This window comes from Ochotona curzoniae, unplaced genomic scaffold, assembly GCF_017591425.1.
Source record: "Ochotona curzoniae isolate NIBS_2020 unplaced genomic scaffold, NIBS_Ocur_1.0 contig_4148, whole genome shotgun sequence".
Lineage (NCBI taxonomy): Eukaryota > Metazoa > Chordata > Mammalia > Lagomorpha > Ochotonidae > Ochotona > Ochotona curzoniae.
In genome coordinates this window covers 4,819,097-4,963,275 of record NW_024466146.1, presented here as the reverse complement: position 1 = coordinate 4,963,275, position 144,179 = coordinate 4,819,097, and the positions used below count along the sequence as shown (strand labels likewise).

The window sequence follows — 144,179 nt, the reverse complement described above, 5'->3', positions numbered from 1 at the left end:
TGGAAGAATTGGACTGGAATGTGGCCAAAAGTTAACTACCCCCCTGATATTCCCTGTAGCTCTGTTAGAATCCCAATTGGACTCTTCCTGAAAACTGAGCAGGAGGCCAAGGGGGAGATTGGGATTATTAACTCCTATCAGTCTCCTCAGAGTGACTTTATTTTTCTTTAGATTTCCTTCTTTGATAAGATGTAGGCAGCATCCAGTCTCAGAGGCATACGCCTCTCCTTTCCTCTTCATGTTATTTAATTATATTGTTTTCACTACCCTTTGCTGTCTGGCTTTTGGATACCCATGTAATTATAAGATTAGCTCCTATATAGAATCCTTGCTTTTGGGTTTTCTTCTGACATGCTAAATATACGTCTAGTAGCAAAGAGCTGGCACTGGTGCATTGTGTAGCGCAGAATCAAGAAGAGCCAGATGAAAAAAGACTTCAACCCAGTCAGTGTTAGAAAACAGGGCATCCGATAGTCCTGACAGTGTTAGAAACTAGCTTGGAAGAAAACCACATCATAGCACTAGTTTGCAGGATTGATTCCATTTATCTTTATTTAGGAGCAATGTATTTATAGTTCTAACCGACGAGGAAAATACAATCTCATTATACTAATGTTCCTTGTAATGAGTAGGAAGATAACTTACTAACATTATTTGAGATGCCACCTTTGATGCTCAGTTTGAACTTTCTTCTGGGTTGTGGTGTGTGCTCATCCTTATTTCTCTGTGAAAAAAAAACCAGATTGAGAAGTGATTTGGAACTGCCTGACTTTTGGAGGAACATATTCAACTTGCTCAATTATTGGCCACTAGAAATGGTCAGAGATGTAGTTATTTGATTGAGTATTTAGTCTGCAAATGATAGTCACTGGGTGAAATAAAAAGAGAGAAAAACCAATTTAATTCATATGAAAGTCATTGTTCAATCATTCATCTTCAGCAAACCTATGGAAACCAATAGAGTATCTCTTTAGATAACCATCCACTGCTGCTATAAGAGAATAACTATATAAGAGATTCCATAAATGGCCTTGTGTCCTTCAATTTTAGTGTATTTTCCTGCAACTTGACCCGTGTAAGAACTGGAAAATACAGTTTTTGACTATAGAACTTTATTTTTTATATTTTTTATCAGAAAGGCAGATATACAGAGAAGAGGAGAGACAGGAATATCTTCTGTCTGATGATTCACTCTCCAAGTAGCCTCAACAGCCAGAGATCTGAAGCCAGGAGCCAGGAGCTTCTTTTGGGTCTTCCATGTGAGCGCAGGGTACCCAGGCTTTGGGCTGTCCGCCACTGTGTTCCCAGGTCACAAGCAGAGAGCTGGATGGGAAACAGAGCCACTGGGACATGAACCAGTGCTCATATGAGATCCTGTGCGTGCAAAGTGAGGACTTAAGTCACTTGGCTACTGCGCTGTTCCAGACTACAGAACCTTAAAAAGAAAACAGAACTGTTAAGGAATCTCATTGTTATTTATTTAATAGATGAGGTATATAGAATTGGAATATCATCATCCTTGCAAGGCCCAATTTTATTTTATTTTCTCCTTCAGCCTCTATGCCCAAATCTCCTGTATGTCCATCATTATCTTCTCAAGTGTGTTTTGCAGATCCTTCCAATCTACTTCCCATGTGTTCATTTGGTTTACTGGTGGCTATTTTTTGGAGGGCATGCAGCAGGGGTTATGAGCATGCTTTTTAAAATAATGTAGATGGTAATGTGCCATAACTTTCTATGTCATTCTCGCTTCTTATTTAACATAATTTTTTTTTCTATATAAATCTAATTCATTGCTTCTGGGCCATGTAGATTATTCTAATACATGCATATGCCATTTCCCACTCTTGCATTTTCCTTACTAATTCCCCTTGTGGATACAGGGGGGTTGCCAAGATTTTCTAGTGGATATTAGATTCCTTATAACTTCATGGTACTACAAGTAATGCTACCATAGTCCTCTACAACCACGTTTCCTTGTGGATCTGAATAAGAGATTCTTTGGAGTATATTTATTCCCAGAAGGAAAACTTCTGAATTATGAGGGCTAAGTACTTCCCAGATTGCTACACAGAATGTTTCCACCAATTTACAATTCACCAACAGTGAGAATAAAGTTTCCCTACAACTTTGCCAAAACTTCATAATTTTTGCTGATTTGGAGGATCTAAAATATCCCATTTTTTTTTAAAAGAATCACATTTCTCTGTTAAGAAATGAGGCTGTATGATCTTTCGTATATATTCAACAGCTTCCACCTTTGATTCGTAAGTAGATATACACACTCCATTGCATCTCCACATCTGGATGTGATAGTCCCTGTTACATAGTTACTATACATCCACTTAAATGAAAAGCAATAAGGCAAAATCAACAACAGAGAAAAATAGAAAACTTACAACAACATGAAGTTAAATAACATGCTACTGAATGACTAATGTGCTACCAAAGACATGAAAATGAAACTTAAAGACCTTCCTGAAGCAAATGGTCCTATTGTGTGACCTATGAGTCACTCAGTGAGAAGATTAATAAGAAATACAAAAAGGAAGTTTTTGAATGAATGAAAATAAGGCAAAAACATTAAACCTCCTAAGATGTAGCAAAATAGTACTGAAAGGGTTATTGATCTCATATTTTGCATGAAGTTTACCTTATATCAGAAAGAACATTTGATATTTGTTCTTTTGGGATTGATTTATTTCACTGAGCATAATGGTCTCTAGCTGGAACCACTTGATTGCAAATGGTAGAATTTCAATGTTTTGAATGGATAAGTAGCATTCCATGGAGTAGATATATTGTGGTTTCTTTGTCCATCTTTCTATGGATGGACATCTGGGTTGTTTCTATGTCATTGCTCTTATATATTGCTTGCTGTAAACATAAGATTACAGATCCCTTTATCATATGCAGATTTCATTTCTTTTAGATATATTCCCAAGAGTGGGACAGCTGGGTCATATGTCAGGTTTTATTTTCAGTTCTCTTAGCGTTCTCCATACTAACTTCCATAGTGGTTTTACTATCCTACACTCCCACCAATAGTGAAGGAGGGTACCTTTCTTCCCACATCCATGCCAGCAGGAGTTGTGGGTAGAGTTCTAAATCTAGGCCAACCTCTCTGGAGTTAAGTGGACTGTCAATGTGGTTTTCATTAATATTTCCCTTACAGCTAGGAAGGCTGAGCATTTTTTCATATGTCTATTAGCCATTTGAATTTGTTCTTTTGAAAAAAAATCTGTCAAAATTATTTCATATGCACAAATTAATATATGCAATCTATTCATGTCTATATTTATCTGTTACCTATCTTTCTATCTATCTACCAATAATTATGATAGAGGCAATGAATGATTATAAATATTTAACTTCTCTGTGGTAATAGTTATATCCACATGCTGGCATAGCCCCCCTGGAATATAGGAAATTTTTTTCTGCCATTTGACTTGGGTCTTGGCCATACATCTTGCCCTCATCAATGTGATGTGAACACCATTGCATTGGTGCGGTGAGGTTCATTCGTTTGAGCTCCTATCTTATACCACAAGAGCAGAAGTTGGGTGACCGCTTGCCTGAAAAGGATGAGAAATACACCAAACAAATGATACCTGGCCAGAGAATCCAATTCAAAGTTGACTTTTACTTTGTGATAAATAAATATTTGTTGTTTACCATCCAAACTCCAATGACTATTATGTAGCATGATTATAGCAATAGCTAATGCATTATGCTTTCTTTAAACCTTCCTTTCTTCCTTCCTTGCTTTTTGAGTATGTCTCATTTTATTTAAACCACTTGTATTTTTCTTCAGTTTTGTGCAACTTATGTCTATCTTTTTAATTCAATGTGTTCTTGAAATACATGTGGTTTTGTATGTGTATAATTTTTAATGTTAAACAATGTTGTATTATACATCTCCTTCTGTTTCCAACTCTTTAAAAACCAAACCTTGAGAATCTAGTTCTTTACTTATTTTGTCTCTCTCTCTCTCCTATTCTTCCTTCCATCCTCCCTCCCTCCCTATACTGCTTTCCTTCTATCCTTCTTTTCGTCCTCCATTTTTAACTAAAAAAAAATTGTGTGTATGTACCTAAAAGAATTGGGCATCTTTGTGTTAAACATTGGAGAAACAAATTCTATGCTGGCTTTTGTTCTCATTTTCATAGCAGGAAAAATGATTCTGATCTAGGGGATGCATCATAGAAAACATAGTATCTCCCATCCAAGTACTAACCAGGCCCGACCCTGCTTAGCTTCCTAGATCAGACGAGATTGGGCGCGTTCAGGGTGGTATGGCCATAGACACAAAATACAATATCTATAGCTTATGCTTCAGGAACAGATGGCCCTGGATTAATTCATGGATATGTCATCTATGACACTACATCTTCATGATCCTTGTGCCCACCACAGTCCCTGGTACATGATGACATTTCAATAAATATTGAATAAAAACTATTTAGCATCTCAAAACCTCAATTGCCTTCTTTTCTTAAAATAGTCTTACTAGGTTATTGAAGAGTTGATTAATCAGAAGTAATACTTAGCAGAGAGTATACCTTTAATAAATATCGGTTCCTTTCACTACATTCTCCTCCTTGGGGTCTCAATCAGTGTGTTTCTTGTTTGTTATTAGCTGAGCAGCCAAGGAACCTCATGAAAACTTGCTGTTATTACCTGAATTCTTAGAGCAGTGAAGATGATCTTCTCCAGTTGTTATCCATACAATAAAATTTCCTGAAGAGTAAATTATGAATGAAACTGAATTACAAAATGCAACTCCAAGTCTGAATCAGGTCAGAAAATGCATTAAACTAATGAAATATCTAACTTGGAAATACATTTTGGAATCCACAAAACTAAGAAAATGGTATAGTCTGATACAGAATCCAAACTTCATTTCACTTGTAATTTATACCTTAAGGTTCTCGCTTGGAGGGAATACCAAATAGAAAACTGCCAGTTGGAAATCTGATCTAGTCCACTTTTTTCTGAAGTGATACATTTTGTTTATTTTTAATGTCCTAGATGGCTTGGACAGTGACAGTGTCACCCAGAAAATAGAGACATACAAAGACTTGACTACAAGAGACTTGGGGGCCCTGACAGGTTCCACTGTTCTTCTTCTTTTCTTCTTCTTCTTTTTTTTTAGTTTTTTTTTTTGTTAGTTTAATCTCTTCAAAACACTTTCTTCTCATTAAATTCTTCAATGACTCATAGATCATACAGTAGCACCAGTTTCTTCCAGAAGGTTCTTGACTTTTTTTTTAATTTCCTCAGTGACACATTAGTCATTCAGGAGCATGTTATTTAGCTTTATGGTATTGTTAATTTTCCCCTCTTCCTGTTGTTGATTATGATTTGCAGCTTTTCATTTAAGGGGATATATAGTAACTGTGTAAAGGAGACTATCATGTCTAGTAATATGTTATTTAACTTTGTGGCATTGTAAATTTCTATTTTTCTTCCTGTTGTTGATTTTGTATTGTGGCTTTTCATTTAAGGGGATATATAGGGACTGTGTAATGGAGACTATCATATCCAGATGTGAGGACAGAATACAATATGCATCTCTAGTTCCAGATCAAAGATGGACTCCCAATAAAACTGTTCACTATATCTTGACAATAGGATGCTGGACTCTCTGCCATTGTCCATGCCCACAATGAAGGACATATGACTGTGTATGAAGAACTATACTTTAGTAATAACATAGGGGAACTCAGAGAGGGGGAGGAAATTAGGGAAGGGATAAGGGAAATCCCACAACCTATGGAACTGTATCAGGAAATGATAATAATAAGAAGAAGTAAAAAAAAGAGATATATTTATTTTTATGGGAAAGGCAGATCTACAGAGAAAAGGAAAGATAGAGAAAAAGATTTTCTGTCTGCTGATTCACTCCCCAAGTGACCCCAATGGCCAGAGTTAAGCCAATCCACAGCCAGGAAATTCCTCCGGGTTTCCAAAATGGATGCAGAGTCCTAAGGCTTTGGGCCATCCTCTGCTGCTTTTCCAGGCCACAAGCAGGGAGCTGGATGGGAAAGTGGTGCAGCTGGGACACAAACCAGCGCCCACATGAGATTCTGGCACATGCAGGTGAGAATTTTAGTCACTAGGCTATTGTGCATAGCCCAGGTTCCACAGTTATGTATCTAATCCAGATGCTTCTAAAACAAAACAAAATGAAACAAAATAAAACAAAACAAAACAAAGGAGGAATGAAGTGAAAACCAGAACTATTTTAAAAAGTGATCTACATCCTTGGTCATCTTAGATCTTGTTCTTACACTTATTGCTTCCATCTCTTAGTTTCCCAGAAAGATAACTTGTCAGAGCCCTGGGTTGCACACAGAAGGAATGGATTCAGGGAAACTTACACAAAATGATATTTAAAGAGTGTAGGAGGACTATGATGGAGGGGGCTCATTGAATTAAAGGAAAAGCCTAGGAACAGGAATGATCAAAGAAAATAAAGGGACCTGCTTGTTTCTAAATTTCCAGTTTCAGGATGGCCCTACCATCGCACCAGGCTCTGCTGCCAGGGTAGGTGAGTGAATTACACAGCACACTGACCTGGTGACATTTCTGCCACTTTCACAAGGAAGGGAGGGACTTCCATTTACTGTCCTACAGAGAGGTACATGTCCTTTAAAGGGAATTGGAATTTTGTTACCAAAATAATTCAGGGTGTGTTCTGTGTCATGAAAATTTTGTTCACTATCATTCCAAAATGCATTTTCAGTTAAGATATTTTAAACCAATACCTTAATGAGCTCATGACTGAATTTCGAAATCAAATATCAAAAAATCATGACACAAATTTTCTATTCTCTAATTTGAGTGATTGGGCAAATGTCTTAGTCTTTATAGACTGGATTTAGGAATAATTTCCCTGAAGAATAATTCTGCGTGGAGATAAAATACAGAAATCCTAATGGTGAAAAAGTTGACCTTCTGGGCTTCCCTACTAGCCTACTTTATAATCAACACTGAGTAATTCGATTTGCCCAGCCTAGCAAATCATTAGATAATAAATAAGTAAATAGGCCTGCAAAAATTCTGCCTGGCCTGCAAAACATGGGTGTGCTTGGCTGTCATCCACATTTGCCAATACTCCTCTTGATCTCCGTTGATCCTCTTACAGATACCCGAAGAACACATGGGATCTAAGACACAAAACAAGCCTCATCAAGTGCTTCTCCCACTCAGTTTCCTGGAAAGAGGCCTCCTCCCAGAGCCTCACCCTTCACTAGCACACACTCAGACAGAAATATCAGGATGTAGCAAGAAAGTGGCGATTATTCTTTCATGAATCTTTTCCACCCACAGCAGATGGCAGGAGGCAATTTTTGCGAATAAATTAACCTCTGTACTCTTCAGGGTCAATAACACTTTCTCATTTTACTGGGAAATTTGAATTATCGACTATCCCGTGTCTTCACTCTCTACAAGGCCAATGTGGAAGAATGAAATTTTCTAAGCAGATTTTTTTTTTAAAAAAGTAATTCATTTATATCTTTCTACTATTCAGTACTTAGTATTAATGTTTGCTATTGTGTAAACTTAGTGACTGAGATTACTAATCCCATTTAATAGCAGAGCACAGAGAGCAGGTGGCCCTCAAGGTGACAAAGCAAGCAAGGTGACAAAGTTCATGAAACCTTTTAGTACAAACTTCCCCAACATAAGACGCTCCAAGTGTCCTCAAATTCAACATATACAAATCATGGCTGCTAATTGCTAAAACTGCAGGGGGAGATTTCCCAAACAAAGTATGTGCCCATTTTCTAAGGTTTTTAAGTTGTCATTTAAAATAACACATTTGGGAAACACTCTGAAAACACAATGAGCTTCTCTGAGGGATTTTGAATATTTTTAATTCAAGAAATATTTTAGAAGGTCATGCTGGAATTGTTTGTCAGAACAAACAGAAGCAACAACAGAAAACCTCTGCAAGTTGCTGGGGTGAAAAAAAACAGCACAATGGTGCAGAGTAAGTGCGAAGCTTGGAACGCTAGTGAAAAGTGAGCTCTGCCTCTGGCTAGCTGTGTGCAAATTCAATGTTTCTTCTTAAAGATTCAGCTTTCTCACGTATAAAATGAAGAAAATATATGTTGCAAGTTTTGTGATGAAAATTAAATAGTGCTAGCATATGCAAATGATGTGTGAACTTTCCTGCATAGAATATGAATGTCACAAATAATAGCTGTTAGAAAGGAGAACACAGGCTGCACACTTATGCTTAGTGGGTAACCTGCCACTTGCGCAGCTCACGTATAACAGAGTGTCTGGGTTCAAGGCCCGACTCACCTCTGGGAGGCAGCAAGCTATGACAAGTGCTTGGGTGCCTGACAGTCATGTCAGAGACCCAGAATGAATTCCTAGCTCCTGGTTTCCCCCTAACCACGCAGATGGAAAAGTTCTGTCTGCCAGCTCTGAGTGTCCCCCCATCTCTCCCTTTTTCTGCCTTTGAGAGACCTAAAAATAAAAATAAATTTCCTAAATATACAAGAGAATGCAAACCTAGTATTGATACTAAATTATCTATTTGAACTTTCACAAGTAGAGCTCAACATTCTTTTTTCTTTTCTTTTAGTAAAGAACAAATGGGTTCTGAATAAATCTGGTTTGTCAGACACCCAAAAATGCCTCCCATCCCTCCAGAACAGATAACTTTTGCCCTTTTTGGGTCAGGCTCTTTTCATTTCCCTCCCCCCAAAGCCATCCTTTAAACATTTCATAATTTTCTCTGTAGTTGGTATATTATGTCTTCTTTCCTTCCAGCCAAGAAACTGAGTCTATTTGATGTTTCTCATTTGCTATAGGAAGTGCTAAGTCAAATAACAAAAAGTTCTGAAGAGGTGACGCTCCACCTATCAGGATAGCCAATGACTAATAGCCATCATGCTAACTTTAGGTATAGATTATGATTATTATTGAGCATATAGTACCTTGGCTGTTTGCCCAGCCTGTCCTTGCTAACTCAGGGTCACACAGAAAAAAGTAATTCTCTGCCACAACTCAATAAAACATGGAATCTGCATGATTAAAATGACCTTAGCATTTGGAAGCCTGCAATAATGGCACTCCAAATTAAATTAAAAATGGGTTAGGTTGCTTTCTGTGAATAATTGCTATTACCAGGTACCATTCTTCTTGCTCTCTTCCAAAGCCTTTATTGATTTCCCTGTTGCTCAGATGCTGAGCATATCTGTGCTATTGTTTGGGGGAATTTATGGTGCTTACAAAGACTCACTAAATTAGTGAATTAATGGGAGGGAGGCTGAAGGAGCAAAGAAAATGAGGACACACACACACACAAACACACAGATCCACAGCTACCTAAGAGAGGTTGCTGCTATGATAGACACTTTCATGATAAAAGCTGAGCTGACATTTTTGTCCCACCATCACTTTCTAGATGAATATGCTTAGTCAGGACCTGAGGCCCCTAGTCCTTCAACAACCCCAAGTCATCTGCCCCGTGGTGACTGTGGTGCCCACACAGACCATTTGGATAATTAAATTCCCAGAAAACCTGTTCTGAATCACCCGATAATTGACTAAATTTGTATTTGGAAGCCGTTGTTGATGAGAGTTAAGCAGCATGCAATAATGCTTTCAGTTTCACCATGGTTTTATTTCCTTATTGGACCACTGGGGAATTGGCACATCCCACGGGGGACACTTTTCAATTTAATTAACCTGCAGACATTTTGCCTAAAGAGAAATAAATAATAGACAAATACTCCCTTTCCTCCTATTTGTCTCTTATGGAGAATTACTACTAATAATGTCAAAATTGAAATTCAAAACAAAACTACACAGAGAGGTGGTTAGATGAGGAGGAGGGGAGAAAAGAAAGCTGTAATTTACAGGGTCAGCTGGGGACGGTTATACACTGGATGTGTCCTTTGTTTTTAGCTGCTAATTTGGTGGCCAAGAATAAAAGGAATGTGCTGCTTCCATGGGTAGGACTTCAGGAGTCCCAAGAAGGGTCCCTATGTTGCACAGCCTCCTTCCTTCCAGCACAGTGAACCTTTAACTAGAAACAAAAGTCATTCTTCCTGCTATTACATAGAAGGCTTGGAATGTGAAGTCCCTCTTGGTGAGCAAGGAGAGGATGATGTAAACTCATGAACAAGGAGAGGCTGAGGACTGATGTCACATCCTCTCCTGAGAGTTGATTGTGATGATGAAAAGAGGAGTCGTTTGGCTTGGAAGATGGATGAAGTCTAAGATTTGTCAAGCGCTGTGTGGCTATTGAAGCCTCAACCTCAGTCACTGATATATGGATACTTAGTAAGCATTTAATGCAGTCCAAATTTCTTTCCGCACAGAATCACAGCACTGCTGCAGGATAGAATTCCTAATTTCCTTATGTTGAAGAATAAATTAAGGATGATAAATGTAAATTAATGTATCCAAGATCACCTCCCTTTAATTGAAATCTCACATGTGTTTTATTCCCACCATAGCATCTCATAGCAGAGCCTTATTTAAATGGGTTTGGTTATTTTCAAATTCAAAGCAAGCCAAAATTTGACCATTAATCTTGGAGTGCTTTGATGAGAGGAGTCAGAAATATTAAATTGCTTTCATAGTTGAGACTGAGAGAATATGTAGGGACCAACGCAAATTTTGGTGGTCAGTAGAAAAGACATAGTGATTTGAATTTTACGTACAAAGACATCTTTAACCTCTCCTTTTGGATTTTTTTTAGGTATATCAACTTAATCTGTGCAAAACGTACCATGTGTACAGTTTTCATGCCCTAAGATCTTTCCTCTTAATTTTCTTCCTTAATTAACGGACACTGCCATTCATCTTTAGTTGCCTAAGATAGTGTTGAGGTTCAGAACGTGGTGGCATGCTGAGTACTTTAAGATGAAGGCAACTGGAAGGGAATCAGCCCTTGCCCTCTTGTCTCCTACTGCTCTTTCTCCTACAAGTCATAGAAGCCAGACTTGTTCTTCCCTAAAGGTGGCTTCTAGAAACTAGAATTCCCCCATTCCCGCCCAGAGCAAGTCATAAAACATAGAAAGGTCACTCTTACCTTTAACCTTGGACACTCTCGTTCCAGAAAGGCCCTGTCCCAGACGTAGGAGAAAGGAATGAAAACTTCAGAATTCACATAGATGAGTCTTGCTGAACTTCCCTCTCTTATTCTATTGCCTTTAAAGCATGTGCTTTTTGTAAAATCCATTCTTCATCAAACTGGAACATAATAGTTTCTCCTGAGTTTTTCATCTTCATCTGCAGTGCTTCCGTGTCTTATAAAACTTTGATTAACTAAGTTTATCAGGTTCATTTTTTGTTCATCTGTCTCTTGTTACAGGAGTGTTGGCTGTGATTCTCATGATGAATGAGAAAAGCTATCACATGTTTCTGCCACTACAGCACGAAACTAGAAGCATTTCTGCATTTCTTCCTCAACTGTGCCAGTTCCTCTCTACTCTGCCCTGCATGTTGGATCAGTTTCATTGGTTGTATCATCAGGTTTTTTTTTCCCCAAAGCTGTTTCCTTTTTTCCTTATCTTCACAGCCAATACTGAGTCCTTGGCTGATATTCCAGTCATTTCTCCTCTGTGTTAGTTTTGATATCTTAAATTTGGTTGGCTGAACCACATCCTTCTTTTTCATGTTTCCCTAGTAATATTCAATTGGATGATAAGTTGGTTTCTCCAAAACCCAAAGTCAGTTACATGATAATTGTTGAATGAATGAATGACAAAACAAGCAAGAATCAGATGCATCAAAAACAAATCTACTCTTAAGTACAAATTGCAGAGTAATAAAAAATAAGCTAGAAAAATTACCAACTCTGTACTTCTTTAAACTGAGATACAATACATGCACAATGAGATACAAATCACATCTATAAAGTTCAATAAGTTTTATCAAAATATACAGTGTATCTTTAGGATGATCATAAGAGAATTATCATGGTTCCCATTAATGTGGTGAATTATATTGACAGATTTTTTAGTATGAGATCAACCTCAAATTCTTGGCTAAATTTCATGTTGATGTAAAATATTATTCCTGTGTTTCACAAAATTCAATTTTCCAGTATTTTATTAAGGATTTTCGCATCTATGTTCATTGCAGATTTTGGTTTATAATTATAATGATCTTCACTTACAATTAATGTTCCTATATAAAGATCCAGGTGATGGTCACAGAGGCAACACAAAACAAACAAACAAACAAAAAACAATTGCTCCTACAGCTTTAACTGTATTTAGGATTAGAAATATGCCCTTATATGTTTCTTCTGTTTGATTTGGATTAATGCAAGGGAATGTGTCTTAAACCATCTGGAAAGGTTATTGCAGTGAAAATGGGTGAATTTCGTACCCAGAGCTCCCAATTCAGGGGACTTGAGCAGTGGCCAGCCATTAGTGTTTTTTTTTGTTTGTTTTTTTTTTTAGCATTTTTAGTGATTCTGACATTGCTTGTGAATAAAACCTTGAGAAACTCTTTCCCCCCTTTGAAGGAATTAAATCATGTGCATTTAGTTTATCAGAATGTGTTTACATGTTAATGCACATTTACCATTCTAGATTCTCCCTTTCTTAATATAGATCTGAATTTCTGACTGAATTGCTAACTGACGTTAGCATTTCTTTTAATGCCCATACGCTGGATATCTCTGATCTTTTGCTATCTCAAAATGTCTTGGCTTCACCATCAGTTTTAAAGGATATTTTACTACATGTAGATTTCCAATGGAGAGTTGTTTTTTCTTGTTTTTGGCACCTGAAGAATGTTCTTACTTTGTCTCTTCACTTCAGTTCCTTTTGGTGAGAAGTAAACCAGTAGCTTGCTTCATTGTCCTCCTGAATATAAGATGTCTTCTTTTGTTTCTCCAAGTTGCTTTCAAGGTATTCTCTGTATCTTATTCCTCCATCTGTTAATTTTGTGTTCTGTGTTGGATCTTGTGGATGACATATTGCAGGGACCTGAATTATATCACTTGCTTTTGGAACAAATGAATTTGGTTTTAGGAAGCAGTTAAATAACTTAGAGATTTTAGGTTCTTTCCAACTTTAAAAAATGTTTTGGGTAGGTTGATATCAATTTTGATCTTAATCTTGTGGTGTGATTATTTGTCTAGGGTTATGGTCTTTATTTCCAATGTGTACCCCTTCTGGGCTTTCAACTGAATGCTCAAGTGTTCTGTGAAATCTCTCACCCATACCTGAATTCCAATGGATTCTAGCACCACACAACCTACTATTCCCCCACTTAGCTCTTGGTCCTAAAAAGTTACATCCCTATCTTCAGCTTAGAATCTACATAGACTTCTGAAACACTGGCATTTTGGAGGTCTTTCTTATCTGGAACCCGCTCAGTAAATTTCAGGTACTTTCTGCAGCCAGCAATTCTGTTTCTACTCTTTCAACTCAGCAAAATTACCATTATTCTCAGACTTCGATTCCCTACGTCATAGAAGAAATATGCCCTGCCCACAGCAGAAAGTTATGAAAATCTTGTATTTTCTTTTTTCTCCAAAAAATCCACAATCCTTCAATGACTGCTCAATTCTAGAAAGTAGATACCTCTCTATTTCTGATTATCTTTATTCTTTTTTTATGATGGGAGAAAATGCCCAGTACTAATTATTCCATTATGACTAAAAGCAGAAGTTTGAAAGCTATTTGTACCCTGACAATATTGTAATTAGCTATAATGTATTTAGTGAAAATACTGTGTTAGGAATTGAAACTTGCCTCACTGCCACCATCTGCCCAAAACCAATTATCTGAAAATTCTGAGCTCAGGTTATTCCTGGATATTCCAGTGTAGCTAAGACCATGTGCCTAAGACTCCAAGGTATTTTCACCTTTTTGCATGGATTGCCATCAATTAAAATCCTGAGAATTTTCACAGAGCATACAGAATGTCTACTTCTTTTGTTAACGCGGACAGATGTTCCATTCAATGAACTTGGAGATAGAAGGTGTAAGTGAGAGTTCTCCTTTTCAGATAGGGTATGCATTTGCTTGTTTGCTACAGTCCTAAGCCATTGCATTTTATTTAGTTGGGATACGCTTTTGATCCTGGTAGTTAACTTGTATGGATGATTACTGCACCTGGGCTAACAGAGTTACATAGGTAGCATACCTGCGAGATACAAAACAATCCACTGCACCCCAGCCATGTGCTCCATAAAAGCTTTATTCCAGCAAGGCACCCACTTTTCTTAGATTCCATCTGGGTGCAAATATTTCACCAATAGAAACAATAGAAGGCTGAGACATAGGATGGAGTCCTGTTTGACCTATGTACCTTGCGTCACATCTGTGCAGGTGGAAGTTCATTAATAAGCGCTCAGAGGTCAGCCGTGCTGTCTGCTCCCATTCTGATTCCAAGGTTAAGATGTGTTTATGTCTTTCAGCCAATAAACCTCTCTTGCTTAAAAGCTTCTCAGATATTGCTTTCCTGGAAATTCAATTTGGCACTGCTTTGCGATTTATACTTCATAGTTTTGCTTGAAAACAAAGAAATGAAAAAAAAAAAACATGATTATTTTGCTTGTGCGATAGTGAAATGTTCTATTTCACTATTATCAAAATGTGGCCTTTTCTTGAATTTAGAGTATGCAAGCTAGTGTCTGTATTTGGAAGAATAATACCCAACATATTTGAGACACCTACTATTTGTGTGGAACTCTAGCATGTGTTTTATATGGAAGCTTTCATTTTATCTTTGACAATAATCCTGTGAAGAGGCAGTGACATTATCCTGCTTTTTAGATGAAAAAGTGCATGTAGAAGTTAAATGCCTTGCCTGAGATCAAGGAAGTAGTGATGTTGAGATTTTGCATATCTGAATCGAAAGTACCTGAGTGCAGTGCTATCCAGGCTGTGCCCTCTGCCTTTCTGAGTAGGTTAGTGGTGAGCTATGGTGTCAGTGTCTGCTGCATATAGGCCTCCCACCACTCCTCTCACCACTGCCAGGACGCACAGTCTATAGAGGGGGATCTTTCATACCTGAAAGGTGAGGTGGGAGGTATATGGGATGAGGGAACTGCCTATCCATGTCTTCTCCATGAAGAGAAACCCCTTAAAGTACATGACATTTCAAACTGAAGTTAGCAAAAGATATAGAACAAACCACAAAATGCCACCATGAGTTGTACAAGTCACATGGGAGTGAGGATCCCTGGCTCTGCTCCATACTTAGACATGACAGCTCTTGCCTGTGTACTGACCTTGCATCTGTTAGACTCAGAGATTCAGAAAGTAGGGAGGGCGAGTACTTGAAGAACCCAAGTTAGTATTCTTTGGGACAAAATGCCTTGGGAAGATTCAGCTGAGAATATCTGGTGCTGTTGAAGGAGGGTTTTCTCCTCTTACATAGGATAATGAAACATTGATGCTGGAAGACGGAGACTTGGGGAGATCATTTTTTTTGCATAGCTTTTTTGTTGTACATGTAGGGCCACTGAAGGCCAAAGTTGTAATCCAGTCCCCCAGCTACTAAATACTTGGGACATCAGAGTGGAGACGGGAGCTCAAGTCCTATAACTTTTCACTGTGGGCATCTCTGAACCAAGATGCTTTGAGCAGGCAAGACACATGGTTGCTGGAAAGGCGACCCGTTCTATCTTCTGGATGTGGAGGCAGAGGACAGCTATGCAGACAGGAAGAAGTTGTCAGCAGTGGGAGAGCAGTGATGATTCAGGCAAGAGCCAAAATACCAAGTTATCAAAATAGAGCTAACTTTGTTTCTTTCCATTACCATTCAGACTTTCATAAAAATTCCCAAGCTGCCTTTAGAGATGTAAAGTTAAGAAAACCAGAGTGTATCATTTCATCTTAGTTGCTGCTTCTCTGAGTAATAGCAATAGCAAGCAGAGAAATGGAAATTGTGACGATCCTGAGGAGGATCTACTATGCACTCTAGCTCACATCTTCTCTATGTCAGTCTGATGACACAGTGTCGGCAAGCAGGAAGCTCTCTATGTGCATTGGTCCATTAAGAAAATTGAAAAGGGGACAGTGCAATGGAGCAACAGGTAAAAGAAAAATAAAAAACTGGAGAAAATGTATTTGCAGAGATGGGTTGATCTTCAGATGGGTTAGGCTTCAGATCTGCCCATTCAGAAGGAGGACGTAGAACTTCTGAGTAGTGTGTTGTTCTCTTTGTGATTCTTTAACCCTTGGACGAAGTACTGTCTTCATCATTTAAAGTTGTTTTACAAGAGTGAGGAGCTACTCTTCCTTGGCACTGCCTTGAGAAGTGGCAGTCTTCTAGTTGGCACCATGACCACCCCTCACATCCCTTAAAACCCAGAATCATCAAGAGCAGACCAAGAAGGTGATTCAGCATTGCTCATACTCACGAGTCAAAATTAAACATAACTGGCAGAAACACAGAGGTGCTGATAACAATGTGGAGATGATTCAAGGACCGGAACTTGATGCTTAGCATTGGTCATGGGAGCAACGAGAAAACAAAGCACACATGGCCCAATGGCTCCTCAAAGTTCCTAATCCACAATGTCAAGGAACTGGAGATACTCCTGATGTATAACAAATCTTACTTATTGCATGGAGATTGCTAATAGTGCTTCCCCCAGGGACCTCCTGCCATCATGATAAGAGCAGCCCAGCTGCCCATCAGAGTCACATCCTAATGCCAGGCTGTGCAAGTGAAGATAAATAAATAGCTCATGTGTGCATTTTATCTGTGTTTAAATAGAACATTGAAAACTGCAAGAAAAAGAATAAGGAGGTAAATTTTGAGTAGTGGACAGAGCAGGGTTATCCTACCCCCAGGCAGAATGAAGTTTACTGGCTGGGTGACTATGGTCTACTACTCCACTTCCTAAGGCTTTAGTTTTCTCAGTTGTAGAGTAACAATAATGTCTGCCTGGTGGTATTCATTTCAGAATTAAATGGTTATCCCTACAGGACATGAAATTGCTTTGTGTGTAGCAAATGTTCAAGAACATATTCTCTTCAATTCCCTGTGTTGACTCAAAATATTCTAGAACAACAAGGACAGATCTATAATTGATTGGGTAGCAATAGACCTAACTAGAAACACCTGAACTAGACTGCAGCTTGTGCTCTGAGCAGAGTTCTCCATGGAACATATATTTCTTCCACTCAGTTAATAGTTTCTCGATATTCCCATAAGCATGCAATAGGCTTATTATGACCCTATAGCTTTGTTAAACATTGTAGGTAGGTCTTTCATCTGAGGATATAGACTGGGGCTCACATGTCAGTCACACTCTTGAGCTTTGAAAATTGGAAATAAATACAAAGTAATTATGAAAAGAGATAAGTTAAGAAAAGAGATAAGTCATGGCTTTTACCCACAGAAAAGATCAATACGTGGAAAAATTTAGTGAATTTTCAAAAATGAATATAATGAATTAAAACCACATTTTTATAGAAGACCTTTCAGTGTGTCTTCCCAGTTCTCTAAGAACTGTCCACCCACGCTGATGGGTAGGCTCTTTTAGCTATATTTGGTTCTGACAACTCCTTTATTGCCACAGCTTATTGCACCTGAAGTGAACATTTGGTCTAATCTGGACCAATGAGTTTCTCTCTTTTGGAAGCTTGGACCTAGGATGGTAATACATTATTTGGAGATCCCAATGCCAGGAGGTGATATGGTTTTAGGGATGTGCAGTAGATGTTTCACCATATGTAAGAAGAAGCTATGAAGTAAAAGGAAAATGAGATAGTTCCTTAGAGAGAAGCAGAGGCAAGTTGCCCTGTAGTCACGAAAGGTCATCATCAGCCACTGCCCTTGTTCCTGTCGGTATTCTTTCCTTTTAAGACGTAATTTGCTTTTAGTAGAAAGTTACATTTACAGAAAGAGAAGAGGCAGAGAGAATGATTTTCCGTCTGCTGGTTCATTCCCTAAGCGGCTGCAATTGCCAGAGCTGAGCTGATTTGAAGCCAGGAGCCAGGAGCTCTTCTGGGTCTCCCACATGGGTACAGGGTCCCAAGGCTTTGGGCCATCCTTGACTGCTTTCCAAAGCCACAAGTGGGAGCTGTAAGGTAAGTGGAGCAGTCCAAATGCAACTATATGAGATTCTGGCACATACAAAGCAAGGGCTTTAACCCCTAGACTACCAAGCCAGACCCTCCTGCTGATTTTCTTCTTTCCTTCTTTCCTACAGCTTGGTATTGTTGGATTCTCTGAGATGCATATGCATCTTTCCAACAAATTCTCATGTTCACACATCCGCATCTGTCTGTTGCTTGTTCCAAGAATTTCTGTGCTGAGTTAGTGTCTGGGATGAGTAAGTGGCCAAGGTTATTGCCCTGCCATTTTATTTTGGAAATGTCTTATTGGTAAGGGTAAATCTCTCATGTGGCAGTGGAAGGCAACAGGACAAGGGCTAGAATGCAGTGACAGCCACTTCTTTGTTCAAGCTCTTTTTCCTTCCACACACATGTGTTTTCTCCCCAACTTTGCTGAACATTTCTTCATGGAATAGGTTCTTCTTCCTCATAGGCCCATCTCTGCAGCATCTGCACTGTGAAGTTTTGAATTTTCTCATAGTATTTCTATAAAAAAAAGGTTAAAAGATAAAAAAAAATTTTCTACTTCAATCATTTTCCATTTGGGCAAAACTTTTCTTGCCTCAATTTAGAAAATAATCATATTTCTTTCTCTTTTCTGTTGTAGTCAATCCCTCTCCTTAGCTTTGTGTCAATGAGGAGATAGGTTTATTTAGCCAGTAATTTCCACTGCAGAAAATCTTGGGTCCAGATTGCCCTGTAAAAGCAATATGTTCTGTTTTATTTTTATATTACATTATATTTATTTTAATTGCATTCTCCATCTGGTCAAAGATGGTATTAGGCACTGTAAATGGAGAAAAGAAACAAAGAGATATCTAACCATGATAATAACTGAGATTATTATTTTAAAAAATCATCTTGAGGCACTATAACCTCCAGGCTTGAAGCAATTCTACAATCATCACTATAAAGAGCCCTAGCAGACTTGAGGAGAGGAAAAAAGATGAAGAGAAATGGACAAAATCATCAGTACTGGTGTTCCTTGCATCCAGCACCCATGGGAGTCAGTTTGCCGACCACTAGGGCTTCAGAATGAAAACGCACATGTCACTCCTAACCTGTGTTAAGTACATTTATTATTTCCAAATGTCAGAAGGATATTAATATGCAGTTTCAATGAAGCATATTATTAATCAACTTTAGAAAAGATCCCCATGAAAGAGGTAATTTTCTCATTTTGGGAGATGTTTCAGCAAAGTTTTGCTCATTATTGGAGGTCTTTCAAATGAAGCTGATGTTTCAGCACGTTAGTGTAGTAGATTCCAAATCCCAGAGCCAGATGAATACAGAGGGGTCAAAGCACTTGGCCTCCAGAATAGGACACATTCTCAGAGGTGATCAGGGATGCTGAATTGTCTCTCTCTGCTTTTAAGTCTGAATAAATTAAAGGACTCGAGGGGAGTTTTACATATGAGAGTTTGCCAAAACAAGTGGGTGGTGACATTCCGCGACTGTAATCCATTCCTCCTCCCACTCTTTGCAGTCTATCACTTAGGATAGTTTGTGTTTCAAAAAACAAAAAAATCCATTTGAAGCTGCCTTAAGCAAAGATGGAATTTGTTGCCTCGCATGTGAGGGGATGCCAGGGGTTGTGGAGCTTGAGGTTCCCCATATTCTCAGGGAGTTCATGGAGCTGAGAGTCTTTGTCCACACTGGTTGTTGGGCCATTTCTTCAGGCTGTTCTTTGGCTCAGTTTCCAGCAAGGATTTCACAGCCCTGAACCATCTCAAAGGGGAAAGAACTGTTTTCCCCGGGACCTCTAAGAAAAGTCTTCTTGCATTTTACTGATCCAAACTGGATCACATACTCATCTCAAAAGAAACTGCTGTGCTAGGAATGAGTGGACATGCCTGACCTGATCAGAACTCACACTTGGAGCAGAGACGTTTCAAATCCCCTGGGAGCAGGTCTATCTCCAGAAAGAATTCTGGGATGCTGCCATCATTGTGGGAAGGATGAGGCATACAGTCACCGAAAACCCAGGAATCCATTGGAAGGTGCACAACCAAGACAGGTACTGCCATTCGCCCCAGATTTAAAAAGTATAAAACACACACACACACACACACACACACACACACAGAGAGAGAGAGAGAGAGAGAGAGAGAGAGAGAGAGACAGAGAGAACCTTGTATTTAAATCGTTCCTTGTGTCCCTAGAAAGAAAGAACCTGCTACAGCAGGAAGATAGGTTTAAGAACCAGAATAAAGATATTTTTAGACACTATTGGTGCCTTAATCAGGTCCTTTTTGCCAGGCTGCAGGTGCTAGGAATTTGAGCTACTAATAGTTAAAATTTCACCCCCTTCTCAAGGAACTGCTATTGGTTGAAGGAACTGCCTTGCTCAGTCTCATTCCTGCCCCAGCTAATCACTGATTGAGAAAGCTGAAAAACCCAACCCCTTTCTGTAAGCTGGGATGGAGTTGCAGGGTGATTTGTTTCCCAGGCTCTCGGTGCCTCTGTGCCTCACCTAGGCCAGCTCTAGACTTCACCTAAAACTACTTCCTGTTCAGCCCTTTCCTCCTTTTCACCTTTCATACCCTTACTAATTTCTTTCTAAAAATAAATCCCTCAAGAAATCGCATCACCTGAGTCTGAACTACAGGCTCTTGTACTAAAGAACCAGACTTCAAACAGAGGCCACAGACTTCAAACAAGAAGAAACAAATACAAATTAACCAACAGATGGAATGGAAAGGTGGGTTTGATGAGCTAATGGGTTACAAGAATTTAAAGATGCCTTAAAGAAGTTGATTGTATGGTTTCTAAGTAACAGACATCCCATTAAATGTAACTTTGCAGAAAAGGCAGGATGAATTACAAAGAACTGGGTACCATGAAGGACAAAAGCGAAGCCGGCACAGAAGGCATCCGCAGGGTCCTTCTCCCTCTCTACACCTGCTCCACTGGCTTCATCCCTACCTCTGGGGAGAAGGGGAAGTTGTCAAGTAGATCTGGGAATACAGTCAAGCCAGAGCTCTGAAAAGTTTTCTTTCTGAAACTTCAGAGACTGAACAAGATTGTATTGTCTATTGTGTTGTTGTTCCAAGAGAAGGAATTTGATTGGTTCATTGGTGTCAGATAATCCCTGAGTGATCTGTATTGGCCACAAAACAAAGGTTTGGGTGGATGTAGCATTGTACAAACATCCTGAAAGCCTGTCCATATCGCTGTGTGACAGAGAAGAGGCTATTGGCTGATTACATTTTGAATTCCCACTATTCTGCTATGGGAAACATGCTCAGGGTAAATGAGTTCATGAATTCTACCAGACTGAAGGTGGTCTTTAAATTTACCACGGGCAAAGCATTGTTAATGATGGAAGCAGTATACTCTTCAAACATGAAAGAATGAGTGATGTATTAGGTGACTTTACAGGGATACTGAAGTAGTGGAGTGTGCATTTGTTTAGCCTCACTAATCACTAGACTCTCCAGACAGAGATTTTCAAACAGAAAATACCCAGGTTAAATGGTCTGTCTGGGAATAAAATCTTATGAGAAATGGAAATGAAAATGCTTTGACAAGAGGAAATATTTCTAGAAGGAAATGGCAACTTTGTCCAGATATCTGATAAATTATCATGAGCTGAAAGAGACCAGGGCAATCTCTGCTATTTAAGACAGTAAAGGAATAACACCAATAATTTAGTACAGAAAACCCAAGCCTAACTTGTACTAAATTAGAGAGATCCTGTTAGCAACTGACGATGCCCTTTATGACGGAACTGGTTTGCTCCCAAGTGATGTCCTGTGGTTTCTAAAAGTTTCCGAGAGGAGTAACAACTCTTAGCTACCATTATTTAATATGCCCCAAATGTTAGGTTCCATGATACATACACCATCTAAAACCCTCACAGTAATTTTTCAAGGCAGAAAAATTCTCACTCCTATTTTACAATTGACAAAGTCAGGATCTAGATGGGTTTCATGACTTGCTTAAAATCTCATTACTTGAAAGTGACAGAGCCTGAATTCAACTCACATCTGACTAATTCCAAAATAAAGATCCAGCCAAGTATATCTCGCCTTAGGAGGAGATAGGATTAGATGACTAATTAGGTGTACTAATTTACTGAGCTTCAATTTCATCCCAGTAGTCCATGATCTTTGAAGTCTTTGCTGAATGTAACATACCAAGGTTCATTTTGGCACGGGGAGACAGATGGGGATACAGACTAAGTAGTTTTGTACAAACACCAAGTATTTGTGTTTGAAGTGAGAATAAAACAAAGTAGACATATCAGTAAGTACCGACTAGGTTAAACAGAAATGAGTAATTCGCAGGCTCAGTGGCTTGACTGTATGACCCCAGCAGGATCAGCAAAGGAATCTTCTCAACCACGTCCAAGGAGCCTGGCAGATGGGGGTTATCTTTTGACATATATCTGTGTGACCATGTCAGCAGAAGACAGCACACAAAACTAGCTGTGTGCTGGCTCTTAAAACTTCCTTTTGAGAATGACTCTCTTTCCTTCCTTTGGTCAACCTATAGGCAAAAGAAGCAATAAAGAAGGTGAGGAAAGGAATCCTATCATGAGACCAGAATGGGAAGGCCATACACATGTGAGATTATACTAATGATTTCTACAGTAGGAGTTTTGCAAACAGTAAATGTTCAGAACTGATATTTAAGTTGTAATCAGGATCGTTAAGAAATCTGAAGTAAATTGTGGAAAGATGATGTGACGTTAATTCTCTGAAAAATTGAAGGATAATACATTAGAACTTAATATGCTTCACTGCCAGAAGGTGTTCCTAATGAGTGGTATAGGGACTCTTTCATGTTATAGGAAATATGAGACACCTTCATAATGGGTGAGTTACGGATGCTTTTCCCCTTTCCTCCTTTTCTTTTGTCTGTTGAAGTCAGTGATGGCTGCAACGATGGTCGTGACTGTGGTGTGTTTTCTGTGTGTGTGTGTGTGTGTGTTCCTCCTTCTTCTAACAGCACTCTTATTGCCATTTGGGAAATTACTTCCATCCTCCCTTCACCCCTACTGTATCTCATGCAACATATCTTATCAGTCTTGGAAACAATTGTCTTTACCAGCAGCTCCCCACCACTCAGGCACAACAAGCACGCAGCCCAGGATTAATCATACACTCTTGATTTTGACCGTGAGACCAGTGAGCAGAAATGGTAAGAGTTGATTCAACACCACTTCTGTTCCTGCTGCCTGGATAGCCCAGCGCTTGTGCTTCAAGTCTCCCTATTGTCTTTGGAAAGCCCTAATATCCTTCCAGTCAGCTTAGTTAACTCCTTAGTTTCTTTTGCTGGCAACCAGACTGCCCTAAATTTAACTACGATTTTGCTTGTTTGTTTCATTTTTTTTTTTTTACACAAAGAATTCCACTGTAAAATGCTTTATTTGGACAAGCTAGATCTTAGATGCCGACCCTAACCCTATATTTGAAACTTGAAAATTAACAGGAGGAAATGCCCCCTTTACAGCTGAGGCTGCTGACAATGCACATGCCACACCCTCCACAGGAGCCACAAGGAAACCTAGGTCAGTTATATGCTCATGAACACAATGTCTCAGCAACTCTCCCACCAGTCTTCCTACAGTGATTTATCAAATTTGACTCTTACTATCCAAACAGAAAAGTGCAGTCTGACTGCACCTTCTAGCTTGGTGATCTGGATGTCCCTCAGGAGCCCCATGTGGCCTTTCTGTGATGGAAGGACAGGACACTGTCAAACACACACCTAATGTCTTTGAATGAGGTGCTTTGGATGTTTGTGCCTTTCCTGTACAGTGCTGACACAGATTTTTGTGAATCATTTGTAGCATATTGGCACCACCTCCTCAATCTTCCTGGCTGATATTTATGAGTTTAAATATGGCTAATGATACAACATGCCTGCCAGATGGTCAAGAGGAACTACCTGGATTCACATATTTGAGCATCAGGCAAATGCCCGCTTCCTTGGACTGACTCAAATGTAGAGCCATTTTTGGAAAATAATTTAATTCCGAGGATTCTCAGACACCATAAGAAATAAATAAAAGCAATCCATGTAAGTCAATGACACACAAATGGGCAAATGGTGGACCAGCCATCCTCCAGTCCATGATGCTGCTTTTACTTGGGTGTTCTGTTTGGGACTCCTGTTACTGTGTACGTTGCAGAGAAAAATGACCTATCCTTTTCCTCCTTGTTTTGCTTGTAAGCTCTTGCTGCCTTCATAAACATTTATAGGGTACCCTGATCATTTTCGCTGCCTCCTCAGTCTCCACCACATTCTTCTTGCACAGGAGTCTGAACATTTTATATCCTATACTGTCAAGGGACAGCTTTTCTTTTAGTCTTGCTTCCTACTGAGTCTCCACCCAGAATGCCAAACTGTCTTGGTGATTCTCCCAGTCTCTTCCCTGCCTCAGTTGGTCACTGATGTACTCTCTTGAGCTATCACCACCTCTTAAAGCCCCCAGTTCTGCACTTGGTGAAGTATCTCTTACTCCACAAAATGGGTACCTCTCCCCCTTACCCAGAAAGCAATCTGGTTTTGACTAGAAAGAACTGGCTCCTTAGTAGAGGATCATCAGATAAACATCACTAAAGCACTCAAAGCCACTTTTTCCCCTCTGAATTCTTTGTTGGCTTGCTCGCTTTGTTTTCCAGCTTAAAAACCATTGCTTGGCTATGGCAAACACAGGCTTGTTTTGAGTGCTGTCAGAGAAGCATAACTCATTACTTCTGTGTACTTTGTGCATGGATTACTGTGAGAAATAGGAGAGAGGATGGAATAAAGAGAGCTACATAGCAAAAAGATTGGCAGAGAGAATAGAACCAAGTTTCAAAGGAAGATGGCTAGGGAACACAGACAGCAAGCTGTTTTCTAGATTCAAGGGAAACCACAAATGGATGCTAGATGAATTCAAGGGCTTGTAAAAGCTGGGCTATTTTTCCTTAAATATCACTTTCCCTTGCATTGATTTCTGAAGGAATCCACCTGCCTGGCTTACCTGATTGTCCTGTCCTGTTATCCACATGGAGATCTCTGGCAAGGTCCAAGAAGCTATGAAGAAAACAAGAACAAAAGCAAAATATAGATAAGAACCATGGAAAGAGGGCCCGGCGCGGTGGCACAAGTGGTTAAAGGTCCTCGCCTTTGCACGCCCAGGATCCCATATGGGCGCCGGTTCTAATCCCGGCAGCCCCGCTTCCCTTCCAGCTCCCTGCCTGTGGCCTGGGAAAGCAGTCGAGGACGGCCCAAGACTTTGGGACCCTGCACCCGCGTGGGAGACCTGGAAGAGGCTCCTGGCTCCTGGCTTCGGATTGGCATAGTATCGGCCGTTGTGCTCACTTGGGGAGTGAATCATCGGATGGAAGATCTTCCTCTCTGTCTCTCCTCTCTGTATATCCGCCTTTCCAATGAAAAAATAATAAAAATAAATCTTTAAAAAAAAAAGAACCATGGAAAGAGAAAGTCGGGCTCCCAAGCTGTGAACATGACCAGATAATTGTGCAACAACATTGAGTCATCATTGTAGTGTCCCCATCACTTTGTCTGTTGTGTTCACCTGTTCCTACAAGTGGGTCATGGAATCCAACCTCTTTCAGGAGAAAGGCACTCTCATCCCTCTGTGCCTTGGTCCGCCCTGAGATGTTACTTGTCAGGGTCACAGTATCAGTGACCCCACCCCTGTGATGCCTTTGGGTGTACATTCCTGAATTCTGGCCCAGGCAGTGTCTGCCTTTCTCCTCCCTCTGCTCATCATCCCTCGCTGCCTGTGAGGAGTGACTGATTTGCTGTGATCTTCACCTCTGAGCAAGAAGAGCCTTCATTTATGAAGGGAAGATGCTTTATTTCTTCTTGAATTAGAGTAATGAAATATTCCTTGTAAACACAAAAATTAAAATGCAGATGATACAAGTTCTTCATTTTCCTTTTATTGGGTTTCAGAGGTGAACCTGGGAATAGTCGTAAATATGTGTCAAGGTAGCTCTGGCCTGCCACTCCATTCACAGCAATGACAAGTATGGTTGATTTGTCTTCAAGAGCCCCTACCCTGTCTTCCCACGCTGCACCCTGCTTCCATCTCCCTAGCCTGGTTACAATGACTTTGAAATTGGTAAGAAGCATTCTGAGGTGACACTGGAGTCGCTGTGTGGTCTGGAATACATTATTGTGCCATGTCTCAATTACAAGGTTCTCTGGTTGGTAGGAGAAATCAGCACAGACTTAGAGTGCACTGCCATCTCCTGGAAAAGCCGCTCCACACGGCGCCTGCTGTCAGCCCTCCTCCAGTGCCACCCAGCAGAAACAAGGACTTGGCTTGTGGCCTTCTAGCTTAGAATCCAACATCTGAGTGCACAGAGCAATCTTTGCCCGCTCCTTCGAACCAAAGCACACCAATTCGTGAAGGAAAAGAAATGTGTTACACCATCCTTTTAATTAAAAACAAATAACCAGGGCATGGTAGGGGATGGGGGAGGGGGCCAATCAGGAGGAGAGAATGATGGTGCCTGGTGTTGCTATACTTACGCCTGCCTTGTGCTCCCGAGGCTGGTAACAGACGCTGCTCGCTGTAAATGAGTGCCTGGCACCAGTAGGATCCTGCCCTTGGGATCTGTGGATGAAGTGACAACCTTATTTACACCACTTAAGGCTCTGAGGAGAAGTCAGCTGCACAGTGGGCTATGGGAGAGGAGACAGCCTGGGCTCTTCCTGTTCTTCCCCACTGTTTACTAAGATTCTACCTTGCAGGGGGTTGGGTTAAATATTAAGACAGGTTCAGGGAACACCAGGAATGCAGAAAAGCCCCTGTTGAGTTTCTGTTTAAACTCATAGTAATGCAATCGTGTCTTGAAGGTCAATTTTGGTAACTAGCAGTTCAGTTGTCAGGTATCGGCTAGAAGAACAAAAATAATTTGGGAAAGTAGCAGGCTTAATGTCATGAAAGAAGAACGGGAAAGAAGACTTCTCCATCAACAGCTTTCCTTTGGAATAGCAAATAATGATCATCTGTGTAAAAAGGCAAGTGAGGAAATATTCCTGCTAATGGAGTTAGTTCATTTCTGCAAATTAGTTGAATTTCAAAAAATCAGTAATGTTCTCTATGAATCAGCATCTCTTATTTCTGGGAAGAAGTGTTATAAGCCCTTTGAAAAATACTTTAAAATCTTAAAATGTATTTATTGTTTTCCTAGAAAAATGCACACTTCTAATAAAGTTTGTAGAATCACATGCCAACTTGCCAAAATTGAAATCATTTTCTTTTAAAACATGTACTTATTCATCTGAAAGGCGGAGTGCTTGAGAGAAGGGTACTTCCCATCTGCTGGTTCAACTCCCCAGATTGCAATATCAGCCATGGCTGGTTCAGGCCCAAACTGGGAGCCCAGAACTCTGTCCAGGTCTCTCACATTGGTTGCATGAACCCAAATACTTCAGCCATTGTCCACTACATTCCCAGATACATTAGCAGGGGCTGAATTAGAAATAGAACAGGTGGGACTCAAACCAGTATTTTGATATGAGATGCCAGTACTGTTATTAGCAGCTTAATTCACTGTGCCACATGCCAGATCCCCAATGTTATTTTAACAGCATTTAATTTAAAATGCCTTCTATTATTAAACTGAGTTTAAGGTCGGGTAACCTCGTTGTGTTGCTGGGAAAGAGAGAGGCCACAGGAATATCTTTGAATGAGCAGAACCTGAGCCAGGCACCTATAAGGAATGGCCAGGGAGCAATTTTCTCTTGTCTCCCATTCCCTGGCCTCAGATTGAAAATAGGTTTAAGCATTCACCCTTGGAAAATCCTGTACTTCCAGTCACGCATCTGAAGCTCTGGTAATACCCGACTCAGCCTGGCTCTGGAAAAACAAAGCTGAATCCAGGTCCCCTGTAATACTTATTTGGACATGTCTGTTGTCTTCTCTCCTGCAGGGAAAAGACAAAACAAAACAAAATTTAAAAACCAATTTGGGCATGTTTATCTGTTTCACTGGCAGTCCTCCCTTTCTTTCCTTTATTCAGAGCAGAGATACCCACTGCCAGGTATCTTCATCTCCTGGTGTCCTAGTCTCCATTATACAGGTCAACTAACCGAACATATGTGTATACTTGTTCACTTATATATCTTCTTGTTTTGTATTTTGCGTGAATGTTGCCTTATATCAAAGAGAACATTTTACATCATTGCCTGTGCCTACAATGCCATGATGAACTTAAAGAGTGGAATGCTAGTCTTGTCACTATTACTGTGATATGGGGGAAAATGGTGAGAGGGGAACTTAGTGAGGGAGACAGGTGAAGGAAAGGGGGGAATTTCTATAGCTACAAAAATGTATCATGGAAATTCTCATATCCACACTAGCAAGAGGGTTAGTAGAATTCTGAATGTGGGCCAATATGAGCAGTTTCTCAGTTTTGTTTCCTGTTTCCAGCTATGTGGCTGGGGAAGTGTGCTGGGCATGGGTTAGGTCACTATAACCCAGACCTGTGCAGTGGTGTCTTCCAACTTCTTGAAAAAAAAAAAAAAAAGGCCTTTTTGTTCAGAATTTCAGAGAAGATAGAATCTGGGTCTTGAGCTGCTGGTGAGTAAGGATCTCATTTTACACTCACATATGAAAAGCCTGCTTCAGAAGAATCAAGAGGAAAAAGCTGATAAAAATTTAAATAAGAAACCCGGCATGGTAGCTTACCGTCTAAAGCCCTTGCCTTGCATGTGCTGGGATCCAATATGTGCGCAGGTTCTAATCCTGGTGGCCCTGCTTTCTATCCAGCTCATTGCTTGTGACCTGTGAGAGCAAAGATGACCTAAAGCCTTGGGACCCTGCACCCAAGGGAATCCTGGAAGAAGAACCTAGCTCCTGGCTTCAGATTGGCTCAGCTCCAGCCATTCACTCCCACTTGGGGAGTGAATCAACTGACAGAGGATCTTCCTCTATGCCTCTCCTTCACTCTGTATATCTGCCTTTCCAATAAAAGTAAACAAATCTTTTAAATTTTTTTTTTTTATAAGAATGGTAACTAAATCCCAAGAGTACCTTTGGAATCCCTGGTTCATTTTGTTTGAACTGCCTCTAAATCTTTTGGTGAGATGAACTGAGAAATCTTACGTTATTTTTTGTCTGTTGGCTCAAGTCAGTACGTTGTATCGCACTGACATACAACAAAAAATTAACAAAACTTCCCCAATACACGTATGCATCTGTGGACCCTTGGAAGATGTGCCTTGGAAGAAGGCTCATTCCTGTTTTGGACTTAATAGCCCCATTACTTCCAGAGCAGTACCTCAAACGTCCCCCCTGTAATGGGTGGCAACAGCTGATATCAACTGCTTAACTTTCCAAGAGATGAACTTGGAAACAGCCAACAAATTCTTGACTGGCTTTTAATTGTAGTGCCTTCTCGATGCACTTCAGGAGGCATGTTGTTCAGGCTCATTCCCTCGCCAGTTGCTCCCTGGGCAAACCTCTTCATGCCAACCGTCACCCATCAGTACCCTATCCACACCACCTCACGTAAGACATATTTTTTTCAGAAGCAGAACTGGGTGGAAAATTTCTGGCTGTGATCAGGATACCAAAGTAGGCATCTCAAATAGGGCACAGGTCGTTTAGCCAATGAAACCATTACTAGGTTGTCCAAGTTTAAAGACAACTAGTAAAGCATTTCATGCACACCCAGCAGAGACAGAGTTAATGTCTGCTCAGACAGCGTCTGGCAAACAATCTTCCTTTTAGTGCTTACTAATACGTGGGTTTCTGCTTTACCTTTCACTATTTTGAATTAGACCTGAGGATCTTAGAGGGAAGAGGCATTTTCTTTTTTAAAAAAATTCCTTTTAACTCAAAACAATAAACCAGTGTACCTTATTTACTGTTGGAAGCTCCATCCTGCTTTGGAGCTGTAGGCTTACTGTTTCCCAGAATGTTCTCTGGAGAACTTCATTCCCAGTATCATCATCACCAGAGAACTTGTTAGCCATTCTAGTTCTCAGGCTCCACTCATTGAGTCAGAAACTCTGAAATGGAACCCAACAGTTCACTTTGCAACAGACCTCCCAGATGATGCTCTCATGTTGGAGGACCATTGATTCAGCTTTGTTCTACCCATTATGTACTGATCTGAGGACTGATCAGCCTCATCTGGGAACTTGTTAAATATACAAAATTCAGTGATCTACCACTGATACATATTGATGAGGTCAAGAATCTGCATTTCAATAAACTTTCCAGGAGTGAGGGTTTGACGTAGAAGTTAAGATGCCTCTTAGCATATCAGCATCCTGTATTGGAGTGCCTGCATTTCACTCCTGGCTGTACAACCCAACCCAGCTTTCTACAAACGTGCACCGTTGGAGGCAATAGGTCATGGCTCAAGTGCTTGAATTCTGTCACCCTGTGGGAGACCTGAATTGAGTTCTGGGCTCTATGAGTTCATCCTGGTTCATCCCTTGTATTTAGGAAGTGAACAAGCAGATGGGAGATCTCTATTTCTCAGCCCTTATGATAAACAAAGTAACACAAGTGATTTATGTAACATAAAACTGTACTATGTAAGTTTTCAAGAGCATGGAATTATCTAAGGATTTTGTTTAACAAAGCTCTAATGTCCAACAATTTGAATTTCTAACAAATTCCCAGTTGGAATGATGCTACTATTGCAAAAACCACACTTTGAATAGTAAGTAGTACTTCAAGACTACAAGAAATTTTGGGTAAGGGGGTTGCATCTCCTGACTCAACACCCATCCTTCTCCTAAACTTAGGCAGAGTAGTTTTTGTCTGACTTACACACCAGGCATCAAGGTAAATTTTTACTTGAAATAAGAATTCTGCTGCAAAACAAATCTTTTAAGCAACAGCCTTAGAGAAAATAGTCAACCTTTAAAGTGATAGACTTGCAAGCCTAATTATAAAATAAATGTCATAGGGTAAATTAGCGTATGTGCAAAAGGAAACTGGTGGAGATTATAGTTCTTTTTAACTTTATACATGATTTCACAAAGCTACCATACTGAATGAAGTTTGAGATGTGAGACTGAAGTGAAGGTTGTTTGTGACTAGACACCTGACTTAAAGATTGAAACTTAACCCTAACACTTTAACACTTCGGAGTAACAAGTCTTCATCTCCTGATTCCTATCTGCAACCACATGGCTGTTCGTCTTTCCATCCTGCTTTCCTTCTGGCTTCCATGGATCTATAAGTCTATTCTCAGCATACTTATGTCTTCTTTGTTAGGGATGGAAAAAAGTTGATTGAAGAAAATTTTTCTAATCAGCTATCTGCATCATTTTCAACTTTCCTTTTAAAAATGCCTTCATTTAAGTAGATTTCATGTTGAATGTTTCTGAATGATTTTTATGATTTGTCTCTTCAAAATATTTTTATAGAGTTACAGATAGAGGGGGAGAAACACATAAATGCACACACACACAAAATAACGTGCAAGCACACACACATATCCTGAAGGAGAAAAGGGGAGAGAGTGAGAGTGAAAGAGAGAGAGGTCTTCTTCAATGCACTTGTACATTAAAAAATACTAAATAATATTTGTACTAGAGGTCATCTTCAGAAGACATTTCTGAAGTTTTGGTAATAATTCCAAAGGAAAGGATGCAAACCAAACAAGGGTACTGTCCCAGCAGAAGTTCTTTGGGGGTGACTTCAACTGTACTCCACAGGGTCGCTGAAACATGTCACATCTCCTATTGGAAGACAGCTAAGCCCACCAGTTACACAAAAGGCAGGGATTGGATATTCCTGGCAAGGAATGGAGTTTCCATACTTTTCCAGTTCGCCGTAGGCAAAGTACATTCAGTAGCCCAAGGGAGTTGCAAGTAAAGTCACAAAGGTGTGAGCTTTGGGAAGCAAAAAAAAAAAAAAAAAAAAACAAAAAAAAAACAAAACCAAAAAACCAAAAAACCCACCCAAAACCAAAACAAACAAACAAAAAGCAAAAACAAAACCCGTATCAGTGATAATGCTATAAAAGAAGCAGCTGAATGGGATCTTTTTTATATCTCTCTTAAGATATATTTATTTTTATTGAACAGGCAGATATATAGAGAGAAGGAGATACAGAGAAAAAAGGTGTTCTATCTGCTGATTTATTCTCCAAGTGGCCACAATGGCTGGAGCTGAGCCAATTCAAAGCCAGGAGTCAGGAGCTTCTTCCAGGTCTCCCACACAGGTGTAGGGTGCTAAGACTTTGGGCTGTCTATTATTTTCCCAGGCCACAAGCATATAGCTGAAGTAGAAGCAAGGCAGCTGGAAAATGATCCATTGCCTACATGGAATCCCAGCCCATGCAAGGTGAAGATTGAGCCATTGAGCCATAATGTCAGACCCAGTATTTACACTTAGCAAAACACTGACAATACCTACTAGAGATTGTTTTGGGCTTCCAAGAATGGGAAAATCCCTTTTCCAACAAATTAGCATATCATTCAACAGTTTTTAAGGACACTGTTAGTTTGAGCAGGTGTTGTACTGGAGTAAGTGAAGCTATCTCTTCTTACATTAGAGTGACTGGGATGGAATCTTGCTCCTGCTTTCAGTCGACCTTCCAGCTGATGCACACTGGGAGAGATAATAGATGATGTCTAAACTATTTGGTGGCTTACTACCCAAGGGGGAACCCAGACACAGTTCCTGGTTCCTAGCTTCAGCCTGGTTCAGCGCTGAATGTTGTGGGCATCTGAAAAGTGAACCAACAGATGAAAGATACCTCTTCCCCTCCCTTTCCAGTTCTTGTACATTTTAGGTAAGTGAAAATAAACAAACATTAGAAAGAACATTATCACTATGTTGATTAAATTCCCTTTGTCTCATCTTCATCAATAAAAAACAAGTGCCTAATTCAGGACTTTTATGTGTGTCATCAAAATAGACCCAGTTATCCCTCTCTTAGGAATATACCCAAAAGAAATGAAAACTACATATGAGAAGTGGATCTGAATTCCTATATTTACAGCAGCACAATCTACAATAGCAAAGACAGGGAAACAATCCAGATGCCCACCCAAAGAGGAGTGGCTAAAGAAAATGTGGTACATCTACTCCATGGAATATTATTCAGTCATTTAAAAAATGAAATTACATGGTTTGCAACTAGATGACCCCAACTAGACACCATTATGCTCAGTGAAATAGATCAACTCCTTAAGATAAATACCATATATTCTTTCTAATATAAGTAACCCATCATGCAAATTGGAATGTAGAGTGGTTGAGTAATAGAGACTATCATATCCAGATGTGAAGACACAATGCAACATGCATCTCTACTTCCAAACATAAGATTGACTCCCACTGAAAGTGTTGGACATACCTAGATAATGGAAAGATAGTCTGTCTGACTTTATCTGTACCAGCAATATTGGTGCACACATAAATAGCACACTGATGGAATTTTAACTCTTTATGATTTTCTTAATATCATTACAATAGTACAATTCTTCAAAAACACTGATAAGTCCATCATTCTGCCATTTAAATGTATCCTGATATTGTAGGCATGAGCAACAGTAGAGAGTCCAGCATCCTATTGTCAGCATACATTCAAGAGTTTCAGTGGGAATCCATCTTTGATTTGGAAGTAGAGATGCATAATGCATAGCATCTTCACATCTGAATATGATGGTCTCTATTACACAGTTACTATACAGCACCTTTACGGACAGCCATAAAACCAAATCAACAACAGGGAGAAAATAGAAAATTTACAACAACATGAAGTTAAATAGCATGCTACTGAATGACCAATGTGTTGCTGAAGACATGAAAAAAGAAAATCAAAAACCTTCTTGGAGAAAATAATTCTACTGTATGATCTGCAAATCAGTGAAGAGTTTAGTAAGAGAAAAGAAACTATTTTGAAGAACTGGAAACAACATAAATGTCAAAATCCATGAGATATAGCAAAAACAGTGTTGAAAGGGTTATTGATCTCATATTTTGCATGAAGTTTGTCTTATATCAGAAAGGACATTTGATATTTGTCCTTTTGGGATTGACTTATTTCAATGAGCATAATGGTCTCTAGCTGGAATCATTTGGTTGCAAATGGTAGAATTTCAATGCTTTGAATGGCTAAGTAGCATTCCATGGAGTAGATATATTGTGGTTTCTTTGTCCATCTTTCTATGGATGGACATCTGGGTTGTTTCTATGTCATTGCTCTTATATATTGCTTGCTGTAAACATAAGATTACAGATCCCTTTATCATATGCAGATTTCATTTCTTTTAGATATATTCCCAGGAGTGGAACAGCTGGGTCATATGGCAGGTTTATTTTCAGTTCTCTTAGCATTCTCCATACTAACTTCCATAGTGGTTTTACTATCCTACACTCCCACCAATAGTGAAGGAAGGTACCTTTCTTCCCACATCCATGCCAGCAGGTGTTGTGAGTAGAGTTCTAAATCTAGGCCAACCTCTCTGGAGTTAAGTGGACTGTCAATGTGGTTTTCATTAATATTTCCCTTACGGCTAGGAAGGCTGAGCATTTTTTCATATGTCTATTAGCCATTTGAATTTGTTCTTTTGAAAAATGTTCAATTCCTTTGCCCATTTCTTCGCAGGGTTGTTTGTCTTGCTGTAACCAAGTTCCTGAACTTCTTTGTAAATCCTGGATATTGTCTCCTATCAGTTGTGTAGTGTGCGAAGATTTGTTCCCATGCTGTTGGTTGCTTCTTAGCTTTCTGGATCAATTCCTTTGCTGCACAAAAGCTTTTTATTTTGATGTATTCCCAGTGGCTTATTTCGACTTTGACTGTGCTTTTTGTGACTTTTCTAAGTCTTTCACAGTTCTTATATATTGGAGAGTGCTTACTATGTTTTCCTCTAATAGTTCTGTGGTTTCTGGGTGAATTTTTAGGTCCTTGATCCATTTAGAGCTGATTTTTTGTATAGGGTGTCAGGATATGGTCTTACTTCTTATCTCTGCAGGCTGCTAAGCAATTCTCCCAGTAGCAAGTGTTGAAGAAACCAGGCTTTTTCTCTAGATTGTTTTCGTGGTTTTTTTTTTTTTCTTGTCAAAGATTAGTTGGCTATACATGTGTGGGCTCCATTCTGGTATTTCTGTTCCATTGATCTTCTCTGCTTCTGTACCAGTACCAGACTGTTTTGATTACCACTGCCCTGTAGTATGTCTTGAGGTCTGGAATTGATTCTTCCAGCTTCAGTTTTATTCTTCAATTTAGCCTTAGCTATTCATGGTCTCTTGTGTTTCCAGATGAACTTTTGTATCTTCTTTTCTTTTCTAAGAATGTTGTTGGGATTTGGATTGGGATCACACAGAATTTTATGTTACAATATGGGCATTTGGATGATGTTCATCCCGATGAACCAGGAAATACTAAATTTCTCCATCTTTTAATGTCTTCTTCATTTTCTTCTCTTTTTTTAATGTTTTATACTTTTCATCATAGTAGTCTTCCACATCTTTGATTAGATTAGTTCCTAGGTATTTAAGATTCCTCTCCACTATTTTAAAGAGGATTGTATTTACAATTTTTTCTAAGCCATAGAGTTATTTGTTTATACTAGCAGCATTAATTTATGTTCATTAATTTTTTTAAAGATTTATTTTTATTATTTTTTATTGGAAAGGCGGATATACAGAGAGGAGAGACAGAGAGGAAGATCTTCCCTCCGATGATTCACTCCTGTATTCTGTTTCCAAATACTTTCTCCATATTAGGGAATTTTTTATTTATTAGTTCACTGGATACAGCCCAGCTTCTGTTTATGCATCTCCTGGAACTCTCACATCTCTTATATTTGGCCTTTTAATAGTGTCTCTTAACTTTTAGATACTTTTTTTTTAGCTTGCTCCAGCTCTGCTCCCAGCTTTTTGATGGTTTCTCTATTGTGACAAAGAAATATCTTCCAATTTTTAGATTCTTTCTTCTGCCTCCTTCAATCTATTTTGGGTACTTTCCACTGAATTTTTAATTTGCTCCATTGTGTCCTTTATTTATAATAATTCATCTCGAATTTTTTCAGAGTTGTTATTTCCTGTGTGACATATTCCTTAAACTCCTTGAACTCCTGTATGTGCTTCTCATTATTGATAAAAACCTTTATAACAAGTTTTCAAAATTCTTTATCCCTCATTTTGTCAATATATTCCTCAGTTAACTCTGAGATTGCTAAAGGCTTTTTCTCCTTTGTGGGGGAGATATCAGTAATAGTCATTGTGCCTCTGTCTGTTTTGCTCTTGGTCATTGTACTTCTGCTTAGCAGATTCTTCTCATTATGGCAGGTTTCTAAGCTGCATCACCCACAGGTCTACAGGTTGATTTTACTGATTGGATTGGTACTGAGTTCTTCATTGGTATTTGTTTTTGCCACCCCTCCAGCAAGTTTCAGTCCTGGGCTACTGTGGTAGGCTTCCAACCATGGTATCCCTCCATTGCCCCAGCTCCTGCCCCACTACTCTCTATCTCCTGTGATCTCCTGCTGTGGCTGCACCTTTGCCTGCATTGCCTTTCTTCCACTTCCAGTTTGAGCAGTGCCTAGGATTACAGAGAGACCAGCTGTGCTAAATAGCTGGGTTGTTGGTGGTGTTGATCTTGCTGGAACCTGCAGGCCATTAGGTCTAAGGGCCACCAGGAGTTATTTTGGGTGGGTAGAATGCCATGTCAGCATTGTTTTCCTTGTGGAATCACTGTGCTGGCAGTGTTTTTGTTCCTAGTCTAGACTTGTGCAGCTTACTGTTGTCCCTGCAGTCCAAAAGCCTTTGCTATGCTGTATAAAAATGGCACTTTGTGGAGTTCTGGATTTGCTGGCTGTTAGGTCTTGGGACCACCGAGACATATTTTAGGTGGAACCTATAAGGTGCCAAAGTTCATACTGTTATCCTTGTGTGACCAGTGGAACCACTGAGCTGGAAATGAGATTGCTCCCAGGTTAGTGCATATGCAGTTCACTGTTGTACCTCCAGTCCCACAACCTTTGACCCACTATACAAAATGGCACCTGATCTGACACTGATGGAATTCTGGTGGCCATCTGGACCTATTTTGGGTGAAAACTATAGGATGCCAAATTGATACTATTTTCCCTGTGGGATTATTGCAATGCACTGAGCCAGAAATTAGTTTACTCCCAGCTTAGCACATGTGCAGCTCGCTGTTATCCCTCCAGTTCCACAGCCTTTGTCTCACTATACAAAATGGCACCTGATGTGGCACTAGTTGAGGTCTGGGTTGTGAAATTCACCCTGTTCCTGCATTGCCTGCTTGGGGTCTGATGCTTTGTCTCTGCTCATTGTTGGGTCAAACAAATCAGCAGGACTGGCCGTGTTTTTGGCCTGGGTTTATCTCCTGAACTCCTGATGAACTCCTCTTTCTACCCAGCTGCTGGTGGAGCGCTAGCCACTGGTGGAGCTCAGTTTGCCACTCGTTGACCTCTACTAGAGTATCTGGTCAATGCAACACTGCTCTGTTTTCTCTGGTGCTTCCCCATGTCCATTCTATCCAGGTACCCCCTCTACCGTGGACCTGTCCTCTCCTATTTCCTGGAGTCTGCTCTCTCTGCTTCACCCTGGGTAATGATTTTCCATCAGTTTAAGCCTGTTCATGCCCTATACCACTATCTTGCCACTCTCCAAAATGTTTCAACATCATTGTAACAGAAATTAAGTTATTCTTACATATTTTTTAAAATCCCTAGTTTTTGTATTATCATTTTAAATATTTTATGGTGGCATTCTCTTTGTAATTTGATAAGTTTATGCGTAAGGTAGGAATAATAATAAGGTTATTTGAAGAACACAGCTTTAGTAATGTATCACAAAATGGTAAACTGTATAAGAAAAGAAACGGTATTATCAAGTACTACAGAGCAGAAACAGCAGTCACTTTTATCCTGCTGTAGATAAAATTTGATCTATAAGCTTAGATGTCACTTGACCTTAACATTTTGTGCTGCTTTAAATTATAAATCCACATGTCAGTCAAGAAGCTCTAGGCTCTTTGTAGGAAATGATGGGTAAAAATCACTGACAGAATTTGGTGAAAGAGAAGAAATAGTAATAGCAAATACATATAGCCTAACTTTCTGAAAAATAGAAGAACTCTATGGAAATATCGCTGTTAGCACTGAACTTTTCACCCTATGAAATTATCAATACTGAAAAATTTGACCTATGTAAACAGCAACCTCACATGACTCAATGTGAAGAATAAAACATACTGGGAAATAATTGTCCATGAACATACTTATTTCACATTTATCTTGCTGACTAAGCCAGAATGCAAGGCCATGGGCACTTGGGAATTTTTCAGAGTGTTATTTTTTTTCCTTTTTAAAAATATTTTTAATGATACCGTTCCATAGGCTTAGAGATTTCCCCTTTCATCCTCCTCCTCCCCTTACCTCCCCTATATTACTACAGTGCATAGTTCTTTAACAACAGTCACAAGTCCATCATTCTGCCATTAAGTGTGTCCTAACATTGTAGTTATAGACAATGGTAGAAAGTCCAGCATCTTGTTGTCAAGATATACTTAACAATTTAATTGGGAGTCCATCTTTTCCTCAGTAGTGGAGGTACATACTGCAATGTGTCTTTATTTCCTGGTGTGCTAGTCTCCATTATACAGTTGCTCTAGATGAATATATGCACATACATGTTTATCTATGTGTCTATTAATCTTGCATTTTGCATGAAAGTTTTCTTGTATCAGAGAACATGTGGTATTTGTCCTTTTGAGATTGGCTTATTTCATTGAGCATAATGGTGTCTAGTTGGGACCATTTTACAGCAAATGATAGAATTACATTCATTTTAATAACTGAATAGTATTCCATAGAATGGATGTACCACAATTTCCATAAATAATAAAGCAACCCTAAAGGATGAGAAAATATCTCATTTAATACCAAACTTATCACTACTTGTTATGGAAGCGGTGGATTTCCAATCTCAGTGTGTTTCTCCTGTGATGCAAGGTATTGCAATTGTCTGTGGTAAATGTGCTCTTTGCACCATCCCCTTAGATCTTGGAAGCAAGTAGAGCCAGTGTAATCATGTTAATGGTCCTGCTGCTGCCATGAGTGACAATGCCTTTGACTCTGACCCAGGGATTTCCTCTTGTGTAATAATGATGAAATGGTCATAAGCTAAATTTTCAGATTAAAAGCAGGGTAAATTCATTCCCAGCCCCAGTAACTTACAGTATAAGATACTTGCAAGTTTGCATTAGTTGTAACAGTTGTGAAGTTTTCCCAAATCACTAGCTTTTTAGAGCAAGTGAATGCTAGTGATGTCATTTGTCTTTTTACTATTGTTCCTAGGAAATAAAAATTTTCAGAATAAGTAAACCTATGCCATCTACTAAAGTACCTTACAGTGATGTTTGAAACCCCTCGAGGGGGCTATAATTCAGCACTGAAACCTGGAAAAATCCATGTAGAACATTGTAAGTAAGCCGATTGACTGAGTTTCTTTCTGTTTGACCATTCTCATCTTTAGATGAGAATTAAACTTGGTAGATTTGAGCCCAAATTATCTTTAAAAATAGCCTTGAAAACAAAAACATAGTTATATTGAGACCTACAATGTGTGCCACTCAGAATAGCTTCTTGAATTTCTTCTTAAAGCAATGCAGAGTAACATTCTTTCCTTTCCTTTCTAAGTTCACCACTGATGAAGCCCAACCATTCTCTCCTGGCAAAATCACAATTGTAGAGTTGACATTTTTATGTAAAGAGCTGTTCTTTGATTTATTAAACCCTATTGCCCTTGACGTTTTCCTTTCTGACCCTTATCATTCACACACTAACAAAACATGAACAAATAAAGAGAACAAAGGAAGGCAATAAAAAGGGTAACAACCAAGGAGTGTATTATGACTATGACCAACAAGGAAACTTGGAAATGGGTGACTGAACACTCAAGAAGACCCTGTCAGCTGGTCACAGTTATATTTGTTCGGAGCTTGACAAGTGCTTAACACCATTTCAAGATGTCAGATAGAGGTACAGTGCAAATAATAGTCATAGATGCTACTTTAAGATCACTTGCAATTTAATAGATCGGAGTGCAATTAAATCCACATATATCCCTAAATATACAGTCTGGCTTAGGCTTACTTCCACGTGCTCCTTATGTGTGTGTTGTGTGTGTGTGTGTGTGTGTTTCATGGCTGTAACATTTATTCACAAATCTTACAGTGAATAAATCTCTCCCCCCAAAGTGGGATTCACCAGTGGCTATTCGCCTTGTGTGTGGCTGCTACTCTCAGTTTCACCCACAGGAAGATAAACCCCAAACAGGAAAGGCCTGTGCCTACATGTTAATCATTAAAACCTCACAGCCTAGCAAAGCACACTGAACAGTCTCAAATGTGTTTTACAAATAAGTTAAATAAATAACTAATCACCACTACATGTAGTGATCGTGTAACTTAACTTCTGAATTCTGCTTCTAATTCATTAGCACAAAATTAAGTAAAAACTTGGCTTAAGGACATAAGAAATATTTTCAAAGAATTTACATGAAAAAAAAATTCCCACACCACAAGGGAGGAAATCTATTCCTGTATCATTTTACTTACTGAATACTGAGATCATCAATCAGAGAAAACTATTAGAACACAAAAGGCTCTATCAGAATCTCATGAGGTGATCTTTAATCAGATTTTAAGAGCAGTGGGGTCCCACTGGTAGTCAGTCATTTCAAGAGTCTGTATAAGCAGAAAATAGTTTTAGTTGAATTATTTGCTGCACAACTTAGTATGCCTTCCTCCCAATAATGTCTATGTCCCTGGGCTTGAGCTGCGCTGGTAGGAGACACTTAGAGAAGAGCAGGGAAGGGCACCAGCAGGAACAGCAGCATAGGGAGGAATGCTACCTTCTCTGCACTGTTTGAGAGACAATATTTTGCATACATGTCATCCAGGATTGAGAGCACAGCCTCCATGGTCTCTTCACAAGTGGGCTGGATCTGAGTTTCTGGCAGAACGAACCCATACGTGCCATTGTCCCTCAGCTCAAATGTGTATGAGAAAGGGATCCCAATATCTCGGGCCCAATCTCTTGAAGATCCTGATGAGGAATCTGCAAAGGAAAACATTGAGGAATAAGTAGAAATGGCAGCATTTCTGAAAGAGTTCAATGAATAAAGGTCCAGCCAGTAAACAGACTGTAAAATTAGGGTCATGTATGTACCTGTCTGTTCTCACTTGTTTGTAAGCACTTTCAGGACAGTGGTTATACCTTATTCAGCCTCTCAACCTCCCACCCCCATACCTACTACTATGACTGGCACATACAAAAGTTTACTTAAGTTTCTCAGCAGAATAAAAGGTCAGGCAGCCTAATACTGCAAGTCAAGAATGAATTGTCTTACATAAAGTAACAGAAACAAAATGACAAACCCATGAAATATTCTTCATGGGTTCATGGAAGGTGGAAGAGGTGATGGTTGGGAATTGGGGGAAGCAGGGCATTCTCTTTTCATTCAATTATTTTCTTTCCAATTAACTAAACAGATCCCACCCTGCTTTCATCTTTCCCAAATCATCTTTCTTCCTGATTTGGGCCTTTGAGTAATGTATCAAGTAACCAAAGTCATTGGACAATGTCCTTCCTGTTAAATTCTGGATCTTCCAATGTTCCACTTCATTTTATCTCAAGCTAAGGGAAGTTTTTACTAATTTTCTGTCCTTTTATCTCATTCCCTATCCTTGGAGAACATAATGACACATTTGGAAAGACCTCCTTTTATAACTGGTCATTTTGATTTGTGTACCTCCTTGTTGATCTCAGGAGCTCTTTTCTTCTTTTTCTGTCCACTCACCATCCAACCTCCTCTCAACTTAGGTAACCATTGAAGAGGGAAAGAAACTTACATAAAATATCTGCACTTGATCCAACTCTATAATTGGTTCCATGCTTTGCTTTCAATGCATTTGCTGCCTTCTGTCCAACTTGAATCTGTAGGTGGAAATATGGAGACAGTTATCTAGTATTACAAATAAACTCTGCAATCCATGGGATTGGCATTTTGTTCACTGCCATCTCTAGAGCTTCAGCTCATATTTCTGACTTCCCATTGAAAAATCTACAACTAAAGAACCTGCTGGTACCTCCAATTCAGCACAACTCTCATTTCATTCCATTCTCTTCCATTAATAAGGATGTGATGACATTTGTGTTTCTGATCTTGCATGTTCCCATAAACATACATGGAAAATCCCATAGGCATCTCTGACTCCACCCTCCCTCCCAGTTGCATTGCCAGCATCATAACCCTTTTTCAGACTTACTGTCTCTTAATGGATTTGTTACATCTCTTAATAAGCTTCCTTTTCTCTCTGATTCTTAACCTAATTGATTCCACTTGGCATGAAGGTGGGTTTTTGTGGACTGTGGCTATGATCACAAGTCTACTGAAAAGCCTTGAGTAATCCCTGTTTGTTCACTGAGTTAAGTACCTAGCTTTTAAGATCTCTTCAATAGGGACCTAACCCACTTTTTCAAACAAAGTCAAATTCAATGCTGTTTTCTGCACAGCCACTGAAAGCATAGTCAAACTCAAATTTCTTCCTGTTTCACAGACACAATTCATATACTAAGCTATGGCTAGTGATTCTTCAATGGGATCCTTATATTTAATCTCGGATGTTTTAAAATCTTCCTAACTTCAAAGGGATTTCTCAAATGCCAGATTTTTCCTGAGAACTTACCTTACTCCAACTGGATCTATTTGAGTCTCCCATAGTCCTTTGTTCATGTCTGTCTTAGGACTCTGTTCCTATACTTCTTACACATGTATTTGGTACTGACCTCTTACCTAGTTGTAAACATCTGCCCTATACCTACTTCATTGTCATCTTTCAAAATGTGATATCTCTCAAAACTAAATGGTTTTTAGTATCTCATCTTTGTGCTCTGAAAATCCTTTCCTGAGATCAGATTCACAAAGAAGCCAAAGTCTGTTGGCTGTGCTTACTGGTTGGGTGAATCTTGTTGCACAACTCAACCAAAAGACCCTCCAAGTATCCGCCATGTAAGGTTTCCCATTGCTACAGACTACCAACCAGTTGATACACACTGCTTTCTCTTAGATTGTGAACAAGCAATATCCAAATGCTCTTGCTGCTTCCCTCCTCCACCAAAATCCACTACTTTGGGGGATGGTTTGGTTATACTTGCAAGTTTATCAGTGGGGGTCCTTACTCTCAACTTATGACAGGCCTAGTTTTAGTCCCTGTTTACCCCTTACTAACTCTGCACTATCTCATTGAATCCTAAGATGTGATAGTGTTTGGGCACCATTGAGACATGCCTGGTGAAATGTAGAAGAAAGACTACAAAAGGCAGTGAGTGGTGGGGGGCATCTGTAGTAGTTGTAGGTTACATCCTGCATGTACCTAGGACTTTTACTACATGGATACAAATTGAAAATGTCATTCAATTGAATCATTTTCAAGTATTTTGCCTTCTTTCCACTTATACCTAAGGACTGTGTCTTTGATTATATTCTCTGTCTCTCATCTCTCTCTAACTCTCCCTAAAAAGAGAATTTGTTTCTGTCTCAGTGCTTGAGTTTCTACTGTCCAGAACTGAGATCATTGGTAGGAAAGGCCTAAAGTATGAGGGATACAATTAGTTGACTCATTTGCACTGGAAATAAGCACAAGAATTTTTATGAAAAAGGGGAAATTTATAAGAGGGAGCAAGAGAGTCAGAAAGGGGAATTCTGGATAGGGGAGTTTTGATGAGAAAATGAGAGCAAGGCATGGAAAGGATTCAAGTAGCTAGCTCTGATGAAATCAGGAGCAAGAGGCTCAAGCAAAACCCTTCTGTAACTAACCAAGTCCGTTTCCTTATGAAGTTCTGTTAGTTTCTGTTAGAGATACAAATTGGTTTGACTATGTCCTTAACTCCCATGTGTTTCTTGGAATGAAGCTCCTGGCTCACTGGTCCGTGGAGGGCCTTCTCTTTTGCATGGAAAGCATGGATCAGATCCAGACTACACTTTCCATCCTGGTGATTCCTTGCATTTTCTTTCCTGTAGTTCACGTCTAGACAATGATTTTTTTAAATATATTTTTATTTTGAATTCTGAATTATGTGATACAATTTTGTATAGGCTAGGATTCTCCCTCAAACTTCCACCCCCTGACAGATTTTCTCTGTTTTACTACAATAGTGTAGTCCTTTATAAGGAATCATAATTCTATTAGTCTCTTATTTAAGTGTGCTCCGACATTGTTGGTACAGACAATGTCAGGCAGTCCAGCGTCCCATTTAGACAATGATTTTTTATTTCCATTGCTAGCCTTTACTTATTTTCCCCAAAATGTGACTTTGGAGTTGGTAACAACCCTCCAAGTTGTTCTTCTTTTGTGAAAAACTTTGGATTAAATTTTTTTTTTTAATTTTCCACTAACAATTAGGAAGTAGACAAGCATAAGTACACTTAGGACTGAGTCAGTATTGTGTATTGATTTAGGTATTTCTGAGTTGACAAAGTAGAAATCCCCTTGACTTCTAACTTCAACTTCTGCCTCTGGAGGTGGAATTTCTGAATGGAACTCTCTCCTTACGAAACTGTACTACAAGGTCATACAGAACCAATCACTGTCACCCTTTCTCACTAAACAAAGGGACAGTTTGCATATCATATACCAAATTGCTTGGGACTGGAAGTATTCCAGATTTTGAAAATTTGCAAATCTTGGAATATGTTCGCAAACATAAGCAGGCATCTTGGGGATGGGACTGAAATCTAAATGTAAAATTAATTTATGTTTCATACACACCATGTACACATAGCCTGATGCTAATTTTATCCAGCATGCTTAGTGCACCTGTGTTTTGACTGTGATCCATCACATGAGGTCATGTGTGGAACTTTCACTTGTAGCTTCATGTTGTCACTGAAAAAGTCCTAGATTTAGATTGAATATATGCAATCAGAATTTCCTAATCAAAAATTGTTAAAATTGCTTTCCAGCAGTAGTCACTATGAACTGCTAATTTCTGCTAAAGACCTCTAGCCTATTTACCAAGCCTTTCACTGAGTCCAGAAATTTCCCTGTAGGCACAAATTTACATTAAGATAAAAAGAGTTTGATTAAGGCCCTGGCATGAGTTTGATACCAGAAAATGGGGTAGGAAGATCATATTTGGAATGACATAAAGTTTATGCAGAAACAGTTCAAATGGAAAGAATTCAAGCATGTAAAGCATTAGTATTCTTACTGCTTTTCTAATTTCCAGAGCTGTTTAGGAAGCGGCTATATATAGTTATGTTTCCTCTACACAGTGATTGCCAAGTTGTCTATCATGTAGTATAATATTTATCATGATTTCTGAAAGGTTTTGGTTTTGTAAATACACAGAGATTGATTACTCATCTGTTGTGGTTGTAAATAGTAGTAGAAATGGAAATCTCCCCAGAACAATTAACTTGATTCTGTGATGTGTGCTCTCTATTGAAGCTTATCCCCAAGAATCTAGAAATACTGCTAAGTAATTTCAATAGGTTGACATGTGCTGGTGAAGTTTTTACAATGTCACTTTATTGAAAAATCTTGGAGATGAATGTTTATGCTAAGTTTTCAGCATCTGAGACTAAGCAACACAGAATTGAAGCCTTTTTTCATTCTCAGCTAGGTTTCACAATTTCAACACCTGTTATGAAGGATTCTCTAGAAATTACAGTTCTAAGAATCCTTTCAGTAGTGTCAAATGCTGTTGTGCCCAAACCCTTCTACCCTTCTTGCTTAATCTGACCTGTGGCAATAGTGCTATCTCAGTTTTGAATACATAGGTTGGAAAATGATCAGGAGGTATCTTTTTTCCTGAATCTAAAAGAAAATGAAGTTCCCAGGAAAAATAGAGGGATATGCCAGTGTTGGTTGAAGACTCCTTCTATCCTTGACAGATTCTACTGCAGATGGAGAATTCTTTCCCATCAAAGATCAGTAATGGCCTCTGCTTAAGGGTGTCCTTGTTGTTTTTACAGTTTGAGAAATTGGAACTCTACAACAAATGTCATGGACTGGGATTAGAGATGGTTTTGGGGTTACTTGCTTGAGATATCTGCCTCTGCAGATTTCTTTATCTAAGAAATAAAGACCCCAAAGCTCACAAATAGAGGGCGCAGTGGATTATTGACTGGGAATCATCTAGAAGGTGCAGGTCCTGTCTGATTTGAGAAATGTGGTATGAGGTGGTAGGATGGGTATGTGGCCCCTGGAGTCCGAAACCATGGCTTTTTTTCCAGGTGCCACTATTTCCTACCTACAAGAGTTCTAAAAATACAATTAACTCAATGTGCCAGTTTCTACCACCCCAAAGCAAGGTTATTTGGTCATAATGGCCAAAGTAGATCAGCTCTATGAAATCCCACTGTAAACTATAAGGACCTAGGCAAATGTTAGCCATTTCCAAACCTTGTAACAGGATCATACAATACAAGTTTTCCTGGACCAAGAAAAGGAAAAGTAATTCTAAGAAAGGTACTTGAGTTGGGTTTACATGTTTGACAGTTGGGGAAAGGACTTTTTCCAGGAAAAATCAGTAGTGGTGTCCTTTTGGCATCCAGGCTTTGTGTTTTATGGGCCCTGCTAAAGAACAAAAATAACAGGAATTTTAATACATCCTATGTCCACCAGGTCTTTATGAACTTAATACTAGGGTATTCATCCCTATCTGCCCTAGTACATACATAAAATATGACAGTACTTTCTAAAAACATAAACAGGGCTGGTGTGCTGGCATAGCAAATCCATCCTTTGCTTGAGACACCAGTATTCCACGTGGTTGCCAATTCTAGCCCTGACTGCTCTATTGGGTATACAGCTCCCTGCTAATAGCCTGGGAAAGTTGTAGAGGATGGAAAGACCTTGGGTTCCTGCACCAACATGGGAGACCCCCGAAAAAGCCCATGGCTCTTGGCTTCTGACCAACTCAGTTCTGGTCATTGAGGCCATTTGGGGAGTGAATCAGTGGATGCAATCTCTCTCTCTCTGTCTCAATCCAACTTTCAAGTAAAAATGAACATTATTTTTTAAAAAATAGGATGAACAGAAAGTAATGCATTTAGTAAGAATGAATAAGTTGGAATTTTTGTGACCTATTTATATGTATATTAAATAGTGCTGTCACTATGGTAAAGCAATGTTATAATTTTTTAAAAGGCACAGCTTCCATATGATCAAACAACTCCAGTTCATTCATTTTTCTGTTTCTCTAGTGTTCCACATCCAAAGTCACAACCAACCACAGATAGTAAATGTTAGGGGAAGACTTTTCTTCCAGTCATTACACCTTAAAATTTGGAATAACAAATACATACATAGAATTTACATTGTATTAGACCTTATAAGTAATCTAGAGATGATTTGAAATATATGAAAATATGTTTTTGTAAATTATGATCAAATACTATGTCCATTTACATAAGGGAACAGCTGTAGACTCTGGTATTCTCAGGGTTCCTAGGACCAATTCCCACAGGATACCAGGGGGTGCATATATATACAAAAGAATTGAATCAGAGTCCTGAAGAAAGATTTTCACATCTATATTCATAGTGGCATAGCAGTAATCAAATATAGAAGCAACCCAAGTTGCTTGTTAGTGGATGAGTGCATGAATAGAATATGGCCTCCACATACAATGGTCTGCTGTTCAGCCCTCAAAAGGAAAGAGATTCTGATATACACCACCACATGGGTGAATCCTGGGGATATTACTCCAGTAAAGCAAGGCATCCATAAAAAGACAACTGCCATGTAATTCCAAAAGCATATGAGATATCGAAAGTAACTACATTCATATAAATAGGAAATAAATTGGTGGTTGTCAAGGGTAGGGGCATAGTGTAAAATCAGCAGACGTTAATGTGCCTATAGTTTCAATTGCACATGATGAGAAAATTTTTATTTTTGATTACGTAAGAAAGTGAAATACCGAACTGTACCTTTGAAAATGGTTTAGATGGTGGATTAGATGATATGTGTTTTTTACAATTCTTTTTTTTAATAAAAAGTTAGAAATGCTGTAGTGATTCTTAATGTAACCCGTAGTTGATTTTTCCAAAGGTTCACAAAAGAGAAAAGAGCCCAGCCCGGTTTCAGTTGTTCCAGCCTCCAGGGCCTTGGTGAACACAGCTTTGGAGGATAATATGTATCTCAGATCATGCAAAACACTGTTTCTTTGCCTTAGCTCACACTGCCTGGGCACTTCCCCCCGCAAATATTGTAGGAAGAGTTTAGAAGAAAACAGGGCATTGTGTTGAGCAGAGAAGAGAGCAGATATTATTTAGCTGTGTTATTTCAGATATGCCATATTCCACAACAGCTGGCAGATCTCTTTAAAGTATGGTTTAAAAGCTGTAATTGCTGAATGGAGCTGCGAGAGAATTTACAGAAATGAAAGCACATTCCTGCAGATTATTAACATAATCATCTCATTTATATTACAGACGAATACCTAAGATGTCTCCCTACTTGACACTTTATGGAGCAGGTAGTTAATTAACGTAGGTAAAGCAGCATTTAACCCGAAGCCTTCCAGTAGGCACCTGGCAAAGAACAAAAAGCAGGAAGAAGAAACTAAAGATGAGTAAAGGGGTATGTGTGCTGGAACCAACCCTTAGAAATGGAAATCAGTAAAGGGAAGGCAGAGATCCTACCGCAGTTTTTCTTTAAGCCATGTGCTATGAACTTACCAGTTCTTCATAGTTGTTTGGCTTATTGGTGGTATAGGCATACGGCAAGAGAATGTACTGCCCATAAGAGTGTATGGTCAGGAAACACACAATGTCCTTCTGGCTCTCCACAAAACTGGCGACAGCTTTAGTCTCTGGTTCAGACATTGGACCTGTCCCACAGAATGTTAAATCTTGGCAGTTTTTAGATGCACCAATACCTAGAATATTCAGGAAACCATAAAGAAAGCTTTAGGATCTCAATTTAGAAATGGCTGAAAGTACGAATTCTTCCCTGCTCAGAGAATCCATGGCTGCCATCTGGGCTCACGCTTGGTGGGCTACTTGAGCCCGTTTAACTTAGTGAATTCCAACACACTCTGAAGGACAGTATTTTAAGAATGAACTCTGGGAGGTAGTAAAATGATGTTAAAGATTTAGGAAAATCAGGGCTGGTTTTGTGATGTTGTAACACAGAAGATAAAACTACCACCTGCCAGGAAAACATCCCAAATGGGCTCCAATTCACATCTTGGTTACCTCACGTCTTGTACAACTCCAAGCTAACAGTCTAGGAAAATTAGCAGAATATGACACAAGTGTTTTTGGCTCCTGCCATCCTTAAGGGAAGCTTGGATGATTCCCCTGGTTCCAGGCTTCAGCTGCATCCATCCATCCCTGGCTGTTGAGGCTGTTGGGGCTGTTGGGACTGCTGTGTGTGCGTCTTTGGGGGCAACCAGCAGAAAATCCCCCCGTGTTTCTCCCCCTCTATATATATAACTCTTTCAAATTATAAATAAATAAATAAATAGGCAATTCTCTTTTAAAACGTTTGGAAGCATATTCTATGGTTACATGTCCCTGGAAGGAGTGACATGGCATTTCAATAATCCAGTGCTTAATTAAGCCTGTGGGGGCTCTGAGACAAGCAGTTCAGTTCAGTTGTGAAATTCCTAAGTCTGGCTCCACCAATCATAGTGGCCTATACTGTTCTTTCAGTGTTTTACTTGCTTAAGCATCATTGGAGCTATTTTACAAGGACCTAAAGCAATTTGACCTCCTCACTTCCAGCAACAAGGATCATCAGTTGAGCATCATACAGTTGAGTATGCCAGGTAATGTTTTCTGTTCCCTTCTAGTTAGAATCTCCATTATCACTGAATTCTCACAACACCTATTGACAAGATAGCTCACACACATTTCAAAGAAAAGTAAAGCATGAAGATGAAGCCATTTTTTCCAAAACCACAGAGCTGCCATGTCTGAATTGTAACCCTTGCCATCTTGGTAGTAGCAGTGCTCTTCGTTCCTGCTTCTACTTCCAATTCATTGACCATTTTAGGATTTGGAAGCATGAAATGTCTAAGGCATGTGCTTTGTTTACGCCCCCTGTGCAGCTATAAAACAATCTGTGTGTATTTGTTTTACCTTTCTTTATGATACTATGTATCTATAGCTTTAAACAAAATTTTATATATTTTTTTAAATATATATTTTGATTAGAAAGGTGATTTACAGAGAGAAGAGACAAAGACTTTTCACCTTCTGGTTCACTCCTCAAATGACCACAATGGCCAGAGCTGAGCTGATCAGAAGCCAGCATCCAGGAGCTTTCTCCAGATATCCCGTATGAGTGCAGGGTCCTAAGGCTTTGGGATAGCCTCCACTGCTTTTCTAGATGCATTAGCAGGAAGCTGGATAGAAAGTGGGGCAGCGGAGTCACAAACTGGCGCCCACATGGGATGCTGATGCTTGCAGGTGGAGGGTTAGTGTGCTGAGCCATTGTGCCAGCTCTGATATATTTCAAATACTTGTATGTGACAATACTTCAGAAAGTTCATGGAAAATATAGTCCAATGATAAGCCTATTTTGGTGTGTTATTCTTCTGAACATTTTGAGGTTTCCTTGTTTTCACACTAATTCACTTTGTCATTGTTTACCCAGCTCTTTTGAAGACAGCCTGCGGTCAAATGCTGATAGCTCTTCACTATATAGACAGTATCATCCCTTTGAGGAAATGATACTTGTTCAGGAGGCCCAAAAGCAGAGTGAAAATAGATGCTTACTTCAAAAATTTTGCTTTTAGTAACTCACTTTTTTTTTTAATGGACACTATTTTTGTCCATTTACTTACTTACTAAACATATACTTACTACACCAGGAGGCATTGAAATTTCTATTGAGATCAGACCCAAAACATGTTCCGTTATCATGTGGTGAACGAGATTTCCTCCAAAGACGATCCTGTAACAGAGGAGCCCAACGAAATTACCATTCTGACGTTTCATAAGTCACAGTATTAGTTGGGAGAGGTGGTCCTTAAACATGAAAGATGTTCTGGAAGAAACCGCCTTTTATGTGATAAATGCTGCTGTATAAAACTTTTAGTTTCGTAGACAGGCTAGTAAGCCTAATAACCGGGACGGACATCTGTGCACATTCAACCAAACACACGAAAACACACGGTGGGGTTGAAGGGGAGGCAGTGCGGTGTCTTCCTCTTGAGCGGATCAGCAGTACCCATAGGTGCATTCTGCTTGCTCAGAGCCAGCTGCAGGGTCAGGGTGCGGGTCGGAGAAACACAGATGAAAGGAAAATAGCCTGACAGATGGGGAAGAATCATTCCAGTTGTATCAGAGATGATCTTCCCACATATCTAAATGCTGAAGATGAATGAGTTGAGATGGAGATATTGACAAGTTTCACCACAAAATCTCATACACCATGCTGGAAAAACCGCTCTAGGGAGGAGAAACTGCATGAAGGGCCTGTGGGGGAGCATTGGAGGAGGAGAGGAATGAATATTCAACACACAGGGACTCTTTCTTCTAGAGTGATGCACCTTAAAAACACATAAAGAGAAAGCTGCCTAGGGCATTAAACGACTTTATGTTTGTCCCCTTGTGATTGAATGCCTTGAAAAGTGCAGGCTGGCTTAGTGATTACATGCCCTTTTTTTTATGTCCTCATGCTTCACAACTGACTTGAGGCAGACACTGGGTGCTGTCTTTAACTTGATAGCAATAGAATTTTAACTAGGTAGCAGGAAATCTAGAAGCATTAAGAAGATGGAGAAGAAAGAAAGACCTTATTGTAAAAATTGATCATATATTTAAAACAAGGAAAAACCTAGGCTGACTTCAACTTCCAAAGGGCTTTCATATCCTCAATCTGAAAGTTGACTGTAGCTATTTACATAACAGATGTTGAACAGACAGTATTTCATATTAAAGGCATAATGGTGGATTATTTCTTTCCATGGGTAAATATTTTTTATAGCCAGCCTTCATAACTTCAGGAGAATGAACCTAATTGGAGCTTGGTTTGACCAGGGCATCCAAGGACCCCTCACTGTACTCACAGTGGTCCACGAGTAGATATAACCGTCTATGTTGAGAACAGGAAGCACATAGAAGTCCAGGCCCTTGAGAAGCCTGCTCATCCTTGAGTCATCCTGATAATTTTGTAGGATCTGAAAAGTTAAGAGGGAAATATTTGGAGTAATCCTCTCCTAATTTTCTACCAATTTCAACTTCATCATAAGAGGTAACTACACCTCACACCTCCAACTATGCCTCAGCTGTCATAGCTTTCATAGTTGTGGTTCTCAAACTTCATCACACATCAGTATCACCAGGAGGACCCAGTTCACACAGATCGCCTTTGCTCTGCACGCCCCCCACCTCATTAGTGCTCCCCCTGCCACAAGGTCCAAGTTCCCATTATTGCTGATGCTGTCATCCCAGGGACCATACTCCAAGAACTATTCTGTAGGGATTGTTAATGTTTAGAATTTTTAAAAGATTAACCAGAAAGGTGCGTCATTGTTAAAGACTTCTTAATTCCTCAAGGGAAGGCTATAGCCAACTCATAAAAATTCACCATGCTACGTATTTTCTTATGTTAAGTCTCTTACCCACCCAACAGACTCACAGAGTGGTTATTTCCTATGCCTTCCACAGATGAAAAACTAGAGAATCCCAAGTAAGAAAACTTGGCCAACGCTTTTAGAAACAGACAGACTTGTGTTTAAAATCACCGCTGATACCAAAGAGGTCTTCTATATTAGAAAGTTTCTACCCTCCAATAAAGGTGATTTCTGAATGGGAAGAGAGCAGAATATTAGCACCGGTTCCAGGGAAGCTGTATGGTGATTCCATTTCACCCAAGGAGGAACATTGGCTTGTAAAGACTTGTGTTCCTAATCCATAACTTGAAAATGACTTCCATTCAAGGGAACCAAAAAGAGATGACAGATATTTTATGGGCTGGCTTACCATTAAGAGGATGATCAAGACACTTACTTCTTTCACAAACCATTGACAAAAAGCTGGAGCAATCCATTCCCTGGCATGAATTCCACAGTCCATCCAAATGCTCTTCTTGGGGTTACTGGATGGTTGACTTATCTGGGGATGTGGGGATGGCAATCCATGATCAATTACCAATCATTCTTATGTGAAAATATCAGTTTTTGTATTTACTTCCTTAAAGGGCTCTTTTCTCACTTTGTGATCTCAAAGAGGTAAGGGTATACTGATGCAGTCAGCTACAACATAACATGTTGCCCCACTGATTCTCCTGCCAGTGACCTTGGTGGTGTTTAAGGAGCACTGACACCCTGTGGCAACCACCTGAAGACTGGTCTTCCTTATACTTTACATTATTCCTTAACTAGGAGTATAAACACCAAGTCACAAGAGAAGAGGGTAAATCTGTAAAAAGCTTATAAAGCCTTTACACATAGAATTCTTCAGAGCATAAAGTACACAAGAATCACAGATATTTAAAAATGAATCCCATTCTTCACTTTAACTTGGATCCATGAGTCAGTCCAAATATGTGGTATGTTGCAATACATACTACAGTCTTCTTCCCGCACAGATGACCCTGTTCTGTCTAGTTCTTTGTCTTCTCTCCCCATCCCACTTATGTCTCTTGAATATTTGTGCAGGTCCATTCCAACAAAGGAGATCTCTATCAGAGTTGTGGGCATAAAGGAATTACTGCAGCAATTGTGGGTTCTTTTTGGTGGAGAAGAGGCTGTGAACACATACTGATTTCATAGTCCCATCTGTTTTGGAGTTGGTGATGGCCTAGACCAGTGTTCATTTGAAAGCCATTGAGAGCTGTACTGAAAAAGACGCTCTCCCCTTCCCATGTGAACCTTAAACTTTGAGATAAATGCTGCCCTAGATCAATCATAGTTTTAAAAATTGTCCCTTTAACCTTACCTAGTTCTCATTACTACAAGAACAATCCCTAATCTCTTAATTTTTTCCTTGTAGTTACCTTCTTAGGAATATATATGTATTAATTTTTATTTCCTTCTTTTTGTACTCCTTCTATTATTTATAATATAACAGGAGCAAGGAATGTTTAGATGTGTTTTTAGCTGACTTTGCTTGGATTTTGGCACACTACTTAAAATCAAGTAGACAGAGACCCCACGCTTAATATATCAGCCAATCATTCATTTAATCCCTGGATAAAATAAGCTTTCTGAGCCAATTAATTTTTTGTAGTTGTCAATAACTCAAATATTGAGCTGTACTCTGAAATGAACATATATACACTAAACAGGGACAGGGCAGTGGACTAAGTAATGCTTGTTCTCTGTGCAAGACTAACGTGATTTTTAAAGAGTGATCCTGGACAGGCAGTGTCAGTAGCACACGGGAACTTGCAAGAAGTGTGTTAAAATGCCTGTATCCCACATTGGAGTACCTACATTCCCCAGTCAGCTCCAGCCCTTGACCCCCAACCTCCCTTAAAGCAGACCCAGGGAGCAGCAGTGATGGGGTTTCTGCTACTGAAATGGGAGAAATTATGTTCCTTGCACCCCCGTGGGAGGCTTGGATGGAGTTGCACACTCCCAACTTCAGCCTCACTCTGCCTCTACTATTGAGAGCATTGCTGAGTGAATTAGTAGATGGAGGCGGACTCTTTCCAATATAAATAATTTTGTATTAAAAAAAAATCAGATTAAAGCAGATTACTTGCCCCAGCCTTGGGGTTTCTGACTCAGTAGATCAGCAGTAGGGCATGAGAATGGGCATGTCTAACAAGTTTCTAGGGGCTGCTTCACCCCAATGGAAGCTACTGGTTTGGTGCAGGACCGTCAACTCTGGCTTCACGTTAGGGTCACCTGGGGAGCTTTCAAAGCATCTGAAACAATTAAAGCCCTGTCTCTGTAGGCAGTGTCCAAACATCAGGACTACATGAGAATTCCCGAGGTGATTTTAATGTTCAGCCAGGTTAGAAAAATCCCTGTTTTGGGAGTCTAGAAGTCCTGGGCTTGTGGAAAAGTAGTTATTTGATTACTTATTCCATTGACATGCAAAAGAGGAAAAAGTACCTGAAAATCTGCTTTTTTCCTCTGTGAATGCCACTATCTGGCTTTGTAACAATGAAGAAGCCAGCTCACTCCCCTGGGTCTTTGTTTCTGCAACCATAAGTTGAAGGAGTCAAAAATGAAAGCTTCTGTGGTTTTTAAACCTTTTATTGGAGGGGTCAGCATTGTGGATCAGTTGGTTAAGCAGCCATCTGTGATGCTGGCATCCCATACATGCACAGTTCAAGCCCAAGCTGTACCACTTCTGATCCAGCTTCCTGTTAATAGCCTGGAAAAGCTGTGTGCCGCTGGGCGACCTGAGGGACTTCACCAGGACCTTTGAGCTCAGGCCGCCCAGGCTCTTCCGCAGGGAGCCACGCGTCCTGGCTATAGGTACCCATGCAGGTAAAAAAAATAATAGTAACTTCGAGGATGGGGTGGCCCCAAAAGCCCGCTGAGCATCCCTCCCCTGCAAGAGCCAGTGTGCTCAGCTGTACACACCTGCGCTGATTAGGAAAGCCTACAAGCAGGGGATCCTGAATGCCCAACGCAAGCGCCTCTCCCCCAAGGCAGCCACATGGCCTGGCTACAGGCACCCATGTGGGTCAAAAATATAATAATAATTTCCTGGATGAGGTGGTCCCTGAAGCTTGCTGAGCATCCCTCCCTCCCTTGGAGCACCTGGGAAAGCACTGAAGATGGTCCAATTGGGTCTCTGACCCTATACAGAAAGACTAGGATGAAGCTCCTAGCATTGGCCTGCCTCAGCTCTGGTCGCTGTGGCCATTTGTGGAGTGAACTGGTTTATGGAAGATCCCTCTATCCAATTCTAATAACTAAATAAGTCTCTCTCTAAAAACAAACAAACAAAACAGGACAAGTCTCTTTAGAAAAGAAATTTTACAAAACAAGCAAAAATGCAAAATTGCAGTGTAAAATGAACAGGTTTTGGCTGAAGGTTGACAATCGACCACTGCCATTTCTAGATCTTACACTCATGACCACACCCAGTCATCCAATTTTCTACTCCAGAACTTGATTCCTCAAGATTTTTACATTTTAATTTCAAGAACCCAGTTTGGAAGAGAAAAAGTGAAGTCTTTCTGTACTGGCTCTTTTAGCCTTTTCCATGTTTCTGACTGACATGTTGAGTAGTAGACAGAGAGCCACAGATTGGGGGAAGGAGGCTTTCTTTTCCCACATGATAATTCCGAGCCTTCTCACTCACCTTCAGGTAATACATGGGTCGACTTTCATAGGTCATTCCTAGGAGGTGCTGTGTCACCATGTCTGTGTACCTCTCACCTATCTGGTGCATCCACTGATAGATCTGAAACAGTCAGGGAATATTAGATATCAATAGGAAGATTCTTGGCCCAGCTCTGATTAAGATAACTTTTTGTTTGCTAATATATTGAACTCTGAACTCTTTGCTTGAGATTGTGATTGCTGTGTACTAAAGAAAACAGAAAACTAAAGCAATGATAGATCTCCTTCCTTTCATTTTCTTTTCTTTAATAATCTGCTCTACCACCAAGCCTTAGGGCATTTGGTTCAACTTTATAAATAAAAATATAAACATTTTAGTAATGCAACAATCATACTTCGGAAACAATGTGCAACAACACATGTGTCACATGGCCACCGAATTTAGCTTTCACGCAGCACACAATCATGCCAGAGAAAGTTCAGTTCAGTCTTAGTTTGCAAGTTCTTCTGTCTTTATGGGTTGCAACAAGATCTTCTGCTGATATCCATGTTCTAACATTAGGAAAAATTTGGACTTTTACTTTCCAGAAAATGCAAGCATAAATTTGTAAATGAAGCCCAGATTAATTGTTGCTGGTCAACTGTGTAGACCTGAGTAAATTCTGATTGAAGTACACATCTTGCACCAGGCTTGGAAAGTCTTACTTCTTGTCCTAGAAGTCCACAACTTAGGGTTCTCTCAGAATGAATTCAGTAAGGACATTTTATCAACATGTGGCAGAATGACTCTCACACTCAATTTCCAAACAGTTTATATCCCTGAATGATAGCATTCACTAATTGTGGAATAGTTAATTTTGGATAACAAATACACTACTTAAAATTTTCAAAATTGTAGTTGATACTCAATATAAGGCATCCATAAATGAGATGTACTATTGTAACAACAATACTTGGTATTTTCAGTTCAATTTGTTGACTTTATATATGTGTCCTGTGTGCATCTATAACATGCTTAGTTCAAGAGACCTGGAGACCTGATTATGCTAAGATGCCTAAAGTCTTGAATGAGAGGCTAATAAGAGTTTGTAGCGGCAATATCTGTGACATATTCATTGCTTAATCAATAATAATATAGTTTTGCATTTGCTTTCATAACAGTGCTGCAAGACAAATACTACTTTTCCTATTCCACAAATGAGGAAACAGGACCTGTGGGATGTTCTTTTCTGTTTTTGTATTATTCGTTTTCTTTTTTGTTCCATGTCACCAGATTTTGTAGTTTGGTTGATAGTGGCAGTGGTGATGCTGATGCTTGGGAATTCCTTGAATTCAGTGTACAGGCGAATAATTCCAGAATTGAAGACTTTTCAGCCCATCAGTATTAACAATGAACCATTGGTCAACACCAACCTTCTCCCATTTGTTTTTGATTACCTCTGTCATGGAGTGATATTTGTCATAGGAATAGTTCTCCAGAGTCTTCCATGAACTCACTGGCTTGTCCACATCCTCTTGCCCATCTTGTGGTACAAATCTGAACAGGGAAGAAGGTAGGTTGATAAAAAAACAAACAAAAACAGTAGAAAGCAGTGTGCACAAAATTTGGACAGCACAAATTTAGGTAAAGAATATTATTCTAGCCTTTCAGATAGGCTAAGATAATTCAATATGACATTGTAGATTTAAAAAGAAACTTTGAAATTTGTAAAAGAATAATAGCTAAGATTTATTGAACTGAAACTCATTTGACATATGCAGTGTCTAAGCAATTTAAGTCTCATTTTACTTCTAAAACTGACATAGGTACACGTATTTTTTCAGAAATGAGGAAGCTGTGTCATACAGAAAGTGTTATTGCATTTAAACCCTGACACTCTGACCAAAGGGCTTGTGATATTAACCATGGAGCTAAGTGTAATAGTGAGAACTGATTGTTAAGCAAGAAGTTGGCTTTTTAAAAATATCATTTTTTAATGGCTTTGGGTTTACAGGAAAACTAAGGGGAAAGTTCCCATGAGATGCCCTCATCTGCCCAACCCTTAAACACAGCCCTCCTGACAACAGACACCCCTCTTACAATAATGATACATTCATTACAACCAATGAACCCACGTGGATACATCATCCAAATCCATAGTTCACAGTGCGCGTATTCTTAGAGTTGTATATTCTGTGTGTTTGGAACAATTCTCGATGACACAAATCTACCATTAGAGTATTATATTGACTAGCTTTATGGCCATAAATATCCTCAAAATAAATAAGTAAGTGAAAATAAAATAAATAAATACCAATTCATCCTTCTCTCTATCTCACTGCTAGCAGCTACTTAAAATTTTACTGTTTCCATCATTTCACCTTTTCAAGAATTATATAATGCGTTTCCTTCCAGATTGGCTACTTTTAACAATGTGCATCAAGTTTCCACCATGTTCTACCATGTCTTGATCATTCATCTCTTTATTAGTGTTGTGTAATGTTCTATTCACCATAGTATATCACCTATTGATGCAACATAGGACATTTTGGAAGCTACAAATAGTTAAAAACTTTCCAACTAGTTGCAAACATCCATGTGTAGCTTTTGGTGTGGACATATTTTTAATTCATTTGGGTAAGTATTAAAAAGTTGAATTGCTGCGTCATGTAGGAAAAGTGTGTTTAATTTTGCATCACATTGTCAACGGTTTTCCAGAATAATTGTGCCATCTTGTACCCCTTTCCTCACTTTGTCATCAGCCTTTGGTGTTGCCAGTGTTTCAGCTTTTGGTCCTCTTAATAGGTATGCAATGTTACATCATTATTGTTTTCATTCAAAATTCCCTGGAAACAGATAGTGTAAAACGTTTCATATGCTGACGTATCTATCTCTTTATTTGTTGTTGTTATTATTATTATTATTATTATTGCTGAGCATTCTGTTCAAGTATTTTGCACACTCATGAATCAGGTTGTTTTATTATTGTGGAGTTTTAAGAGCTTAAATAACTCTTCATATAAGGTATATTTTAGGTAATAGCCTCGGATGTGTATTTTCTAAGTATGCTATCTTGGTTCATGCCTGGTCTTTTCATTTTCTTGACTTGTTTTCACAGAGTACAAGTTAATAAAGCTCAGTTTATCAGTTATATGTGGATTATCCTTTGTATATTGTGTCTTAAAAATCATCACCATACTCAATGCCATCGAGCTTTTCTTCCAAGATATCTCCTTGAGTTTTATGGTTTTGGACTTTGCATTTAGAACTATGATATGCTTTAAGATAATATTTGTGAAGGGTACAATGTCTGGGTCTAAATTCACCATTTTTTGGTCCATGAATGTATATTTGTTGAAATCACTCTAGTTTCTGTTTGACAGGTTTTTCCCTCATTTTACTATCTTGGTTCTTTTGTCAAAGATTATTTAATTACATCTAGGTGAGTTAATTTCTTAGCTTTCTGTTTTCTTTCATTGGTCTGTTTGGCTATTTATTTGCTGACACTAGACTGTCTTGATTTCTTTAGCTTCATATTAAGTATTGAAATTAGGAAGTGTCAGTTTCCTGACTTTATTCTTCTACTTCCAAATAATAGCTATCCTGGGTCTTTTGTTTCTCCATAGAAACTTTAGAATCAATTTGTTTTTAATCAGAGAGGTTTTACTAGGATTTTAATTATAATTGTGCTGAATCCATTGAAAAGTTTTGTGAGGAACTGACATCCCAGCAATGTTGAGTCAGTCTGTAAAAATAGACTATCTCCATTTAGTCTTTTTTTTTTTTTTAAATATGGTATCCTATGGGATCCCAGCACTTGGAGGTGGAGGATGAGCCAGGTGAGTCATTGTGCAGCCCCCAGTTCTTCTTTTATCTTTCATTAGGATTTTGGTTTTCCCTATATAGATCCTTCATTCTGTGTGTGAGAATATAAATAGCGACATGCCTTATATTTAAAATGCCACCTGTGGCACTTGGCTTTGGATAGACTCAGCTATGGGTGTTGCCACCATGTGGGTAGTGAATCAGCAGATGCAAGATACCACTTTCTCTCCAGCTCTCTGTAAATCTGCCTTTTAAATAAAATTATAAATAAATATTTGTTAAGAGAGTAGATCTTCCATCTGCTAGATAAAAAAGAGAATACATTGTTTGCAAGAAAGAAAAAACAAAAAACTTGTTTATTGCTAGTACACAGAAAATGGAATGACTTTAATATGTTCATCTTATATCTTATAACATTACTGTAATTATTAGTTCCAGGAGATTTTGTTGATTATATTTTTATGTACATAATCATGTCATCTGCAAACTTTAAAGGTCATTTTTATTTCTTATTGACCAATTTCTATACTTATGATTCCCGTTTCCTGTTCTATTATACTAGCTAATCCTTCCAATACAAGGTTGAAAAGCAGTAGTGAAGACAGACATTCTTACCTTGACTGAGAGGGAATATTTCTAAGTTCTCACCATTAAGTAGATGTTAGCTACTGATTTTTTGGAGCTATTCTTTACCAAGTTGAAGCAGCATTCTTCATTTTTTAAAATCATATGTGAGTCTTGGATTTTGTCAAACATGTTTACTATTTATTGGCATAATCATCTGGCTTTTCTTGCGATGGATAACATTAACTGATTTTTGAATGCTCAAGCAGCTTTGCATAGCTGGGATAAACCTCACTTGGTCATGATGCATTATAGCCTTTTCGTATGTATTTTGGTGGATTTGCTTTGCTAGTATTTTGTTGAGAATTTTCATGTCTGTGTTGATGAGAGATAGTGGTCTATAATTATCTTTCTGCCAGTTTTTTTTTTTTGTCTGATATTGATTTGAAATACAGCTGTCCTTTGAGCATGGGTTAGGACATAATCCTCTCTGCTTCTATCCTCTCTAAGAGACATATGGAATTTGTGTAAATTTTTTTATGAGATTTATTTATTTTTATTGGAAAGGCAGATATACAGAGAGGAGGAGAGACAGAGAGGAAGAGCTTCTGTCTGATGGTTCACTCTCCAAGTGAGCACAATGGCTGGAGCCTAGCCAATCTGAAGCCAGGAGCCAGGAGCAATTCTGGGTCTCCCTCATGGGTGCAGGGTCCCAAGGATTTGGGCCATCCTCAACTGCTGTCCCAGACTACAAGCAGGGAGCTGGATGGGAAGCAGGGCTGCCAGGATTAGAACCAACAACCATATGGGATCCCGGTGTGTGCAAGGTGAAGACTTTAACCACTATGCTATCGTGCTGGGCCCATAAATTCTTAATGTTCAGTAGAATTTAGCAGGGAACTCATCTAGTTCTCTTGGTTTTAGAAGGCTATTAATTAATCATTAAACATCTTTAATATTGGCAGGTTTATACCAATTGTCTGTTTACGGTTTATATTTTAATTATTCAGTTCCTTCTCTATGCCAGAGATTATGCTAAAACTGAAGAGCACACACACATCGCAGTATGTAATTTCATTCTTAGTACAATCCTGCAGATCGTTGCTACATTTTGCAAGTGAGGACTCTGAGGCCGAGAAGAATTAAGTCTCTTGTTGAGAGTCACAGAGCTGGTAAATCATAGAGCTAACACTCTATGTCTAAGCCACACAGATGTGTGATGCATGCCCTAGTGTCCTAGTAAAAGGCCTTGTTGAAGCAGAAGTGGGATTCTATTTCCAGTGTGACAGCATAATAACTGATAACTGATTCACCCCGAAGGTTGTACACAGTGATTACCATATTAATGATACTTGGAAGTGAGCTTTGAAAGATGTTGGAGTGCAAGCTTTTATATAATGATTCTAAGTTGCAAAGAAATATGTTAGGTATCTAATGAGTAATATTGCCATAATTTTTACCTGCTTCCTCACATTTTTTGAATATTTATAGTGTTGTTTCTTCACTTTTTCTATTTCTTTATTTGCAAAGTGAGAATAATGAAAGCACTTTCTCAAAGGATTCTTGTGGTAGTTACATGAGCTATTGCATTAACAGTGAATGCACTAATTGTACCTAATAAGTCATTAATAAACATTAAGATACTACAGTTCAAAACAACACCTTATTGATCTGTAATGATATTAAAAATCAAAATTGTACAGTTGATAAGTTAGCCATATGCATGATATTATTCACCAAAAGCATCAAATTGCAAAATACTATGATAGAATGTGATATAACTCAAATTTCATTCTTAACCACCTAAGCCCAATAACTGGATCACCACATAGTAAGCTTTCTAATCTGGTTCATTTAGCAACATGCACCATAATGAGCTACTCTGATGGAAGTCAAGTTCTCCATGCCATTTCACTACATCTATTATTGTTAATTTGAATTTAATAGAAGTTCTTTGTTCCCAAACATGTAATGTTTTATTACATGGTTGAATGAATGTTAACTTATTTAGCATGTTCAAATGAATATCTCAAGAGAAATGATTGTTTAAATGATTAGTTAAAAATCAAAACAGATTTAAAAGGAGATGTAAAGGGAAAATGCTACTTAAATTGTAACAATTGTTTCCTCATGTGATTCAGAAATTCATTTCTAATATTTACCAGTCATTGTAGTTTTTAGTAAGACGGGGTGCATTGGAGTGAGAAATTTCAACATAAATATAAATGCATTGGTGCAAATGATGTGTTGAGGCTGATTGCTTTACAAAACCAGTATCATTTTTTTTAAAGAAAATACAGATTCTCTTAATGTGCTTGAAATTCACAAAAAGTGAATCTATACATTAATTTTTAGAAGTACATTTTGTGTCTTTATGAACTAAGCAAAGATACATAGCTGGATAGCTGGTAACAACACTAATTAGCCTTATTGAGCACTATATACTAGTCACTGGCCAAAGCATCTTACATTGTTTCTATAAAGTATTGGTCTTTGAGAGCTAAGAATGTGAAAAGCAAAATAACTTAGCTTTACACAACAAGATGTGATGATCCAGCTCTCTGCCAGTGCACCTGTGAATGAATAGGCAGTAAGTCTAAGTGCTTAGGCCTCTGCCGCTCACAGGGAACATAGATGGAGTTTTAGTCTCCTGGTCAACTGGGTCCAGTCTTTTGCCTTAATGGCCATATGGAAAGTGAACCAGGCAATAGCAAGGTCGGTCTCTCCCTCTCCCTTTCTCTCTCTCTTTTCCCACTCTGCCCATTCTCCCCCTCTCTCTGTGATTCTACATTTCTAATAAATAAATATTTGAAACACAAAAAATAAATATGATGAACTTATGCCTGGATAACTACTAATCAAATATTTCTCAGAGTGTATAGAAGTCAAGAAAGGGAGAATTTCAAATACAAATACATTGGCAACAACTGGCTAGCAATTAGGTACACCAAAGCTCTTCTAAGAGTCTGATATCTATTGATATGCTCATTTGATCCTTGCGGCAATCCTTAGATAAATATTATCATCCCAATTTTTTGTTTGTTTTCCACAGAGTTTCTTATGTTAAACTATAATTACATCATAGAAAACAAGTGTAAAATATTTATTAGCTTGTTTCTAAAAACACTATTCTATTTTGTGATGCAAGAAAAATGAGCATCAACATTAATAAATTACAAAAAAATATTTAGACTTTTAAGCATAGAGGATAGATCGATCATACAGTAGCATCATTTTCTTCAAGAAGGTTCTTGATTTTCTTTTTCATTTCTTCAGCGACACATTAGTCATTCAGCAGCATGTTATTTAACTTCATGGCATTGTAAATTTCTATTTTTCTTCCTGTTGTTGATTTTGTATTGTGGTTTTTTCATTTAAGGGAATGTATAGTAACTGTGTAATGGAGACGACCATATCCAGATGTGAGGATACCATGCAGTATGGATCTCTAGTTCCAGATCAAAGACGGACTCCCAGTGAAACTTCTTACTATATCTTGACAATAGGATGCTGGACTCTCTGCCATTGTCCATGCCCGCAATGATGGACATTATGACTATGTATGAAGAACTATACTATAGTAATGATATCAGGGAACTCAGTGAGGAAGGAGGGAGGGACTTGGGGAGAGTATAAGGGAAATCCCAGTGTCTATTGAACTGTATCATAAAATGATGATAATAATAAAAAGAAGTAATATTAAAAAAAAGAAATTAAGAAGCTCTTTTTCACTCTTCTTCTATCTGCCTTCCACACATTGGTTGTGTGTTGAGCGCTAAATTGGGGGAAAATTTTCACAAAATGTACTTTCACAGACATGATGGGAACAAGGATTGCAGCTGTTTATCTTTCCCATAGATAGTTTAGTGAATGTTTAGGTTTTTCTTTATCACGGGTGTCCACTCAATAGAACAGAAAAATGAGTTAAGTCAATCCTTGTTACCCCCAGAGGGATTCCTTGTAAGACCCTTGTGGATAACCAAGCCCACTAAATCAGCTTAAGTGTCTTATATAAAACGGCATGTCATTTGCCTATAATCTACTTACCGGCATCCTACTGCATATGTGAAACATCTGGCTTACTCCTAATGCCTGATATAATGTAAATTCTATGTGAATGGTCGTTGCAATGCACTTTTTAGGAAATAATCACAAGAAAAATAATTCTGTATACTTTCGGCAGAGATACAATAATGTTTTTCTAGGTATTCTTGATCTGAACTGAGGTATGTGCAACCCTTGAATGCAAAAGCCTGGATGTATTTTTTTTTTAAGTGGGAACTGCAGCTGACGAATTCCCATTTCAATTGTACTAGAATGCCCTAACAGTGTCACCACAGAGAGGAATGAAAACAGGCATTTGAACATCGCAAGAACCAATATTCGTCTTCTCCAGCTAACAGCCACAGAAGTGTATGAGTTTGTTTCTCTCAAAGGACAGTATTAGATAACAAGGTCCAACCAATATGCAAAAAAAAAAAAAAAAAAGAGAGAAAGCAAGCAAATGGACTGGGAACTGAGTGAAAACCTGTTATATTAACAATGTTTATCATTGTTCTACGATATGCAAACACAAATAGATAAACCTCAGAAACACTGATACCTAATTCAAGTAAATATTAGAACAATATACTTAGAAAAGTAAAATTTAACTAGTAAACTTAGAAATTGCCCATTTCTATGCATAATTCATACATAATTCTCTGACCAAATGGGAAGATAATTGTAGTTTGTGTTTTCTTTGTAAACTGAAATTCATAAAATGTTTACTAGAAAAATGAGCCTTTGGATACATTTTAATAAATATGCAGGTCAAACACTAACTGATGGAATTTTAGCTGCAATGGATAAAGAGGCAAAAAAGCTACGATGATATTTAAGAACATTTTGTACTTACACGCTTAGTGAAGAAATGGCCTTGTGAATATTTCATGAGGGCAACGCATTTGCAGTTATAAAATTAACATGTTAAGGTAAAAAGTGTTAGAAAATATGGAAAGAAGGAAGAGGAGTAGAAAACTAGAAAAGAGTGAAAGGACAATTCTCACCCTTTCCTCCTCCCTGAATTGAACTTGGCTGTGATTTTAGCACAATTACCATCTACCTTTTATCTGAACATTGTTCTTACACACGGAACATACTGTCTATACATGTATATAATTTTATTTTCCTCTCTTGCATTCCAGCTTCTATCAGAGACAAAAATATCAGTGAAATATCTGTTTAAGCATTATTTTGATGTCTGCATCCTAGTTGACAGCAAGTCTAAATAACATGATATAATTTATTTAAATATGTTGTTCTAAACTGGATTGTAAAGGTGTATCTATTTTATTTTTGCTATTGTAAATAGTTCTGGACAAATTACCTTCTAGCAAATCTTTGTTCTCATTGTTCAATTTGAGTATTTTTCAAATTATTAGATTCATATTTCTAAATCCCAAATGATTAACTAGATTTACACTTCTTGGGGAGTGTGTAGTATTGCACATGAGAACACCTAAAATTTCAAGTCAAAATGACAACACTTGTAACCTTCACTAATTCTGCATTTTCGAGATGAGCATCCATCTCATGTTCTGTAGTGAATAAAGAGCGTCAAAATTGCTGCCACGCTGTGTGTTGAGTTGGTAAGAGTCACATAAAAGGAACATTATTATGCAACAGCAAATTATAATGAAAATAGAAACAGCCACCAAGGACAAGAACAGCAGTTTTGGAATGTTTCCCTTGAGTACAGTCTCGAGTAGCTATGCAATGGAAGCCCCATGCCCAGAGAGCCTAATGACTCCCATCAGCTACGCTGGACTGGACAACCATTTGGTTTAAATAGCAATGCTGCACGTGTTAATTGGAGAATAATTGCAAAACGAATAATAGTTGAGGGAAGGAAAAAACAACCAAAGAGAAATATTATCATTTTGGTACATAATGTGTTATTTATCATGTATTCTGCATCCTTCTTTAGTTAAGACATGCATTTTCTTATGCTATTAATTTTTTTCACAATTATTTTTCTCTCAAATTGTTGCATCATATACAAACTGACATAAGGAATTTAAATTTTTTTCCAAATTTTACAATGTGTATTTTATATACAGACCTTCACCTCAGTACATGACACTTTCTGTTATTTTTCTGTCTGTTCGTGTCTTCAGTATAAACATCTAAAGACAGGGATCAGATTAAAATGGTGTGTAAATATTAAGGTGCTTGATGCTTTTAAGAGGCCTTTTTTTTAAAATAGTTTCCCTGTGAAATATGTAAAAATTGTTGTCTCTAAGTTATGTATCAAGAATTTCAGAAAATTGAAGATCAGTATATAAGGTAAAAAATGAGGACAATTTCCAATCAGGTTTTGGGCATCGTATAAGCCATGGACTCTCATAATGCATCTGAAATCAGACTGTAAATATAAGGAACAACCTGAAGTCACAGTGTTGATAAGGGGTCAAACTGAGAGTGGTGCTCTCTGTTCTGGGCAAGAAAATTCATTGCAAAATAACTATGAAGCAAAAGGAGGAAATACCAATTCTAACAACACATACTTCATGAGATGTGTCAAATGAGCAAAATAATGCTCTGTGTGAACAACAGAAACCTAAATGGAAGCTATACTCACACAGTTATTATAGTCACACTGTTTGAGTGAATGGCACAGCACATACAACAGTGATGCCATAAGCTGCCAGCATTTCAAGTCAGTGTAAGACGTAAGTTTTAACTATGCCACTTTTAGTTCAGCTCTCTGCCAATGTACCCGAGAAGGCAGCAGAAGTTGGCCTGAGTGACCTGGGTCACCCTAATACAGACCTGTCTGTTAACGTCACATGGAGGAGGGGACCAGCGAATGGAAGAACTCCTCCTTTCTCTTCCTTCTTTTTTTATTGCTCTGCCTTTCAAATAAATAAATAAATAAACATGCATACAATGGAAAAATGCATTTCTCAGAATGTACTCACACAGTGTGATGATTTTGTACGTAATACGTATTCAGAGATGTTGTGATACATCAGCCACCAAACTGAACACATTTTAGTTTCAGGTGATTTATGAAATAACATATCTAGCAAATTCCTCATGATGACATTATTTGTGAAAATGGGAAAGCATAAGTTGGAAAAACAAAACAAATCTAGAAGTTAAAATATTTTAAATGGATTACAAATAGTTTGTTATAATTTTTATAACAAAAACTGTAATTTAAAAATTCCAGTAATAGTACTGTGTTTGTATATATATATATAATTAACCATCCAGCAAAAAAAGCACTGATAATCTTAATCATTTTTCTTAATAATTAGAACAGTGATTTACCAGTTAAGAAACTATAAAATAGAGAACATGATGAAAATGTGTTTATTATATTTTCTTTTTGAAATCATGAAGTGTATCAACTGGCAGGTCATTTATTGGGCTAGGAGAAGTTTGACAGATACTTATTTTTAATGATTATTAGAGTGCAGATCAATGGTAAATTTTCAGTGATCTTGTTCTCATTTCAAGCTGGTGTGTATGAACAGGAAGGAGAATCCAGCTTTACAGATTTTGTACAAAAAGGATTCCAGTGGATGTTCTTGATCACAGCAGCCAGCCCCCTTTTCCAAGTCACACTCACCTATCATACCCCAGCCCCCTAGGAACCAGCAGGCCCCAAATGCAAAGGGTCCCCAGGAGAGTCTTCATTCTTCCACAGAGACAGCAAGAAAATCCCATGTCTAGCTTGTGTGTCAGTGCACCAAGTGTCTGAGATTGCAACAAGATATTGACTCCCACAATTAAGATAAGTGGATGTCTCAGCAGAAAAACACTCGAGTCACTGCCTCATTACCCTCAACATGTCCTCAGACACATTCTGACAGTGGAAACTATCTTGTCATTTGATCTTTCATTTCTTTTTTGAAGCTGACTTTGTGTAAGCTCTTGATTCCCCCAGATCCCCTCCTTGGAATATATTTATAAAGTATAAAGTATAAAGTCTCCTTGGAATATATCTTGGAGTCCCTCGCACCTGTCCTCAGGATCAGCCACTCACACTTGCTCTTCCCTCCACACAGACTGCTGGGTGTATTAGACACATTGTCTTTTGTTCTGCTCATGGTGGGCACTGTGAATATTTGCAATCTCCCTGTATCCTGTGTGTAAACTTTGACCCCTATTTGGGGTCAAAGGCCTTCTCTGGTGGATGATATACCAGTATCTTAAAAACGGTCAATGTTCTCTCCAGGTAGAACACTGAAATGCCCAAGAGATCTACCTTCCCCCCACAACCATTTCACTGGAGGGACTCTAGTAGAAAATAGTTTTCAGACATAACTAAGATATGTTGGAGTCTCTAACGGTAAAGGTAAAGTCTTAACGGTCTTAGCCCAGGATTGCTGCTAAAGATCCAAACAAGGATCCAGCTCAGAGTGAGTGGTGCATTCATTTATCTACTTTTAAGTATTTTCCTTTTATTCTTTTAGTTACTTGCATTAGCTTTTCTGTGAATAAAGAAACACCAGCACTGAACGTAAAACACGGTTTTCCTTTGGAAAGGAAAGGATGAAATCCAGATTTTGTGACTTCTCTGAGAATGATGGCTTCTTTTACTCAGAGTTATCATTCTTCAAAGAGCTTTAAGATTTAAAAAAATTTTTGTTTATCTTATGTTTCTCACAATACAGATTTAGGAGAATAGTGATACTTTCCACCCTGTTTGCCATTTAATCTGCATTCTCAACCCACCCTCTTCCTTCCTTCCTTCCTTCTTTTTGATTTTTGGAATTTTTGCAATGGCATTACTTGCAGTTCACTTCACAGTCACAGGCTGAACACCCCCATAGGTGAAGAATTCAGGCAACGAGGACGTAGGAAAAACCCAGCTGTTCTTAAGAGCTTAGATAAAGGCAGCAAACAATAATCAAATCTCAAAACATCACTCACATAAATTCCTTTTTTTTCCCATTCTGTATGTTAGTTACCATAGATCATGGAAAATATGTGATATTTGTTTTTGGTGGATTGGCTTTTTGATTAAGCCTCATGGTTTCCAGCTGTACCTATTTTGTTGCAAAAGACAGGATTTCTTCTTTTTTATGGCGAAGAAAAGGAATCTTTGCCATTTAAGGGGTTGTGTCTCAGAAGCCCAATGAGGAAAAGATTCCAACAAAATAAGTTACACATTGAGCCAAACTTTAGAAACGGTATCAATCGAAGACTAATAACTTATTCATAAAAACTGGCAGAATAGATGCTTCTGGGAACCACTAAAAGCAATTTCAGTATATGTGTGTTAGGGACAAAAATCTGACCTGAGTTGGTTAAAGAAGGAAAGAGAAAAGAGAAAGTGGAGGCAGTGGGTATAGAAATCTCAATTAGCCTAGTTCATTAAAGATAACTGCATGTTAAAGGAAAATGTATTGTCATAGTCTTTCATCACCTCCTTTGGATGTATTTAATCCAGAAATATTGAATTTGGTCGATGGGTGAAATTTCATTTCGAACTCCCACATGCTCTATGAGAGTGCTTGGGTTTAAATCCCAGCTCCATGTCTGATTCCAACTTCTTGTTAACGTGCACACTGGGAAACAGCAAGTAATAGCTCAAAACGTGAGGTTCCTGTCACCCTCTTTATACTGAGGTTATGGCTTACAGCTTCAGCCCGGCCCAGCCAACGGTTGCAGGCATCTGAGGAGTGAACTAACAGATGGAAGATTTCTTTCTTTCTGTCTCTGTCTATATCTCCACGTTTCAATTGAAGTGAAAATAAAGACATACAATTACTTAATGAATCTTTAATTTGAATTTTGATTTTCACAACAAGGATAAAATACAGTATCCACAGCACCTTCCCTTTCCCTAAGTAAGGGAACTTGCATTGCTGATTCCAGAGCAAGAGTTACAATCAAGCTGTTGATTCTGCACAAAAGAGTAGGAAGTAAGAGTTGCATGGCTTTTCCTGTCATTCTGCTGCTCCTTGGAAAAGGATCAGAATGGATACCAGATAAAGAGATGAACAAGTAGTCTAAATAAGTAGCAAAACTATAATAAACTCCTTCCACCTTCAGCAAATATATACTTCCATGTCATTACTCTGCAGCAAATAAAAAAACAAATAAAAACAAACAGCAAATGGTCAAATAAAACACAAATCATCAGCAGAAGCCTGAGGATGACTTTAAAACAGAATTTTGAGGATGTCTGGTGCTACTACACAGGATTTTCCTAATAGTCCCTGATAACTGGATGGTCTTCAACCCTCATGTTCAATTTCACTGTAATATGTAATCCTCTGCCAACCCCACTGGCCAGAGATGATCCTTGTGTAACCTTGTGTAATGCAACCAGCAACCCAGCTCACTGAGGGCCAATGAGCCGGAACCATGGGCTCCTCACTAACAAGGGTGAATTATTATCACATCTTTTCTGGTGATTAGATTAGTCTTATCACTGTATTTTACTGCTTTATTGTTAGTCATCTCAACACAATTTATTCACGATAATAATGTTTTTTTTATTATTGCTGTTTTATGGTTCTAAAGCAATAAAATTTGTTCTCAACTCTATTATTACAATATTCAAGTACTAATGGAATTCTTGTTTGTATTTGATTGTGTTTTAAAGCCATAAGAATAAAATCTACTCCAAAAAATATGACTGCAAGTTTTATGGTCTTTAAACTACTTGACAGAATGCCTGCAAACACATGTGGTTCTTTAAGTCACACAAGGGAAAGCCTGCCAAAACATAAACATTGTTCCAGAAAAAAAGAAATGGAATTAGTTCCTATTATGGTGAGAGCTATGTTCTTTGATAGAGTAAGTAATGGGATGAAAGAAATAAAAGGACCTTAGAGACAACTGATTTAGAGGAGGATTAAACTGTAATTGGCAGAAATATTTGTTTTTTAAAAATCAACCTCTTTTTATTGCCTGCCAGCCCTCTTTCTTTTCCTCCATCTCCATCCTCCAAAATAATGTGTTCTCAAAATTATGCCCATGTTTGTCTGGACTCAAAGCTTCATGGCTGGTTGCCATGGCAGTGGGAATGCGGCTGCTATGAAATATTATTATGAAAGGCTGGGGTCATTTTGAAGGTAAACAGCCTCAGTGGTTTAAGAATTGGGAAGGCACACAGCCAAGTCAGCTCTGCTACTTCTTAGTTGCTCTCATTGACCCTGAACCACAGAACATTGTAATAAACTTCATCACTCACTGTGCCCCTTTTATGCATGGAATACTGAATCAAAGGAACTGGGACATAAGCCATGATTTAGCCAGCGGACCAAAGTACCAGTACAGTTCAAACAAGAGGTATATCAGATTGACAGCAATTTAGGGTGTGGTTGATGGCTTGGCCTCAAATAGATTATATATTAATTTTGATCATATGGAGAAATGGAGGTGGACTAGGAGGGGGGAAATATAAGCTGTTTAACACTCAGAAATTAATAATGTCTTAGTGGCAGAAGAGGTAAAATCCAGATTTGATTTTGGGGGCAACATCAAGGATAGGTTTTTGTTCTGACAGAAACCTCAGCAGATTATCATTATTGCTTAAAGCAATAAATAAACAGTGGTAGAATAGGAGAGATGGTTGAATCTCTGTGCTCTTCTCAGATGACATAAATCATTGGTGACTAGACCTAGACTGTCATGAGGAGTCATGAAAAAATTCCTGGAAAATAGATGAGGAGTCACGAAAAAATTCTTGGAAAATACACATGATGAAAAACCTATGTGTGGATTTAAAATATTTCTGTACCAAAATAAACTTGACTTTTAATTGCATGTTCCATGAAATTTTTTGGAAGAACTCTCCGAAGGGTAGGTGCTTAGCGTGCTGTGACCATCTGCCTCCCTTTGCCCAACTCTGGCAACTGTGGAAGTACACAACTCTTATCTACCTTCGTGAGAGAAGCTGCTGCCAGGATCTTGTGGGTGCCTTCAGACTCTGATTCAGGATTCACACTGAGACTGTAAAACCTGGAAATACACCAACCAATGATAGAGTACGGAGTGGTGACAGGGCTCTAGGAGCAATCTTCTTGGAGCGTGCCCCAGCCTGTGGTACTGCTTACCCAAATTCCCTTTCTTGTCCCGTCACAGGTGTCACCTTCCTTATGGAGTAGAAGGCTCTGCTTGCCTTCTCCTGTTTCCTCTCCTCTTTGTCTTTTCTTGGGATTGCCCAGTCCCAGACCCCCTCCCAAATTATTTGCTCTTAGAACAACACCATCTGCATATCTGCTTCTCCTGATCCAGCCCACAGAGCAGCCAGACTTAAGGACAAACAAAAAATGAATACAGTTGGTCTTTAGTCATGAGGAGATTTCCGGACTTTGTGGATAAAGAAGCAAAATTGAAGCTTGGAAATAGCAGGGATGATTGCACATGGCCATGTCTTAACAGGCTTTCAAAATGCAGCCAGACATTCTCATACTTGCTAAATAAGTACTCAATTTGCTGTATTTAAAAAAAAGATTTAATTTTTATTAAAAATGCAGATTTTACAGAAACAGAAGGAGAGACAGAGATTTTCTAACCATTGGCTCACTCCCAAAATGACCACAGCAGCCAGAGCTGCTAAGCCCAGAGCCTGTAGCTTGCTCCAGGTCTCCCACATCAGTTCAGGAGTCCAAGGGCTTGAGCCATCCTCTGCTGCTCTCACAGGCATAAGCAGGGAGCTAGTTCAGAAGTGAAACATCACTCATATGGCATGATGGTGCCACAGGTTGAGTAGTAAGCTGATGGATCATCGCACCATTTCTATAGTCAATGGGACTCATTCTTGCTTACATGCTCATAGTTCTGAGAAACAAAGGCAGACCCTCAACTTTCTTATGAAGGTGGGAAACTTCATCAATTTCCTTTTGCTGAAGTATTTTTGTGTGGATTATCAAGGGAAATCAGAGGAGAAGGGAAGACATTCAATCTTTTATGCATGGAATATGGCATTGAGAGGGCCAGGAGATGGGGAGATCCTAGAGAAGAGATTGGAGTTCCTGGTGTACCCTTAGCCTGGACAACCAGATAGAGCAGAGCCAGTTAGCTGGGGAATTAACCACTGGATGCCTTTCTCTCCTCAGTTGGAAGAGAGTGTATTCAATACCAGCTACAAACTAGTTTTCAAAGAGAACGGTTGTGGAATCATCACCATGGCAAACTTGGTGAAGACAGCTAGCATCTGATTCTTGGCTTCCATCATCTGCACAGATACTGCAATGGAAGGCCATCAGTTAGGACCAGCATCTCTTTCTTCTCTGAATTTTACCTCAGGCTCATTGCCTATGCTTTCTAGTTTCTACTGACTGTATGTCATTATGGTTTGTTATATTTTTACATAGTTTATGACATAATTTATTGCATTTTTCAGGTTCTCAGGACAATATTTAAAGCAATGAGTTAGGAATCAGAAGTCTTGAGTTCTGCTTCTGTTTCCACCATTTTTCAGCCATGTGTTTTTTGATAAGCCGTACCATCCTTCTTTTGTAAAAATTTTTAATAAAGGAAGAAAGAGCCAGGCATAGTAGCCTAGAAGCTGAAGTCCTTGCCCTTGCAAGCATTGGGATCCCATGTGGGTGCCGGTTCTAATCCTGTCAACCTTGCTTCCCATCCAACTCCCTGCTTGTAGCTTGGGAAAGCAGTCAATGACAGCCCAAAGCCTTGGGACCCTTCACCTGCATGGGAGGCCCAGAAGAGGCTCCTGGCTCTTGGCTTCGGATTGGCTCAGCTCCGGCCATTGCTGCTACCTGGCGAGTGAATTGGCAGATGACACATCTTCTTCTCTGTCTCTCCTTCTCTTTGTATATCTGATTTCTAATTAAAAATTTTAAAAAGAAAAATTATACTTCTCTTTGCCTCCTACTCATGGTTGTGGAGCATTTCAAGTGAAATCATGTATGAGAAAGCTTGCTAGAGACTATAAAATCAACAGAATGTGTAGTGTAATTACCAGTGACACTAATAACAATGATCTTTAACAAGATTATAGCTCTATCCAAGGTTATCCTAGCAAGAGACCACACAATGCAGAAGAGAAAATGCAAACAATTCAAGGAGAAAGATGTGGGACTGCTTTCTCTTTGATAATGAAATATCTAGATCCGAAGTTAATGAGAAGATTTTTCTAAAAGAGGGGTGGGTAGAGTTTTTCAGCCTTGTACATATTGGAAAAACAGATTTATGAAATGCAGCAACTGTGTAAAAAGAGCAACATCTTAGCTACTAAAATCAGTCATGTATAATCTACATAATCCTCATTCTATGTTTATAAAATAATAACATTTTCCAGCATAAATGATTTTGTATAAAATATCTGTAATCTAATGTAATTCATGGATTCATATTCCTGTAAACTAGTATTTTATCTCTAAAATAATTTTTAAGAGATGTGGCTCTTTATTTTGTAAGTAGTTTCTGCTAAAATTATTATACTATTGAATAAATACAAATGCATTCAGAAAGCTCAGTTCCACCCAGAATTTGCAGAATTTCTGCTTGTTACTTCCATTCCTGGGAATAATGTCAGTGGAGAGTGGATTTATTTATCCTAGTTTTTCTGTGCCTATTATCATTTCCTTCATTCCCTAGGAGGATACCATTTACTCCTCTGGGAAGTCTTTAAAATTTAAAATACTTAATACTGGTGCAAAAACAACTGCTGTAGAATTCTTACTGTGTCTGAGACACAGTGCTTACAGCCACACAAAGCAGAGTTTGTGGAGTAGGATTGATTATTGATTCCAAATAAAGAAAGTTTAGTCACAGGAAGATTTTCATTGGTCATTCTATCTGCTATAGTCTGAGAGTTTATGTCCTCTGAAAAAAATTTTTTGAAAAGATTTATTTATTTGAGTTATAGAAAGAGAGACAGAGACACAGAATCCACCCCCTAATTCACTTCCCAAATGACCACAATGGCCTGAGCTGGGCTGGTCTGAAGCCAGGAGCCAGGAACTCCTTTGGGTCTCTCACATGGGTGGCAGGGTCCCAAGCATTTGGCTATCCTGCACTGATTTCCCAGGCACAAGGACCTAAAGCTGGATGGAAACTGGAGTAGGCAGGACTCAAACCCGTGCTCACAAAGGATGCCAGAACTACAGGAGCAGCTTTACCTGCCAAGCCAAATCGCTGGCCCTTCCCAAAATTCTTATGACAAACTTAATTCCTAGAGAAATGATGCTGAGAAGTGAGGCACCTAAGATGTTACTAGGTCATGAGGGAGGATTACCCTTGAAAAAAACAAAAAGAGACTAGAGGAAGCTGTTTGCCTCTCTGTCATGCAAGAACTGAGCAGAAACATACTATCTAGCTATTGAAAATACTAATCACATTCTTCACAATTCATATGGAAGCACAAAAGACACTGAAAAGGCAAAACGAAGTGGAGCAATACAAATAAGCTGGAGGAGGAAGGAATGACAATACGAGATTCAAAGTCATTCTGTAAGAACATTATAGCAAAACATCATGGTAATGGAGTAAAAATAGACACAAACATTTGTTATTACATTCATATCTAATATGTTAAACATTAATTAACAATTAAACTAAAGCTAAAAAGAAAACTATGGCAACAGACAAAAAATGCTATACAGGCCACTGGAATAGAAATGAAACCACTGAATTAAATTCATGTATCTACTACCAATTTTTGTTTGACAAATGTTCTAAAAACATCCCCTGGAGAAAAACCAGCTTTTTTAGGTGTTATGAAAATTGAATTCCTTCATGCAAAAGCTTAAAACAAGACCCTTACGTATATCCTACACAAATATCAACCAAAAAATGTATCACAGATCTAAATGTAATATCTGAAGCTATGAAAGTACCGAAAGGAAACATAAAGGAACACTCGAAGGCACTGGCATAGACAACGGCTCTTTAAATAAGACCCCAAAAGGATAGGAAATAAAAGCAAAAATACACAAATGCGATTATATCAAACTAAGAAGCTTTCATGCAGTAAGCAATGAACAGAATGAAGAGATAGTAGAATGAGAAACATATTTTCAAAATATGCATCTTATAATCCAGGATATATAAGGAACTCAACAACAAAGCAAACATTTCTCTAAAAAATCATAAAGTGAAAGTAAGTCACTGTAAAAATTAAAAAAAAAAAAGAAGAAAGAAGGCGGTAGAATAGTTGGGAGAAGGGGCTGGGTGGGAAGTATCACCATGCTCCTAAATTTGTATGCATGGAATGCATAGATTTATTTACCTTATGAAGTCCTGACATTCATAATAAAATATGTGGGACTAGAAATCATTAATATGAAGTGAAATAAACAGAGACAAATCTGACGTATTTTTTGTCATACGTAGAGGTTGATATAGACAGGAACATATAGATAGATAGATAGACAATTAGATGGATGATAGATAGTATCAGTATGTATGGATGCAGCTGGCCCTGTGGCATGATGGATAAAGCCACTGTCTGCAGCACCAGTATCCCATATGGACACCAGTTCAAGTCTCTGGTGCTGGTGGGAAGCCATGTTAATACCACACTTTCTCCACAACCAAGAGTTCTTTTTTGAGATAACAGAACAGGTTCTGTCCCCAATATCAGAATTGGATGGAGACTGTTTTTGAGCACAGCTTTTATGGTCAGACCCTAGAACAGAGCCTGGCATACAGTCAATACTTGCTAAACATTTGCTGGGTTCGTGGATTCTATTATACAGTGTTATAAGAAGAGTACAAATTTGTAACTACCCAGCCAACCATAATATAGCTTTCCTTCTTTTGTGTTCTCTCACTAGCAAGTCACAAGAGGCAAATCTCTGGGTCTTTCTCAATTTTTAGTTTTTATATAGGTAAAAACGAATGTGAAAATACTTCTCATAGGGTTACCCAGAGGGTTGATTTCAATCAAAATGCCTGCATACCTACATACATCTGAGTTGTGAAATCCACTGGTTCACTAACTTGATTTTTTTTTTTTTTGTTAGAAATATCTGGGGAACTTTGAAGTCACCTCCCTCCACAGACCACTTGCATCAGAATTTCGGGTGGTGGTGTGGCCATAGCTGATGGCTACCCAGGACACTGGAGGTGATGGGCTGGCACTGCTCCAGACCCAGCATGTCTCCCAGGCTTCAGTCCAGAATCGGAGGGACTACAGGAGCCAGTTAGATCATTGGCCTGGTGGGATTCCAGCCGATTAATGGCACACCTGAATGGACATTCGTTACATAGTTGGGGCATAGACAGCCCCTTTGCCAGCCCACTTTCGCCTCCATCTTTCTTCCGTTCTACGTGAAGGGGGCCCAGGAGTGGATTTTTCAGTAAAGTTTCCGTTACAACTTGCTGATACTATTTCACCAGCCGGCGGGTGGTCTACGATCATTATCAATACCAATACCAATTGGTAACAATACCAATGCTTAGAAATTTCCACAGGTGATTCCAATGTACTACCAGGTCTGAAAATCTCTAAGAGTCATCACTTTCTATGTTGTGGACCCTGGTTGGGGATATTCTGCTGTTATGAAAAAATATGTGACTGAATATTTATTTTTTAAAATTTATTTTGGCAGCCAGCTCTGAAGTCTAGAAAGACACTAACTTTTGATCAGCTTCTGTAGAGGGCCTCACCTGCTTTTAAGTCACAGTGGAAAGTGGATGGGCAAACGAGCATGGCAGAAGAGATGGGGGTAGACAAGGTACCTTGCTTTGTAACAACTCCTAATTCATTCCTCCAAGAGTACAAACTTTCCCGCAAGGCACCATTAATCTACTAATGAAGGTTCAACCATCATGAATCCAGTATCTTTCGCTAGGCCTCCCCTCACATCAGAACTGGCCTGGGGACCAAGAAACAACATGAGATTTGGTGGGGACACAACATATTCAAATCATGACTATTGAAAATAAGATACAACCTGGTTTTCTATTTTTCCTGTTCAAGCCTTGTCATAGAGAAAGAGACCTCAGGACACATTTTACTAAACATTATTCATCCTGTGTTTTCTTGGAAAGAATGTTTGGGTGTTTATTCGTTGTCTACCATGTGCAAACTTGCAAAAATAGATCAAAGATCAAAGAGGGAACCGAAAATGGTGCTCTGCAAAATGTCTACATTTTTCACAATAGATGCCCCATCATCTTTGTGGTACACTTTAGCATCCATGGTTTTTCTCTAACAGAACTCAATAGTTCATGGTCTACCAACAGATTTTGGAGAGAAAACAAACAAGAGTTAATTGAAAAACCAAGTAAGAAGTTGTATTGAGAGTTGAACATACCTATCCCAGAAATGAGTCAGAGGTAGAATTTTAGAACCTTAGGAGTCTTGGATTGTCCCATTCCTCATGCGTGGGAGAGGAGAGCAACCCTGATCAGCTATGTTCAGGGTTCTTAAGCAATGATCACCCAATCAACTAAGAGAGCACTGGGGTGAGAGTTACAGTATTCAATCAATAACAGTCTCATCCCATTCAGTGAACAGCAGAACCATGCATACAGGCCCTTCCAGTTCTATTGACAGAAAACAATTTGGGTCAATCAGCTTACTGCCTGAGCTGTAAAAGAAAAGTAAGATCTCATCCTGGAAGGAGAAAGACACTATCACTTATCTTTCAGGACTCTCTAAGGACCCAAGATTATGGCAAAGGTCAGCTTATGAACATGTTCTAGAATGGATTCAGAAGACCTAGCCTTACTGTCACCATTTTATATTGTCTGGGTTGTCAGAATCTCAGATAAGAATCTGAGGGAGAGTAATTCAGACAAAGGCAGCTTCAATCATCTCAAGCCAAAGTGAAATGAATACGCAAGCTTACCCAAGTTTGCCTGGATAGACATCCAGATATGTTTACATAAATTTTAGTACTAAAGCAATCAAACCTACAATGTTGCCAAATTAGCCAAATTGGAAGGAGAAGGAAAGTGCCCTCAAAAGTTCAAGTCTATGAAAGAGAAGGGCCTTTAATGACCCAACTGAGTGCTCCTTAGGTTCTTGTATATTTAACACTTTGGTTGTGAATGGTGATTATTTTTGTCCTACAAGGAAGCTTAAGCTCAGAAGGACAAAAAGATGTACCTAACTGAGGGTAGAGATTTGGACCAGCTCTGTCTTTGTTAAAGTCCATGTTCATTCCCACAGTTTAATTTTGCAGATTGGCTTAAATGATTTATCTGTCATTTCCAGATAAAACTTCCAGGAACTTCCAACATTTCTTCAGGAAGGCGTAAATGCAGCCTTGATTTACCTTAGAAGATACAGAGGGCACTTGAAATTTCTGTTTTGGTCACCAATTTCACAAACATTTTAACAAATGTATCCAAATCTTTCACATATCTGCTTCTAATTCCCTGCATTTCTTATTAACATTGAATGTTTTACAATCACATCCACAGCCACTTTGCAATTGTAGGAAAAACATGCTACCATACCAAACACATAGTGTTAGTATAAAAGCACTGAAATTAAAGATCCAACCTGAACATCTATGTGTTGTCTTATTTCTAATATCTGATTAGATGATGATATGGTGCAGAGAATATCATCTTTTCGCTGTCTTTGTGACATGCATAAAATTTAACCCCTTAAGTGGTAAATAAGTAAACTCCTTTCTAAAAGCTATTATATCACATTTACACTTTTAAAATCAAGTACAAAACCAGAGGAGTGATTTCTACATCTTTTTTGAATTTTGCTCTCGAGTTTCCCATAGAAACCAATGTGCTGCTAACAATTTGTATTCAGTTTGCTTGACTCTGCACACTTGTATCATCCACGCGTGTTACTGTGCATGATTGCTTCATCTAGAAACATCTCAGCCCACTCAGTCATTCTTCCTTGGGCATATGGACTTTTTAAATCTTTAAGTTGTTATTATTTTTCATGATATGGTTTTATAGATACAGGGATTCCCTTCTCCACCTCCCCTTACTCCATTCCCATTCTCTACCCTCTTCCGTCCGCCTCCCCCCATATTATTATTACAACAGTAGAGTTCTTCAGCAATAGTTACAGTTTCAACATTCAGCTATTCAAGTATATCATTGAATTACAGTTATTGGTAATGGTTGAAAATCTAGTATCATATTATCACAGTATATTTAGCAGTTTCACTGGGAATCTTCGTTATTCAGGAGTAGAAATGCATACTGCAAAGTATCTTTGCTTCCTGATATGCTCATCCCCATTACTGTCTCCTTCTCATTCCAGATTAGACTGTATCATCCAATTATACACTCTTATAAAAGGTGTTAATAATTCACCATCACATCACTCCCTAGAGACAGAATCTTGGCTGACCAAGGTGCCAAAGAAACAAATAACTCAGTACAAATGGCCAACCCATTCACTTGGATGCTAGGCAAGTGGTTTAAGCTGCTACATTTTGGATAATAATTTTATGTATGTATTATTTCTTTTAAAAGTCATGGAAAAAAATCATTCAATTCTGCAGCTTCTTGGAAAACCATTTATTTTTGTCCACTTCACATCTCTCTTCAAATTTGATCTTGACTTCTCATTAGACCTTGCACTTACGGCATTTTAGTTGATGACAGTTGCAATCAGAAAGAGCCAAACAGCACCTTGTGGGCAGGAGGGGATTTGAGCTTTGATCTCTTTGTGGTCTTCTTGCTCAAGGAAGCTGTCACTTTACAGCAATAACGGATAATTTAAGGTGATCTGAGCATCATCATGAAGGGACAGTTTTGCATTAGCAGAAGCACCTGGCCAAAACCAGCACTATTTTCTCAGATTTCACAAATAATCACCACTCAGGATCACAACGAAAGAGGACAATTTTTAAAACTTTCAAGGTAATCCTGTAATTTTCTCATTCCAAGGCAAACGAATGTGTCATGTTTCCCAATTTATTTTGTTAATGATACAAAATGTAAGGTTTAACAGGCACATGTCTCTTCTTCATAGGTAAGAGAAATATATTCTTATATTTTTCTAAATTTAACACTGTGTGATCCAGTATTCACTTAAAATCCAATGAAACCTTAGGAATATGGCATGAAGTTAACTTATTTTTTTCTGTATTCATATTCCGTTGTGATAACTTCCACCATTTAATAATTTGTTCCTCAATTGTTTTGTTGCTTTTTGGTTTCCAGGTTTTATTTTCATTTTATATATTGGTTATTGTCACTGAAATTTTTATGGCTTCTATTAACTAACTTTTCTTCCCAATGTAATACTATAACACTGTTACAAATTTATCATTTACCAATACAGAACATTTATAATATGCAATTTATTAAGATGGTTTATTTATAGTATAATTGGGAAAGGCCTTTCAGGTAACACAAAAAGCAGTTTCTTTCTTGTGACTAAATTGCACTGCCTTTGTGTCTTCCTTCTGACTTTCCACAATGATGCTTTCTTTTGCAGTTATTTGTGTCACTCTTATCATTTTCTAAAAAGAGGAACAACATATATTTTCCCCTTTGTTCAGTGTTTCCACAGAGTAGATTTTCAGTACCTATTTATTAAACTGATGTGAAGTTTAATTATCCCTATAGAAATTAGTTTTTAATGCAGTATTATTGCCTGGGAATGTTCCTTACTCATGAAGTTATCAAATCTGTGCAAATCTTCTCTTGTTGTCCTGTCTGTTATTATCTAAATAGAACATCTGTGAAAAGAAAAAACAGAAATCTTCAGTGGCTCAAAATAAAGAAGACGAAGAAGATCATTAAAGCAGGCATGTAAATTTAACTGATTGAGATGTCAGGGGAAATGGGTTCCAATTATTACTAAACTAATGAGTTTAACACTGAGACTTTTTTAAGTTCATCCAGCCTCCTGGACTGTGTGTCCATGTTCTAGGCTCAGCACTGACAGAGACAACTTGAATATATCCTCGTTTCAAAATAAGGACAAGAATGCTGACCAAAAGCTACGAGGTATTCAAACTTCAACGTGATGATCATGTAAATGTGATTTCTACGGGTTCAAATAGGAATTATCTGTAAAAAGTTGTCATGTTGTCATTAATATTATCACTGAATAGTTAAATCCTAATGTTTATTTCCTCCAGTCCCAAATTTATTTTTCAAGTAGAAGCTATTTGATGTTAAAATGTTGTCTCCTTGATAATGCGAGTCTCAGTAGATCCTAAGGCAGTCACCAAGAAATAGAACTTAAACATTAGAAGATATTTGACCATCCAAGGTCATATTCCAACCTATTGCTTTCCTTTGGCACTCCTCTCCTCTACTCCATCTTGCAATCCTCTAATCGCCCTGGATTGTTAACATCACTATCTACATTGGCTTCTGAAAGCAACAGAAGAAGTCTCATGGCTGCCACATGCTGATGCGTATTCATTATTTATTCAATACTTAGCATGCATTAGAAACAGTAGAAGAAATTGTGCTAGATTCCCAGGAGTACAGACAGCAATGAATAAGAGAGAGGCTATCCTCCTACCATAGTGTGGCAAGCACTGTCAGAGTAGAATCATGGAGTTTCATGAGATTCCAGAAGAGGGCTCCTAACTCAGAGACTTAGGGTTCAGAAGAGATATTGTTGCTTCAAATCTGTGGTCTTCCACTTCAGTGGGCCTTCGATCTTTTCATAGATGTCCAGTCAGCTCCAACTCAACCCCCAAGAGTGGCCAAATCCTTCGTTGCTCTCTTTGAGGCATCCTCTCTCCATTCTTACCTCATCCCTTGGCAGTTGTCACAATCTCTGACAGATCTGGGGAAAGCCAGCCCACATTTAAAGCCTCAGCTTCATCCTGATTCTTTCTCTCCTGTCTCAGAAGAGAAGGTGCCCTTCTCATGATTCTCCCACATCAGTATCACCCCCAATGCCAGGGGACCAGAACCTTGACCATTAGATTATCTCTTGCTATCTATTATTGTGTTAAGCTCTTCTTTTAAACTGCTCCATTCATACCTATGAACATATCTGAGGATATTTTGAAAGGTTTATGAAAACTGAAATCAAACAGTAAATTTATTTGGGCACAAAAACATTTTGAAATCCACATTCAGTTTTTAAAATCATAATATTTATTTCCATAAAGTTTTAGAGGATCCCTCACAGTAAGCCTCTGTTTTTTAAAAAAGTAAGTTATGAATAAATAGAGCAAGATGAGCATCCTCTGTCTTTATGTACTTTCAGAGTTTTCATTACTTGTTGTTGCTGCATTGCTAAAAACCTGCACCATCCCTCTTGTTCCCAGTATGCACCTTGAGTCATGTATCATCCTGCCCTGAGTTGGGATGCCATCACCTACTACCAGAGAGCTACCCATACTGCAGCCTGCAACACAGTAGCTTTTGAAGATTGCACCAATCTATTTAGTAATGGCCTCCCCTCAGCAGAGTCAGGGTTCTGTAGCAGCTGGCAGAGTCCTGCTTATAGCTCAGTCTAATGGTTAACTGATCTGCATTTTTGTGTAGCGTTCTGTTTGCGGAAGGGAAGATAATGGCACCTACTCTTTCCTAAAAGTCCACTAAGAAGGCATGTAGAAGTAGGGCTCTGACAGGTCTAATGCATGGACAACTTCAAGGGCATTGCAGGTTATTTTTCACGTGGATCATTCACTGAGACTACAATTCTTTTGAATCTCTCTTTAGAGGTGAGTCCTGGCTAGTAGTGTAGTCTCTTTTCGCCCACCTTCAGTCACACCCCACTTCTTATATATGTAGATCTACGTCTGAAGCCCAGTACAGCTCAAGGCTTCCCCCAAATATCCCAAAACCTCCTGTAAATCACTGGATGCCAATAGAGATGTGGATGGGGGAAGGATGCCACAACTCAATACAATACTTGTTCACAAGCCGTAGAATAGCCACGATTCTCCTGCAAATAATAATGCTTTATTCAGCCTTGAAGCCAGTGAGAACACTCACCCCCTCTTCTTCCCTTCACAATCAACCTCCTTTACAAATTCAAATATAATCTGTATTTATTCAGGGATGCTTTCAGTACTTTTATTTTTTAGAGATTTATTTGCTTTCAGTTGAAAGGAAGATTTTGCTAAGAGAGAGAGGAGAGGCAGAGAAAGAAAAAGAGGTCTTCCATAAACTAATTCACATTCCAAAGGGCTGCAACAGCCAAAGCTGAGGTGATCCAAAGCCAGGAGTCAGAAGCCTCCTCTAGGTCTGCCACTTGGGCAAGGTGGCACAAAGACACAAGCCATTCTCTACTGCTTTCCCAGGCCATAAGCAGGGAACTGAATTAGATATAGAACAGCCAGGACTGGCACTGGCACCCATATAGAATGCCAGCACCACAGGTTAGCCTGACTGGCCACTACATTGGTACATTTTTTAAAAAGTTATTTAATGTGGTCTTCTTCTTTTTTTTTTTTTTTTTAAAGTAGCGGTATGTTCACTTGATTTAAAATTTGGCGTACAAGAATCTATATGTAGCTACCAAATTTCCCTTCACAGAAGGAATTGGTTTTTTATGTATTTATTAAAGACATTTTATAAAGCATACATGTAGTCATATTGATGAGTATTTTTACCTTCTAATCATTTGATTTTCACTTACTTATTTTCACTTTATTGGAAAGGCAGATACAGGAAAAAAAACTGAGAGAGACAAACAGAGGGAGAGAGAGAGAGACAGAGAGAGACAGAGAGAGACAAAGAGAGATCTTCCATTCACTGGTTCACTCTATCCAATACTGGCAACAGCCAGGGATGGACCAAAACTCTTCTAAGAGTCTGATATCTATTGATGTGCTCATTTGATCCTTGTGGCAATCCTTAGATAAATATTACCATTCCAATTTTTTGTTTGTTTTCCACAGATTTTCTTATGCTAAACTATAATTACATCATAGAAAATAAGTGTAAAATATTTATTAGCTTATTTTTAAAAACATATACTTCTATTTTGTGATGCAAGAAAAATGAGCATCAACATTAATACATTACAAAAAAATATTTAGATGTTTTAAGCATAGAGGATAGATCGATCATACAGTAGCATCATTTTCTTCAAGAAGGTTCTTGATTTTCTTTTTCATTTCTTCAGCGACACATTAGTCATTCAGCAGCATGTTATTTAACTTCATGGCATTGTAAATTTCTATTTTTCTTCCTGTTGTTGATTTTGTATTGTGGTTTTTTCATTTAAGGGAATGTATAGTAACTGTGTAATGGAGACGACCATATCCAGATGTGAGGATACCATGCAGTATGGATCTCTAGTTCCAGATGAAAGACGGACTCCCAATGAAGCTGCTTACTATATCTTGACAATAGGATGCTGGACTCTCTGCCATTGTCCATGCCCGCAATGATGGACATTATGACTGTGTATGAAGAACTATACTATAGTAATGATATCAGGGAACTCAGTGAGGAAGGAAGGATTGAGGTGGGGACAGGGGAAATCTCAGTGCCTATTGAACTGTATCATAAAATGATAATAATAATTTTTAAAAAGGTGAACTGTGACAGAAATGGCTCTACCTTCATGGAGGGAAAGTGAAGTGAGAGATTCCTTAGTGTTGAGAGACAGAGTAATAAAGGTATGTAAAATCCGCAAAAGATCTTGAAAAAGAGTTTTAAAACATCTACCACACCAGAATTGATGTTGGCCTAGTGAAACATTTCCTGCTCTGTCATCTCCTCTCTTTCCCACTGTTCCTACCCAGGAGGAGTCTGGAAATAGAAAGACAGGAGAAAGGTGAAAGTACAGGAGGAAAGTCAGTGATGTTGCCCTCTTCCACTGCTGGGGTCCAAGCTGCAATAGCTGCAAACTGAGTAAAAGGAAATGTGCTAAATGAACCCGAATAGTTTGGGCTAATTATTAAAAGACTTTAAAAATAACTTTTAATAGTAACCTTTTAAATTGAAAGTATCAAAAGGTCACCGGGGCTTATGTTAACTTCTATCGAGGAAGAACGAGGAAATGAGGAAACGAGTCTCACAAATAAATTTAGAAAGATACAAGATTTCAATTTTTTTAAAGGATGTTAAATGTCACAAAAAACCAGAGCTTTCATCCTAGAAAAAAAGGACATATCAGAACAGTCTCTAAATCACAGTGTGATAGTTTTACTTTGTTTGGTTTTTATATTTATCCAAGAGCTGGGGATACCAAGAAAACTGAATGAAGTTCCAGAAAAATGACACACATTTCCCAAAGAAAAGAGACCCATAGATATTTATTCCTGGTAAAGAAAAAAAAAAGAAGAAAAAGAAAAATCTGAACAAACTTTTAATGGCTACCTATAGACTAGTATAGTGGGTTTGAAATCCTAGGATCTCCAGCAAAAGAACAAATCTACACTGGTCTTGAAACTTCCACAATCCTTCCTAGTTCAAAGGTTTAGTTCACAGAAGGCTGAAGACAGAGTGGCAGAACTGAAGGAAATTACTTCTGACAACTGCAGGAAAGAATGAAATGCAGACAAAAGCAGAAGTATCCATGAAGTGTTTAGAGGCTTATGACATATATATATATAGAAGTAAAATTTATAATCAAAGGCTAGCAGGAGGGGATAAGCTTCTTCATATCACTGTAGCTTTTTATACACTTTGCGTGACTTAATGAAAATAATTATATATTGTCTGAAGACAGACTATGGTAATTTAAAGACATTTATTGTACTCGTGTAGAGCAAAGACTCAAGAAACCACAGCTAAAAAAATCAATATAGGAATAAATTTAAGTAAAAAACTATATTCAGTAACTAAGTAGAAGTCATCAAAGAAGCAACAGAGAGTATACTGGAAAAACTATAAACAAATAGAAATATGGTGAACTTGGACTCAAAAAATAAAATAATTACATTAATTTTAAATGAAGTAAGCACTCCCATTAAAAGACAAAGTTCAATTAGACTGGCTTTAAAAATAATCCAAGCTTCAACTCTGTTCTTGCAAGAAATCTATTTTTAAAATACTCGGATAGGTGAAAAGTGAAAGTGTGCTGTAAGATGAAACGCACAGTATCAAACAGAAGAGTGCCAGAGTGCTTATAGTAATATCAAAGTGTATTCCAAGGTCAGGAATGTCTCCACAGCCAAAGAGGATCATTACTTAGTGTTCAAAAGGTTATTTCCACAAAATACACAGCTATAGATATATAAATAGATGGATAGATAGGTATAGAACTGTAGTGTAGGATAGATAGGCAGGTGTCTACTAGGTATATATTGATTCACATATCTGGATCTTTCAAATAAATAAAAAACAAGTAAATGAAAAAGCCAACAACCTAATTGTAAGAACTGTTTCACCAAAGATATAAGGACAGCCAAAAGATAAGGAGGGACTTGGAAGGAGGCATTTGACAAAATGGCTTTAGTGCTCCGTAACAGAGAACCTGGGTTCAATTTCCAGCTGTCCCTCCAGCTTCCTGCTAATGCAGAAGCCGGTGGTGGCTGAGGTAATTGAGCTCCTGCCATCCAAACTGGATGCCTGGGTTAAGTTCCTGATTTCTAATTTTGCTCCTGGACCAATTCTGGTCATGGTGAACTTCTGGAAATTGAACTAGCATGTACAAGTGTGTGTGTGCGTGTTCTGTATTTCTCTCCTTTTGTCTTTCTGATTCTCTGCTAAATGATTAAGAATTTAAAAGATAATAAGGAACATTACAAGCAACTTAGCATCGATTATCAGAAACAACAAAGAGTACTGAATTATTTAGAAACATAATAAATTCCACTCTGTTATCAAACTTAGAAGCTACAGAAGGCCTGAAATTCCCAGGTCAGTAACTTTGTTATTTAGAACACAACAAGCCATGTGAGCCTCTTGTTGAAATCAATTCTTCCTTAACGCTCAAGCTCAATGCAGAGACACCAAAAATTCAGGTTGTTTGGGATGATTTAAGTTATGCAGGTAAGGGTTGTGTATAGGTGTCAGAGCCAAGAGATGTCAGGACAAGGAGATTGCATCCTTAAACACGGAGCTGCACATGAGCCTCCTGGACCTTTGCTCCAAGAGGACATTATTATTACATTACGTCACAAACCACTCTGTGTTCTGTTCTGGATAGGAAACATGTCTGCATCTTCCCACAGCCTTTTCTATACTAACACCTGGAGAACACAGTTTGGATCCCAAACCCTCAGTCTCTACTCACAAGACATCTAGAAATGGAGCTGACACATGGAGAATTGCATCCCCATGTGCATTAGGTGAATTGGACAACTTCCTGGAAAATACATCTTACAAAAACTGACACCGAAGACACAGGGATTTAAGTAACCCATGAAATAAATTGAATTTGCAATCAAACATTTCCCCAAACAGATTCTAGGTCTATTAAATTTTTTACTCCAATCCAGTCTGTTGCTACAAGAAAAGAAATAGAAATCAAACCCTTGAAGATTAGAAACTGTAAGATTGTGACTATTTTCAGACCTCAGGATTACATCCACGATTTTGCTTTTAGAACACACTGCATGAATTTGCCAAAAACCATCAGAAGTTACAAGTGAATTTAGGGAAGTAGTATAATCAGTTTATTATGTCATTGCATTTCCACATAGTAGCCAAAAAAAAAAAAAAACAACTGGAAATGAAATAAATTTGAAAATACTACTTCTAATATCTTCCAAAAAATAAAATAACTAGAAACGAAACAATAGAAATTTGAAATCCCAAATTATACCAAATTATACATAGTGGAAACCACAAAAGATCACAGACAGAATTTAAGGAAAATTGAAACATTGTAATATAAATATGCTGTTCATTAATTGAGAGATTCCAAATGCATAAAGTATCCATTCTCAAAGAATTTATCTATATAATCAATATAATTTCAAAGAAATCTAGCTAATTTTTTAAGAACTTCAAGTTGATGGTGATTTTTTTCTGAAAATACTAAGAGCCAAAAAAAGTTTGGAAAATAACAAATTCAACAATTTGAAAGGTTTGCATGTTCAATATCAACAATTTCTACAAAGCCATGGTCATTATTACAGTTGGATGTTGCCATGAGAGTAGACAAATGGGTTAGAGACGAGGTACTGCCTCACAGAGCAAGTTCTGGATCAAGGCATCACAGGTCAAATCAATGGAGAAAGTAGTGGTCCTGAAACAAAACACCACCAACAACAACCTAGTCCTGAGTTCTACAGTACACGCCTTACACACATGCACACGAATTCTCTTCAGCCTGACCACTTTACCCACCCCTGCTTCTACCCCATGACTCATTTTCTCTGCTGCTGGCCTGTGAATGCTGCTGGTGGCTCACAGCTGAGTCCTTTCCTTCTCGATAATTTTTCTGGCCAACTAATGTTGCATCTTTTCCCTGCTGGGAGCCTAAATTCTGTAACTGGCCTACGCAGAGGAACACAATCCTAGCTCTCTGCATCATTTGAGCCAATGATGAAAGGCCATCCCCCAAATCCTCCTTCTTATAGATTTAAGACATGTTGCATCACAGGTCAACTTCTCCTCTGTCAACTAAGCTTCCTTCCCCAACTTACAAGTATTTTTCCTGCAAGCATTCATCAGGAAACCTTCTGTAAGCCAATGTTTTATGGAGATCTCAATCCATGACAAATTTGACTCCTTACATCCCAAATAATTCTTTCTTTCTTTTTTTTAAGATTTATTTATTCTGACTTCAAAGGCAGACTTTACACAGTGAGAAGTAGAGACAGAGAGGTTTTCCATCCTCTGGTTCACTCCTAAAGAGCCACCATTGCTGGAGCTGGGCTGATCTGAAACCAGGAGTCAGGAGCTTCTTTCCTTATCAACCATATAGGTGCAGGAGCCCGAGGACTCAGATCATCCTTCACTGCTTTCTCAGATCACATGAAGGGAGCTGAATTGGAAGAAGAGCAGACAGCACATGAACTGGCACCCATATGGGATGCTGGTGCTAGCAGGCAGAGGATTAGCCTGATAAACCACTATGGCAGCCCAGAAAGAATTATTTTTTATATATAATTTAAACTTTTAAAAATTTTAATTCAATTGGGTCATTTCATTTGTATAAGGTGGACAAATTTAGTGTCATTCAAAACAGAGATTTGCAATAACATCAATACTTCCTATAGATTGGGGGAATTCATGGTATTTGTCTTTTGGGAACTGATGTACTCCTCTGAGCATAATGATTCTGTCTTGTATCCATTCACGGCAAAAGACAGGATTTCATTCTTTTTTATGGATTAGTGATATTCCATAGTGCATATGTACCACATTTCCAAAGAGATCTTTGAGGTTGATTGTAGAACTAAGTGTGAGAAATAAACAATACAATATCTAGGAAAATGTATTGTAATTGCAGACTTGGAGATGATTTCTAAAGACACAAAATACATTATATATCTATATCTAAATCTATATCTATCTATATATATAAACAAAAGAAAATGGATTTCATTAAAATTTAAATGCCTGATCATCAAAAGGCACCATTAAGAAAATGGAAGACTAGCCACACACTGGGGAAAAAATATTCACAAAGCATATTTTGTGAAAAAAAAACTCATGTCTATAAATATAAGTATTCAGAAATAAACAATGTAAACATGTATGATTCATTTTTAAATAGATGAAAAAAGAAATTTTTGAAAGTCTAATGAACCTATAAAAAATATAAGTCATGTTATAATGAAAATAGAGTCACAATGAGACTTTACAACCACTTAGGATGCGTAAAAGTTTTTTTTTTCTTTTATTGTTATTAACATTGTATTATGTGATACAGTTTAGATGCGTAAAAGTTTTAATAAGTGTCACTAAAAGACAAAGTTACAGAGTGTCTAGAATTCCTATACATTGTTGATAGACTGATAAATCCCTATAAAACCAAAAAGAAAAACATATCAGGAAGCTAATTTTGACTTTCTTACACAGTTGAACAAGCATCCATCCTGCACAACAATACCACTTTTAAGGAAGCATTTATCCACTAAAGAATTTGTACCATAATGTTCATAGCAGCCTTAGTCATAATGGACACCAAATAAAAACAACTCACATACTCATCAATAGGAGAAAAAGAAAAACACAATGTTTGTTATTCATTTATAAGAATATTACTCAGCAGTAAAAAGAAATGAACTATTGATAAATCAGTTTGGACGAGTCTCAAAAATATTGAGTCAGGAAAGCTAGACACAAAAGGAACATGGTGTCTGATTTGAAATATGAAATTCAAGAATGCAAAAACTAATCTATAATAAATCATGATTCAAATCAGGAAAGAATTACTCTCTGATTGTAAGAAGACAATAAGATTTCTATTAAAATTTCTGCCAAAAAGTGGTGACTGAAATATTCTAAAATATTTTACCTTGCAGTTGATTAAAAAGAGTTCAATAAGCTTCACTCTTCCAGCTTATCCACTTTGCTTTTTTATAGCGATACAAAAAGCAATTTCCTCATGACATCAGTATTTAATTACCAAATTGATATAAAAATCAGAGATTATATTTTTCCAAATAATAATTCAATAGAATTTGTTCTTTTATGGCCTGGCGCGGTGGCGCTAACCCTTGCCTTGCACGCCCAGGATCCCATATGGGCGCCGGTTCTAATCCCAGCAGCCCGGCTTCCCTTCCAGCTCCCCTTCCAGCTCCCTGCCTGTGGCCTGGGAAAGCAGTCGAGGACGGCCCAAGACTTTGGGACCCTGCACCCACGTGGGAGACCTAGAAGAGTCTCCTGGCTTCAGATCGGCATAGTTTCGGCCTTTGCGCTCACTTGGGGAGTGAATCATCGGAGGGAAGCTCTTCCTCTCTGTCTCTCCTCTCTCCTCTCTGTATATCCGCCTTTCCAATGAAAAAATAATAAAAATAAAAATAATTGCCTACACACACACACACACACACACACAGTGCAAGTTTTTTAAAAAAAAGCTTTATTCATTTTTATAACAAAGTCAGATATACACAGAGGAGGAGATACAGAGAGGAAGATCTTCCCTCTGATGATTCACTCCCCAAGTGAACCGCAACGGCCGGGGCTGAGCACCGATCCGAAGCCGGGAACCAGGAACCTCTTACAGGTCTCCCACGCGGGTGCAGGGTCCCAAAGCTTTGGGCTGTCCTCGACTGCTTTCCCAGGCCACAAGCAGGGAGTTGGATGGGAAGAAGAGCTGCTGGGATTAGAACCGGCGCCCATATGGGATCCCAGGGCGTTCAAGGCAAGGACTTTAGTTGCTAGGCCATGCCGCCAGGCCTGCAAATTTTAATAATATTGGTGAACAAACTCTCAATACAGATTCTGTCCTTCTGAAAAATCTGCAATGATCATTTTGTTGAAGGAAGAAATTTTCAGGGCCTAGCTCAATAGCTCAATGATTAAATCCTCATTAAAAGCACAGGGATCACAAATGGGTAGCAGCTTGTGTCCCTGTTGCTCCACTTCCAATCCAGTTCTCTTATCAATGGCCTGTGAAAACAGAGGAGAATGGCCCAAAGTCTTGGGCTCTGCAGAGAGACCCAGAAGAACTCCTGGTTTCGGATTGGCTTAGCTCCAGCCGTTGAGGTCATTTGTGGAGCAAGTCAGCGGATGAAAGATAATTCTCTGTCCCTCCTTTTCTTTGTAAATCTGATATGCCTTTCCAACAATAAATACATCTTTTAAAATAAAAGAATTCATAAGAATGTTAAATTATTTTAAAAAAAGAAAAATAAAAGTAGGGAATTTTCCATCACTCACTGCCACTGGGGTATCTTGTCACTGCAACACCACAGCATCGCTTCTGCTGCTTTCCCATGTTTCTCAGTCTCCAGGTGCCCGTCTGCCATTGACCTGTCCTCTCCTGTTTCCTTGAATATGCCCTCTCTGATTCTCCATGGTTAATGATTCTCCATCTGTTTAAACATGTCCTTACCCAATTCTGCCATTTGATTCCCTGGGCAAATGGCTAATTATTATTAATTGGGATTTCCCAGCTAAAAGAATTGCTTGGTAGTAATAACCAACCAGATTATTGGACCATAATAGGATAGAGTAATGTTAAGAAACATGAACAAGAATGAATTTCACTATGAAAGCTTTTCCAGAGACTTATGGGTGGCAAGGCCCAAGAAATGTTGGTTTGGAATATCTGTAACAGGGCTGTAGAACAGCCTTTCTGACACTTTTCTGAACACTGTAATATGGTTTTCATTTTAAACATATCAGCCAGACAAAGGAAGTCAATGTATTTTTTCTCTTTTGTAAGCATAAAATATATAAATAAAAAGATTTTAATCTTTCCTTGTATACATGCATTTCACCATTGCTAACTGCCATGTGTATTCAAGGTGGTAGATGCTTTATATATCTGAACAGACAATTTAAAGCCTGAAGAAAAGCATATTTCCCAATGGGGAATGTGAATCATCAGTTCCTAACACACGAAAGATGTATGTTGAAAACCCAAGGCTATGCCCAAATGTGCAATATATTTTTTTTGTCTTAAATCCTTTCCAGCACAAAAATATGGTTTCAACTAGATAGAAGACTTTTCTTCTCTTCAGAAATGTGATAGTTGCCAACTCGTGATGGAGTTTCCAGATTTCTTCTCCCAATGCTTAACAGATGAGTTTATTGGATAGCAAAGTAAGAGAAAAATCTGAGCTTCCCTGGAAAAATGCCTGAACTCAGCACAGTGATATCCATAACGTGTCACATGAAGGCATGTACAAAAGATGGGGAAAGAGTGAAGTCAACAGAAAACCACTAGAAAGACAGTAAACTTGAGCACATCTAACTTTGACAAAGTGTTGGAGTCAGGATGTGAGTCTTAGCAATCCATTAGCTTTGCTTGGTGGCTTACTGGGGTAACCATAAGGAATGAGAGTGTTCTCACGGCAGTTAAGTTAATGAAAGCTCAAGAACACAGCACATCAGCCTTTCTATTCTCTACAAAGATTAGGACATCTCTAGCCCTCCACAATGTAGGTCATCTCTACAGACTGTTACAGTGTACCTATTTTTAGAAGCACCAGTTGCTTCAAGAGAAATTCCCAAAAAGTCAGAAACTATACATCTCTCTTTTTTTTGGAAATGACAGAACCTTTCTTAATGGTGGGAAAATGCACAGAATTGGGCACAAAAATTCACATTTCTTCCTATTTATAATTCCAAGCATCTGACAGTTGATGACTCTTCTGAAGAAAATTCTCTATACTTATTTTTGCCACTCTAATAGAGTGAATCATTCCCCAAGTGTCCAAATTCGTACCTAAAGAGCATTCACTTTAATGATATTTTGTTTTCTTTTCGTATAGGAGTAAACAAGCACTCATAGGTAGCATTTGTTCCTTCAGGCTTCTCTATTGAGTCTCATGGACAGCTCTAGAAGAACCACAACATAGAATTCGTGTATTTTCTTTTCACTGATAGGTATGCTAAACTGTAACAACTTTATCGATTTGGTAAGTATGTCTCAGTACCTATTCATTGCTGGTCACTGCTTTTTGTTCTGAGCCTGCCTCACCTGCTCTTGTGCCTCCCTACTCACTTCTTAAATGATGCATACTTATAGTCTATTCCTTCAGTTAAACAGGGGCTCTATTCCTTGTTCAAAATGCAAGCAATTACAGACAAGCAACAGTGTTCTTTGACAGTGTCCATTTCTGCTATTTCTTTCAGGAGTGTAAATGCTATCCAGGAGAAAGATCCTGGTTAGAGGAGAATGAGAAACATAAGACCTAAAGCCTTCAGCACAAAGCATGGAGATATGGCACTTTACCGCATGGCACTTACGTTTCACTCAGGCCACAGGTGCTCCAATTCCTGTGTACTTTCCAAGTATTGAGCTTCATTTCTTAAAGTTTGGTTCCCTTGACAATGCTACTGAAATCACCTGAGCACTAGACTAGATACCACGATGCAAAACAGACAAGTGGAAAATCTTCATGTGATTAACTGTGACCAGCATCACCCTCATAAAACCTAGAACCTGGGCCCGGTACAGTAACCTAGCAGCTAAAGTCCTTGCCTTACACACAGTGGGATCCCATATGGGTGCTGGTTCTAATTCTGGTGGTCCCGCTTCCCATCCAGCTCCCTGCCTATGATCTGGGAAAGCAGTCAAGGGTGGCCCAAAGCCTTGGAACCTGTGCCGACATGAGAGACCCAGAGGAATTTCGTGGCTCCAAATTTGCTTAGCAGCCACTTGGGGAGTGAATCAATGGGCAGAAGATCTTCCTCTATGTCTCTCCTCCTCTCTGTTTATCTGACTTTCCAATAAAAATGAATAAATCTTTAAAAAAAAAAAACTAGCACCATAATGGTACCTCCACCAGACTTTTGTTGATTTTCTACTATGCGTTGGTCAACAGTACAGGCTTAATAGTATAAAACACACATGTCCCTCACCCAGGGCTTGTACTTTATTGATGGCAACAGTAGGTATTAAATTATAGAGTAAGAGCAAACTCATGCCTCACACCATATATATATAACTACTGTATATACTGAAAGATGTGTAGAACTCGATGATCCATAACTGACCTCTTTCCTAGTTTAAAAGTCTGGCCCATTTAAAACTTCAGGTCCTAAAGAAAGAAACTGAGGGCCAGAATTGTGGCATACCAGGTAAGGGTGCTGCCTGCAATGTTAGCATCCCATCAGTGCCGCTTCAGGTCTCAGCTACTCCACTTCTAATACAGTTCCCTGGGAAAAGCAGGAGAATACGGCCCAAGAGTTAGAGTTCTTGCCAGTCATGTGGGAGATCCACATGAAGATCCTTACTCTTGACTTTGGATGGTCCAACACTTGTCTTTGCAGCCATCTGAGGAGTAAGACAGCAGATGGAAGATCTCTCTTTCTCTCTATCTCTTTGTCTCTGTCTGTCTCTCTCTGTTTCTCCTTCTCTCCCTGACTTTCAAATAAACAAATGTTTAAAAATAAGAAGTAAAAGAAACCGAAATCTGTTATCTAATAGCTTACATTCCAGGGGCAGCTGGTACCTTTTTGTTCCCTAACTCACAATAATTTGCAGCCTGCTTGAGCATCTAAATTTTCCTTAGCTTTTCTAATGTGGCTAACCTGTATTTCCAAAGAATTACAACAAGAACCTGCCTTCCAGGATGGCCCTAAACATAGACTCTTGCTTCCTGCCTTTCCTCTCATTTTTCTCAATGAGTATTTTTCCTAAAGATGAAGCAGTATTTGAGTAGGTAGAAATAGTCTACAAAATAAAATTTACCCTAGTATAAGTCAAGGTACAGATGGGAGGATCCCATCAATTATTGTAAAAGAGGGTGTTTAACACTAACAATTTTTAATTAGATATTTAAAAAAAATATTGACTGGAAGGAGTTTAGAAGAGTATCCTAATTTTGATGCTTTGGAGAAGGCCCTTCTGAGGTGGTGGCCCTTCTAAGCTAGGGCTGTGAACATTGGAAATACAGAAAACTGGATTCAAGTGATACTGCTGATGCTGATAAGAAACTTTTGCTAGGTAACACTCACAAAAACAAGAAACCAAAAAGAAACATTGGAAGAAAACAGGAAGGAGAAAATTCATTCTTCCACCTTCAGTCTTACAGTCCTCCCTCTCGTGGCCCCTACTGCTAGAATCAAATGGGGAACCAGAAGCAAAAACAGGGGCTTCAAGTTAAGATTGAAATCAACACTACTATCCCTTGAGGAAAAAAAAATTCTGAAAAAAATGGCAGAAATGTTGGAATTTCAAGTCAAAATCAGTGCTCAAAATCGTAGGGAACACTGCAAATATAAACACAGCAGCTTTTATACCAATTAGCCATCAGTTGCTCAGGATGCAGTTCATGATAGTAAGACTGTTTTCTCATAGGTAAGTAAATATTTCCTTAATCCGAGTGTAGTTCACTTAGTTACTGGCTCCTTTCTGGAATTGAATCAAAAGCCACTTGCTTGTCTAGCTTTATGCTGGACTAAATATAGTTTTCCAGCTCCTGATTTGTGTTCTGACTTGACTTGCAATTTGTTTTAATCAATTAAGCATGAGGGAATGTGATACAGCAGAATTAATGTAGCTGCCTCCTATCAGCCTTGATCCCAAAATTAGATGCATGCATCATGACACATGCTCGGGGTAACCATTGGTCCAAGAAAGAGAGGAAATAGATGGAATTCCCTTGAACTCAGCCAAAACAAGGCTAACCTAGCCAAGTAACAGTATACCAATGACCGGAAGGAGAAGATGCGTTATTAAAATTCAGTTGGGGCACTTTTAGGCTGCATTATTATGGCAATAACTGACTAATGCATGTTCTTCAAGCTTTGTTAATGTCTCAATAAATCTAACTGGGAAGGACAAAGCCCTCCGGTTATTTAATAAAGAGCAAGTTAAGCATTGTAACAAATTTTAAGAACATCATGCTTTTAAAATGTAACTAACCTAAGAAATAAGAAATTATTCCTACCCATAGGCTGGAAAAGAGATGCAAGAAGATGGGAATTGACTAGAGGAAGCAAATTAAGGCTGACTTGTCCAGTGGGGTCAGGAGCCATCAAAGATAACAGTTACTGCCAAGGATTCCACCTGAGGCATAGAGAGAACACAAAAAACAACCTGATCTCTCCCTTCCTCCAATACACTTCACTCCTTCAAGTGCAGCTCATTGACCAAACCAGAAAATGGTTTGCTTAAGGCATAAGGGTAGCTAACAAAATACAAAGAAATATTTAAATGAGGCAGATAGATGCAAACTAAAGGAGAGTCAGCACCAACTAGAACTGAATGAGTGGAATTCTGGAAAATAAATAATTTGATTAGCGATAAAGTAGCTAAGTTTAAAAAAAATCAAAGAGAGATTGAAAAAATCCTCCTTCTCCTCCTCTCTCTGTCTGTCTTTCAAGTATCTACTCATAGATGGGCTGTGATTAAAGGGTTCTGTTTTCTTCAAAATCCATACCATGTCTCCTTTTAATTCATCTCTTCTTGCATTGTATAACTACTCAATTCACTTATTTCTTAAGCTAACCGAAAACCTCTCTAGTTATCTTGTGTAGAGCTCTCATTGGCCCTCTTTGTCAGGCTTCCACATCTGCAGAGACATTCAACCATGAATCAAAAATACTTGAAAAAGAAGGTCGTATCTGTCCATACTTCGCCCTTGCCATTATTCCCTTGAAATACAATATAGCAGCTACTTGCATTGCATTTATATTGCTTTAGATATTAAAAGTAAGCTACAAGTAATGTAAACGGTATGGGAAAGTATATGTAGGTTATATGAAAACACTATACCATTTTATACAAGAGTCATGTGCATCTACATACCCAAAGGACATCCTAGAACCAACTTCTTATGGATATCAATGGACAAATGCAATAGTATTAATTAAACATCTACTACCATTGGTAAAGCGCCATACATGGCAGGAGAGACAGACTGGTCTCCCATATTAGGCATGAGTTGGATTTTGATGGTGATTCCTGTGCTATTGAGCATTATAGATTCAACTCAGCAAAGATTGTCTTGCTTGCCTGTGTCTGTGCCTCCATCCACGATGTGTGGTTAACTCTATGGGCCCCATCTCTCCGCAGAATTGTTGATCGAATCACACTAGTCCTGATGCAGCTCTGCACTGCTCCCATTTCCCACAGTCAATAAGAGAGCAAGGAGCTCTGGGATTATTATTATCCATAATATATTTTGTATATTTAATATTAATAATAAAAAAATAAGAACAGTCTTACTTCAATTTGATATAGTCATCATTCCCTCTCGCTTCTCTGAGCCACAAACCAACAAACAGATACAGGGTCTATAATAAATAAATAACGAATACTGATGAAAAACATATTTTAAAAAACAGTAGCTCTCAGTATCATAATATCAATTTCCTAATATTTCCCCTCTTGTATCCATCCCTACAATCCCAAGGACCTCAGAACTACAGAGCAGATGCTCAACCTGATAGCTGCCTAGAGACCTGATTGCCACATCCCCTGGGAGAAAAGGTCTCAATAACAGAAATGCAGCAAATGAAGTCACAAATTCAAGCACCTTCCACCTGCTGACTACCCCCACTGCCAACAGTGAACACCTAAACTCAACATCTGTGAAAAAAGCAAATCCCGTTCCTCCCTCTGTGGAAAGAAACAGAAAAAGAAAAAAGATTCCTGCTTTTACATCACACTAGAATTTTTACTTTTTTTGCCATGAAAAACAAAAAGTGAGAGAAAAAATGTTAGCCTTATAGGTAAACACTCCCAAGGAAGTCTTTCTTGGAGCTCTGGTAAGAGCAAGGACATGTCTGGGACTGCTGATACGCTCATTTTCTTGTGTCCACTGTAGTTTTCTGGATAAGATAGCAGAATGGACAGTGGAGTGGAGGCACTGGGAATGATGTGGGTTCCTGAGCTGACCAAGTCCTGGAAGATAATAGGATGTAAAACTCAAAAGGAAAAGGACCATTAGGTTAAACTGTAGGTGTCTAGAATTCAGCACCCCCTGTATAATGAACTGGAATGGGCAGTTGGAAATAAAGTGTTTTTGGGTTTTTCTTTTTTTCGCTTTTGAAAGATAAAAAGGGCAGATCTTCACAATATTGAAGAGGAAGCAGCTGCATATTTTGGCAGCCATTTAGAGGAAAGAATGAATGTATGAAACACTGCTGCAAGAATATAAAGGAAGACTCAAAATTGACAGCCAAGAAAAGAGTGAAAAGTGGAGAACAGCAAATTTAGGAGGTCTCCATATGACATGGTTTCTCAAAGATGATACATAAAAAGTAACAGTCAGTGAGCAAAGAGAGGAGGAGAGCAGCAAAGGACTTGGAACAGTAAGCACCAAATTGAGGAAAAACTTTCCTGAGAAACACTTAAAAAGTAATCAGAGAAATGGACTAAAAACCCAGAAAGGGCAGTTTGTCTGGAGCTTGAAATGAAAAGAATCACAAGGAGATGCCACCTACTATATCAAACTCTTAATGGACCGAGAAATCTGCTGTGCTAATAGCTCTGAACCAATTGCCATGCATGGGATTCTGGGCTACTCCAAATGACTTTGTCAAACTGCAATTTCCCATTTTACACACAGAACAAATAATAATTTCAAGGTGTGTATAGCAATAAAATTATTGAGACGACTCACTGGAAAGAAGCCAGGGAGATTTTATACTCAAGGGTCCTCTCAGACGATTCGAGGATTGATCATCCACTTCAGTAGCACACCTTTCTCTCTTTGCCCTTCTCACCTTCAGAGCATGCCTTGCCTCATCTCATAGCTCATTCGTGGAGAATGCTGTGTCACCATTTCACTGTACTTCTCCTTATCAGGTGTATCCACTGATAGGTCCAACATAGCTGCAGAGAATTAATTATTGACATAAATTTTAAAGTTTCTGTGACTTTAGATGACTCTCTGTTCTTAAACTAGCTACTTATCTCACTTGGATAAAAGATGAGCCATTTGTAGATAATCAGATGGTAGATTTTGCTGAAGGCAACACTAAAAACTGTCACTGAAATCTGAAATTAAAATCAAGTCAAATCCCAGTTGATCAAAGTAGCAATCATTAAAAGGTATTATTAACTCTGAACTATCACTGAGCCAGGGATCATTTGGTTGAGACTTAAATATCTGAATTCCTAAATATCATTCGGCACAGATACTCCTCTGACAAGCAGCTGGTGGGAAGAGGGATGGACTGGGGCAGGGTAGGGAACGTCGGATCCAAATACTCTGGAATGCTTGTTGGAAGGAAAAGGATAGAAAATAAAATTTAATAATAGTCTTCTGAACTCCGTAAACCTAACCAATTTATTTTAGTTTGTCTTATTCTAGCATATGTATCACTACTTTTATATTAAGAGCACATAAGCCTATAGTTAAAGAGTTTATATCACTCACTCAAATTCACTCAATTGTTAAATGGCAAACCCAGAACCCATGCTCAATAACATTAGCTCTAAATACACTTCTCCCATCCTTTACAGAAAAGGATGAGACAGTAAGCAATCAGTTTAAACCATACTTCAAACCATAGTGATCTCTGTGAATGTTAACATGTGACATGCAGCATAATTCTGTCTCCAGGTGCTGGGCAGTGGCAGGGAGCCAGAGCACTGAGATATCCTTCAAAACTCAAGAATGGAAAACCAATATTCCACTGTGTACTATGCTGCTTAACCATAGCACTGAATACTTTATGTGCATTTAATGTATTTTGTCTCATGCTTTTTTTAGCTTACAGGAACTTTATCAGAACTTTACAATAAGTCAGGGAAGATCTGAACTAGCTACAGCAATCATGCAAGAAGAAGAAAAATAAAGGGCATCAAAATTGCAAAGGGAAAAGTAAAATTATCTTTACAAAGCATGAATAAAAAATGAAAAAACCAAATACACAAATAGAAAGTATATTTCTTATTAATATCAGAAAACTCAAAATGGTTGAAATGTCCATACTACTCAAAGCAATGCGTAAGTTTAATAAAATTATTTTTTTAAAGATTTATTTATTTTTATTATAAAATCAGATATACACAGAAGAGGAGATAGAGAGAGGAAGATCTTCCGTCTGATTATTCACTCCCCAAGTGAGCGCAATGGCCAGTGCTGCGCTGATCCAGAGCCAGGAGCCAAGAACATCCTCCAGGTCTCCCACGCAGGTGCAGGATCCTAAGGCCCTGGGCCATCCTTGACTGCTTTCCCAGGCCACAAGCAGCGAGCTGGATGGGAAGAGGAGCTGCTGGGATTAGAATTGTCGCCCATATGGGATCCCAGCATGTTCAAGGCAAGGACTTTAGCCACTAGGCCACACCGCTGGGCCCTTAATAAAATTCTAATCAAAGTCTGAATGATACTTTTTCACAGAAATGGAAAAATGCAAAAATATTTGTAAACATAAAAAACCCCAAAAGACACATACAACAATGAATCAGAAATAAAAATACAGAAATAAATCTGAATATATCCTGAACTAATTCATGACAAGGATACCAAGAGGAGACAATGGGGATAACAGACTCTTCAATCAATGATTCTGGTAAAACTGGATTCCTACAGGCGAAGGAATAAAAACTAGGCTCTTGTGCTGTATCATACAAAAACCAAGTTCCAAATAGGCACAAGACCTAAATATAAGATAGAACTACAAACTTTTAGAAAAGAACATGGTGGGGCGGAGTACATTGATATTGCTGCCATTGCTTGCACATGTACACACATACACACACAAATATACATGCACACATGTGTGTGTCACCAAAAATGCAGCCCACATAAGCCAGAAAAGTAGTCCACAGATTAGGACCAAAATATGGAAAACATGCATCTAATATATAAAACTGTAAACATCTTGTACCACTTCAAAGTTGAAAAACAAATGACTTAAGAAACAGACAAAAGTTGAGTATTGAATACTCAAGTGGTTAAAACACTGATTGAAATGTCACTGCCTCACAAAGAAGTACCCAGGTTTGACACCAATACCAAGTCCTGTGTCCAGCTTTCTGCTAACAATGATTCTGGGAGCAGGAATGTCAGCTCAAATCATCGAATTCCTGCCACTGTACATAGGAGACTTGAATCGAGTGCTCAGCTCTGGGCTTTGGCCCCAGGTCCGTACCAGTCATTTCTAAAATTTGGAGAGACAATCAGCAGAGATGAACTTTCTCTCATTGTCTGTGACTCTGTATGTGTGTTTGTGCCCACATATATATTTCTCCAAAGAAGACATTAAAATTGGTAACAGGAATAAGAAAGGTACTAAAATATTAATCATCAGGGGAACACAAATTGAAACTTCTATGAGGAAGTGTGGCGCGATGGCTCAATGGCTAAATCCTAAGCTTTTTCAAACTCCAGGATCCTGTATAGGCACTGGTTTGCTTCTCATCCAGCTCCACTTCTTACCCAGCTGTTCCACTTCTCATCCAGTGCTTGCTTATGGCCTGGGAAAGCAGATGAGGATGACCCAAGTCCTTGGGACTTTACATCCACGGGTTCCTGGCTTTGGATCAGATCGGCTCCAGTCATTGTGGCCAATTAGAGTGAACCAGCAAATGAAAGATCTTTCTCTCACTTTTTTCTTCTTTCTGTAAATCTGATATGCCTTTCCAATAAAAGTAAAACAGATCTTTGATATGACATATCACCTTGTACCTTGTAGGATGTTAATTCTCAATGAGTAAAAATTCAAAAAGTGAAGATATGGGGAAAGGAGAATTTCTGTACACTATTGATGGTAATGTACTTTGGAACAGCCATTATAGGAAACTGTATGGATGTTTCTAAAGAAACCAAAAATAGAACTACCATATGACACAACAGGCCCTTTTCTGGGCATATACCCAAAAGAAATGAAATTACCACCTTATCAAGATATCTGCACTCCCACATTTATTGCAACATTATTCACACCAGCTATACACATGAGATTGGGTTCCTGATTCTGGACTTCAATCTGGACCAAACCTGGATTTGTGGACATTTGGAGAATGAAACAGCAGATGGAAGATATTTTGTTTTTCTCTCTCTTTCAGACACACACACACACACACACACACACACACATCTCTCTCCCTTTCCACTCTCGTCTCCAAACAAAAATGAAAGAAACACACACACACGCTTTTTAACATCTCAGTGCCCCAAAAGTAAAGCAAGAAAAACAAGCACATTCCTTTTCCTTCGTTCATTCGTTCATTCATTCTTTTAGAATTTGTGAATTGGTCGTCAGCCTTCTCATATCATTTGAAAGACTAGAACATAAAATAACATGTTAGCTTTTTTTTTAGTATTTCTGCTTAGCCAAGCACTGCTAACAACTAACTTCTAAAAGTAAACAACACTGTGTATACATTGGAAAGCTTGTAATTTTATCTGCTCATTCATGGAGTGTAGCCCAGCAAGCTAGCAATCATGCAGCATACTCAGAGATGGAAATCCCAAACATGGACCTGAAGCTCAGCATTCTGACCATGACTTTGCAGGAAATGGGGGATACCAAACACAACCACAACTCTTCATTCCCGGAATAAAGGACCCCTCACGCCCTGAGCTCTTGGTGCTCTCGCAGCTGCTACAGAGTGAAGCTGGAATTCTGTGACACAATGCCAGCCAAGCTCAGCTACCTTCAGGAAAGATGGTTGCCCATAGGAAATATGGTTGCCCACAGGTTGGAGGGGAAAATGTGGCTGAAATAAAGTCCAGCTTTATTTTTCTGGGCCATTTTTTGTGACAGTGAAATAGACCTGAACATATTTTATGCCAGCAATATACTAGAAGACACTGAAACCATAACAGACTCAGGAGAAAGCCTTATCCCCCTTTGCTGACTGCAAATCCTTCACCCAAATGCAGGTTTGTAAATAACTAGGACAACTAGAGTTAAAGCCAGAGGCTCCATGGAGAGGATTCATAAACAGTGTGCAAAGTGGTTTGTAAATGTCATGTTATTATTTCTCAAAGTGGATTATGCAAGTGTCTATCCATGGTTTTTTATATATATAGACCAAAATGATTTTGCATTCTCCAACCTTTTTGCTGTAGACTGGAAATGGTTACGTGGTGTCTCCAAAAGGAGAAAATGAATACGTAAGTGTGCACAGTGTGTCAGAGCTGTAAGGCACTTCAGAGTTTAGCTCTCCCAGTCATCCCATCATGCTGAGGCCAAGAGAGCTAAAGTGACTTGCCTCAGGTCAATCATGGACACATTAACAGATGAACTCAACCTGAAACCCAAGTCGGCCTGCGCTCAATGCAACTTGATTTTTATAACATCCCTGGGGAGCAATATAAATTAAAAAAAAAAAAAAAGCTAGAGACCAGAGTGTCTGAAACAACTTAGAATGCTAATGCCAAGTCAATAAAAACATGATTTTTAAGAGAAAAAAGATAAATTTAGGTATAAAGATTATTGCTTAGTAATGTTCATTAACTTTTTAAAAATATATATGAAAACAATGAAAAGGCTGGAATATGGAGCAACTGTCTTATTACCCAGAGGTAGACACTAATTGAACACTAGCGTGTATATCTCTGGATGTTTCTGTGCTTACGCGTGACTCTAAATCGATTTTCTTAACATGGGAGCAAGCACTCAATACTGTCGTATTGCTGTGCTTTTCAAACATTTCCCAAGATAGACATATCTTTACCTACATTGTTTTAAAGGCTAACTAGCTTTCGTTGGCATAGCTGCTTTTGAATAATAAACAATTGGATGCCAGATCCCCAGCATGAGACTTCCACATTGTTCTGATTTTTCACTAACAGAAACACAGAAACCCAGTGTTGGGGACTGGAAGGCTCAGCCTCTTGCCCTTGAGGTTTCTGAGAGCTGTGTTGGCTTGGGAGTTAACATCCTCTCCACACTCCTTCTGCTCTCTGGAGGGGTCATTTGGTGTCTTAGGGAAGTTCTAACTTGAGGGAAGTGCTAATGCGAGGCAGTTAGCACATGTTTGATTCCCCAGTTGATGTTATTTAAGTATTCTCCACACCGTCACTATTAATAGACTTTCGACAAAGATCTTCACAGATAATATTTTGTGTACATCCTATTTGCTTAAAAGTTTTTGCAAATGTATACTAAATCAAAAATACATCTGGATTTTTCACATTTACTGTCACGTTGCTCTCTTAAAAAACTGTGTCAAGTTTCTCTCACATGAAAAAAAACAAAAACAAAACCAAAAATGTTCATTACATCACATATTCTCCCTGCTGGCACAAGGAAGCTATTCTACAATCTTGGCTAAGCTTGGTACTTAAAGAGATTTATTGTTATTGTTTTAATCTTATCTCTGTGTTTCAGAGAAGTTAAGCAGTTCTTATTTGTGTTTAGGCCATTTACCTTTATTCTTTTCCTCTCCATCATCTCCTTTCCTTCTTTCTCTTTGTCTCTGGCACCATTTGATTTCTCTAGAATTGACCCAAAACTCCATTCAGCATATACCTTAGCTGATTGGGTCAGGAAAAGAAATGTGTCTTTGTTGTTGTTGTTGTTGTTGCTGCTGCTGTTGTTGTTGTTGTTGGAAAGGCAGATATACAGAGAGAAGGTGAAACAGAAATATTCTCCTTCCTCTGGCCCCATGGCCGGAGCCAAGCTGATCCATAGACAGGAGTCAAGAGCCTCCTCCAGGCCTCCCACGTGGATGCAGGGTCTCAAGCCCTGAGCCATCCCCCTGTGGTTTCCCAGGCCACAAGCAGGGTGCTGAATGAGAAGCCAAGCAGCTGGAACATAAACTGCTGTCTATATAGGATCCTGGTACATGCAAGGTGAGAATTGAGCCACTAGGCTGTTGAGTCCAGTCCAGAAATTTGTCCATTAAATTCTTATGATGGTGGGACTTGGGCTGTATTTCTCCTGATCATTTCTCTCTTTCTTGCCTCATTAGGAAATGCTGTGCACAGCTTTTGGTGAGCTGATTGATGAATGGCTAGATGATAGATAGATAAGAAATGGATGAGTGATGGGTGGGAGAGTCATAAGGATGACTTCCTAGAGAAGCCCTGTAGCATCTGGCACGGCAAAGGTTCCTGGTTGCCAAGTATTCTCTTTGTTCTTTGAGAAGAAAGGTGCCAAGTCTGGTACCACAGCACTTATTCGCTCTCACTACCCAACATCCCTCTCCTCATGAGAATTTTCTTGTTTTATTAACAAGCACATGACCAACTCAACATTCACAGAAAAAGTGTTACAGGGGAAAGCTCTGGGCAAGCAGTAGCTGTTCAGCAAAGAAGTGCTGTGGCCTTTGATTTTAATGTTAGAAAATCTCGAAATATATATTGTGCACCTACCGGAAAAAATAACCAGGCTCGGGGGAAAGCAAATGTTTTAGGAGGGTCAAGAAGCTCATTGTGTCCTTAAGCATAGGCACATTTCCAGGCTTTTTGGATGTTGCAGTAGCCAGGCCAGTAAGTAATCATCTTTACTCAGCCAGGGGACACAGCACGACCTTAATGTAAAGGGGACTGTACTCCCTCATGCTTACCAATCTCAGCATTACCCACAGCATGGGTTGGGATTGCCAGAATCCAGAATGTTATGTAAAATTTCTTGACTGACTGTTGGTCTGTTTTGCTTTTTAAAACAACAACAACAAACATTGTAGAATGTCAAATAAAAGATGACATGTGGGTCTTGAAGTGGTTTGTAACCAGAAAGCCAACAGCTCGAAGAAAGTAAAGCAGCCAACGTGCAGAGGTGGAGGGCAAATGGGAGACGCAGGTGACGCAGAGGAGGAAGCAGTGACTGTGGGGTGATTTCCCTCTACGGGGAAAGCATGAACCACATTTTGTATAGTGCTACAGCCTGAAATAACCATGAAAACACTGACCGAGTCCTTCAGTGCTTTAAAAGCCATGATCCACAAAGAATTGGTGAGTGGGCTTGAAAGCAGAGCTCATTATTCAAGTGGACTTATAATCCATTGCTTCACTACATCTTTTGGATTCAGAGGGGCACTAGAGAGCTACAGTTTGGGGGGCATAGGACAAGCCAACATCTCCACCAGCTAGGGTCCCCTCCGACCCCCACAGCTATGCAGCTTCAGCTCTAAACTGTACTTCCTCTTGAAAACTACACTCTAATGCTACCGATTTTAGACACACACAGATAGGTGTGGTTTTGTTGCCTCAATTAGTCTCACTAAAATAGAAAGACTCACAAGCCTTATGGTGCACAATTTGTACCTGCAGACTCCCACACCACTGTTTTCCAGGTGGCTGCCCATCCTCTTTCTTTTGAAGCAGTGACTCGTGTACGATATTCTATTTTTCTGTTTGAAAATGGTCCTACCAAACACTTGCGTGGTTGCCATGGTAACTATCAGGTGGCATCATTTTGTGCCTGGAGCTGAGACTGCCAGCAAGAAAGCCAATACAGTAGTATATTGTTTCTTCCTGGACTAATCTTTTAAACTGTAGCCTACAGTGTTCCCATAATATATTCGATCGGAAGCTTGAGTGGTTTATTGAATTTAATGTGCCGTGGCTGGCCTCTGCCTGAGCCATCTATTCAATAGCAAGCCTTTATTTTAGAATGTTCTCCTTTGCAATGAAAAGTACAGGCTTACTTCAGTGCATGTTTGGTGATTTTTAAGAGCCTGAGAAAGAAAGTGGATTTTTACTCACAGATTCTTTTGAATCTCACAGTAGTTGAAGAATTACTCATTCATTTTGACTGGACCCAGGTGGGCTATTTGCCAGGCATCTGGTTTCGAGATAATGTATATAGCTCAGGAGAGAGATAATACATTTCTGTGACTCACTGAACACTAGAAGAAGGTAAAAAGTAAAAGCTATCTGATTCCATCACCCACTGACTATCAATACCAAATCCGCTAAAATGCCTGCCTGCATTCATACCCTCACAGTAGGTCCATGCCACCCAGCCTCTTGGGGTAAGGGGGAAGTAAGGTTAGCCAAGGTCTATGTACTACAGAAGGGGGGTGGCCCAGGGACACTGTAGATGGTGACATTCTTTGGAGTCAATAAACTATAAGGCTCAATTATTTGAGGAATTTTCAAAAGGAGATAAGAAACCTATATCTATCCATCTAAATAGATGATAGATAGATAGATAGATAGATAGATAGATAGATAGATAGATAGATATAGATATGTGTATAGGTGTATATTTATATATGTGAAAAACCATTGTTTCACACTTGTGTTTGGAAATGTCTGAGAGAAGAGTCATTGAATATTGGGATTCCTTTATGGGTTAAGCTGCTTTGAATGCAAAGTTGCACTGGGCAATATTGTATCACATGTCTTGGAATACAGAGAAAAAAATTTAACGTAGAAATTCTGTTTCTAATACTACACTGATATATCAAAAATAAACCCATTATAAAAGTTTTACCATTGTGCTTTTCATTCAGTGCATGTTAGCTACCTGCTTTTTCTGCTTTGACATCTTAAAATCAGAACTCAGGCATATACACTGTCACCACTGGCCCAAGCCTTCTTGACATCTTACTTATCATTTATTAGTTTATTAATAACAAACATCTATGCACCCATCATCCTTTATTAGCAATTCAAAACACTGTGGAAGGTACAAAAATGAAGGAATTGGCTTATTTATTTCAAGGAACTTCTGATTCAGTATGGCATGCCTGATAACAGCTCCCAAAGGCATGTCCTCACCCTAGTCTTCATCCTTCTTTGTGACCTTATTTGGAAAAATGTCTGTACAAGTGTGATCAAAGTACATAGCTTAAGAGAAGGATGCTGTGTTAGACTCTCTGCCACCACAAACAGCCTTGAACCACACATAGAAGACAGAGGCCAAGACCAGAATGATGCAGTCACAAGCCAGTGATGACAAGAATTCCAGCTGAACCCAGAAACCATAAAAAAGGGCAGGAAGAATTTTTCCCAGAGTCTCTAAAGAGAGTGCAACCCTTACCTTCAGACTTTTGGGCTGCAAGGTGTTTCTATTGTTTTAAAACACCAAGATTGGACCCGGCATGGAACCCTAATGGCTAAAGCCCTCATGTGACAGGATCCCATATGGGCACCAATTCATATCCCAGCTGCTTTCCTTCCCTTCCAGCTCCCTGCTTGTGGCCTGGGAAAACAGTCGAGGACGGCCCAAAACCTTGGGACCCTGCACCTGCATGAGAGGCCTGAAAGAAGCTCCTGGCTCCTGGCTTTGGATCGATTTAGCTCCAATCGTGGCAGCCACTTGAGGAGTGAATCAGTGGATGAAAGATCTTTCTTTCTGTTTCTCCTTCTCTCTGTAAGTCTGACTTTCCAATAAAAATAAGTAAGTATTTTAAAAAGGTTCTTAAAAACACCAAGGTTATGGTTTTGGTTACTGAGCCCTAAGCATGTCATACATTGGATGTAATACAATACAGGCACCTGTAATCGCAGTAACTCTAACATGTGGCAGTTACTGAACACCTGTTTTTCTGCAGAGGATTATACAAACATTGTTACTTCTAATTCTCTCAACAAAGGTGGGACTATAATCATCTCCATTTTGTAAATGAGGTAACAGGCTCCATGAGACTCCAGGAATTCAAGGAATAATTACTTAGAAAATCATAGTTCTCTGCCTTGCTTTGCAGTATGATCTAAAATGCGCACATCTATTTCATACTCTGAAGTCCTCTACCTATGCAGCCTGAAATTTGATTCCTTGCTTGTTAGACTTTCTGATACTTTAAGCCTTTGCCTAGTATAACTGCTCTCTCCCTGACACAAAACTGTATAAAAATACTCAAGAAACATGGCATAGAACAATTTGGTGATGGATGGCTGCTTGTACCTGAGAGTCGCAAGGATGAAAAATTGAACTTTCATCCAAGACACATGATGGAGAACAGAAAACTCTTAGTAAGCTGCCTGGATTTGATGCTGTCATTAGAAGTTGGTTAAGGGGATCAAAAAAGATGATCAGACTTGTAACTCAGACACCATGGATGACCAATGCACTTTTTGCTTTTAGATGCAGGTAAGGACAGATGAGAGGGACTTTAAGAACTGAGTAGTATTAGCAGTGAGAGCAGACAGAATGAGGGTTAGAATGGACAGGTGGGCTGTGGGCAGGAGCAGGTCATTTGAAGCTGTTCCCTGTTAGACCTAGAAGATGTGAAGAATGAGATGATAAAGGAAGCTAGTGATCTTTAGCAACCCCGGGGTGTACACAGAGCTCTTTTTGGATTTGAAAGCAAGTGGATTATACTCAGTAATTCTCTAAGAACATTCTGGGGAGGTTCTGAACTCTACAGGGGTCCTTTGGAGAGCCTAAAGTCTAATTGCAGAGAAATTAATGCTGCAACAATGTGTGTTGGTAGGCTTCATATGAGCCAAAACCTTCATTCAGAATATATTGCATTTGCATGGAAATGAAGATTCATTGCAGCTTGCATCTCTGCTCCTGAATAAAAGGAAGAATCCCAATCAAACTGTTAAATATACTTTGATAATATGATACTAGATTTTTTACCATTGTAACTACAGTGCCATGATACAATTAAATAGCAGAATGGTGGACTTGAGCTACTGGCTAAGGACTATACTGTTGTAATAATATTGGGCAAATAGTAGGGAGGGAAAGTATGGGGAGGGGGGCAACAGAAAGGAGAAGTGACAAGTGGAATCCCTATACCTACAGAACCACATCATGGAAATTATTTTTTAAAAAGTGTCTATATTCTATAACGTAAATCCAACACCAAACATGCACTATTTATGTTCACATACAAGAAAATCTCTAATCTCATTCTTGATTTGCTCTGCCAACAATTTTCAATAAATATTTTATAGTTTTTAAAAATAAAAATCAAACTAATATTGAAGTACAGGAGCTGGGAAGTAAGGGTTTTCTTGTCATGCTGACCCAACTGCACTCTTAAGATGCCTTGCACAGGTTTCATCAGCATGAGCTGAAAGATTGAATGCTGTCTTGCAGCTGGACTCCACCATGGGTGAGGCCTGAGGCCGTGTTCAGCTTATCTAGGTCTGTTTCCTGATCAGTTAAATGAAGATAATAATGTTCATCCACAGGACATTCAGAGGATCCTTTTGAGCATTAACAGAGGAAATAAATGTAAGCAGTAGAAATGTAAATGACAAATGCAAAAACAAAACAAAACAGATAACAAACAGCACAGTAGCTGACACACAGCATAATGCACATTTTGAAGACCTACTTCACATTTGTATGGGAAAAATAAAATTGAAATATTCAATTAAAGTTTTTTGGATATGTCTCATTGTTTGAAGTTAGCATTGCTATATTTCTGTACTTTCCATAGTTTGAGAAACAAAAAAAATATGACGTACTGATAACTATCACTCCTTCTTTACATAATAATACATTCCTTACTTCTCTATTCTGAATGGAGTAAAACTTTATAAATGTACATAGAAGCATAATAACATGAAACTCCATAATATTCCTATTCTAGCTTTTCTCTGGTTGGTTTGCATTCTTCAAGGTATATAAATCAAAGAAGTTTCACACGTCCCATAGCCCCAGATGATGTGAGACAAACAGGGAGGGTAACAGAAAAGATTTGAGAAGATTTGAGAATGTAGATTCTCATGGTTCACACTGCCTTTGAGTGCCAGTCCGTAATATCACTTCTAGATGATTACTGAAGACATGAACATGAAAATAGAACAATTAGATATAACACTTCAGGCTCTAAAATCCCATGAGATTCTGCTTGATTAAAAAGGATCCATGTGGAAATCTTCAAAACCTGAAATTAGCCTGAATATGTTAGAGATTCTTCTCACACAGACTAATAATGAAACGCACACAAATACCAGAACATGGAGATTGCCAGAAATATTTTGAACCAGTGCTCTCAGCAGTAAATTAAAACTAGTCGTATGTTCTTACCTTCTTCCATCCATACATGTACAGAGTGCAAAACGATTGCATGTTCACGAAATAATTAAAACAAGGTCACTGGTACCAAGGGGCTCCAGGTCCCAAAGAGGAAGGCAGATATTAAATTTGAGCGCTACACTAGGAACATGGGCAAAGGGTAAAGGACTCCCCCATTTTATTTAATATAAAAGTTACAATAGAGAAATAAACAATGGGATATGGGGCTGCAGAATTTATAGGGAATTAAACTGCTAAACTGGATGATAGATTTGGTAAAACATACAGTAATCTGGCTCCTAATTTGCTGGATACAAGTGTATAAAGATACTCTACAGGGCTCATCCTTTATCTAAATGCTCAGCATTTCTAATTTCACATTCTTCCTTTTTTAAGATCTCTATCTTTCTATCTGTAATTGATAAACTGAGGTCATGAGGTCCTATTGCATTGAAAAAAAAATCTACTGGGAAATATACTAAAAGATATGTTAAAAAATACAAAAGCTGAGGACATCTATTGCTAATTTGGTACATATTGTACCAAAATAATGATTTGAGTAGTGAATTTTTATGAGAGTTTCTCATATACTTAGTTGGAAAGTATACAAGCTAAGATAAGTGGATCCAGAGAACAAATGGTTATAAGAAAGTACAGCTACCCAGGATTGTAAGGAGATTGACATTTTGCAATGGAAATTTCAAATAAGTTAGTACTGTTACTTTTAGAGTTTCAAGGTTTTGATATCTCCTGATGATCTGTCAGCTGGGCAGCTTGGGGGCTGGTTCTGGTCCTGCTTCTTCTGAGTTTATTTAGACAAGGGAAAAATACCACTCCTTGTCATCAATCTCCTTTTATTTTCTAACTTTAATTTTCATCTCTGTAATATCTAACCCAAGTTTCGGTTAAAAGAATCTGCAGGAGACTAAAGTTTGGCTCAAAGTGAGCTTTATTAGGAGTGCTACCGGGTGAGGTTAGCTGGTCCAGCATAGACACAGGGCCAAGGAAGTCATATCCAGGGATTGTGAACCAGGTTTTTATACTCAGGTCAAGACAGGAAGTGGGATGGAGTCTAAGAAGGGAAAGAACACGTCCTTAAAAGGTAATGTGAATGCTGATTGGTTCCCTCTGGCCTAATTGGGCCCATACATCACTTTAGGTACAGGCAGGGACCTCTAGGTATTGTAGTCCCCTGGCCTGATTGCATCAGCCAGCCACCCTTCTCATCTGTGTCACTCCTACAGGCTGCCCCCTCCCCCACTGGCTGAGCCTTTACAACCTCATTTGGAATGGAGAGAAACAGAGTGACAGAAAGATCTTTCATCTGCTGGTTCATTCCCCAAATGCCCATGATAACAGCGAGTTCAGAATTCAATCCTGATATCCTATGTGGGGGCAGTTATCTGGGCACTTAAGACATCACCTGCTGCCTCCCAGAGTGAGCCTTAGCAGGAACTTTCTGGATGGAAAGTTGGACTGTCCGAGACTCAAATGAAGTGCTTTTCAGATGTGGGATATGGACTTCTCAAATGGCCATTTAAACATTGTCACACACCTGTTACAAGAAAATGGTTGCCAGGAAAGGTCCAGTGATTCTCCCCCAAGTCTTGCAGGTAGTCAATGATACAAACCGAGCTACGCAAACCTATGTTCTGCATCTTTTCAAAGGCACCAATTCCAGACATCACTATGGCATTACCATTTACAAACTGAGACACACCATTTCAGGTAAGTTATCTCAAGTAATACAGGACCATTTTCTGTGCTTCTGAACATGTCAAATGGAACCTCTGTGTAGCCTAATTTGGTTATCTGACTCTTCTTTGTGCACATACCACCTGTTCTAGTCAGCAGAAGAAGCTCTGAGTCCACATTTTTTGTGTCTAAGAACACACTCTGGTTACCATAGCAACTGTCTAGAGGCAACTCCTGTGTGGAGATAGGAAAGCAACAGCAATATTGTTTCTTTTCTTGATCTTAACTAGCCCTGAGGGTGGAACCCAGGTCCAGGTGACTTCTTTTTAAAGCTTTTTTAGATGATAATGTGGAAGGGGTGTTAGACGTCTTGGCGTAGCTTTGTAAATTCCTTTTATGATAAGTTTGGCATAAGTCGAATTTGTATTTAAAGATTTGTTTGTTTTTATTGGAAAAGAAGATTTACAGAGAAAAGGAGATGCAGAGAGAAAAATTTTCAATCTGCTAGCTCACTCCCTAACTGGCTGCAATGGGCATAGCTGAGCTGAGCCAAAGCCAGAAGGTCAGAGCTTCTTCTGAGTCTCCTACATGGATGAAGATTTCCAAGGCTTTGGGCCATCCTCCTCTGCTTTCCCAGGCCGTAAGCAGGGATCAGGACAGAAAGTGGAGCAACCGGGGCATAAACTATCACCCATGTAGGATTCCGGTACTTTGCAAGGGGAAGATTAGCCTGTTGAGCCATTGCACTGGGCCCAGAAGTTGACTTTCACTCATTGAATTCCATACCAGTAGTTTCACTGCAGGACTTTCCCTAGTAAGAGTTTAGCAACATATTTTAAATCACATTTGTTGCTTTTTCTTTTCAAAGGATCTTGTCCACTCTGGTTCTGGCACTTCGTGGGATTGCTGACTTTTCATAGTTCAAACTCATGATATTCTTAATTAGAACTGTGGTTTCTCAATCTCCTTCGGTTGGGTTAATATGGGAACTTGTTGCAAAGGACTAGAAACATCCGGCAGGCTTAACAGCCATGATCCGTGACTGAAGGCACCGTATGAATCACCAGCAGGGTGTTATAACCCCTTGACTTCTGCTATGCAGTGGAGGTGTGCAGGAACAGAGAGAAAAGCAAAGAATGAACTTACAAATAAGTTTTCAAAAGACTCAGGTGATCCACTGGTTATAGCAAAGTTGGCTCTTGTATAGAAAACACATGAAATAGATACCTTTTCCATTTCCATTGGGAGAGATAAATATACATACCATTATATATATATTGGGCTGCCAATATTTGGCAGTCTTTTTCTAAATAGTTTTACCTCATAATTAGTATGAATCTTAAAGTAAATGTGACTCAGTTCTATATCATTGACTTGATTTATAACAAATCATAGTACTATTTTTGACCTAGGCAGTAATAATATTCAAGCAAATATCCTCTTGGTTTGTGAGTCTTGCAAATGAATGAAAATATTTAGTAGAGAAATTTCACCTTATGTTCGGAAATTTAATGGAATCGATTTAAACTTAACTGGTTATAATTAAAAGTCATGTGGAGTGTTTTGGTTAAGAATAGTGGAGAATGCATTCAGGAAATATTTATGGAGCATATATTGTTTGTAAACTCTTTGGGGGGGATAAAAAAAAAGATGAAGCTGTTGGAATCTGTACCATCTGTTAGAAGAATGATGCACCATTAATTACTAGAAATATAGGCAGTATGTGACAAAATATGATAGGTAGTCAAAGGCAGACTTTGAATCTGGCAGGGTCAAGGTGAAAGGACTAAAAGAAGCGAAATTTTATAAAAGCAAACAATGGAAATGAGACTGTGGAGTGTCTTCAGTGTGAGAAGTATATTGCAGGCTACATACATGTCACATGTAATTCCTAAAGCAAGAAATTACAGATGAATAGACTGAAATTCAGAGTTGTAAAATGAATTTTTCCATGATCTCTTAGGCAACAACTGGTAGCACTGGACTTTAGTATTATATATAATCAATGAAAAATAATTAACAAAATTTGGTTCATTCATGAGGAGATCTGGGAAAAGTTGGAATGTGGTCAGTCAAAGCAGATTCGTACAAGGCTGGAGCGCCAGGGTATGAAGTTCAAGTTGACTCTATAGATAATATGTAACATTCCAGAAAATTCAGCCAAGGAATCTGTGCTGAGAACTTTGACTGGAGCCTAATGCTACAACCTACAGCTGTTCAAAGCCCTCCTACATTGTCCTTGCTTTCTTACAATTTACTTCCTCTCAAATCTCCTTAACAGCTCCTTGCTGCTATTACATGTAAATCTACATAGATATGATACACAATTCTATTCCAGGTGTCCACAACAGTCTAACCCCTTCAAATAATGGGTTTGAAAATTTTCCTAAGGATGAATGAAGTTCATGGGGAAAGATTGCCTCAAGAAGTGCAGTATCTTCTGCCTTACCCATTTCAAGCCTGCTGATTTTTGTTTGTTTGTTTGTTTGTGTTTACTCCTTTCCCTTATATCACAGCAAGAAGTTGTTCTTGTTTCTCTCCAGAATGGAAAGCCCAAGCCTATCCTAGGAGTGGAGTGCTGGCACTTCATCTTAAACCCCAATACTTTGAAGACTTCCCTCTAAGCAAATGTAAGTTCCTGGAAGAACTTCCAGTAAGATAGATGGATTGGATCAGTGAATGCTTGAAGGTCATTGCCATTGCGCAGTATGAGCCAAAAAGGACTTATCCCTATGCTGGCAGTTGGGAAGGAAGAAAATATGACAGATGTGAAACATTAGAAAAGGTATTGTTATCAGAAAAGATACTATTTTTCAAGTGACAGGAAGAGCTTTTCTGTTTTTGCAGTGTCCTTTTGTACCCATCACAACTACTCAAGTTCCTAATGAGTTTTAGGGCATTTTTTTTTCTTTCTGGTCACAAAGCTTTCTGAGTTTTGGACATAATGCAGAATTCTCTTCAGTTAGAGAATAGAATATCAGCAGGTGTCCTCAGAGAAGAATTTTCCTAACACACACTACACTTTTAACAGGAAGTTTTTTCATGCCACCAGAAAAAAAAAAATATATATATATATGAAAGTCGTGATTTAGTTTCCAGGTACTTAAACCTTTGTTTCCATTTAGTTTTCTTTGAAAAGCAGCAGATTAACCAGAGCCCAAGATTGCCTATGATCCGCTAAGCGGCACAGATCACTGACACAGCAAGGGAGCAGGGAAGGCAAGCCATTTGTCTTTTCAGCAGGCACACACAAACGATCATTTCCTGCCATATGTTCTAGAGAATTCTTTTCTCTCCCTTCAGGTATTTGACCCCCTATTGAATAGAAGCATTGATCAAAGTGCAAGCTGTGGAGTGGCTGATGGATTTGCTTTACTTTTCAGTAAATCAAATTTTTAAAAAGAATTGAAAGTAACATTCTTGATATTTAATTGTCATTCCTGAATCTTGCGTTTCTGTGAACATGGGGATGCTGCTTAACTATTTTCTATTTCTGTTTCTTTTTTAAAGCATATACAGCCAAGAAAGTCTATGATGAGAAAGAAATCTTTCTGACTTGGCCTGACCTTAGAGAAGGAATCTCTGAAGTAAAGGATGGTAATTTGAAATAAAGCCTCTTGTGTCTGTTTTCCAAAGAATTATGACTTATAAGGTTCATGTGAGGTGAAGGAGAACAAGAAGAAATAGACATCAAGTTGAGATGCCGAGCCAAACATCTGGAGGAGAGAATGAGAGCATTATGGAAAAACAGATGGAGGAAAACTTGGCCAGATAAAATTAAAGGCAACATTGCTTAGCATCTGATTAGCTAAGAGAATTCTACCCAAAAGGAAAATATCCATAAAACCTGTATTTTAAATAGTCTGTCGACATGAGAACACTTTAAAAAATTAGAACTCTTAGCTGAGATTTACTTTGAAGGTTTTAATTTACTAATTACTTGCTACATTGTAGCTTTGTCTTTCTTATTAGAAACAAGACTCTAATTGATAATCAAAAGGCTTATAGATAAAGATGCACAGTAAAAAATTATTGCTGTGCTATTTCAATTAGCCCACTGCAATTTCATTTGAAAAATTATGTTCTGAATTAAGCCTTTGTAGATGTGAGCTGAATGTCTGTGTTTATCAAGGAAAGCTGATAAACCCGCCTTGAGAATTAGCTTTACCTCTGCAAATTTTGGTTTTGAACCAAATTTTTGGTTTGTGAACATTCTGTGCATCAATTTTTATCAAGCAAAGGGCTTAAGGCTTGCAAGCTTTCCAAAATTACAATTACCTTTTTAAATCTGAACTTAAAAATGTATCTAATCTAGGAATAGCCTCTATATTCTAAAATGGAAACTAACAATATGGAGGATATATAATAGTGGCAAAAGCACAATTGCAAAGATGCTTACACATTTGTACAACCAAAATACTGCATTTCATTTAATGGGATAATATAATAAATGCACACTTGCCCTGCAGAGGTCTGAAATGGTCCTGTTACTATCTAAAGAAGCATCCTTCGTAGTACGCACATCCTTCTGCTATGCATTCCTTTTGTGAACCATATATCCCCAAGCTCCCCAGATTTCTGGGGTTACTCTTTACCAGGCAAATATAGATTCCTTAGGTCCCCAGTCATGAACAGGAAGGGATCTGTCAGGCTCCTCGGGGATTCCACGACACTCCACGAAAGTCACTCACTAGCACGGTTACCACTTGCCCAGACCCTCTGCTTCTCTGTTCTTGATCTTCGCTTTCTTGTCTCCTGTTGCCAATCTTCTTTCCAAACTATGTGGAACTGCATTTCTCCTCATTGCTTCAAAAATTCACAAATAACAAAAAGCTTGTGCAAGAGAAGGCATGTAGCTCGGCAGTTGCGACGCCCAGGTCCCATCACACAGTGTACCAGCTCAACACTGGGATTGAGTTCCTGACCACAGCTTCTTGCTAATGCAGACCATGAAGTGTAGCACTGGTGGCTGCAATAACTGGGCTTCTGTTACCCTCTCGGGAGACTTGGATTGCATTTCCGGGGCCTAGCTTTGGCCCTGCTCAGTCCTGGTTATTGTTTTCATGGAGAAGTGAACCAGTAGCTGGGAACTCTCTCTGTCTCAGTCTCCCTTTCTTGGTCTTTCTTCACCTCCCTGCCTCGCTATCCAACTTCCATCTCTCTTTCTCAAACAATAAAGAATTTTTAAAACCCGTTACACAAGACAAAATTTTTCCCAATGTTTATAAATAATAAAGAGGGACTAAAAACCTCAAGAAAAGGTGAAAATGAGGGAACAGTGCTTTCCTTACTAGCACTTTCTTGCCATGGGCCCTGGCCTGCCAGCACGTTACTGGTGCCACTGTTCCAGTCAAGGTCTTTATTTCCAAACGCTCCCGTTCCAGTTCCCACAAGCTGTTCCAACCAGGAAAAAAAAAGTGAGCATTTCCCTCCCAAGCCTCCAGCTCATCCGCCCTGGTACTTCCTTCCGTCTTACTGACCATGCCTTTATAGGACTTTCCTAGGAGATAGATTTTCTGCCGCAGCTTTCAAATGTGGAATATGCTAATGCATACTTCTTTTTTGTCTTTTTGGCATAGTCACTTTTTGCCTCTCATCATACCCCTGCGGAAAAACACTCTGAGTCAAATAGCAACTGATGTCTCAGGGGATTTCCTTGCCTGACATAATTTTCACCTTCTTATCTTTATATACTGTCTCATTGAATCTTTGAAAAGGAGGTCTTGGATATTCAAGTCCTTGCTCCACAATGGAGGAGACAATGATTTTGCTTTTATAGATTGCTTTGTTTCAACCAAAATACTGTCTAACCCCATGGTAGGGACTAAATATGATGCAGGCTGCATCCTGTTTAACTCATCTGTTAGATGCAAAGAGGCAGACTTAGGTCGGAGAAGTCAACCAAGTTATCCTGGGGAAAGGTCACATCTGTATGGGGGCCAAAGGAAAGAAAATCCTCTCCTAGGAATGTCAAGGAGCCATTTTCTTCTATTTCATTTAACTTTGAACATTCTGACTGAAAACAAAATGTAGAGAACAGAACCCCAATGTTGGTCTAGACCACAATTAATGAAGAAACTGTTCACTTATTTTTAATAAATGAATTCATTTAATTCACTCATGAGCTCAAGTTCCTCTTTCAGTCTTGCCTGGACCTGGTGTATTATTCTCCCCAACTCACACATGCTGTGAGCTCGCAACCCTCTGCTGATAAGCCCTGTGCTGGGAGACATGGAAGAACATAATGGGCCCGACACACTAAGAGGCTTCCCCCTCAGTAATCGAGTGAGAGATGACACAGCATGGAGGAGGAATCACAAACCTTGAGATAAATGACATCACAGAAAGACACAGGGAAAGCCATAATGTGGCAGGTGCTCTGCTCTATTCTAAAATAAAAGGAAGGTGTAGAGTGGAAGGAAGACAGCCGTCCGGACAGAAAGGCCAAGACGCGCAAAGATGGACGGGTGCTGGGGGTGGGGAGCAGACAACAGGTGGTCTGAGAATCTAAGCTGTTGAGAAGTAGTGAAGAGCGAGCTAGTCAGAATCACACAGGCAAAGGGTCTGGTGAGGCAGGTGGGTGAGAACCCTACCTCCATCCTCCACAGAGCAGCCTGCAGCAGGATGCAGCGGGATGCTTTACATTCAGGGATTCCATGCTGCATTTCATTTGGGAAAACAAGGAATCCGAACCTTTAAAAAAGCCACTGATCATGAAAATCGGGCAATGACATTTAGCTTGGTGATTTCGGAAGACAACCCGAGCATCATCAGAAAGTAGATTGCAGGCACAGAGACCAATTCAGTACTAATTGTAGTGATTCAGAGGAGAGATGGTAGCTTGACAAAAGTCGTAATACCAATTAGAAACTAAATGTGGCTATTAAAATTTTCTTGAATATGCTTCAGGGAATTTTGTAAGGTAGCAGTATGTTTTCAGAGATTATCCAATGTATTACAGGAAAGGGGAGAGGGGAATAGTACATAAAACAATTTATTCTAGACACTGTATTTCTTATCACAACTGAAGGGGAATATATTTAGTAACACAAATGGCCTTGCCCTCAGCTGGCTTATGGGTTCATCTAGGACTCTTGTCATGTTCCCATCTTCTTTATTCCTGGAGTCCAGCTGATAGTTGATAATGAAGGGGCACGCCCAAAAAGTGTCAAGCAAATACTTCGAATCCCAAAAGTATCTGGTCAGTGGTCTGTCTCAGGGGCCAGCAACATGCTCCACGCAGGAGCAGAGCATATCCGGCTCTGGCATGTGGTCCTCACAGCTGATTTCAAGTAGCTCTTATGTGGACAAACCCATATACTCATAACCACACCTTCAAAAGGAGAAGAGTTGGTATATTACAGATATTCCTTCTGATTTAAATGGAATATTTATAGTATTAAGCGCCAAAACCTTATACTTTCTCTTTTAAAGTCACAGACATATTGGCAAGTAAAATGTAAAACAGAAGAAAAGAAGCTAAGTTCAGACAACTACTAGGAACACTACTCAAGAGTATCTTAAGTGATGGGAATTTTAGCTTCTGTCTCTTCACAGGTGGATAAATTCAACTGGCCACATGAACGGAGAAGAAGGAGAAAATCTAGAGGTAGTAGTGGGCAAAAGGGTTGTTTTATTAATGCTAGATCTTTCTGTATTACAGCCTCTAGTTTCCATTTCTTTTTCAATAAATTCTGCTCCATCTTTCAAACTCTCTCAAATACTCTGTAAATCTTTGCTCTTTTTACACTAATCGGTAATGATTTACTGCCCTCTGAACTACCATTACAGTAAAGTGGTTAAGATCTGAGCACCTTGGGATCAGTCTGGTTTGAGTTTAAACTCTTGTTCTGATATATATTTATTGAATGAATTCTAGCAAGTTATTAACCTCACTTAGCCTGAAGGTCAAAAAACCCAATATATACAGACCATTGACTCTACATCAAGCGTTATCTTCAACACCAAACATCCATGATCTCATTTAAAATCAACTCCATGAGGGTCCATGCTGATTCTTATTGTATAGACGAGAAAATGGGAGGAAAGAGTAAGGCATTCATGCTCAAAGATCATGTGTCTGGTAGTGGAGACTGAGTGAGCTGCAGATATTATTTTGGAAGAAGACTTCTCTCTCTGTGACAGTGAAAGACCAGGCCACATGAAAGACCAGGACTTCGAAGTTTGATTTCAGAGCCCACCCACCCCCGCCACATATGTTCTAAAGTTGTGGATTGTAGGTAAAAATCCGTAGGACACCATACATCAGTCCTTACATGGTGCCTGCTCCATACAAATGGAAATTGTTACTAAGAGTTTCTATTTCAATTTTATTGTTGCCCACTCACCACTTAGATGTTCCCTTGTATGAAGTCTGCATCTGTCCTGTCTCTGACCCTCTTATCGTACCTGTGAGAGAGGACAGATCCCCCCTTACTTCCTCATAGAACATAATGGAAGTCTCATACCAATGTCTGAGGTTTATAGATAATTCTAGACAGAAACAGTGTCGATTGCCCTATATTTCTCCAGTTTAATCCAAAAGAAGCAACATTAATGAAGAGCGGGTGTTTATACACATTCTTGTCTTGTGTCTTCATAATATGTGCTGGCTTGAAGCAGACTGAGTGCCCGATCCTGCTGTCTTCCGGAGCCCTTAAGAGCAAAAACGCAAAGAGAAGAATGAAGGAAGGAGGAACAGGAATTCTGTCTCCTTTTCAGACATCTTCAAGCGTCTTTAAATCAAGCTGTAACACTCTTCCGGTTGATGTCATTTCTCTGTCCCAACCTTTGACTGCTGGGGGGGGATTGCAAGTCACTATGTGGGAGACACTTCAATACCTTTACACAGTCGAGTGCATGACAGGTCGTGATAGCAGCCTTCGGCTCGGAGCTTCAGTGTGGCCACTGTAGTGATCGGGAATGCACGTCCTCTGTGAAACTGTCAAGGGGCATTCTGTTTTTGGCCTCCTGGGTGTTTCAGCAGCCATGAGTAAAACAAAACCAGAAAACATGAGCAACAGTGGAGAGCATCTGTGGTGTCTGTCACAGGGACACAGAAGGCACATCCAGGAGTGAAACGGAGGGGGAAAGTTGAAGTCAAAATGAAAACTTTGGAAGAAGATGATATGGCATTCATTTAAGCATTTATTCAACAAATATTTGTGTCTAGCTGCTTTAATACAAGGTCCACTGCAGAAGCATCTTAAAGAAAGGGTCAAACAGGCCCTGCTCTTGCTCTCTCCTTAGAGCCAACTGGGAGAGCTAAGGCAAGTACATATTTGTTATTGAGTAGTGTCTTGTAAACATAGGACTGGGAATCTGTGGCCCAAAAGCCAGTACTAGTCATGCTACCAAAAGAGAAGACACGAATAAGCCTGGCTTAGAGCATCAGGAGTCAGCACATGGCATGAGCCCTCTCGCCTCACTGTAAACCAACAGCAGTGGTGCCCATGCTGCCCACTCAAAGGCAGCAAACGCAATTGCTGTGCCCTCTTGCCTCAGGAGTGGTGATGGCTGGCTACCTGAGCTACACTGAACAGAGATGATCAACACTCTAATATGCGCTCTTCGGTTCCTTGACAAAGGAATCTCTTTGAACCCTCTTTTCTCCCCCCTGTGAAATGTGAGTTGAGAGAGTTCTCTAAGATAATGTTTTAAAATACATAGCCAGGGACGTTCAAAAGACATTAAAATGGTTGTGCATTTTTTGTTCAGAATCCTGAACATTGCTACAACTATTCTCTCTTTTTAAAAAGATTTATTGTATTTTTAATAGAAACTTACAGACAGAAGGAAAGACAGGGAGAGAAACAGAGGCCAGACAGAGAGAAAGAGAGATTTTTCCATCTATTGGTTCACTCCTCACATGGCCGCAAAGGCTGGAGCTGAGCCTAGCTGAAGCTAGGAGCCAGGAGTTTCTGCTTGTTCTCCCACACAGGTGCAGGGGTCTACAGATTAAGGTCATCCTCCACTGCTTCCACAGGTGTAAGCAGGGAGCTAGATCAGAAGTAAAGCAAGTGGACACAAATTATACCTATATGGAGTTCCAGGGCCCCAAGTGGAGACAGCCTGCTATGCTGCAATGCTAGCCCTGCAACCTTGCCTTGCTTTTTCTTTTAGTTCTGTGCAATGCTAGGTTAAATATTTTATTGTTTCCTTCCTTACTTTTTATTGCTGTAGTAAGATATACATAAGAGGGGCCCGGCACTATAGCATAGCAGTTAAAGTCCTCGCCCTGAACATGCCCGGGATCCCGTATGGGCATTGGTTCTAATCCCGGCAGCCCCACTTCCCTTCCAGCTCCCTGCCTGTGGCCTGGGAAAGCAATCGAGGACAGCCCAAAGCTTTGGGACCCTGCACCCGTGTGGGAGATCCAGAGGAAGCTCCTGGCTCCAGGCTTCAGATCGGCTCAACTCCAGCCATTGCGGCCACTTGGGGAGTGAATCAACGGACGGAAGATCTTCCTTTCTGCCTCTTCTCTCTGTATATCCGCCTTTCCAATAAAAGAAAAAAGATACACATAAAAGAAAATGTACAATTTTAACCAATTTTGAGTCCATAAGTCAATGACTGTAAGTATATTCGTATTACCATGCAACTGTCACCACCATTCATTATTGGAACCTTTATATCTCCCCCAATTGACACTCCAGCCACCTCACAATTCCCCATGTCTCCCCTTCCCAGGCCCTAACGATTGCCATTCAGATATCTACGTAGGAATCCAGCCATGTTATGTTCCTCCTACAAACGGGATTATACAATGTTTCACCTTTTGCTCTCTGGCTTGTTCCACCTCCGTAACACTTCAAGTCCATCCATCTGTCCTGTGACGGGTGAAGTGATGAGCAAAACGTGATCCATACAGGTGCACAGTGACTATTTTTCTGCCTTTTGGCTACTATGAACACTAATGTGTGAGCATGGGTATACAGGTGTCTGATCCTTCCTAATTTTTTCAAACAATATTTGAAAAATATTAGTAGTTTATTTAAAAAATAAACTTTTATTCCTCCGAGTCACTATTTTAAAAAACTGATAAAAAATGATCTTTTTAAAAATTACTGTGGTCATGATGGTAATATCAGGAGTTATTTTATTTTCATTCTATTAAGGGTCCTTCAATGAATCATTGCAATTATAAAACAAGCACCCATGGAGCATAAGTTTTATTAATATGTGTTGAATATGTTTAAAAATAGGTTGCTAAATGAAAAAACACTGGAAACAATTTGCTGCTAAACTATCAAAATCATTATATTATTCTCATAAGAAAATAAAGTATGTAGAAATCTTATACCTTGAAGTAGCCATAGAACAATGAAATTGGTTAGTGATGACCCGTGGGCCCAAATTCAACACACTGTCTGGATTTGTGTGGCCTGCAAACTAATAATAGGTTTTACACTTTCTCATTTGACTGAAAAATATCATAAGAATAATAATCCACGATGCATGAAAAATACACTAAATTCAAATGTCAGGATGTATAAGAAAGGCTTTATTGGAACACAACCACACACACTCATTTTTGTCTTGTCTATGGTTGCTTTCAAATCATAATGGCAGTTAAGTATTTGTGACAGAGACCATATGGCCCTCAGGCCCCAAATACGTGTGGTCTGGTTCTTCATAGAAAAATGTTTACACACCACTGAAATAAATCACTGATCTAATTTCACTTCCTCATCCATTATTGGAAAATTCAAGGCCCAGCGTCATGTCAGACAAGACATTACAGATCTAGGAGCAACCCAGTGTTTCAAGCTGTCTGCCTTGAATTTCTGATCCGCATCCCAAGGTGTCCTTGGGCTGTAGCATAACGGCTTCCCTTGCAGGTGCGGAGCACAGAGCAACACCTTCATTGTTTCATTGTTCTAATGAAGGAAGTAATCCCTGCTCCACAATTGCTGAATATTAGCGGGAAGAAAAGATGTACACTGGTTTTGTGGGGATTGTTGAGAAGGTCGCATTGGTTTCATCTCTCTGTGTTGACTTTTACCAGTGATTGCTTTTCTAGTTTTAAATTTACAACACAAAAACTGTGAGTTATTACAAAGTTTGCACACAAACACAAAAATCTTCCCCATTAGTAATGTCTTAAATTGTGTATTTGTCACAATCAATAAACCACACCCAGCTCCCCATTATTAAAATTTCATGATGAATACGATGTGTTTGTCATAATTATTGAACCATACCAGCTTTCCTGTTGTTGTTTTTAATACAAGCTCCTTATAATCTTCCCTCTTATCCCAGTCCTTATATTCAGATTAAAATTCTTAATTTAATGGGTTTTTTTTTTTTTTGAAACTCCCAGACACTAGAGAGAGCCTAAGGGGCTGTCTCCCTATCTGAGTTACTGCATGTAACATGATGCTCTCCAGTCCCACTGGTTTCACTGCAAATGACAGGATCTCATTCTTTCTAATGACTGTATATGGTTCCATTGTACATATTCTCTGCATTTTTCTATCCAGTTATCTGATTCTGGACACCTTATTTTTAGTCAGTATCTTGGATGTTGTGAATAGTCCTGCAATAAACGTGGAGAGACAGACTATATCTTTGATACAATGATTTCATTGCTTTTGGGTATAAACCCAAGAATGGGATTGTTGGATCATACAGCAGTTCTATTTCCAGCTTTTAAAGAAATCTACACAACATCTTTCATATCGGCTGTATCAACAATGTATAGGAGTTCGCCTTTCTCTACATTTTCATCAGCATTTGCCACTTTCTGTCATTTTGAAAACAGCCATATTAGCAGAGGTGAGAAGATAGCTGAGGCTTTGATTTGCATGTCTCTGATAGCTAACTATAGTGTATACTTTCATGTATTTGTTAGCCATTTGCAGTTCTTCTTTGAATAATTATCTATTCAGACCCGTCTCCCATTTCTTGTGTTGGTTGCTTTTTTTTTTTTTTTTTTGATCTTTGAGTTCCTGGCATAGCATGGGTATTCATCATTTGTCAGATAAGTAGCTTGCAAATATTTTTTTCCATTCTGTCAAGTGTCTCTTCACTCTATTAATTATTTCCCTTTTTGTGCAAAAGCTTCTGAGTTTGATATAAGCTCATTTGTGTAGTTACATTTTTGTTGCCTCTGCTTTTGGAATCATCCCAGAAGTCACTGCCTACACTTGTGTTTTGCAGTATTTCCTCTATGTTTTCTTTTAGAAATTTGGTAATTTGAAGTCTTTAGACTTTTGAACCCTTTGAATTGATTTTTGTGTATGGTGAAAGACAAAGCTGTAATTTCTTTCTTCTACATTCTTACCCAGTTTGCGGGCACTATTTATTGAAAAGACCATCCTTTTTTCAATATATATTTTGGTTGCCTTTGTCAAAAATCACTAAGTTGTATTGTATATAGATTCATTTTGGGACTTTCTAGCCTGGCCCATTTATCTATGTGTCTATTTCTGCGCCAAGACTATACCTTTTCAATTACTAGAATTTTGTGATATTCTCTGAAAGGAGCTATTATGATGCTTCCAGCTTGTTTCCCGTCACTTTTCCCCTTCAGTATTGCCTTAGCTATTTTGGGTTTTTTTAAACTCCATATAAATTTTAACTCCTTATAAATCTTAGCATATAAATTTTACTTGTTGTTGTTGTTGTTGTTGTCGTCATTCTTCAGTGTCATTGGCATTTTGGTAAGATTGCATTGAAGTTGTACCCTGATTGGTTTAACATGGGTATTTTAACAGTATCAATTCTTCCATTGCATGTATAAAAAAACATCTGTCCATTTTTGGTGTGTCCTTGATGAATTCTTTCACCAGTGGTTTTTAATTTTCATGGCAAACACTAGAAGGGGGCAGAATGGGTAGGACTGAACAAACCTTAACTCACAAGAAACAACAGAAATCAGGTTGGAGCACAGGTCATGCCAAGTAGGTCCTTGCACCTACTGATATGCGTGAGACAGGGACACTAAGCCACAGCATCTAAGGGGCCAGAACAAGTGAGGGGCTCTGCCAAGCAGAGTCAGAGCTACCACTGGCCTGCACATGATCTAAGGCTGGGAATAGACCCGGTTGGGGAGCTAAGGGGACACCCTAGCTGGGTTGAGTTTCCCACCAAGGAGCGCATGGGCTGGAATTGGGGCTGTGTTCTAATCAGGATACGATTGTAATCTCTCTTGGCACAAGTGTGGACTGGGACTGGAAGCACCAAGCCGGGCCAGACTCCAACACCATCTGGTGCTCTGGAGGACCAGGGGAGATGTGTGACAGACTAGGCTAGGTCTCAGCCCTTGCTGAACTATGTGTGAGCTGTATGGGAGTATGGAAGAGCTGTGGCTGGGTTGAAACATCCAACAGTAAGAACCAGATTAGGTTGAAGGCCAGTCAGGAAAAGCCACTGTTCCTGCTAGGACAGGAGGTGAATTGAGTAGGGCTGGCTCATGGACCCACTGGTATGTGTGAAATCTGGCACTGGGAGGGTTTCTGATGGAGGAGCCTGGGCAACTCCTCTGCAGGACACAGTCCCTGCAGGTAAGCGCAAGAAGCACAATAGGAAACAGCCCAGCACAGGCAATGGAAATTATCCCACTGGCATACACATGGCATGGGTTGGGGGCAGACCAGGCTGAACCTGTTCACATCACCCACAGGCAAATCCAAGCACCAGAACAGTGTGGATCAAGCTGGGTTCGGTTGCAACACATACCAGTGCGCATTAAGGAATGCCAAGGTGAGAGATGAGCCATACCAGATGTGGTTGCACCCAAACAGCACATGTGAAAACCTGGGGGAGGAGGCAAAGCCGACAGGGGAACGTGGGCTCCCCTGCTGGACAACTACTCCCATTGGAAAGTGTGAGTCGGGATGGGGGCAGATCAGACTAGGCAGGGCTATAACACCTGTGGGCCTCATGTGCACTAGATAAGGGAAGGCCCATGGTGAGCTGACTGTTCCAACTGGTGCGAGCAAAAATTAGAGTGGGTTGAGGGGTGTTTGGGCTTAGCCACAGCTTTTGCTGGCAGAGGCTGGCACTGGGAGCTAATTCTGTCAAGTCAAATGCCAGAACCACCTGGAGACTGCATAATCTGGGAGTGGGTGTGGCCTAGAAGGGAAGTAGTGGGCACCTCCCTCAGGGTTATCACCCTCACTGGACAGCACGAAACCAGGACAGGGGCAGGGGTGGCTAGACAGAAAGGCACCTGCCAGTAGGTGTATGGGTTGGAAAGTAGAGCTGGTTGGGTTGAACTAGGCTTCAATGTCCATTGACACGTGTGAGAGCTAAATGGGATGTGGGACAGACTGGACAAGCCTGTGATACATACTGGCAAGCATGGGAACCAGGGTAGGGGGCAGAACTGGTGGGGTTTTGGGGAGTCGCCCCAACTAGGCTGCAGCTCCAACTGGTTTGCATGAAGACCGAGTATGAAGTGGGCAGGATCGAGCTGGACTACAACACCCTTTGGTTCACGAGGAAGATGGGGCTGGAAACCGAACGGACCCAGCAATCGCAATGACCAGCCTGTGCATAAGCTGATTGGTGAGATGGACGATGTTGCAGTCTGTACTAGCAAATTCACACAAGAATCAGATCTGGGATCATCTCAGATGAAGTTTCTTTGGAGATCCCTTCAACTGAACTGCTGATCTTAGAACCCCAACCATCAAGAGACTGTCAGCCAGTGGACTCTGAATAGGTTTAATTGCGGTTGGGACGGTGAGATTGGCAACAATCCTGAACTGATGAACTACCAAAACTGTTTGAGCAGGACCCTCGGAGCGTGCCTCCTGTTGGGTATCTGGGATGGGTGGGAGGTTGGGTGGGACTTTTCCCTTTGTCACTCTCCTAACCCCAGATACAGGGAAAAATGATAGTGTTAAGTGTGAAAACAATGGTATTACCCACTTTCACCCTGTAACCCTTGACCGTTTGTACCCTAATCAACTAAGTAAGATTATTAAAAAATAATTTTAAAAAAAGTCTTGCAAGGATCATTCCCAATACCTTTTGAGGTTCTCAGAAAACACTTGTTGTGTATAAGATGATGGAAAACCCTTACATGTCCGTTGTGCACACTAAATCTTTCAATAGCCTCTGGCTGACTAGCATGATTTTTTTCTATCCCTTTGTACTTTCTTTGATTATTTTTTCCTAATATATTTTGTACCAAACACATAATCCAATTACTTATACTATGTAATATTTAATCTCCCTTGTACTAATCAGAGAGATATAAAGTATAAAATTAACATATAGTTATATATTTAGTACTAATAAAGAAGTTCGTCCTGACATAGTGAAAAAAAATTCATTACAAAGCTCTTTTGCATCTTTGGTTAAATTTATTCCTAATATTTAAGGAAGTTTTTAATAACTTGTGAATAGATTCCTTTCCTATTTTCTCTTTCATCAAGATCATGTTTGGTGTGTAAAGCTGTACTGTTTTTTTCTATGCTGATTTCATATCTCATCATGCCACAAAATTGTTTTACTAATTTAAATGCCTTTTGGTGTAATGTTTCATTTTTTCCCTATGCATAATCATGGACTATATGCATATGCAAACATGGATATTTTTATTTCTTCCGTTTTATTTCTTTAGCTTCCCTAATTCCTTCTGCTAATATTTTCAATGCTCTATTAGATGAGAGTGCTAAAAGTGGACATTGTTTTCTTGTCCTGGATCTGAGGGGGAAATGCTTTCAGCTTTTTCCCATTCAGTGTATTGATTGTTGATAAATTTGAGGTGCATTCTTCTATACCTGATTTGTCGAGGATCTCTTACAATTTGTTATGCAATGGTTTCATCTGATGAAGAACTTCTTAACTGCTCTTTAATAGACTTGCATGACTTTCCGGTCATCATACTGACCTGGCTTTAGCTTGTACCCATTTTACATCCCTCAGCTGGTCACCTGACCTTCTTTTTTTTTTTTTAGGATTTTTATTGTTTTTATTGGAAAGTCAGATAAGTAGTAGAGAGGAGAACAGACAGAGAGGAAGATCTTCCGTCGATGATTCACTTCCCAAGTGGCCACAACAGCCAGAGCTGAGTCTATCTGAAGCCAAAAGCCAGAAGCCTCTTCCGGTCTTCCACGTGGGTGCAGGGTCCAAAGTTTTGGGTCATCCTTGACTGCTTTCCCAGGCCACAAGCAGGAAGCTGGATGAGAAGCAGGGTGGCCAGGATTAGAAGCAGCAACCATATGGGATCCCAGGTGTGTTCAAGGCGAGGACTTTAGCCACTAGGCCACCACACCAGGCCCCACCCTCCCCTCTTTCTTTGCCCTCTATGCTCATAGGAACTCCACATACTCTTGGTGTTCAGCAGAATTCTTCCACCTCTGGCTTTATGCTTTACTTCCAGGAGAAATTGCTCACTCTGCTTAGCCATCCCACCAACATCTCCTTTCCCTTGCATGACTCCTCAGTTTTCTCCACGCTACAAACTGTGACTGGAGTGGCCTTCATCTCAGCCAAGCCCTTGTTTTAGTATTTTTTATTTAGGTTTTATACCTTCCCTGCTAGACCTTGGGAGGCAGGGAAGGTGAGACATAAAGCTGATTGATTAACATTAACCATTACCAGAAGTTTTGAATGAGTAACTTCTGCAAAAGTTCACAGTCCTATGATGTTGAGGTCAAAGGGGACGAAAGACAAATGCAAATTTGTGAGTAGAATGAGAGAGACAGGATTTTATTCATTTTTCTCACTCAGTTCAACAATTCAGTAAATACTTAATGAACATCTATAACAGCCCCAGAAACAAAAAATGAGAGTACTATTTTGTCCCCAGGAACAAAAGACCTAGTAATAACAAACTTGATCTTAAACTAAATATATATATATATATATATATATATATATATAATGTCCCCCTAAACAGATTTATTGTTAAACATAGAATCACAATTCATTAATGGTTGCAAAGTCCATGTAGCTGAAATTAACCATTAGCAAAATAAAACAAGAGAGAGAATATTAGAATATAAGGCATTGAGTCGTTGTCTTGCATATGCCAGGATCCCACATGGGCACTGGTTTATACCCTGGCTGCTCCACTTCCTTTTCAGCTCCCTGCTCCCTACTTGTGGCCTGAGAAAGCAGTTGAGGACGGCCCACAGCCTTGGGACCCTGCACCTGCGTGGGAGACCCGGAAGAAGCTCCTGGCTCCTGGTTTCAGATCAGCTCAGCTCCAGCTGTTGTGGCCACTTGGGAAGTGAATTAGTGGATGCAGTTCTTTCTGTGTTTCTTTCTGTGTAAATCTGACCTTCCAACATAAATAAACCTTTAAAAATATATATAAGGTACCCAGTGTGAATGCTATTTCATAAAATTATTTCAGTATTATTTGTGGCAAGTATGGTGCTCATGCACACGTGTATGTGTGTGTGTGTAGATAATTAGTATAAACTGTATTTTTCACTGTGGATTACAATCAAAGCATTAAGCAAACACCACTAAATACTATTAAAACATATGAATTTAGCAAAATAATATGAAATAAATTCTTATTTATTTTAGGCCAAAGAGAATGGTCCATGAATACTTCCCAACTCATAATTCATATGAAGCTAAGTAAACACTATTTGTATGGCTTTTAACATGTGGCCATAAATTCCTTGACATTGTTTGCCATGAGAGATGGGATCCATGTCTCTATCCCTGAAACATGGTTGGATTTGTTGACTGCTTTGACCAATAAAATATCATGGAACCAATCAAACATCAATGGTACTTTCAAAACCATGAAAGGTCATAGTGTTTCTGCCTCATTAGGTGAGACCTTGGCCACTATGTAAGTCTGGCTTCCCTCAGGTCTCCAAACCACAGCAAGCACACATGGGCTTTCTGATCAACACTACCACGAGTCAAGCCTTCTAGCCAACCCAACAAGTAACTACACTGAGGGGGTAAACCCTGTTGTGCCCTGTGCACCAATCTCCAGCCTATTATCACTAAGTAAACAGACCAATACCAAGTAGAACACAAAATTGGCCCTGGTAAACATTGTCTAAATTCCTAACCTACTGAACTGTGAGATACAGCTTTTTAAAAAAAGCTGTCAGACAAGTGGCAATCCTTTGTTACAAAGCATAAATACCCAGAACACCATGGAGAGTGGGTTTTTAAGATTAGAGGCACAACCTGAGAATGGGACATAAAGTCAATCTAATGGATATTGACCAGAATTTGCTTTAGCTAATAAAATAGAAAGAAATAGATATGAGACATCAACATGTCATGAAATAAAAGTATTGCTGCAAAACACTGTTTCAGTTACATATGTACATTTTTAAGAGCATATTGGGTTCCAATGTATTACTCACTGCAGATTGTGATGAAAAATCGTTTTGTGGAACATGATATTAAAACAACTGAATTGAGCATGAAAATAGACAATATTTACAGAGATTGTCATGTAAGATAACATCAAAAGAGAAGGGCCATAAACATATTCTAAGCTTTTAATTCAGAGGCATGATTCAATGCCATTTGTTCATCATAATTCACAGAAGTGTATAATACTTCCATGTGTTCTCACGGAAATTTTTGCCATAAGGTTTAGATATTGTAACTATAATTTCTGAATAATTGTAGTTTATCTAACATATATAAAGCACCATATTTTGAAAATAAAATATTTTCTAGTATTTATTCTGACAGAGAACTCCTTCTAAAATTAGTAAAGAAACCAAAATCACATTTAGATTGGCTCTTACCCAGCAATAAAGCCTTGACCAAAGTAAATACTACATTTGCATTCTCTTTCCTCTTGTTGAACGTGGAAGACTCAGTGCCAACACTTACACACTCGGCTTGTGAAATGCTCCCACACTGCAGCCAGTACTGGGGTGCAGCTGGTTTACCTGCTGCTTGTGATGTTGGCATCCCACAAAAGGGTAATGGGTCATGTCCCAGCTGCTCTGTTTCCAATCCACCTTCCTGCTATGTGCCTGGGAAAGATAAAGAAGGTGATCCAAGTACCTGGGCACCTGCCACACATTTGGGAGACCTGATCGAAGTTTCTGGCTCCTGGTTTTAGCATGGCCCGGACCTGGCTGCCATAGCCATTTGGAAAGTAAATCAGCATGTAGAAGATCTCTTTCACACAAATTCACTTTCTCTGTTTTTCAAATAATGTTTTAAAGGCTTTACCAAGATACTCTGACACACAAGAGTGACTAGGAGGAGTTTATTTTTTATATGAAGTATAAATTTAAATCTTCATGGTTTTTAACTACTGATTACTATAATGACTTGAAAGAAAATGCAATCAACATGGCTAATTCGACAGTTGGATCATTTCTATTATCTTTCCATTGTCACTATGTTGATATCTTCTTCTCTTTCTACTGTGCACTGACCAAACATCAGGTAGTTACACGTGGGTCGACTTTGAAACAGCATTCCATAATTAATCACTCCTGGGTTATAACATGAGAAATGGAGACATTCTAGAAAAACTTTAACCAATCCTTCATTTTTACCACTGGTAGTGTTTTGGTCAAGTCAGTTTTTCCTTGAGCTATTGTATTCCCAATAGGAATACATACTTCTCAGTTTGTGTTTTTTGAATGGGATACTAGACTATCATTGTCTATACCTACAATGCCATGACAAGCTAACTAGCAGATCATTGGACTTATATCTTGTTCACGGACTTACTGTCATATATGGGAAGGAACAGTGTGGGAGATGGGAAGGAAAGGGATGAATCCTTGTGCCTATGGAACTGTATCATGAAACATAACAATAAAAATCTATATATTTTAAAAAGAGAATTAAAATATGTGATTTTTTCCATAACTAGGCATGTCACTTAATGGTATGACATTGAACCAGTGAGAAGTCTTTCCGATGCCCCACGGTGCGTTACGTAGCAATGAGTAGAAGCGGTGAAATGTCTGTCCTTGTGAAGCTCATGCTAACAGTGAATCAATAGGCATGTACACAGAAGTGTGCAGAGTGCCACCGTAGAATGATCAAGGTGCGCTGAGAGACATGAAACACCTCTGAGGAGGTGACGCGGAAGGTTGAGTCCCCATGGGGGAGGAGAAGGGATCCAGGCTCCAGGCAAACACAAAGCCAGATTCCATGACCAAGTGACTGTTCTGTGGAATAGGAGAGGTCTTCAAACTCTTCCATTTGAGGGGAGGATTTCTATAACACACTTGCTCTTTCCATGTGGGACCTGAAAGGGCAAGGAAGTGTTTAAAATGCTGGAACTTCATGGAGTACACCATCCATGTACAGCGTAGTTTAAGAATCATATGTAAAAAGGGGGTTAGACATTTTAAGTATGAAGATATTAAGAGTTTCTAATCTATTTTCCTGATGTGACTGCATGCCACACTGCTGTTTGACATGATAGCATGAGATTGTGTAGATTTATTCACACATGCATACACTTAACATTTACTAAAGACCACAGACAATGTATGTATGTATGGTCAAGCACTGAAAAAGATAAAGACACATTCCTGCTGCTAGGTCTCAGGGCGCAGCCAGTACAGACAGTAAACTAGAGAGAATGGCAGCTGGAGGGAGGATCCCAGTGTAAGATGTAAAGATGGTGAAAGCCATGAGAAGTCATACCCAGTAAGGATGTCACGGGTAGCTACATAAAGGAAAGCAGACCCTTGGCATTTTAGGGAACAAAGAAAGGAAAGATTGGCTGACAGAAGAGGTTTGGAGTAGAATTATCACTTATTGATAACAATAGGTGGGATTTTGAGACTTTTATTTATTTAGCTTTTTTGAAAGGCAGAAAGGAAGAGATATGGACAGACAAATCTCCCATTTGCTGGTTCACTCCCCAGTTGCTTGGGATAGGCTAAGCTGGAACCGGAAACCAAGATCCAGGGCTCCCACAGGAACAGCAGGAACCCAAGTACTTGACCCACCACCTGCTGCCTCCCAGGTTGTGCGTCAGTAGGAAGCTGGACTCAGAAGTGAAACCAGGCCCCAAAACCAGACGCTTCAGCGTGGGATGCAGCACCTTAACTGCTACACCACTGGAAAATTGCACTATATTTTCAGTGTAATTTGTAAAATTTTATATACATAAAAATACACACATGACTCATCAGTGAATCAACTATTGTGTTGCAGAAAGAGATTCTGCTATTCTGTGGTAATTTTCAGCTACATGACTGCTATCTCATGTTTTGGTATTACAGGTGTTAACTTTTTTATGTAACCTCATACTGAAATTTCAAATAGAAATGAGGATTTTTTTTATAACCTACATTGTGACAGGACAGTGTTAAGTTATTGGGCTATACAAATGAGGATGCAAAGTATTCCAATAAGTTAGACATTACTAATGGGATGTGCTTGTCAGGCTTAGGGTACCCTGTGTGTAGGGCAGGTAGAGAAGCTACTGGGCAGAGCTCTGTGCCGACCCCCTCACAAGCCACTGGCCATCTGGTTTCTCTCCTGATTTGTTCACCTGGAATGGGACAATAAGACACATGAGGCAGCTCGCACAAAGAATGACTTGGGCTGCTGTCTAAGGCATCAGATTGAACTTCCCCTCCACACTGGGAACTGAGGCCAACTTATACTCATTTGTCTGCAGGCATGTCCAATATCCACTTCACAGACTCTACAGGACAACTCTAAACTCCAAAACTCATATGAGGACAACAGTTCAGAGTGAATGATTGGTCCAGAAGAAGTAGGCTAAGCATCATTACTGTATTTTTTTTCTCCCTTACGAGGCTTGCTCTGCTCAGGGCCTTGAGTGACCTCTTACAATAGTGCTTCTTTCCTATGTACTCAGAATTAGATCTACGCTCCTCCTGGCAGCCATCAGGCACTGTGTGATGAGCCCTGTCTCCTCTACAGTGTCATCCAGAGGTCTTCCCCAATAGCGTACCTGAAGCTTTGGCCACATCAGCCTACTTCTGGTACTCAATACTGAAGCTCTTTTTCAGCTCAGCATATTGGCACCTGCAATAGTCTTCTATTCATTCCCATTCCTTTTCATCATTTAGGTCTCAACTTGAATGTCAGATCCCCAAACAGAATCAGAAATCCCAGAGACAGGTCCAGCACACAGTGAACTTGGAGAACCACTAGTTGAGAACACAGAGAAAAAACTACAGTATAAATCAGAGGGTGTCTTTATGTTAAGGGATTTATGCCACACTACACATTTGTTCAGATAAATAAATATGATATGTAGGTATGTACACTTTGTTAATGTTGTAAGTGTTATAAAGAAAGAGCAAAGCAAAGACTAGTGATCAGAGCTGCCAAGAGTCCTGAGGTTCATAAAAGTCATTTGTTCATTAAACAAGGCAGTGGTGACAGCCAAGAGTAACTGAGATGGAATGGTCAGTGTAGGTGGTCTGTCTCTATGATCCACCTTGAGCTGTCATATGAGTCAGAGGTGCCTGAGTTGCTACAAAAGCAGATTGAGGCAAAGACCTCAAAGTAGAGAAAAGCGTTATATGTTTGCAAAATAGAAATACACAAACGCTTAAAGTACAAGTGTCAGGGGCAGGGAGATAAAGGTAAATGTCCAGGATTGGGCCCAGCCAGATGATACATCCCTCATGATGGGCAGTTTCTGGGTTATTTGAAGTAGCCAGAGGATGTGAAGGCAATCACAGGGGTTAAACATATCTTTATTATTTATCTGAGCGACAGAGAGACAGAGATGGATACATACACAAAAAGAAACAGAAAGAAAGAGCTCCCAACCACAGATTCAATCCCCAATTGCCTGCAATAGCTGGATATGGCCAGGTTGACACCAGGGGTCAGCAACTCCATCCAGATCTCGCTCACACATTAACATCTTGACCATCACCTTTGCCTCTCAAGCTCTGCCTTGGCAAGAAGCCTCAGTCAGGAACTGGAGCCAGAACTCAACCCCTCCAACATGGCATGCAGGCGTCTCAACTGGCATCTCTGCAGCTGCATCAAACACTCACCCTAGGAATTCAGTTTTGGAAGGTCACTCTGGGTATTGTGTGGTGAATAGCTCATGAAGGTAAGGTGACAACTGAGGCCCTGAATGCTTCACAAGTACAAACTCACCCAATCCTATGACATCCCATTGCACAGATGCTGTCATTCCTCCCCCTCCACTTTATAAATGTGGCAACTGAGGCAGAAAGAATTCAGTCACCTTTGTGACATCACACAACCGTTGGGTGACAGAGTCAGGATTTGAATGCACATAACACGAATTCAGAGGCAGGTGTCATAACCACCATGCTAACACAGGCATGCTACTCCTGCCTTCCCCACTGACAAAGGACTGCTTTGAACTTAAAATAGTATCCTCTGGTAAAGTGCTTTGAATATTAAGAAGGGAACCCTGAGAATTTAACAATGCCATTAGATCATACAAATATGACTCATTAAACAAAGCATAATGAATTGGCTCCTAATCTTCTGTATATTCTGGTTAAAAGCAGCACTAATATTTGTGACAAGAAAAACAATTAGCATATTCATTAAGTAGACTCCTGCTTACACTTCACTCATTAACGTTAATCATCTATGGAATGCTTGAGCCAAGCTAACCCATCAGCCCTGGAGTCATTAGTGCCTGTCAGCAAACCATGACACCTTAATTTTTAGAGCATGTTTTAATGGTAGAGCCTAACAAAGGACTCACTAAAATGTTTTAACTGTTTTCTTTTAATGAAACATGTGATCAAGACATTGACTATTATTGAAACTAAAGAATCATTTTCCTTCACAAGACTACCATAGACCAGATACAAGTTAATACATTTATTTATTTTCCTTCACTTTTTCAAATATTAGAACTCGTTTTTTGACATTTTATCAGGAATACACATTCTGAAGTGGAACCTGTTGGTATTTCAAATGTAGTACAGTTTTTAAGTCTCAGTTACTCCAAGAACCCCATGTAGGTTGCTGGAGAATCAAAAGTACCTAGAAAAGAGAACCCTCGATCTGGTGCTATGTATAGTAAGTTGTGCCTCCACCTGCAGCACTGGAATTTATTCTTGGCACTGGTTTAAGTTATGACTGCCCCATTTCCAATCCAGCTCACTGCTTATATTCCCGGAGAAGCAATGAAAGATTGCTCAAGCTTCTAGGCACCTGAACCTATTTGGCAGATCCTGAAGAAACTCCAGCCTCCTAGCTTTGGACCAGCCCAGTTATAGCCGCTGCAGCCATTTGGAGAGTGAACTAGCAGATGGAAAATTTCTCTCTCTCCTCTCTCTTCTCTCTTTCAAATAAAGCTAAATAATCTTCAGAGAGAGATTGAGATTCCCCAATCCTAGGTATCCTAGACACCTCTGAGAATCTAAATAAACCATAAGCCTTCTACATGTACTTTTAGTGACTACGCAAAACTGAAATGTGTCCTCTGCTCACCAAGGATCCCATGCTGAGAATCTCTGCTTAAGCTGCCTGTGTCTCACAGCAGAGTACTTAAGTTTAATCTCCACTCCAGCTGCTGATGCAAGTTCCCTGCTGAGGTGGCTCCAGAGCAGCCACAGTGATGGCTCAAGTTGTTCATTTCTTTCCATTCACAAAGAAGATCTAGAGTGAACTGCCTCTGGCTTCAACCCAGACCAGCCTTGGGAATGCATGTTCTCCCTCTCTCATAGACAAATTAAAAAATAATAATAATAATTTAAAAGACTGCGAGTTAGTCTGTCTGTTTAAAAGGAACTCAAGTTTAGCCTTGGTTGTTGACAAAAATCCCTTCTTTACAAAGAATGCTGGCTAAAAGTTGTAGACAGAAGGATGGAAGTAGAAAATTTGCCACTAGGAGAGCTATAATATTGCTTTCCCATTAGATGGCTTATGATATCGGTTAGCTTCCTACATAATATAATAACAATGTAGGGGGACGTCACAAACTGGCTAATTCTCCACCTCTACCTGCCAGGATCCCATTTGGGAGCCAGTTCATGTCGTGGCTATTCCAATTCTCATCCATCTCCCAGCTTGTGGCCTAGGAAAGCAGCAGCGGACGGCCTGAAGTCTTGGGACCCTGCATTCATGTGGGAGACCCAGAAGAGGCTCCCGGCTTCAGATGGGCTCAGCTTGGCCCCTGATGACATGTGGGGTATAAATCAGCAGGATGGCAGATCTTTCTATCCTCTTTCTGTAAATTTGCCTTTCCAAGAAAAGTAAGTAAATATTTTAGAACATCATTGTATTATCTAAGAAAATATTCTCATATTGGGAGGATATAGATATTTGAGTTTTCGCTATTTTAAATTTTTCATATTTATAAATTAAAGCAACCTAGTTTTTTTTTTTTTTTGGCAATTCAAGGTATTGAGGAGGAAAAAATAGGTTTTACTTAGGTGTTCTAGCATAGAAGTTGGTATTAGAAAACTGTGGCGTTGGCATCCCATATGAACACCCGGTCTCATCTCTGCTGTTTCATTTCCAAGCCAACTGACCCACAGTAAATGGAAAATGAACACATGGTACAGGAGATTTTACAGATTGGTAAGAAAAAAAAAACAGATTTCTAATAAATGAAGCTTGACTACTTGGCTAGGGTAATGAAAATTTGTACTTAGATCTCTTAAAATAGAACCAAAAACCTCATTTTATTCTGATTAAGGTTTCAAATACAGCCTTTCTTTGTAGATTTATTGGGAAATAATTGTCTTCTTTAAAAAGTAAAGTTTGAGGAGCTAACAGAGTGGTACGTCAAGCTAATCCTTGGTCTCTTAATGCCAGTGTCCCAAGCTGCTCCACTTCCAATTCACCTTATGGTCTGGAAGGGCAGCAGAGGATGGCTCAGGTCTTTGGGTCCCTATACCACATGGGAGACTGGGAAAATACTCATGGCTCCTAACTTCAGCTCATCTCAGCTCTGGCTACTGTGGCCATCTGGGAGTGAATCAATCCATGGAAATCTTCTCTGTCAGTCTCTCCTTCACTCTCTGTAAAATCTGCTTTTAAAAAGAAACAAACCTTAACAGTGAGGAGGGAGGGAAAATCTTTGATCCTAAGAAACTGTATCTAAAAACTAAAAGATTTACAAAATAAATAAATATTTTTAAAAATAAGGATATGTTAAATTACATTAAAATAAAATGCTTCTTAAAAACTGTTATTCATAATAACAGTAAAAGGGAAATAATCAAAAAATAAATATGATGCCAAATAATGAAAATGGGTTAGCCAAATGAGCTCCAGCTAAACACACAAACATGGCTGAACTTACAAATACAACAGGAAAAAACACACTGTGGTACGATTCTACTTTCAAAGCATGCACAGGTCAAACTTGCATATTTTGGAGGGGCATGCATATGGAGTTAGAATTTTTAAACTAGATGGTGACAAACGGTACTTATTTTATTGTTGTTCTTCAACATTCTTCATCCAGTTTCTCACCCTGATACAATTCTTCATTGTCAGCGACAATCTCGTATGACAGCAGACTGTGCAGCGGCACCCCTACCCTCTCTAAGTGATAGGAGAGCATCACTTATCCCTTTTTGACAACTGAAAATATCCCTAAGCATTGCCAAGTGTTTCCTGAAGTCAAAAATACCCCTGATGGAGAAACACTGCCATATATCAAAATGCTCATGGGAAATGTGTACTACGTAGAAACATTCACATGAATTTCTAAAATTTTTGGCATTCCATTTCTTTCCATTTTCCCCCAAAACTTACTCTAGTAGCCTTGTACATATAACTTTTGTAAAAAAGAAATATTTCTCACCAATTGTAAGCAAATGTTTAGGTTGCCTTGTACCTAGGCAAGAGTTACATTGCTGGAGAAAAGCAATGGAGTTACATTGCTGGAGAAAAGACAACAGTTGGTGGCATTCTGAGCTTGGTTAATGCCAAATTGTGTTAACAATTACCAGTGTGCCATCATAGTTTCCTATGTGAGGATGTGTGTGGAAGGTGGGAAAACCCAGGCAGGACATGCCAGCCCAGAATCCAGGCCAGGGAGAAGGGGGGTCACTGCAGAGTACCCGGAAAGAAGGCTTTGGGGAAACATGGAGCAGTATATTTGACAGGAGAGGAATGAGTTCTGGGCTCATTGGTGGACCAGACCACTGCACTGGCAGATAGGCAAGGGAGCTGAGGATAGGTGGTTTAGAGGGGGGTAAACCCGAGGTCATATCTGGGTCAGGCTCATGTGGGAGACCTGGCTCGGCTGAATAGCATAACCCACTGGCACATGCAAAAGCTGAGGCTAGGAGGAATTCTTGCCTGAACTAGGTTGCAGTAGCTACCTGTGAGTGTCAGAATAGGGGATGGATCACTTCAGGCTAAGCCAAGCTGGACCACAGAACTCACCTCACATTCATGAGAGGCAAGGCTTGGAAGAACATCAGACAGAGCCAGGCTGTAGCACCTGTTGGCAGATGCAAAGGCCAGAACAGACCTAAGGGCAGACCATACCAAGCAGGGCCATGGCACCTGATAGCATATTTGATCCAGGGCTGGGTATGCTCCTGGTAGAGGAACTTGGGTAACTCCCCTGCTATGGCACAGCTCCTACTGGGAAGCACAATAGCCAAGGCTGGGGACAGGCCAGGCCAGGAAATGCTATAATACTCATCAGCATTTGTGTGGGCCAGAACAGAGAGCAGCAGGCCAGGCTGGGCCAGGCTGCAGTACCCACTGGCATGCAGGAGAGCCAGGACAGGATGTGGACCACACCCAGCTGGGCTAAACTGCAATACCCACCAACAAGAGCTGAGATGGCAGGTTGGCTTGTCTGGATGGTTTGAAGCACTTACCAGCATGCACACTAAATTAGACTTAGTAGAGGAAACAGAAATTTTGTAATCTTCCTCTGTCTAATGTTTCTTCAAACTCAAGTTACATGAACTTGATTTTTTTCTGTTTCTAGATGATACTTCAAGCAGGCTGTTTGACTTTTTTAATCTGGAAAAATTATAATTAATAAGCAGCCAAAATTTATCATGCTTTTGGATAGAAGATTCATTACAATAAATAGATCATTTATTCCCAAGTTAAAGAACAATTTTAATAAAGTTCTGATCATAGTCTCAGCAGCAATTTTAATAATCTTGATAATGATTTCAAAATTTATTTGGAAGGATAAAAAGATAGGGCAGTAAAAAGGGATGAAAATTTCCCTATTGGAAACCAAGACTTCACAAAAAGCCAAAATAAGACAATGTGGTAATAGTGCTTGGATAGAAAAAATAAGCCAGTGGAAGAAAACAGAGAGCCCAACTCAGCAGCCTGGAGTATTAATCAAGAAAAGCCATAATAGAGTACTAGCCCTGAAATCACAGAGGGTTAGCTTTTAGAACTCACTTGTTACTCACATGGGAATTGCTGTTAACACAGATGACTTGGAGGCGATATAACAATCCAGGAAGCTGCGTCTGATGTTCTGCCTTTTCAACACAATGCCTTCCAACTCAGAGAAGAGGCTAGCTGAACCACTGAGTGGGAATTTTTGCAGGGTCGTCCCAGAATTGGCATGTGTCACTTCTCCTCATAGACTATTAGCATTACTAGTTACATGATGTGGCCAAAATGAAGAAGAGCTGGAAGTAGAAACTTTGGAGTACCCAGAAGGACAAAATAAACAGATATTAAGTAGCTTTAGTAGTGTCTACCTTACATATCTAAGGAATTGATATATAAGTGATACCATATATCATTATGAAAAAAATGAATCTTTAAAAACTGGTATTGTATAAATTTTCATGTTGACAAAAATGATAAATTACTTTTGTACATCACATTATAATCAAACATTCCAAATGTAT

At 39.1% G+C, this 144,179-nt stretch overlaps 1 protein-coding gene across 1 annotated transcript; it reads right to left on the bottom strand.

The window, feature by feature from the left end:
- Positions 1-40,845: 40,845 nt before the first annotated feature.
- CPO (carboxypeptidase O) lies at positions 40,846-100,772 on the bottom strand. Its single transcript, XM_040984392.1, has 9 exons — positions 100,684-100,772; positions 57,702-57,801; positions 56,284-56,385; positions 53,026-53,130; positions 52,083-52,193; positions 50,875-50,965; positions 48,742-48,941; positions 41,903-41,987; positions 40,846-41,108 (listed from the first exon to the last, which is right to left on the bottom strand). The coding sequence occupies exons 1-9, from the start codon at positions 100,770-100,772 to the stop codon at positions 40,846-40,848; spliced, it is 1,146 nt and encodes a 381-aa protein (XP_040840326.1).
- Between the last annotated feature and the right edge of the window lie 43,407 nt (positions 100,773-144,179).

Excerpts from the sequence above, each read along its gene's own strand:
- CPO (XM_040984392.1), bottom strand. The coding sequence starts at position 100,772 with ATGTTGGACCTATCAGTGGATACACCTGATAAGGAGAAGTACAGTGAA. Across the intron at positions 57,802-100,683 it reads CGAATGAGCTATGAGATGAG|ATTTGTACCACAAGATGGGC; the intron begins GCAAGGCATGCT and ends TTCCCTGTTCAG. Across the intron at positions 53,131-56,283 it reads GACCCATGTATTACCTGAAG|ATAAGTCAACCATCCAGTAA; the intron begins GTGAGTGAGAAG and ends CCACATCCCCAG.